The following is a 135,149-nucleotide window of genomic DNA, read 5'->3' as shown; positions in this document are numbered from 1 at the left end:
GGTGCGGAGCCGTGGGCGGAAGCGATGACTGGCAGTGACACCCGAGGCAGATGTTGTCATAACAAACACTTCTGCCGTAATGACTGGAGGATGCATATGTGCCAGTCACGACTGGGCGTAAGGACCCTTTAGACTCCGAAGGACGGCTGAAGTTCTTGGAGGCAATGCGACACGAAGTTCTGGAAGCGAACTGCTGTTCCGACGGAATTATGTTTGTACAGTATCCGGTTATATCGGAGGGCCGATGGCCGAGCGGTCTAAGACGTTGGAGATAGTGCAGGTTCTGTGACCGTATTTAGTAAGACTATTCAAATAAGAAACTTAGTATCCATAGCTGAAGGCGACATAGCATTTGTTGTACCTGATTGTGTACCTGATGAGGCAATGAGACTACCACTTCACCTATTACTGGACCTCGGTCTTCAATCACATATAATACACAATTTGAATGTTGAATTAAGTTCCAGTTCACTTTCCTTTTATTGCAGTCTAGTATCTGACGCTGTCTGAGACTTTACCCCTGGGAATCTTGAGTCATGTTCGTCTTAAGAGGTTCAAAGAAAGTCAAAGAAGCTCAGAACTTCTCACCTAAAGAGACAATGAGATTGCCACCTCACCTATTTATACGTGTCTCTGTTGTCGAAACGGTGTAAATGTTTCGTTTTGAGCTTTTTCGTCGTCGACTTTCTTTGGATCTCTTCAGACGAACATGACTACAGATTCCAGGAGTCAAGTGTGAGACAGTGTCAGATACCAGACGTTGCAATAAAAGGAAGATGAACTGGAGCTAAACTAAAAATCCAGGTATCAGTTATTATAGTAAAAGTTCTTATTTTTAGGTTGGGTTTTGGACTTTAATATGTACATGTTACATTACACTTTAAATTATGTCCATCTTGAGCATAGGTTAGGTTACATTTTTTACCGAACTCCTCGTAGGCCATCCTCCATTGGATGTGAAGAGTCACTAACTTAAAAACTATTTTTGGGTCCAGTATTCATCTACTAACTTTAACTTTTATAACTTGAGCCAAGACAAGAATATTAAACCATCTAGAAGAAGACCTACATTGTAAATAATTCAAACTTTAAACCAGCGTAATCTTGTAAAGAGTGAACCCTTTGAAGTCGGATTTACGGCATTGTACTCTACTAATAAAGGCTTTTAATTTGCTGTACTACTCGACCTTTGCTCTTATTTAAGATTTTCTTATGTCTCCTAGCGGACCATCCCTCTGACATGACAAAACATTTTAGTTACTTTAAAAAAGTAGATTTATAGGTGCAGTAATGATGTACCAAGTTTTATTGCTTTACCTGTAATCGTTTGGGTACTATCAAGCCCATGCGGGACTTGTTAACACGCTGTATAATGGATATACACTGGACATCTCATGTACCCTCATGTTGGCTGTGTCGCAACGAAAGCGACTATGAGGAGATCAAGGCCAGCGTCTTCTGGTGGGATTAGGACTAGTTTTTGTCTCCGAGAATATCGTCTGGTGCAGTTGAAATGCCAAGACGTGTTTTTGTTCCGGCAAGATTTAGCTAAAGATTTGATACAAAATGTGGCTTTTCATTTAATTAATTATGCACAGAGTCGGTGCAACCAGGTCACTTGGAAACTCTGAAAAACTGGTCATGAGTCTCGGCAACTACTGTAGGAGTCGGATTACGCACTGGAATCTTATACGTGAACACGTTAGAATGTAACAAAAATCTGGTTCGTCTATGTAGAACGTTTAGACGGTACAATCTGTTCCTTTGTCTCAGCTGAATCGCAACACTGTACACATCGCGATATGCACATGTGCAGCGCACCTGTAGCACAGAACGGAAGACAAAATGCACCAATTAAAATAAATTGCAATTGTAAAGATGCACCGATTTAGTGTTGTAAAGAATTCCTGTAATAGTGCTGTAATAGAAAGGAATTCATTTTCCTTATAGAAAGGCGCGTCAGAATCACCCACGCATCAATCGACGGTATTGCATAGGCATTGTTCGTTAATCTGCGACACTTGATCATTCTAAAATTAATGACGCTTATCCATTAAAGAAAGCGCAAAACCTTTTCCAGTACCGGTATCGACAGAAATTATCAAGATAATGCCATTCGTAGATATACAGCCTCTCTTCTGACATCATACATTTATAACTCCATGATTAAGATTAGAATTTTCCGGTCCGGCTTTTTAAAATAACAGCTCTTATAACAGCTGCCCTCCTAGATAATTCGGAAGCGATTTTAGTATTTTCGCCTAAAACTTCATGCTTTCTAAAGGTTTTTGAAGATGTGTGAATATTTTAATCTCGTTTACAGTTTTTTTCTGCTACATAGATTACACAAAATCTCTACGTAAGTCTGACATAACATCGTACAGCCAACATTATTTCCACAATTTGTAATATTAGCATTATTAATCCCAACAATTTTCAAGTTACCAAGTACTTTTTTTAAATACAGTGTTTACAACTAGAATTTTGTTTATCCCTTTGCTAATTCTATGAATGATTTTTAGCTATCGACATTGTAGGATTACGCACAACGAAGGTTATGGTTACATGCATGATATTGAATTTTTAGCTAATTCCATTCTGTTAGTCAAGATACGTGTGTGTCACTTCGTTCTCAACAAATCGTCCGGACAGATAGACTGACAGAGATGATAAACAATCAGCCAGCCAATAAAATTGATGTTTCTCTTGTTTGATTTTTGTGGTAAGCTTGATTTTACATTGTATTGCAGATATCAACCGTTGCCTTCCTATCATATAAAGGGTGGAAGAAGCTATAAATAATATCAATTTGAATAATATAATATCCACCAAACCCAATAAACCTGGAAAAGAAGCTATAACTGATGACCATGAGTGCAATAGCGTCATGGAATGAGTGGTCTGTTTTAAAATGCACGCTCATTCCACGCGTCGAGCAACATATGTATGATCCTGCAGGTCATATTTCTTTAATGAAGCAGCTTATCCTGGTATTAAAACTTTGACTCAGCATAATCTTCTTGAGAATTGAATATGAACACTTACATTCTAATTTATCCATGAACTGATGTGGAAATCAACTGTTCAACTTATAACTGTTAGCCTAGTTTTATATACGAGTTGGGAAGTGTTTGATCATCCGCCTTGTAGCCCAGATCTGGCACCAAGCGACTATCACCTCTTTCCAGCGATGAAGACCTGGCTCGCAACGCAGCGCTTTGATGGCATTAATCAGTGGTTAAGATCTCAGGCGGCAGATTTCAACAAATCTGGAGTCGAAACAAAACACTTGTGTCAAGAATGTTAAATGTCTCAATTTCTACGGGGATTACGTTGAACAATAGCCTAGAGTATAGCTTTTAAATGTGTATAATAAAATGTTCCTATTTCAGTTGGTGAATTTCTTATTTCAAAACGTCTGTTACTTTCTGGATAACCCTCATACTTGTGCTCAATCGCATGCAGTTTTTTCGAATAAGGTCCAGTCTGTGAGCCTAACACACAAAACGTGCAGGATTTATCCTTTATTTCATATGTAGATGGAGGAAAATTGTACCAGACGACTTCTTAGTACCGTGTTTGTAATTCAGGCTCGCAGTTGTCAGATTTACAGTAAGCACGGATATAAAACACTCAAATATAAAAATTGCATAAATTAAAATGTATAGAAACTTCCATGTTGATTCCCACATTTCCCAATTCCCATTGTTTGATAACCACAATCCACTTCGGTTGATTTTGCCCCAGCTTATGAATGAAAATTAAGCATCGGGTAAGGTTGAGAGTACACTCGGTGGTATAAACTAGTAAAACAGTGTAGGAAATTACTAGAACTACGCTTTAGTTCAAAAGTAGCCTAACGAGGTCAACAAGAGAAGGAAGTGTACTGATATTAATACAATAGAGGGTCAAAGGATTTAACCAAGGACGTAGCCAGAGAGGTGGTCCAAGGAGTCCGGACTCCCCAAATTTTCAATTTTTCAATTGCCTTTTTAGTAAACGATTATTATTATTTAAATAATTCAGTATTGACATGTTCTGCTGAAAAATCGTTCTCAACAAAGAAACGGGTCAAGAACTTTTTAAGAAACAAAATAGAGCCTTACTCTCTGTCCACTACGGGAAAATATCAGTTCCTCCAAAAATTTGTTTTTCATAGCTGCGTTTTTAGATTTAACGTACTAAACTATTAGGAGGAAAACGTTTTTGTTGAATTTCAAAATATATGAAAATCTTGGCCAAAGTGAAAAACTTAAAACATCCCACAAAAAGTAAAAGAGGAAAAATGGGCTACTTAAAAAGGGATTAAAATAATGTTTTATAAGTAAAATGCAGTCGTATTGACTCTTCCAATTTTGGAGGAAACGAATCTTATTCCAAAGCAAATTTAAAACTATGAAGTAAATAATTTACTATAAATATAATTTATAAATAAATTATTAAGAGTATATGGTACAGGTAGGTATAGGTAAGAATGAATTGGACGATAAGATAAATAATGTCGAGTTGTTGAGACATATTTATATAATTACCTCATGAATACGCGAGATACACACAAGATCAAAGTCAAAGTCAAATCGTTTATTCAGAAAACATGTTGACATGTATAGGAAACGTCTAGGAATTAAAATTTAAATAATTTTGTCATTTACACCACAATATCCATTCAGACAGTTTTTTATGTCAACTCTTGGTCCCATTCATACGCCAATTCTATCCACTTCCAACGTCGGGGTCAGTCTTGAAAATGATCGGTCTCCCAGTTGTGTGCCATTAATACGCCTTTAACGCTAAAACCTTTGGGGCGAGTTTTTAACACTTTGGGCGTTGGGACACTTTTGATGGAATCTGGCAACCTGTTGATTAAATGAACACCAAACAGTTACAATATTGTTTGAAAGCTTGTTTGCAGGATTCTCAGAAATTCATTTTTGCGATAGTTTGAATCGCTTTCTTTTGCAATTTTAACGCTCTTAAAGATTGATTGTTTGCGCACGTCCCCTACAAAACCATTCCGTAGGAAAGGTGTGGATAAATCAGGCCGTAATACGCCGTCATGAAGGAAAACTCTCTTTTCATATTATGAAGTAGATGATCTTAGTCGTGTATATGAAAAGACTTCTAAAATTACATATACTCGTATGGGTCGGTTTGATATGGTACAACTCCATTGGCAATGTGTCAGAGTATAATCACAACTTGTAGCAAGCGTCCTACTGTTTCGGCTTGACGTTTCTTTCTCCAAGCTTGTGACACCAAGGAAGTCTGCTTGTTTTAGGGCTAGCAAATTCTGGAACAATCAAAGGCGGTATTTATTTAGAGTGGTTGTGTTCAGTTAGTAATGTTCATATTTTTTAAATATAGGTATGGAATTATTAGTATAAAAAAATTCAGTTGGATTTTATTTGAAAAACATGTTAAACTTACATATAGTCCTTTATCGACTGTATAAATTGTGTTTTATCTTACTGCACAAATAGCAGCTGTTATTGATACTTAAGTTGTATGTAATTGCTGTTAATTACATTATATCAGAGATCTGAAAATCAGCTGGTGCACAATCCAAGTTCTTCAGTGCACTAATCTCAAACATTGTTATTATTTTAGTAAATTTAAATACACAAATTCAACTGTTTTTGATACGTACGTTTTTCAGTGCACTAACCTCAAACTTTGTTATTGTTTAAATACAAGAAAAAGCACAACATACAGCTGTTTTTGATACGTATGTATTTCAGTGCACTAACCTCAAACTTTGCTATTGTTTAGTAGAAGTATGCACGCACAACATACAGCGGTTTCTGATACGTATGTTTTTCAGTGCGCTAACCTCAAACTTTGTTTATTTTCAGTCTAGCATGTACAAAATACATCTTTTTTGATACGTACGTTTTTCAGTTCAATTATCTCAAACTTTGTTATTGTTTAAATACAAAAAAAACACACAAAATACAGCTGTTTTTGAAACGTAAGTTTTTCAATGCACTAACCTCAAACTTTGTTTTTTTTTTAGTACTGTATAAGGAAACGCACAAAATACAGCGGTTTTTGATACGTATGTATTTCAGTGCACTAACTTTGCTATTGTTGTAGTAGAAGTAAACGCAAAAATTACAGCTGTTTTTGATAACTAAACTTGACAGTTTACTTGTTATGTAATGCAAATAAAACATAGAGTAAGTATAATTTTGTGTTTGGCAAGATAAAAACCGTTGTTCACCACATGACTAAGTGTGTCATTATGTATTTAATCGTATTCCGAAACGAAAACAACCGCATTGCTTCTACTACTGAAAACTACTATTGTGATTACATAAGCGTAGTTTGTAGATTAAAGTTTGTTAAGACTTTATAAGTAAATTGTATAGGCTACTCTATTAATTGTTGCCCCTAACCTGAATGAAGAAAGTAACTCTCAAATGTTGAAGAACCTGTCGTATTTTCGGCCAGGACAAGGTCGACACAAGGACAGGTTTTTTGCGTGAATCAGCACAACTTCTCTCTGGGTCGACCTTCTACTGGTTCTCTTTGTGGTGCCGTTTAATCATGGTGCCCGCCTTATCCTTAATAACAAACGGTGACCACATCCTGACGAGCTACTTAATTATACGCCACATTGAAATTGTAAGTATATCACCCAGATACACGCGTTGGTTGATAGGTGAAATGTGCAAGTGAAATTATATATTAGTATTACGTAGGGCCTGCGTTAGTTACTATCATTTTAGTATTTAACAATTTTTTTTCTTACTTTTGTTTCTACAAAAGTAATTCTAAATCAAACAGACGAATATTAGTATAAGAACATTGTTGCTAGATCTTCATTTCAAATATCAAAATAAAACTTAGTACTTTGGTTTAATCCGGAGGCCACTAATTTTGGCAGTTTTTCTTCCCTGGTATCTGAAAAACTACATTATAATAAAGAACAGACTTTATATGTTATTTGACTTCCTGTGAAAATTGCTTGTCATTATGATAGGTTATTGTGTTCTGCTTCCCAGAAGGGCACGATGTCTACAAAGAGGCCACTCTGTTCCTCTCTATTATTTGTTATTAGGCTTTATAAGTACGAGTGCTCACGTGATCTGAGCTTGAAATTTAGGTACTATTTCGAGATTCTATCCTCTATAGCCCATGAGAGGCACCTCCAATACCCGCACTGATGGCCAAAGGCATTTCTGATCGGTACTTTCCTGACCTCAAATCACGTCCTAGGACGTCAAAACTTTCCGACGTCAGTTCACGTTGGATGGTCTGAATCGTACGAGGCGCCTTCTCGCACTTCTGGTGAAAAAAGTAAAACATTTCGATAAATAGTACACAATGAGTTTCAAATTCAAGCTCAGATCACGTAGGTGCTTGTAAATGTCGACTTTAACTTTTTATATTTATAATGCGCACGTATGTACAAACTATCAATATCTTTTCTCACAGTCTTAATTATGTCATAAACATACAAAGTGACAACTGTCAGAATTCCCGTTTCCACAAACAAGGGCTTACGATGTTCATGTAACAAGGATTAGGTCAAGGTTCTGACGAACTGACAGCAAAATTAAAACATTGCCAATTCCTATACCATAAACCCCACACAGTCAAGCCATACCTCAGAGTACTTTAAAAAAAGCATGATAGGCCATTTCTTAAGTAAACCTTAGGATCAATTTTCTTTATATTGCACAGTACAAAATATTATAACTATATACAACTTTTTTCTTACCCACAAACTCAATATGGCATTTCCATGTTAGTTTAAAATCAACGTAGATAACCAACAAATTGAAATTCTCAGAATATTTATTAGCTAGATATGCATTATTTAATGATGCAATCGTGTTTTAGGTCTTTCAAAATTTAAAAACAGACCATTGACAGTAAACCAAAGTTAACAGCTTTGTCAAAACTCCCCTGAAAGGTATGTTTAAGAGAATGAATGTTATTGTGAGAAGAAACCATAGAAATATCATCTGCAGTGGAAAAACAATCAACATTACAAGAGACATAATTAATTAAAATTAAGAAGAGCACTGGCCCCAAAATTGAGCCTTGTGGGATACCTTGGTTAACATACAGTTAATATTATACAAACATTAGTTAATATTTTATGCAGATAAGAATATGCATTTTTGTGCGTATGTTTAATTTTTAAATAAAGCTAAATTTCAATACCTATTATTAATTTTTTTCCTAAGTAATTCACATGAATCTTTTCAGAATTAAATGTTCTACAAATCTGTTTAAGAAAAAAATGACCTTTATTTAACATTTATGGAAGTAATCTTACGTTAAACACAAAAATGTGTTATTTCTTTGCACCAATTCTTGTGTTTTACGTAAGATATCTCTGAAAGTATTGCATTTACAGCTCTGGGACGAATTTTAATAAATTTTTCAGATATAAAAACATAAAAAACAATCGTATTTGTATCTTTGTAACTACCTTTACCATTTTTATACGGCCTGACTTCACCAAGGGTTCTGAAATCCGGGCGAAATCTTTCGCTAGGCGTAACTCGCTAACGAAGCGTTTCCGGACATATGGTTATATGAACTTTTTTACTTGTTTTTAGCTATAGAATAAACTCTCGAGAGATTGCCGTTTAGTTTTGAATCACTCTGTATAATATCAGAGATCTCTTACCATCTACCTCAACCAACTGTGTTCTATTACTAAGATTGACACAAAATATTTAAGGCCACAAACTTTGAGACCATAATAAAGCAATTTCTTAATAAGAATTAAGAACATTTGTGCTACACAGTCATATGCCTTTTGAGATGTGATTTAATTTTCTGTTGGATGGATCGAACGTTTCGTTAAGTTATGTAAAGGACGAAATTGTTACGGGTCACCTTGAGTTTTGTGTTCTTAGACGATGTTAAAACCCAATTCATTTTACTTAGCCGTCTGGCCAGGATGAAACCTAGCTTTTGAGAAATGCATACAAATAGAATTACCTTACATACTCAAACGAAATCAACTATAGACAAAGTCAGAATTGTTGTAACCACCAACAATGGTGTGGCGGACTGACAGAAAGGCATGACAGCTTGTCACTCTCTCCTTCTGTCAACAGTGGTCACGTGACTCGACCAGTGACGTCAGTCACGAGTCCTTGTCACGGTCGGATGCCGAGGAGTTTCTACCAGTTAGTGGTTACAATGTTTGAAATTAAATAAATGAGTGGCAACGAGATTCTCTCATTTACAAGACAGTATATTGGGGCGAAGTTTAACTTATGCAACTTGTGAACATTGGGGATAACAGGATTTCGGACATTTACCATCGTTATGTTTACAAAACGTATCACACGTATCACACTTTCATCCGTGCCGGTGTAATGTGTGATCGTGTTTCTCGTACTCGTGACGTGCTCGGGACTTGCATTCTCTGCAGTTACAACGCTTGGACTGGACTCCAAGCAGCTTTTGGGTTTGTTTGAACTCTTTTCTTTTCTTCTTTCCGTTCTCTATTTTTCTAGGTACTAATACCTCCCCCACCTGACGAAGAGGATAGATTCCAATCCTCGAAAACTTGTATTATACCTTCTGTAACCATAACGATGGAAAATGTCCAAAATCCTGTTTCCTGTCAAATCTTCCATTGTCAATAATACACTTTCAACAAAGAATTGGGGAATACTTCGATATTTAATAAGAAACTTCAGTCTACGTAATAAGTTTTTCCTTCAGATTTTAAGTGCGTGCTTGATAAAACATTAAATATTTTAAAAAATAAAAGATTTAACAAATTTTTAGAATGACTAAAATCGTATACCTCGTTACTAACTAACATCAAAGCCTTCCCGGTTCATAGCAGCTCGAAACATTGCTTACACGTATAAGTTCTTGAGATATTTCGGCGTCACTGTGGAAATCCATCTTCAGTCAACAGAAGACAGAAACTGCCAATAGTCACCAGTCGTCTGTACAGTCGAGTTCAATGTGCCGTGATTGGCTGAAATTTCACCAATCACCGACTAGTTATGATCGGCTTCTGTATCACTGGTTGCCAATTTTACACTACTCCTTTATTAAAGTTAGTTTCATTCTTTGTTATTTTTAAAGTTTCTCTTGTTGTCCTTGGACTGTAGTGGGGAATTTTCGCCAGTATTTCTGTTTTGTCCAATTCTCATTCTTTGGTGTTGAAACTGGGTTCTGCTATGGCTAAGTGTTCCGTTATTGGCTGAAGCTTAACTAACTGCAAACTAAATAAAAGTTGTGAATGAATTTACAACAATAATGGTATCGAAGGAACCAAAGACCAATAAAAAGACCTGACAGTATAAGACAGCTCAATCCAATGTGCATGCTTCGCTTTCTCCGCTCGGCGGTCTTTGATAGAGGATGACGAACGTGATTCGCGCACAAAGACGTATGAAGACTCAATGCGTATGACATCATCTTTGTCTTTAATAACCTGACTCTGATACTAAATGTGATACAATCTCTAGCGTAACATTATCTTTAGGCGCATATACTCGTACATAGCCACAAATCTGAAACCCAAAATTATCCATCGTATATAAGTAACTATCTCTATGTTCACTTAAATTTACAGTAGTTATTTTCGCTTTTATTTCCTTTTATAACTTTAGAATTTTTACTAAAAAGTAATTAGAATTGAATTTTAAGAAGATCACCCCTTACTAAAATAGTCCCAATGGTTACTAATGTGTCTAAATCTCTCCACTATACTCAATTCTCTTCAATATTACAATATAAATATAAATACAATTTTATTTTATTCATCTGCCTTAAAACCAACATGAAAATCAAGCAGACAGGATGTGATGTAACCTAACCTAAAATAAACTAACCTACCTTAGCCTTAGCCCAGTATACCTTAGCCTAGCCTAATCTAACCAAACTTGACCTAACAGGTTAGGCAACAACGGCGCCTAATATGTCATTAATATTTTCCGTGCGAACTACCATAACCTAAGTTGTTTACATAGCGAGTACACTAGAACGAGGGAGAAACAGGAATGGAAAAGAATCTCTTAAGACGTTAATAGAAGTCACAATTTCTGTTATTTACGCTATCTACGCCAAGGTAGGACACTTGGGAAGGTTATAGGCTCCTCAGCTTACTTCTCGGGCACTTTTCGTGGCGATCAATTATCTTGACGTGTCCCACAATTAATTAATTAATTAATTTCTTTGAACAATGACAATGCCTTTTTAGTATAGTATGTATACAAATTATATAATAATAATCCCAATTAACAACTTTGATAAATATACGTGTTACAAGAATATAGTTAATAATGAAAAAGTAGTACTCGAGGATAAATTTAAATAGTATAATAATATTAATAATATAATAATAATAATAATGTTAATATAATTAATTGGGGACTACTGTGACACGTTTTACTGTCACTCGAATCTCTGTCTTTTTCTAAAATATTACACTGCATTAAAAAATGTATTATGTATTTCCTGTCTATTCTGTTTTAAAAAATCGGTTTAACATCACAGCCGTAAAAAAGAGAGTTAAAACATCAAAATATATAAAAAGTATAAATTGAAAACTTAAAAAAATATTTCATTCGTGTTATACTACGTTAGTAAAAATTGTATAAATACATGGACTGTAATTAAACGTTAACACAAATATCATCTCGATTGAATGAAAGAAAGTTATTTATTTATATTTACTTTTGAGGATAAGTTTGTTATGACAGTAAAATGAACATGCCCTTGCAACCAAATATTGATAAACTATTTATCAATATTATCAATATTTACTGTGTATTTATTTAAGTTTTCTGTATAATATTAATAAGTATTATTGTTAACTTTCCCATATTTATATAATTATTTTGATATTTTGCAGGCTGCACCCTGTACCTGTGCCTATGTTCTGAGAGTAAAACCATAAAGTTCCCGCCAAATTAACGTAAGTCTTATTAATATATTTGCATTATGTGTAAATGTGTGTTTTTTTATTTTCCGTAATAGCTATAGTGATAAGATATTTATGACATCGGAAAGCTTGGTAACTTTTCTAATCAACATAACCTGACATCCTAATGATGGTTACTGTGCCCCAACTAAAATGCGAATATTTGAATTCGGCTTGGTCTACTGGTATGTCAAGGATATGTCGCGGGATTTTGCGTCACTACAAAATTATACCCCAAGAAAATTACATTAATCGCTTTTTCTGTGTGAAACTCTTTCAAAGTGTTTACTGTTTTCGTACGTAAAAGATGAGTTTGCTTTGAGGATGTTAGTACAAAATCTAATGAAAACATATATATTTCCTTCGATGAGGGAAATATATAATTAAAGCCTTATAATTAAAGGGAGTCTTAAAATATTAATAAAGAAGGAAATTTTACTTCGTTTTATTTACGTGTCCAGTATTTTTCATTGTTATTAAACAAAAGACGCTAAAATACGGGTTTCCTTGGACTATTTCAGTACTTAACCTACGCTTTACCTTTAATATTCAAGCAAATTTAATAAACACGTAATATTGAAGGAAAAACCAAGGTTATGCGTTGGGGAACAAACTGAGCGCCAAGGTCACTAGGGTCATCCATGTGAACCATTGTGAATCAGGATTCCAACCATCCAAGAAGCGGCGCGGCGACCCTGATGGGATTCTTATATAAATAAAAATACTCTCCATTGTCTTAAGACAATTTATTGTTGTGCGGCAGGAACAATATTTCCAGTTATTACAATTATTTTGGCTTACAAATTTAATATTAAATTTACGCAATAAAGATTGTAGTGGATACACATTTAAATCACATTGGATGGTAATATTTCAAATATACGATAAAGCTACTCGTAAAATTTAAGATAAACACAACGCCTATATAAAGTAAAGTAAAGCAGTCTTATATTACCAGGCGAAGTTAACGGTTAACCTGGGGACCAACGGCTTAGAGGTGACTTCCGAACCACCACCAGGCGTGCTGCTTACAAGGACAGTATCGCTCAGCGGTCACCCATCCAAGCAGCAGCCACGTTCTACTGAACTGTTTAATTAACGTGATAAGCATTATGTTTTCATAGTTTTACATTAAGGTACACAATGTTTTATGTGAGAACTAGTTTAATAAAACATGTTGATATCAATTAATAAATAATTTGATAATTGTGTGCGTGATAAAGTTGTAATATTTTTCTAAGGCGATGGTTATTTTTTATTTTATCATCTCTCACATTCAATGAAGTAATTATAAACAGAGGTTATACAGACCTATTCTTTACATTAAACTAACACCTTTAAACTCACGTTCTTAAAATTTGGTCGACTATAGGTTTAATTCCTTCAATTAGTGTTTTCATGTATAGAAGTAAAGTAAAGATGTCTTATTTTACCAGGCGAAGTTAGGGCTAAGAGGGCCTCTCTAACACTTAACCTGGGGACCAACGGCTAAAAGGTGACTTACGAACCACCACCACCAATGGCCGGGCAGGCGGGCTGCTTGTAAGGACAGGATCGCTCAGCGGTCACCCATCCAAGCAGCAGCCACGTTCGACGATAATCTTGCATATCTTGCGATAACCGTTGTACACTGCGCATTGCCACAAGAATAAATTTACTTAAGCCTAGATACCACCACTGAATATAAGCATTCCGTTGCTGCTGCAACATGTTTTGGTCTTCTTTTAATCTTATGTTTTAGATAACTGGTATGGTCTCAGAGACTGTCAAAAACAACTAGTAACATCATTGGTCATTTGATTGAGTAATATGAATATATTGCTCACACAGTGAGTCTACTGCTTAAAGAGACTTCGCAAACGTTGTTTTATAACGTATAATTAGGGATATCAGCAAATTTAAATCCAAAATTAAAACACAGTTTCAATCGACTCTCTTTTTTTTGGCTCAGAATTTAAGTAGCGATATCCTCCATAGCAAACGTTACCATTCATAAATAAATTTAGATCTAACGACAACAAAATACAAACGAGTTTAATAGATGTTTGCTCTGATCATAGTCTATTTCGAGACTCAATTTACTACAGAATTAAAAAATATCAGATGAACCAAGACGTAACATTCAATATTTACAGATACAAAATTAAGTAACAAGTTTTTATTCTCTTTTAAGCCTTGATTTTTTAAGCTTTGTAAATTTCAAAAACGACCTGCTTTTATTTTATTAACGTTACTTTTGTGTGTAAAACTGCTTCAGTCTGAAGTATGTCAACAGAAATCCAAGAACGAAGCCAAAAAATTCTTTTGGGGGGATCAAGACGACTGATATTTTCTTGTAGTGGACAGAAAGTAAGGCAGTCAACCGCTCATTCCCCATTTTGTTTTTTAAAAAGTTCTTGACCCGTTTCAATGTCGAGAACGATCTGTCAGCAGTACATGTCAGTCATACTGAATTATGTAAATAATAATAATAGTTGGCTAAAAAGTAATTGAAAATAATTAAAATTTGGGGGGGAGGGTGGCCGGATCTTTGGACCCCCTCGCTGGCTACGTCCTTGCAGCAATCTATTATGCCGTCTTAAAACGCTTCATATCATTGTCTTGATAATGTCACTTCACCCGATTATTGCAACGTATTTAAAAAATATTACAAAAGTGAATGTTTGTAATTGAAAAATGATGTTCGTTAAAATGAGCTGTTATAGATGTATTGTTAGGATAATGTTGGCACTGACATCTCTGAGTCACCTGTGGGAGTGGTTTCGCCGAAATTCGGGTAACGAACAACAAAAGTATTATAGGGAGATCGTGCCGATATTACAGAAGCGGGTACAGCACACTGCCCGACAATCTAGTCACTCTGCGACGATGACGTGTGTCTTGATACGGTGATTAGCCCAAGGTGGTAGTTACTGCCTCGGTTTTATGTGTCGACTGTGCAATCGCTTAATGGATTAAACATTAAAAACTGGTTTTGTGTACTGCTCGGCATTAGAGCCCTGCAATTGTACACAATTGGTACACAAGAGAGCGCTCTGGTCCGAAATCCTGTTTGTTGCGTACAAGAGCCCATGGTCCGGCGAGAGGCTAATAGTCCGTGTAACACACAACACCCGACACAGGCTTCCGTGGTCGTTCTGGGTCGTGGTCATTTGTGTAGTCAGGAGAAGAATGTCTAAAATGACTACAAAAATACATTATACAATGAAAATATTACATCGTGAGTGTATACACACAACACCCGACACAGGCTTCCGTGGTCGTTCTGGGTCGTGGTCATTTGTGTAGTCAGGAGAAGAATGTCTAAAATGACTACAAAAATACATTATACAATGAAAATATTACATCGTGAGTGTATACACACAACACCCGACACAGGCTTCCATGGTCGTTCTGGGTCGTGGTCATTTGTGTAGTCAGGAGAAGAATGTCTAAAACGACTACAAAAATACATTATACAATGAAAATATTACATCGTGAGTGTATACACACAACACCCGACACAGGCTTCCATGGTCGTTCTGGGTCGTGGTCATTTGTGTAGTCAGGAGAAGAATGTCTAAAACGACTACAAAAATACATTATACAATGAAAATATTACATCGTGAGTGTATACACACAACACCCGACACAGGCTTCCATGGTCGTTCTGGGTCGTGGTCATTTGTGTAGTCAGGAGAAGAATGTCTAAAACGACTACAAAAATACATTATACAATGAAAATATTACATCGTGAGTGTATACACACAACACCCGACACAGGCTTCCATGGTCGTTCTGGGTCGTGGTCATTTGTGTAGTCAGGAGAAGAATGTCTAAAACGACTACAAAAATACATTATACAATGAAAATATTACATCGTGAGTGTATACACACAACACCCGACACAGGCTTCCATGGTCGTTCTGGGTCGTGGTCATTTGTGTAGTCAGGAGAAGAATGTCTAAAATGACTACAAAAATACATTATACAATGAAAATATTACATCGTGAGTGTATACACACAACACCCGACACAGGCTTCCATGGTCGTTCTGGGTCGTGGTCATTTGTGTAGTCAGGAGAAGAATGTCTAAAACGACTACAAAAATACATTATACAATGAAAATATTACATCGTGAGTGTATACACACAACACCCGACACAGGCTTCCATGGTCGTTCTGGGTCGTGGTCATTTGTGTAGTCAGGAGAAGAATGTCTAAAACGACTACAAAAATACATTATACAATGAAAATATTACATCGTGAGTGTATACACACAACACCCGACACAGGCTTCCATGGTCGTTCTGGGTCGTGGTCATTTGTGTAGTCAGGAGAAGAATGTCTAAAACGACTACAAAAATACATTATACAATGAAAATATTACATCGTGAGTGTATACACACAACACCCGACACAGGCTTCCATGGTCGTTCTGGGTCGTGGTCATTTGTGTAGTCAGAAGTAGAATGCCTAATACCGTTTACAAAAATACATTATACAATGAAAATACAACATCCTGAGTATATACACACAACACTCGACACAGGCTTCCATGGTCGTTCTGGATCATGGTCATTTGTGTAGTCAGGAGAGGAATGTCTGATGCCGACACACATGGCTTTAAAAAATACATTACACAATGAAAATACAACATAGATACAGAAAGAATTAATTCAGTCTGAATGTTAAATTTAGCTCCAGTTCACCTTCTTAATATTGCAGCGTCTGGTATCTGACACTTTCTCTGACTGGACTCTCGGACTCTGGAGTTATGTTCGTCTGAAGAGATCCAAAGAAAGTCGCTCAAAACGAACCTTTACATCGTTTCGACATCAGGGACACATATAAATAGCTTAGGTGGTAGTTTCATTGTCTCATCAGGTGCACAATTGAGTCGTTTTGAGTTTCTTTGACTTTCTTTGAACCTCTTAAGACGAACATAACTTCAGATTCCAAGGGTAAAGTCTGAGACAGCGTCAGATACCTGACTGCAATAAAAGAAAGATGAACAGAAGCTTAATTCAACATTCAAATTGTGTACTGTATGTGATTGAAGGCCGAAGTGCATTCCGGAGCGTAAGATTTGGCTATTGATAGATGTTTAAGTTTTTCATCGAGTTTTAAAGAAGATTCGTGGAAACCAATTTTTAATACCATAATATTTTGTAAATATACAATCATTGGAATAACTTGAGAATAGTTTGTAATGCAAGCCTAAACGTTTGACGTTGAAAAGTTTGTCTGTTGTCGTAAATAAAATAAACGTAAATTTTAAATAGACAATTTCGTTGTATTTTCTCGAATACTATGTAATATTAACCCTAGAACTGGTGGTCATTTCATCCTGTAGTGTCGGGCTGTTTTGGAGCTTCGCGCAAGGGTTTTTTAAAAAAATTATTAAAAATATAAAATAAAAGCAATATAAATAGAGTATATATTTTTGTGTTCAGAATTAAACGTAGAATTGCACTATAATTGTAAAATTAACCATAAAAAAAATTTTCTAATAAACACTTTTTTTAATCAAATATAAAATTTACGAAAAATATTTCTTAAATTTGGGGGGACCATACCTACTAGCAAATGAAGTTATAGTGAGAAATATTTATAAGTGAGATAGCCATTCTGTGTCAAATTTTATCTAGTTTCAGAAAAACATAAACATTATACACATTTATGAAAGCATCATTAAGCTATAGAACAAAAAGCAGCGATGCGTATAAATTCTGAAAATCGGGTGTACACGTAAGACTTTGGTAAAACAAGTTTTGCTAATAAATTTATCTATGAATACATGTTATTTTGCACATTTTATTACTTAGAATAAAATAGAATATACAGTAGTAATGAAATAATTACCATAAATTATTTTTTTGAAAAGTAAAAAAAGTTTTAAATTTTGCCATTATTCAAAAATTTTGCGAAAAAATTTTTTATTCAGCAAAATATAAAATAGTTTCTAAAGCTTGTACTATATCAAAATTTATAAATTTATGGTTTATAAGTAATAGGAAATATTATGTAGTTAGAAAACTATAAATATAACTAAAGATATTGAAAAAATATAGAATAAGCCAAACAGTTATTATATATAACCAAAGAAATTACAGGAAATATATATATTTTATTGTGAAAACTATCTATTTACCAAAAATAAATAGTTACTTCAGAGCTAAAAGAGTGCTATAAATAAGTGAAAGTAAGTGAAAACAATAACAAACTATGTGAAATGAATTTTAGCCAAGTCATTTTGCCATAGCCTACACAAAGCCGGTAATTTCTCAAACATATTTCAGTAAATAGAAATTGATTTATTCTAAAATATACATGTTTACACTACTACGACATCAAACAACACAACTACACATTAAATACGACACTAAAACACGTGTAAAACTATTAAAAACTTACAAATATCCACAGCTCGGCACGAAAGTGAAAGTGATACAGAACGGCAGCGGCAATATGGCGGTCAAAACAAACGGCGCTCTTTTACGTTCAAAATAACAAGCTTGCTACGTCATAACCATAATACAAAGAGGAATAAAAACTCATCTGTTCCTTAGCATTTTTCTTCCCGAATCCAATGGTGCATGAATTATATCGATACGTTACCGGAGTATATTATAAAAAGTAATTATACGAGGGAATGTTTTGATCGACAAAATTTTGACGGTTAACACCACAAAAGCGGCATTAAACCGACATAATTATGTCGATTAACAGTTCTAGGGTTAATAATATGTAAAAATTCTAATTTGAGGAGCTTGAGTTTGTTATTGATTTAAAACCCGAGTTATAATCTTTTTGTAAAACATGGAGTGTATCCTTCCTCCAGTCATCCGATTCACAGGTTTTTTGTGAAGGACTACTTCTTTTGGCGGGCTATGGACGTATGTTTTGCACGGGAAAAAACTTTCATTTCGCGTCACGCATGTTTGTTTTCCACATGCTTTCATATTAAAATGACAGCTTTACCGAAACGTAAACAAACCGTTATATAAACATCTGATCTGAACTAATAAAAGTTGACGGTCTTGAAAAATCTGTTAGGAGAGATTGAAAAGGGAATATAAACCACAATAATATAAAAAATTATTTATGATATGGAAAATAAAGAATCACTTCTGTAATCTGGTAGTGTTTTACTATGTTTTGTTTTCAAACTGTTGGATTAGTTTTACTAATATTACTATTGGAGTAAATGTTGTCCGAAATATCGCGTCGTCTATCCCTGATTCTACGGACTTTCTTTGGTAATGGCATTTTTTAGGTTAGGTTAAGCTTCAATTTAACATTAACAAAATCAATTCACACTCTTTTATAAATGGCTATGTTGACTTTAACACACTAAAAACTTCCAACGCCAAACAATCATTGCAAAGAGACTAAAACATACGGTAAAATACTGGTTGAATAAGTCTACGAACTACTAATTTATTTGTTTATGAATTAAACGTAAAATGTATTAACTTACTGCATAATTTAATAACAGTATTTAAAAACTCATCGAATTCTAAATTGAATTTAAACACAGTTAATATTATTTCCTATTCCATATTACTACAAGTTTCGTTCTGAGGAGATTTAAAGAAAGTATTAAGAAAGTGATTAAGATCTAATCAATTTATTATAAATTGATTACGAGATCGTAGATCTTTTCTAGCTAACAAATCCTTAGTGCAATTTAATCCTGGAAGAAAATTAGTCGTTCTGATGATTATAATTATAAACATTACTCAATTACAGTGGCCCTTACCTCACATTCACTTAAAAAATAAATCATGTAAATACAGCTTTTAATACAAATTTGATGAAGAAACGTGAAAACCTTGAATTGACTTCTTAAAAGATAAATTACATTAAGCAATGTTAAACGATAAAGTCGTAAGTACAGCGAGATATGGAACGACAGTAAATGCAGCGTTTACAAGATATTCAGCAAAATGTTATACAAAAATTTTTATTTCTTTATTTCAGTTATAGTTAATAAAAGCCTAATTTCATTTTTAGAATTTCATGACATTTAAAATGAAGAAATTATTTCGGAAATTCAAGATGATAATGAAAATGTATAAATATTCATTACTTTGTATTTGAACGTGAGTGATCATTGCATTTTATAAATTGTGAAAAATATTACAAAAATATGTATAAAATTCATGGAAAAAAATAAAACTTTTTTATGTTAAAGAATTGAGTGTCTCATACTATTTCAAAATAATATATAGTAAATAACCATTTAATAATTAGCAAACTTTCAAGATATTTGATCGAGTTATTCGGAAGGTATGTGGAAACCAAATTCGAACAACATAGTCCTTAGTAAATATACAATCATTGGAATAGCTTAAGAATAGTTTATCATGCAGGCCTATAGTTTTGATGTTAAAAAGCTTGTCAAGTCGTTCATAATTAAATTTAATAAATGTAGACTTTAGATAAAATCTTCGTTGTATTTTCTCTAATTCTATGTAATATGAATGTTGAGAGAATGTAAAATGTTTTGAGATCCAATTTTGAGATGGACTCGCACTTTATCGAAAACCATGTTGTAATCTTTTTGTAAAACACGTGTCTTTCCCTCCAGTCATCCATTCACAAGTTTTGTTGTTGCAAAGTTGCAAAGTTGTAAGTACACTTGTAGCGGCAGTATGTGTTGAAAACTAGTATTCATGTGTGATTCAATATCGTAGGCGACAGACAATCTTACATACAGTTTTGCGACCTCGTGGGCGTCGCGACCGGAAGGTGGACCTTATAGAGGAATAATTCCGTGGATCCGCCAACTAGATTCCGTCTATTCCAAAACCCTAACCAGCTTTGATGACTAAATAAATACTAATAATTTTGGGTATGGTATAAGTTCCGAAAGGTTCCCTAACAAATACTACTAAAATCTAGACCACCCACGGCTAACTTCTCCGGGTCCACCCTGCTCGAAAGCTGCACAAACTGACTCTTGTGTCCACAACCTCCGGTCTCACAGCCTGAAAACTAGCAACCTAGCAGGAACCATTCCTACCAGAACCTTCGTCCGGAGAATTCCGGATGGTAGGGAGGCTCCTATTGTTTGAGCTAAAGGCTAGAGGTCGGCGCAGCTGGCTATAGGCAGTTCGCGGCAACAGGACGGATAAACGCGACGCCAAATTCAAAAACTGTAGCGGCACTCGCCGCATCCTCCCCCTCCTTCTCCGAGGAGTTCGAAGGCTTAGCCATTAAGAGTGGGTTAGTAATGGTGTGAGAGGAGGAAGTTATTCTGGAAGTGAACCAGTTAAAGTTAAATTGGAGCCAAAACAATCTGTAAACTAGAACGCAGAGTTTACTAAAATATTCCAAATAACACTAACCCCATGCAGAAAGGCGGTGCAGAAACCGCGCCCATTCTCGCTGACAGCTCCAGTCCTCAAACCACAGACAACTTCAACCCATAAGTGGAAAGCAACTAAGGATCTATCTATCACCAATATGTCCACATTACCTGCTAAATACTTCTAACTCTTCCAAGGTTAAGGTTGGGCTTCTTTAAAAAGTTTAATTAAATTATAGGAAGATAGTCTAGTGTAAAAGGAATCAGTATTTCTGGGAGGAAACCGTGTTTGGAATCTGAGAATCACGACCCTTCATTCAGGCCCCATCATCAGACTCAGATTTCTCTCCAAAAATAGGCCAAGTAGGAAAGGAGAAGTTAAGGAAAATTTTATTCTGTGTGTAACTCATAGAACTATTTCTTCCATCGTTCGGTGGCCATAATCCTAGTCCTGTTCCCCTTACTTCCCACTTCCCCCCTCCCGCAACGGGAGGACAAGCCTGCTGCCAACAAGTCCAATCTACCGGGACGCAGAACGAGAGGGAGTGAAAGGTCCCCCAATGACCTCTCTGGAAAGGACATATACAATTTCATTGTTTTGTTCATATTCTTTCCATTATCTTGAAATACAGGAAAGGTGGTGAAAAAGATGAAATGGCCATTGGAGAAATAAATCCAAATCTAAATGATGAGGTCTTCCCAGTGACTACAGTTCATAAGAGGCAAGGAAAGAGGAGAATTGGTCTGCTAACAAGTTCTTTAAACTTTATCTACCCTATTAGTTTTTCAAGATTGTTTGGAGTGACATATGGCGAGTAGTATTCCCTAAATGGAGTTGTTCAGATCGAGAAGGAATGGGCCAACAAAACAATAACTCAAGAGAAAAAAAAATCTCCTGTTGGCTCAGAGTTAGTAGGCCAGGAAATGACTGGTAATAACCATTAATATGTGTATGGATAACCACACTCTGTATAACTAACACATACAAAGAAATATACATATAACTGACACATTATAAGGTCGTTAACACGGCATGCTCGGAAAATTACAAAGTAATATCTATCACGAAAAACCATACACGAAACACTAAATTACACAGAGATACATACATTTATAGCAATAAATAAACGATTTGGCTCTAACTGGCCGTGAGTGCTTCGCTATAGCTTTAGCCTAGTTGAATATAGGAGTAAAACTTTGTTGAAAAGTCGACTATTAAGGGAAATGCTAAATAATGTCGGTTCTAAAGCATTTATCGATACAAATTATTCTCTATCCCTAAATGCCTTAAGTTTATAACTTACAATAAAAATTTAATTAATAGGATAGAGATAGTTAAAAGATGTGTTTAATGAAGTTGTGGTTTGGGGTTTTGCGCATTAGGAGGCAATGAGACTGTCGCTGCTCCAATTATTGATTCACAGAAAAAATATAATAAATAAATACTAAATCAAGGAAAGCTGTAAATTACTTCAAACAAAAAAAATTTAAATGGCAAGATCTCATAACCACCCTATCCCCGTGTTAAGTGGGTATAGTAGGACAGTTTGGATCAAACATCAGAATTGCCAAACCCAACACCAGGTAGCAAGAGGAGAAGCACACGCAGGTGAAACTCCTTAGCCAAATCCACCTCAGTGCCAAGGCAGAAGCCACCAATGCAGGGTCCAAATAAGAAGAGAAGAAAAAAGAAAAGGAAATGTTATTTGTAAGGTGTAAAATGAGAAGCAAGAATGAAAATAAACTCATAATTAAACCTAATATCACAATGGCTTTTTCGGAATTGAGGTAACTTATCTAAGTGGGCAGATCATTGTCGTGGAGTTGGGATGAAGACTGCCAACTTTTTAATATGGGATACATGTGCTGACCTAACAAATTCCTTGGTTTTTGGGTCACGCAAGGGCAACTGTTACCAGGGGAGAGTAAAGGTGTCAATTTCCAAAAGGTTTAGAACCACATAGGCTGCAACTTGGCTGGAGATGTGTTTGGGTGCATTACTCAGGTTAAATAGTCGATACATAACTGTATAACCCACTCTAAAAGGGAACTTGTGCTCGACCATTTATTATACTGTTGGATACTTTTTCCTTTAGCACGGATTCTAGATTGTCTGAGTGCTTTTTACTCCATCTCTGTTCCATGTTTCTTGGTTCAGAATTAGGTTCTAGAAGTTGGTCAAGATTCCATTTATTTTCCAAAAGGTAAGTGCGGATAGTGTATCCCAAAAATATTTCAGGAGGGTGTGAAGTGCCAGATGCTCTCGTGTTTAGATGAATTTATTAAAGGCGGTTTGAAAATAATGTAGGTTTTCATATCCCACTGAGTATTGTCTTTGTGGTGGAAAAATTCGCAAGGCAACTCCCGGATATTTTTGTTCACACATTCTGAGTTTGCGAACTTTTCGGGTATAATAAGGAGAAGTCTCTAATGTGTTTAATCCCTGAGGCTCAATCGCACATGTTTTTTGAACTGATGAGATTTGGAAACAACTGCGCAGAAATCAGAGGACAAATAGGACTGGGGAAACCCAAAGTAGTGAAAATAGGGGAGCCTCGTTTAAAAGGGCATTTTACCTTGTAGTTTAGAGGGAGCTGTTGAATTTCTTAGTTGGGATCAATGACTGAAAAAAGTTTGCTCAAATCGACGTCTAGCCCTCTCTTATTGTAATATTAAACGAATGGTTAGTAGCCACTGGTGACTCACGTTTTGTTCTAGGGAGAGGAGCCAAATCATAGTCCAAATCATGAATCTTTTTCAAATAGGTTCTTTGTGCGTCTAGATCAGGACGATAGATAACCCATAATTTTGTGTTTGGGGCTTGGCGCTTACAGCGCCTGGCACTGCAAGCATGAATTTAAACCATGTTAGTTTATTGTTGTAGTAAGATCGGAAACTGTAAAATGGTCTTCTTTTTAACCGGATTTAGTGTTTTGGAGATTCCCCAAATGTGCTCCAACCTGGGGGACGTGTGATTACATGGCACATAGGCATGTTGGTGTAGGTTTTTTTGGGATACAACACAACACGCGGTCTGCTCTCATGGGAATGGGGTTTATAAAAACTAAGAACATATAATCAATTATTTCATTAGATTTGGGAGGGTGTTGGTCCAGGACTTAATTGATCTCTTAATTTATATTTTTTAATTCTGGGGTCTAGGGCTTTGATGTTCTCCTTATGTCTTGGAAGGGCTTCTGGTTGTAGAGAGAAAAGAAACTAAACCATTTTGAGGTTAGGATTTTTTGGGTTTAGTTTGTTTGAAAGTGTTGAAACTTGTGTCCATGGTTGTTGGGGGGAGTTGTGGGTGTCTTTCCTCGTACAAACCGAGAGAGGGCAGTCTGCCCCCCCCACCCCTGACAAAAACGTTTTCTCTTTCGCCCTTAATGGTGACTGACTTTGAAATTTAAAAATGTGTTTTATTAAGGCAAATCCATCCGTGCTATTTTTCCAATTTTGTCCTGGGGGTGGGTTCAGCAACCAGCGAGAAGAGCACTATTCATCCACTAAGAAAGAGAATAATTCCTCTATGCTCCCTAAGTAAGTTTCTGAACTTTTTCCAAAGCAAACACAACAGCGGAGGAGCCGTCCAGTTCAAAGGTTTTGAGATAGTTCAGTTTTCGATGGAGGTTCAAGGGCCACTCGACTGGGCGTAAGCAAACAGGTGCTAGGCTGCCATCCAAAGTTTCCTGGGATCAAGACCGCAACCCCAACAGCTGCGTGCCAGAGCGGCATCGGTCCTGCCAACAGTGAAGGGTTTTTTTTTTTTTTCGAAAGTCGGGGTAAGCCTCCAAAACTAGGTGAAAGATACCTAAAATTGCTTGCTAAGTGTGTTTTGAAATGCCTACCTCCTGAAGAAGGTCCCCCATAAGTTAGTGGAACGGCCCTTCAATTTTTAAAAGAATTTTAGAGGTTTCCGAGAATCTGACGAAAAGCTTTTTTTTTTTTAAAAAAAAAAAAAAAAAAAAAACATAAAAAAAAAAAAAAAAAAAAAAAAAAAAAATTTTAAAAAGAAAAAAATAAAAAAAAAAAAAATAAAAAAAAAAAAAAAAAAAAAAAAAAAAAAAAAAAAAAAATAAAAAAAAAAAAAAAAAAAAAAAAAAATGATTCATCTCGAGTAATATGTGCCACTATTCCCAGTAAACCTAGACAGTTGTTTTAAAAATTCTTAGGTGTTGGGTAGGAAGTTTCGATAGGTTTACCTTCTGTCAGGATTTAGCACTGATTTTAGCCCTATTTTGAAAATTATGTTGACCAGATGAAATTCGCATTCTAGGCGATTGCCAACAAACTCCATTTTTTCAGGGACTAACCGTCAGACCAGGCATCTCTATGCCCCAGTTCCTAAAAACTATTTTATAGATGCATGTACTTGCTCGTTGGAAACTGTACTGGATAGACAAACATAGGTTCATCAAAATAAAAAACAGAAAGAAAGGAATTATGAAATTTTATATCTCCAAAGATCTTTGTCAAGTAGATTTGCAAAAAACCATGCCACCGGAAAGCTAAAGCCGAAGGGCAAGATAGTGTATACTCAGTAAACAAACCTGTGCTTTGTGGACAAAAGCACGTATCCGTATATTTTATTGGGAATTCTCATCAAGAGGAATTTGATTATTAAGCACTTACAAAGGTCGCAGGTGCGGAAAAATGTGGGTAGCCTTTCCCATAAAATACTGGAATTGCATGACTCCACCGTTTGGCACTGGGAGTGTTCTCCAGCTCACACCATCTTATTTATGAGACGGTTAGTCTATACCACCATTGCGACTTTTTACCTATTCTTTTTCTTTCCGGGACTAAAAAACGCCGGGACTTGAAATATGGAGAGGGGTCACTAGGACGGAATTAATACCCAACTTGACTCAACAGGGTCTTTAATATGGCTGTTTAAAGCTCTTTCAGTTTGGTAGGAGCATAATTGAAAAAGGTTTTGAGCGGACAAATCTTATTAGTTGGTTTATATTGGATGGGTATAAGATATTAAGTTTGGTTTTTGCACAAGGGTCATGAGGTGTTGAATGGTATTACCGGGGAGGGGGGGTGTGGGGTGGGGCGGGGGGTGGGGGGGTGGGGTTTGGGGGTGGGTACGGGAAGGGGGGGGGGGTACGGGGGGTTTACATGCTGCAAAATTAGGTTTTTTTTTAAAATGTGTTTTTTGTTTTGTGTGTCAAGGATTTTTCTCTAACCTAATGTTGGTGCCTGTATGAGTTGATTCCTAATTAACAACAGGATCTCTAATTAATTACTGCCAGTTTCCAAAAATTTAAGAAGAATCTAATTCGGATAAAAATATGCGAAGAGTAAGAATAATTTTAAACAATTGCGAGCTTAGATACTATAAGTTATAATTACAAGGAAAAATAGGACAAGATTTAAATATTGTAAAAATCTGTTCTTAAAAATCCGAAACGAGAATATTCTTGTTTGAAACACAGACAGACAGACGTGAAAATTACGAACTCGCGTGATAAATAAATTTTAAAAAGACTTTAATCCTTAATGAAGGGGAAACTTGAAAAAGGGAATTGTGGCCTCTGTAATAAATAAATGGGACAGGTTATGTCTATAAACGTTTAACAAAGAAAAAATACTGCATAAACACCTATAATTATGTGAAAAAAATGGTGTTACAGTCTAATACAAAGTTGTACTTTCAGGGTACTAGTATAAAAGAAAACTATAGAACTTGGAGTTAAACAAGTCGTAAACTCTGCTTTAGTTAAAAGCTTAAATGTAGTACTTTGACTGTTATTAGTTTTTTAAAAAAATACGATTTATGAAATTTTATTTATTATTTAAGAAATACTTTATATCAAACGGGCAAAAAAAAGTAATTTAAATTATTAAGAGTTGAACTATTGAAAATCTTCGAGAACAATTAAATAAATGTTTTTTAAAAGAATTAAATTCAAGTAATATCGGTTTAACACTTTTAAGCTTATTTTAAACTTACTAGAACTAATTCTAGTTAATTCATGAATTCTGTTGGGTGATAGGTCGCTGGCTTCCCTCGTTGGCGTTCGGTCGCTGCCAGGGGGTGGTGATTTACCCGCCATAGTTTGGAGAAATTAGCCACTTGTTAATACGGAAAACTAAAAAAATGGACGGAGAAAGCGTGAAATTTAAAATTTAATTTCTGGTTAGGAAATAGGCTGTTGGGAATGCCGAGGCGGACGGCTCGCGGGGACTACCAAATCATTTGGCGACCTCAATCGTGGCCGCGTTCCGCGACCGGAATTGGTGGGGACACTTATAGAGGAAATAAGTCCGTTGGAATTTACCGACCACTAGAATCTTCCGTGCTAGGTTCCCAAAAACACTAACCACCTAGCTTTGATGATCTAAATTACAATTACTAAATAATTGTTGGGTATGAGTTCCGAAAGGTTACCATAACAAAATACTACTTAAAATGCTAGCACCACCCACCCGCTAACTTCCTCCCGCGTCCACCCCCTATGCTCGAAAAGCTGCACAACAGACCTCTTGTGTCCACAACCTACCTCCGGTTCACAAGCCTGAAAAACCTAGCAGGAAACCATCCTATCCAGAAACCTGTCCGGAAAGAATTCCGGATGGTAGGAAGGCTCCTAAGTTGTTTGAGCTAAAGTGAGCTAGAGGTCGGCGCCAAGCTGGCATATAGCGTTTCGCGGGGGGGGGGCAACAGAACGGATAAACGCGCGCCAAATTCAAAACTTGTAGCGGCAACTCATGCCGCAAGTTTCAATCAGCCGAACAGTTTTTTACTGATCTGTGTTAAATATAACTTGATTTAGTTATTGTGTGTGTTCATATGGTTTACATTAATATACACCTAATTTGTGAGAATTAGTTTAATTAAAACAGGTCGATATCGATTAATAAATAATTTGATAATTGTTGGTGTGTTGAAAACAGTTGTAGTAAAGTTTTTTTTTATAAGCGATTGTCAATTTGTTATTTTAAATACATTCATCCTCCAAAACTCGATGAAGAGAGGTTATACATAAACAGAAGGTTATACATTACGTATTATAATTACATCTAAAATAACACATATTTAAGGTCATTTTATTAAAATGTGTGTGCGAAGCCATAGGTTTTATTCTCCAGTTAGTGCTTTTCTATTTACATTAAAGTCAAGAGTAAAGTTAAAGATACCTTAGTTTTAGCCAGGAGCGGAAGTTTAGTGACATAAGAAGCTCTCTCAATTAACAGACTTTAACCTTGGGCGAGACCAACGGCTATAAAGGTGACTTCGCGAAACCACCAATCGGCGGGTAAGGTAAGGGCCTGTTCGCAAGGACAGGATCGCTCAGGGCCGGTCACACCATGGTCAAACAGCAGTCCACGCCTCGACGTTGCTTAGATCCGGATTATATTGCGATCCCACCACCCACAAGTAACATTCATACATCGTGATATGTTATTATGTTTTGGGGTTTTTTAAAAATAGATGAAGAGGCGGGGGGGGGGTGGGGGGGGGGCCCCGGGTTATTTTTTTTCCCCCAAATGGTTTGGTCCTGATCACTGTGTTGAAGGAAGGTGTCTCCTCACTCAAATGTTTTTACGTAAACTACTCTTAGTACCCCAGGACGATCCATTTTCTGCAAGAAATACCGATCCAAACACAACATATTAGAGGCACTATATGTCCATATATGAGCTTTGGACAAATTAAAACAAATATGGACATCATAAACTTCGTTGTGGGTGGGGGTGGGGGGGGGGGGGGGTGGGGGGGGGGGGGGGTGGGGGGGGGGGGGGGTGGGGGGGGGGGGGGGTGGGGGGGGGGGGGGGTGGGGGGGGGGGGGGCATTAAATACATTTATCTACTATATTAACTCTCCAATTTCCTCCCTTCATTAGATAATAATAAACTGTAGAAACTGATTCCAGTAACAAAACAAACCAAAACCTCAAACTTGTTCTATTATCCTAAGCTATATGAGAGAAGCATATACCTGATGTGATGCTTTTATGTTGTAGTTCCTTTGCCGGAGGAGATGACTCTGCCACAATATAACATCTGTTCTTTATTTTTTCATTCAGTGTTTTCCAATCTGTAATACATCATTATGAAAATATATTCCAGAATAGAGAAATGTTTTGTTATTTATACAGTTAATAAATGGGATAATTGTAATTTAAACGCATCTTTTAACTCATTGACTTCCAAGCAGTATAGTTGTTAAAAAAAGTAATAAACATTGCATTTTGTGATATATATCACTGAAATGTGGTTAAAATTCTATATTTGTATTAATAGTTTAAGAAAATTGGGGGTTTTTATTTTGAATGTTGAATTTTATTTGTGTTTATATTTTATTTAAGGGGATTTCACCACTGAAAAATAATGAACAAAATATGAAATTTTTCAAAAAAGTTTTTTTGTCATATTTTGTCATTTGGAACCTACTGAACAAAAACATAGTATCCTAAGACCTATATTTTTAAACCCTAAGTATGAAAAAATCAACGTTTTTTTGCAAGCACGTCAATGTCCCAAAATTTCATATTTTTACTAGATACCTTATTTTTTTACTAATAACAACATCATAATTTCTTTTATATACTTCATTATAAATGGGTGTAAACCAGATATTTTAAATCTAGTTGTTTAATACGCATATCAATAATTTGTACTTGTTTTATTTTCATTACTCTATGCTGAATGAAGAAGAAGAAGTAGTAATAGAATAAAAACAAAACAATTTGTGTTCTGTCATCTGGCATTCTTACTGTTGATTTTCAGGCTGTTTGTTTTGAGTGAAGTTTAGTTTTTTATGCCATAAAATATACTGGGAAGAGTCAAGAATACAAAAAAAAATGTTGCTAGAATAAATAAGGACAATATTGCAAAGGCGGTATGAGGGTGCAACCTGCCAAACCTACGTCACCGACCGATCTCTGTTTTATTTTACAATGTATATATATATGTATATTTTATTGAACACTGAACATAATTAATATGACCTAATATTGATGTATAATACAACCTTTTGAAACTAATATATTGTGTAAATTTTATTTCAGAACTCCAATAAACTAAAAAAATTATACGTGATATATTCAGTGGCGTAACAACATACCCCCGGCAACCCCCGCAATGCGGGGCGGGGGCGCGGCGTGTCAAGGGGCCGCCACACGAAGGAATGAAAAAAATAAATAAAAATTATAACCGATTTTACCAAATTTCTTAAGGTTGAATATCACTATTTTCATTGTAATTCCTTATAATTTTTTTTGTATAAATGAGCTAGCGAGGAATATCGTAGGCCTATTATCATTTCTTGTTTTAGTTATTAAACGCCTTCAAAAACCTTAAAGCAGGGCCAAACTATTTGCTGAACCGCCACGGAAGTGTATTTTAAGGCGCTTTTAGGACCGTGTTGTGAGCGTGGGGGTGTGCGTGCGTGTACTGCCTTGTTTTCATGTTGCGACTTGAATACTCACCCTCCCTCCCTCCAGCACTACCAAGTACCAAATTATTGTTAGGTAGTTTCCTTCACATGATATACTGTGGTTCCTTGTCACTCAGTCATATATTCATTACTCGTTACGTTTACTGCATTTTCGAAAGTTGTGATTTATTCAGTAGCCTACAACTGTGGTGGCGGTGGAAAAGTGTTTGCAAACTACACCTCTTACAGGAAACTTATTATTATGGGACGATGTGTAACTAGAAAACTAAATCAATAATTAAAACAAAAATGTCTAAAATAAACCTAGTGGTGGCAGCAGAATACCGAAAGCGGAAGAAGGAGGAGGAAGAAAAAGCAAAAAAACACCAAAAAATTGATCTATTTTTTAAATCTGACATATCTCTTAGTAAAAACCAACAATGACAGTGTAAGGAAACAAATAACTTCCGGTTTAATTTGTGTGAGTGTAGTGAAATAAGTTCTGACCTACCTACCATCGAGACAGAAAATGGAACATTACTACTCAGACCCCACCTGAAATTCACAAATAACGAACCAGACGTGAGTCTAGACGTTAAGATATAATAATGATAGCTGTAGCTGTACCGTAGACATTGATAAAAAACTGTGTTTTGCATATTTGATACTAATGAAATCAGTCAACAACGTGGTGTTTTTTAAAACTGACATTGGGCTCTACACTAATGACGGAGTATCCCTCTTAAAAGAAGAAGATAAAAACCTTTCATTTTGAATTCTGAACCATGTAGGCCCACAGTGGCCTTTTCCTAAAGACTTCGACAAACAATAGATCTTTAGCAGTGATTTTTATTACAAAATTGCCAAAACGGGCCAAAAACTAGAACGGTTTTGGCTTTGTTATTCACCTTTATTCAAATGGCGTATACTGTGAACCTTGTTGGTTGTTCGCTGACAGAAACTGACCCTAAATTTAAAGATGCTTTGGTGTAAAGGTCTAAATAAATGATTGGGCCAAGGTTTAAGCAAAAAAATTAAAGAACATGAAACATCTCGTATACACTTAAAATTCATGTTTAGCATATAGTACCGTAAAAAATAGCCAAGATGCAAAATCACTTATTCAAAAGTATGGAACCTTGAGTATTGTTGAGATTCTCCAAAAGACTTTTAGATGTCAGTAATAACTCATGGCTACTTGTAACTTAGCGTTCAGAGGGCATCGGAATGAAAATATTGAAACAGTGGACACTACTTCTGGAAACTTTTTGAATATTATAGATTTGTTGTCACGATACGATCCTCTTCTAAAAAGTCACTTAGAAAACGATCAAAGCAAAGTTAAGTATTTGTTCTCCCAAAATCCAAAATGAAATGATCATGTTTGCGTCACAGCATGTTCTGGATGAAGTTGTAAGTGAAATCCAAGCAGCTCCTTTCTTCTCTCTGGTATTAGACACCACTCAAGACGTCTCAAAAACTGATCAACTATCGATAGTAATACGACATGTGGCAGTCCAAAACTACGAAAAAACTTGAAATTCAAAAGAATCATTCTTATGGGTTCATAGCTCCTTTACAGGCCAAAATCTCGGAAAAAATTACTAACGAGGTTTTGTAATTTTTTGGAAGAAAGAAAAAAACATTAAAATTGAAAAGTGTAGAGGCCAGGGTTATGACGGAGGCAGCCGTAATGAGTGGAAACTATTCTGGAATCCAATCTAGAATAAAGCAAAAAGTCGCCAAATTGCAGAGTACGTGCATTGTGCCTCGCATAATTTAAATTTGGTACTCAATGACTCAGTTACTGACATAACAGAAATTGATTTTATTTTTACGATTTGGTCAATCAAATTTATACGTGTTTTTTCGGCGAAAAGCCTGCCAAGATGGCAAGCTCTTTTGAGAGAGAAATCTATGGAGCAAAGGGGGTCTATACTTAGCAAGACACTCAAAAAGATAGTGTCCGACCCGTTGGTCATCTAGGTACGATTGTTTACTGGCCATAAAGTGTAAACTTTGTTTCTGTACTTAAGCTGTATTGACGAATATTATATTCTGACTTCTAAAAAGAATAAAGAGGTTTTAGAGGCAACTGGACTCAAAAAACAAATGACGTGTTTTCAATTTGTATTGATGCTTACTTTCCAAAGTAAGGTTTTAGAGAGAATTAATATTACATCTAAAACACTACAAAAAAGAGAGGATGTATCAATTGACGAAGCTACAGCCCTTCTTGGAAAGAGTATGACTGAACTAAAGAGAGCAAGAAATGAGTTTGAAGGTGTTGTTAAAGAAGCTGAAACGCTAGCCAGGGGATGGGAATTATTGAGTCTTCTCTGCCGACTCTAAAACGATGTAAAAAAAGTAAAAAACTTTTTTGACGAACTGACCAACGATGTTGAATATTTTTCTAATCCATTGCAAGAATTCAAAGTAAAAGTATTTTACAGGAGCTTGGATATAGTTATTGCTCAAATCTCCAGACGTTTTGAGAGCATGGTCAGGATTAACGATCAGTTCATCTTTTTAACTTCCAAAGTACCTCACAGAGAAAAGTGATGATGAACTAATTTTTTCAGCCAGGAAGTTTTGTGAGAAGTATGAGGGAAGATGTTTCCACGGGTTTGGAGGACACAAATAGTGTGTTTCAGAAACATTGTTTCGGATGAAATAAAAACAAGAGGATTGAAAAAAGTTAAGGATTTAGCCTCATTATTTAATGATAGAAAACGTGACTTTGTCAAGCAGGCCTTCTGATGTCTGCACAAGCGATGATGATGTTCTTGACTCTGCCCAGTTACGTCAGCGTCAGCGGAAAGGTTCGTAATCACCCCAAAAATATCATAAAAAACCGTACTAACTAAAATTAATTTTTGTGTTAAGAAGAGGTTATTATACCTTTAATTATTATACTTGTATTATAACCTGAAAATGGCATATATATGTTAACAACATAGTTTTTTTAATCTTATATAAATTTTCAGGTCATTTTCTAAACTCAAGCTCATAAAGAATTATTTGGAAAAACACTATGACCAATACCAAGGCTGAGCGCTTTGGAAGTCTTGAGCATAGAACATGAACGGGGTCTCGTAGGATCAACTTGAAGATGTTAGCTGAAAAATATTTCAGTTTTAAGAAGAGGAGAGGGTTTATAATAAATGGAAAATAATTAACATGTCTACAATTTTTTCTATTTTTATTTTAATGATGTTTGAGATAGTTTCATTAATAAATAATTATGATGAATAATTCATTTTAAAGTTTTCTTTTCCTTTTTGATCTTTTTACAAAATGTATAAAAATAAACATTGCACAGCACGGGGACTATCAAACTATTTACACAAATTTAAAAGGCCACTCTTAAAAAGTAAAAGGTTGTTTTCTATTACAATTTACCGTAAAGTAGAGTGAACATCATGAGAATAAAGGTAGACCAGGGGAAGTAGGCTATAATTTACATAACGATGCGTGTGTAGGTCAGTAGGAGGAAGGGGGGGGTGGGGGGGGGTGTTAGGGAGCCGACAGGAGGGGCGCATTTTCAGTACGCTGCGGGGCGGGGGGGCGCGACTCCTGTCTAGTTACGCCACTGGATATATTAGTGTTGAACCTACGTTTACTTTCCATTGCAGTTTTCCGAAAGTTTGAATTTCGATCAATTTTCAGACAAAAATCGATATATCTTGGGAACTAATTGAGATAGAAAGTTTCATATTTTTACCACATATTAAGTAGATCGTTTTTCTAAAATTATTTAGGTAGTAGAATTAGATTTTTAGGTGTATATGATAATAGAAACATAATTTTATATGCATGTTTGTTTTTTTTTTAAAGGTCTAAAGTTTACTAAATTATTTTATTAAAACGACTAATGCTACCATAATAAATCTACCTAAATATTTAGAATAGATCTCCATATCTTCAAAATTAGACCATGAGTAGTGCAATATGTTGGATAGTTTCTTAGATATATCAATTTTAAATATGGTCTGAAAAACGCGAAAACCCCCCGTTTTTATTCGCTGTAGGCTGTATGTGACAACTATTTGGTCGTTTTATATTTTTGTATTTTTTGTCAGCCTACTACACCACTAGAAAAAAACATATGGTTAAGCTATTTTTTATTGTGTATTTATTAAAAAAAAGTATGTTTTCAGTGGGTGAATCTCCCTTAAAATGAATAAAACATGAATTTACTGTACAATATTGACAGATTATCAAGGACCTATTTCATTTATCAATAATTAATATTATCAAATTTAGTGTTGTTGAAAGAACTATTAAAACATAATAAGATTTGCTATAGGTAACATTTCATAAATGCACGTAAACTATGATTTTTAACAAGTAGTAAGGGTTAATATATTAACTATTCAGGTACGAAATGTGCGGTATTCTTGTACAGTAATTAATAAATGTCATTGATATACAGTAAGTACTGAAACTGAAAGACAGGCATAAATATTATTTTTCTCTCACAACTCTACAAATCTAGAAACACACTTGTTCAAGTACTGCAGTGTGTGTAGGATCCCTTGTCAATTCCTCATAAAAAGAAACCTGTGAATCGGACAGTAGGGCCCCAGGCGGGACCGCGGGACCGGTCGGTGCGGCTTCAATAGCACCTAATCTTTTAGCACCTAATCTCATACCACCTACAGAAAAAAAGTCGTCATTTAGGTGCTGTGATATTAGGCGCTATAAGTTTAGGTACTGTGCAACGATCCACGGTTCGTTTAGGTGCCGTGAGGACTGTTTCAAGGTTTCAGTGTCACAGCACCTCTCGCTTTTGTTCCAAAGGGGCCTTGGTGGGGACAGAGGGGATGGAGGAGAATCCAACCTTGCCCCTCACCCCGCTCCCGACGACCGCCCATTACTGTCCTCTACAGCAGGGCGAGCAGTCGACAGCACAAGGCGAGGCGGACACACGAGATAGGACAATTGTCTCCTCGCACCAAGAGAGAAGGGGTCGCATGGCATCATGTGCGTGCGGCGGTTGTTGATTACAATAATAATGGCAAAAAAAAATTATTTACCTTGAATTTGAATGAATGTTTAGGCCAAACCGACCAAATCTTGCAACATAATCCAATATTGTAAATTATTTGTTCATCTAATTTCATTGTGTTTTACATTTTTATATAAGTTTTTTAATCGTCATTGGAATTAAATGTGTTCAAATCGTATATTCCGTGCACTGAAAACCGGTAATAATATGCATTCAAATCTATATAAAAATAGGCAAAGCCTTAAATTTATTCATCACTTATTCTCGGCTCAATTTACCCTACGTCAGACAAAGTAAATATTTTATACACGTAAGTATCATGACTTACCATAAAAAGCCAAATTTATTTGGATTAAAATGTAACATCCATAGGGAATTTCAACCCATTAGAAGAACTATAGTTTAGCTTTTTAACCTCTCCCAATGTTCTATAAAACAGTGAAATTTGACTCACGAGTTTTATACTTTCAGCCGAAAAAATCTAGCTATTTCATGCCAAACTGCTAGATAAGTGTTATATAATGAATACAAGTACTATACATATATGATGTTTTTGTGAAACCCAAAATACGAGATTACTTAAAATAACCCGAACGATGTTAGAAGCATTGAAAGACTCGACAGAAGTGTTGTAAACATAAGTGGTAGCGCACAGACGATTCTTCTTTATCTTAAAATCAATAGAGTTCTTTATTTAGACCAATAAGAGCATATGTACCCAAGTTTGAAGTCACCTAGGGCCTTTATAATAAGAGTTATCGTACAGACGGACGCACAACAAAACCATTTCAATATAAAGCCTTTCGATTCTTCATAAAGCGTTAAATAAATAGGGCGGTTCTTTACATTGCATTAAAAAAAATATAATTTATTTTACAATTACTATATAAACTTATAAGTCAAACTGCAATTTGTATAATACATTCCATAAAATAACGAAACTAACCTGAGCTTTTTATAGTAAAAAAGTCAAACTGTACAAAATGGATATTATTAGTAGTTTTAATATTTACAACTCAATGGTGTTCTCCGTGTTATCAAGATGTTTGTTCTCAATGTTAAAACAAATCTACACTTTCGTTTGTGCTGATATTTTAGAAAGCACATGGAATCGCATGGGACAAGCACGTCGTGAATCATGGAAGTGTAAGAACTGCTGCTCAGGTAAGAAGTAAATAGCAAAAATAAACAATTACTAAGGACATTTTGGCCAAATTGCAAGAAGAAGTTTTGTCAAAATGGAGGATACCGTTAAGGCTCAATTTGAAAAATATGATATTACTTTTAAGAAAACAAATGGGTGAATTTAAGGAGCCCATACAATTTTTTTCTATTTATTTTTGCTTATAAAATTTGTAATGCTTATAATTACATTTTTTGTAATATTGTTAATGCTGTTTTATTCTAAGTAATATTATAATAATCTCGTGGTATACCATTTATTAGATTTACACTGCTTTTGGCTAGTTTATGAATTTTAGTTTTAAGTGAAGAACAATGTTATGGAAAATATGAATTGGACAATGAACACTAAGATAACTTTATTGTAATTATGATTCAACTGAACTCCCGCCACGCGCGGCTTGAGGTGCACTGGGAGGTAAATTGTATTTTTAGATAATAAAGAAGATTGAACTTTAACCTTGAACTTGAAAAAATTGATTTAAGAATATTATTTTAATATTTTATTAAAAAAGTGCATATTGTTGTCTATCAATGGCATGAGTATACATTTTTAAAAGGTGAAGATGTCTAAATTCTTTCAATCTGGCTTATGGGCTTATATGAAATAATATCCATAGTATGATTACAAATAAGACCTACATATTACACATAACAATGAATCACAACATATTCTTATGTTCGACAAATTTTTAGTAATCCGTTGAAATGTTAAGAAATGTTATGATAAGAGGTGGATCAAAATAGTTGCCTGGAATATTTACAATTTGAAAACTATTCTAACATTGTTTCATAATCGAATTTTAACTGAGTATTTAAAAGTTGTTGACACTCAGTTCATGTTCGTAAAACAGGCAGAAACATTTTTAAAATAATAAATTAAATTTCAGAACGGGGCTTGATCAGTAGATACGTAGACAGCAAATTTTTTTTTATATATATACTTAAATATATTTATATATATATATATTATATATATATATATATATATACTTATATATATACATACTTATATATATATATATGTACTTATTGAATATATATATACTATCAATATCAATATACTATCAATACTATCAATATATATATATATACTAGCAGTTACCCGCGGCTTCGCACGCAATTTCTGTTGAAAAACTGTACAATAGATCTATGTATTCTTTTTCTATAACATAATAAACAGTCTAGAGATAATCGATAGTCACTCAAAAGTATTCCAATCTCCTGATCCAATTTAGATTTAAGTTTTAAAGAACAGAGATTTGGGATCCTGAAGTCATAAAAGTGAAAACAGTTTTTATAAGATTAGTATTTCCCTCCCACATTCCATGTTAATTTATTGACGTTCTTCGATGGCTTCAGTAAACAATAAGAGTTAGCCTTTTTATCCCAATGACGAAAGTGTATCGTACAAGTCAAAAATTGCTGCGGTCAAATATGGGTCTGTTCTGGGTCGTTTAAATTCACCCCCGGTTCTAATCTATTTTATAGTTCCACAATTGATTTATGCTGTTGCGCTAACCAAAACAATGGTCTCATATGTTGGTTTCGGAATCTAACTTAGATTAAATTTTGATGATTAAGTGATTTTGATATTTTTACCGATCGCTAAATATGTATTAGGGGTATATGCTTCAAGTATTAGGGCAATATTTATCTCCATTTGCTTTTCAATAACAATAGTAAAAAGGCCATACACAATGTTAAAAGGAACTAACCAGATTAGATTACGTTATGTGCAAACATTCACAGCTTTATACAATAAGGCAGTTGTTATAACAGCGTATAAATAGCATTTCTATTGTATTAGATGGATTATTGATCATTGGCGCAATCTAAATTTAAAATTAAATTAAAATTCGTATTTGCAATCTACATTACACTACTGATTAAGCACTTTACAATAATTCAATATTTACTCAAATCTAAATGTAAACACATGTTTCTGCCTCTTTGATAAACTTCAGCTGAAAGTGTTAACAGCTACTCTAAGTGTTAATTCAGACCAAAAGCTATACTGGTTCCCAAATTTCAGCACAATCCGTATAGGTTTTCAGCGTGATTCGAGGACAAACATCTTAAACGTCTCTAACATACAAACATCCAAACATCCAAATATCCAAACATTCAAACTTTCGCATTTATAATATTAGTGGGATATATATCTATATTACAGATTGCGCCAGTAACGCACTTATAAGAGCGTGTCTTGTTTTGGCTGTTCAAAGAAAAATAACAACTTGTTATGAGTCTTTATAAAAATTATTAATCAGCCTGCTATCTCTGAATTTTGGTGTATTGGCGCGAATATCTCTCTTAGTAATGATTGCATAACAAATTTAAATTAATGTTTAAATTACATTGTCAAAGCTGAACATTCATAGATTAAAAAGACCATGTTAAAACAAGTCGTGAATCTTAAAAAGAGGATGAGGACTATTAGAACATTACTTGAAAAAACTGAGAACAAGTATACAGTAAGGTCTTCAGAAGACTCATATAACATTGACATACAGTGGCAAGACGGACAACATCAAAACGTATATTAACACTTTTGTTGCTGGTATATACTGAGTGAGGATCGACTACTCTCAGTCCTCCCACTACGTCGTAAGAAGTTTGGCCGAAGTCTACTTGTAGACTGATTGTTGTTAAAATTAATCTTCCTGATTTTTGAGGATCAAAGTGTTATTAATTGTTTAGGGGACGCAATCTCAATACCTCTTAAAATGTTCCATATGATACTATTAATAACATATTCCAATTCATTGTAATCTATTTATACAGGATGTATTACATAGGAAAGAAATAAAATTTTATAATATAGAACAAAAATAGGCTTTCAATCTCGGTTTTTTATTGTATAATAAAAAATTATAATTATCAGAAATAAAACTCTAATTATTATCTGGCTCACTTGCCTACATAACGGGCATTGGAGATTAAACCCTGGCAACCATGCAGTGTGTCTCAGCACTCAGTGCACTGGCACAAGGAAATACCACATGTGTAGACCTTTGAATCAGGCACACTGCACAGTTACGAGGCACGCAGCAGGAGTGCCTCGTGAAAAATTACACCAATTATTGCAATTTGTCTTCTGAGTAATTATAAAATGCCTATTTTGTTTTTTGTTCAATCTGCAATGCTCAATAACAATATTATTATTCATTTCTGCTATTATAATTATGCAAGTTGCTATTTCAAAATTAATGATGACATGTTTTTTGTAATATACAATACTGAGTCAAAAATATATAAATTTATAAAAGTTTCCACCAAAGCTTAATAAAAAGTGATTCACAGTGTTCTAGTGGTTGTGATTTTGTTATTATTCTGATTAGCTTTGTTTTTTCAGGATAATGATTTCATTTAATTTTAGCGCTATTACCCAATAATATTAGGCCATACCTTGTTATTGATTAAAAAATATGCATAGTATGCAGATTTAAAATATTTTTCAGTAACACAATTTTATAATACGTCTAAGTAAAAAAATTACTCTACCAAAATATACCTAGAAATTTAGCACAAGAAAAGAAATAATTTGTTGTGTCAATTGTAGGGGTTTGTCGTAAAGTAAACAAAATGTTTTAAGTTTTGACTTCATTTAGTAAAGATCCATTTGATTTAAACCACACTGAGGCTTTCTCAACTGATTCACTGACAAGAACTTGTAGTTTTGTCAAAGTTTGTATGGATATTCTAAAGAGTTGTGTCCGTTAGCAAAAGAGATTTTAACCTAATAACGGTAGGAAATTAATTTATATATAATAAAAACATAATAGGGCCCAGGGACTGACCCTTAGGTTACAACAATCCCGATCACCAAATTGTTGGATCGATTTTCCATTAATAGAAAACAAACTTTTCGCCCTGCGGTTAGATAAATAGTCTTTAAAGAACTCTTTAAAGCCGGATTCCCATTAATACCGTAATAGTTAAGTTTTTAAGGCCCTGCTCCAAGTCAAAATATGTTACCTGAGCAAAGGCTTTAATCTCAAAAAAGTGTTTAGGACCTCCTTTAATTAGTGAATAAATTGCATCAATGGTGTATTTACCTCTTCTATTGTAATAAAATTTAGATTGATATTTATTTTCCAGATACGCAAAAGGTTCATCATGTAAAACAGTTTCCTCTATTATTACAGGACAGGTAAAATTTATACTGGGCAATAGCTCTCAGGGAGGAAACTCCTAGACCCTTTCTTAAGAATCGGGGCTGATATACATATAGTTAATGGGTTCAAAAACGTATGGTAAATTCTTTAAAATATAATATTGTTAGATTTGTTATAAATGTCTTTGCTTTCTGAGTTTTTAACTCTTTTGGCAGCTTTAATGACCTCATCAATTGAGACTTCTACAAAGATAAATGTTTTTCTTTCAAAATATGGTAATTTCTTATTAAGTTCATTCTATTAACAATGAGGCTTTTTGTGATACTACCCTTTATTTGGTGTTAACCGAATTGATAAAACAACATGGTTTAAGTTACCTAGAGTGATATTTATTGATAATGTCGATTGAGATGCTAAATGTTTGTATTTTCGTTTATCTGCACCGAAAACGCCTTATATTGGCGTTAAAAACCTCTCCCCAGGCCTTATATTGGTTACTGCTATTTTATATTTTTGGCGACATTTGTGAGTTCGCATCTTCTACGGACTTTTTATAACATTTCTAGAGATTTAAATAGTTAACACGACGAAGCCTGTCACTAGTAGAAAGTTTTGTCGATTTCTCCAAAAACAAAAAATTTCTTTCATTTGGTTCCAGTTCCCCACTATACCAATTAATTTTGATTTCGATCTTTAGTCTCACTAACTGTGGAACGTTGTTTTTTTACTGTAGAGTAAAATGTTTTATTTATGAACTGAAATGGAGAAATATGCATGAACGAGTGTTTTTGGGTAGAGATAGAGAATTTCTTCCATTACTAAGTACGACATTTCCAATCATGTGAAAACAAATGGCTTGTCAGATCATCATCAATAGAGGATTCTGGAAAAATTAAAATAAAATGTTTCACTTGTACTTTTTGGATTTAGCAAGGTTTTAGATGTTTCAGACAAAGTATTCTTTTGAATATTTTAAAATAAGCCCATTACGATCCGAGAAAGAAAAATAAAGATGTTGCATGAAATAACCTGATCTAGGCACAGACTAAAAAACATTATCAAGACAATGGGCTCCCCCAAGTTTACAAAGGAAGTTTACAAGGAAGTAAAGGAAGGGAAGTTTACAAAGCTAAAACGTAGTTTTTTATAGCGGGTACTACTTCCATGAAAACGAGTAATCTAGGTTTATCTTTCTTCATTAACATACGTTGTTATAACCAATTTATATGACGAGAAGTGTGTGTGTGTGTGTGTGTTGTGTGTGCTGTGTGTGTGTGTGTGTGCGCTGTGCGTTCGTTGCGTGCGTGGCGTGAAATTTAAACTTTTTTCGGATAGCGGGAAGATGAAAAATAATAATATACTTTTTCTAGGGTTTGCAATTTTATATTTCATTCGCTATGGTAGTTAATCTTCATATAGACGCTATTGATTTTCTGTGAAAGTTATGAGGATGTGTGTGCCACATTTTATGTACATAGGACATAAGGAAGGTCTTCTAAGAATTCCAAGTCCCATTTCTACCCCTATGGGTGGATATATATTAATGAAAGATGTAGTTATTGCTATGTATAATACACTGTATAATTCAAAATAAAATATTTAAAGCACCTATGAGCAAAAGATATAAGGCAGAAATTACAGGATGGTTTACTAGAAAGGAGTCACTTTAGTTCAGACATGAAAAAATTGAACTTCTAGTGACAGTCAAGCTCCACGCGATTGAACTAATATGGGCTTAAATTAATTTACATATCGCAAAAATAATAAGTCGCTCACTATTAATTATATCACAAAATTTTGTAAAGAAGGCTTTGGAAAAGACTACGCCTGATTGTTGGATGAAAGTTGTAGAGAATAAAAAAAATAGTTATTGATAACGCTTGAACCAATGAACTTGATTGCTGGGGGAGGCTGTAGAGAGACTAACTAATATTTTTTGACTGAGGGACAGAAAATTCGTCGGAAAGACTGTGTCAGTGAACATGAGGTAAAACAGTGAAAATATAACACCGATAACAAAGACGATGGTGATAGGATTATGGGAAGGTATTCGGCCGCTTCGCTTTTGAGGAATATTAATTTCCCTCAAATTAATCTGTTAGTGAATTTAAGTTTAATTAAATATTTGTTTTGGGTAAATGGATAATTTTAATCGCCTTTCCTTAGATTAATATATTTACCAGAATCATACAAGCCTAATTTAAACATTTTCCTGTTGTGGTTTGTGTGAAAATAAAACTGTCGATATTTTATCTTGTGAATTTTGGCATACGGGGCAAGTTGGTATGTGTGTGTTTCATTAAGCCATAATGTAGTAAGGTTCCGGCACAGTTACTGTGTACCTCGCTTGTTCTGCACCCTCACTCATAAGTAAAGACTATTAGTAATAAGCATTGCGTGTTTTATAAATAAATACAAGTCTAATGAGGTTTCCCAAAAAAACTTGTTACGCCTTTAATTATTAACTTTAGAAACTCTGAATTATCAGTATGTCGTTCTTTAAGAGACATACAACAAATTATATATTATATTTTTAACTGTAATTATTTTTGAATTAGGAGGAGTTTAAATTGGAGAAAAGCTTAAATTTAAAAGAAAACTGTGTTTTTTCTTCATATTTTTGATTATCACAATCACATAAACATATCTAAAATATCTCAATTTCGCTATATATAGATTAATACTACCTAAGCCGTCAAAACGTTTTCAGATGTAATAAAGGGGTATATTTTAATGTGGTAGACGTTTTAAGTGAGATGTTTAGCTGTGTGTGAGAGAGGGTCGCCGGGATCCGGTAAAAAATAACATTAATATGTCATAATATAAATTTCCCCTAAACGAAACGTCCACCGGCTTCAATTCTTCCGGCGAGCGCGTTTATGCAACCCGCACAGCACGTGTCAATAACCAAACTCAGAGCTCTCCCCTAACCACGCGACTCAACGGACGGTCGCCCACTGGCCACGGATAGTGGTGGCGGCCTACCCTCCGGCGATCCCCACCACTCCCTTTTAGGTGGTGTGATATTAGGTGCTAATAAAACTCCAGCACGATCTTTAGGTGCCGTGCGACTCTCGGGCATTTCCTTAGGTGCTGTGAGATTAGGTACTATAATATTAGGTGCTATGAGAATCGGTGCTATTAGACGGTTAAATTTTAGGTGTCTGTGAGATTAAGGTGCTATTAGATTAGGTGCTGTGAACCCCCACGCCTCAAGAAGTAGGTAAGAAATGGCCCTGACAGTTTCACAACGTGGAACTACAGTCCGTTTATTGAAGCTTGTGTGGCAGAAAGTTTGTTCTGTTCGTTGACCGTGTAGATAGCGCTACTATATTTTTGACGTGACAACGTCTTAAATTAGGTTGCGGCTCGGAGTCACTCATGAAAAAAGTGTAACGCCCGGTAACGTTACGATGCCCGTCCAGTGAGTCCGCCGCACGGGATAAAGCAGATAACTGTGGGTCCGCCGCACGGGATAAAGCAGATAAACTATGTTTATTCGTGAAAATTGTGGAGTGCTTTAGATTCGTCATTTACAACATACTACAACAATAAAGGTAAATATATGTGTACACTGATATTTCATTATCGTAAACTATGATTGATTGATTAATTGTTAGATTGACACAAAAGTTGAGAAACTGAGTTTATAGGTTATGTCATACTATTGACAAATGTTTGATAGTGTTAAGTAAATTATTAGTTTTAAATCACTCTGCAATCAATCGTAATTCAGTCGATTGAGAAGAAACAGCGCGTATTGCTAGTCAAACATTTTAAAATAACAAATTATAACCTCTAACCTGTCATAACAGTGTGACCAAACAAAACGAACTAAACCGACCAATCACCACGCGCGGAGTTAGAATTTAACTGTGTTTAGCAAGAATTTCAAATTCCAAGTTTAGTAAATGTTTTATTCAACTTTACCATTTACAATAACAAATTTTAATTAATTTCAAATTATGTACAATGTTTTAGTAAACAAAATATATTTCTATAGTTAAAATTTGTTGCAATTCTTATTTTCATTCAATTCCTTGTTCCTATTGTGCAATTTAATAATATTCATATCAATAAATATTCTACCGAGAAAAAGACGTTGTCACGTAAAATCTTCGCCCGTAAAACCGACTTTACAGGCAACCATAATTTTTTATACATTTTTTATTTTAAATAAAAGTTATATAAAGTATTAAATTCTTTGTTAACATTCCCTTTATCATGACAGCTGAGATTTTTGTTTTTACGTACATACCGGTAAGTATAACTTCTTGCGTCCGTTACTAAGTAACAGTTGCCCGTGCAGTGCTGCCAGAAAGCGGAAAACGATTCAAACTAACTGGAGAGTTAAATCGACTAGATACTCGTATAACAGAGCAGATTTTATGCCGCTCAGTGTAGTTTTGCTGATACGCAAAGCTGTTAAAAGTTGTAAATTAAAAATTGTTGTCTACTACAAGTAAATTAAAATAAATGGTGTTACTGACCGAAACTCTTTTTTGGTGGTGTCACTCTGGATTTTCGTAGTAACGGTAGTCCCGGTGCGGCGACACTCGTATAGACCTCCCGTAACTGTCATCGCTTAAGAACGGTTTCAAGTTTCTCCTCCACACTCAACCTCCATTGAGGAATGCGAACGTTCTGTTTCTTGGAAAAAGCTCATCAGCACATGTAAATGCTTAGTTCTCTTTCTAATACTCTTTCAGAATCTGGAAACACACGAATTATAGTAAATAACTACAACGAAATTGTTTAATGTAAATAATTGCAATGCGAACACAAAATTCATGTCGCTATAAAAATATTTTACAGCAAAAAAACGGGAGGAAAGCACTGGCAATTAAACATTTGAAAATATAGAGAACTAAAGCAAGCAACGGCTAATTATACTCACAAGAATTTAATTATAAAAGGTACAGATCTTAATAACAAATTAGAAGAAACTATCTTATTTTTTAATCTAAAGTAGTGTTTTCATTAGATAACTAAACAAACATTTTCTGTATTTTTTAAGATTCTTTTTTTAACTTGAATATTGAATGCAATGTCCCAAAACATAGAATATGTAAAATTTATTTACAACGCGTGTATGTCCAGTAAAAAAACGCGAATTTATTTAAGAATCGATAGGTTTGATTAAATCACCCTCAAACAAACACTTGCTAATTATAAAAACTAACGATGCTAGCAGGTATCGGCGTTTATGGTACGTAAAGTTCCAGTCATTAGTACGGATAGGTACTATATCTAGGAACGTATTTCTTTTTCGCCAGAACTGTAGGGCCACCGAAGCCTACAATGATGGCCAGAGGCATTTCCGATCGATACTTCCCGACCTCCAGCCAGATGTCCAACTTCACCGACGTCAGAGCACTTCTGCCGAAAAAGAAAAACCACCCCCGAGACACTATCCAAATTCAAGCTCAGATACCAAGGAGAAAAATATAAATAGTTACGCTAATATAAATAGATTTTTTGAACACTAACTTATTTGTATCAACAATTTATCCGTATAATTAATTAACGTATGTCTTTTATAGACAACAACAGTTTAAACCTCGTGGAGGACCGTGAAACGAAGTTTACAAAGTGGCATATCAGCCGACCTGCGTGCAGATCATCTATGTGAGTTATTTGTACTGACGAAGAAGTAGGCCTACGGTTTCCTAGAGAGGGTGTTTTCAATAATTCTTGAAAAGCGATTAATCATTGCTACCCCCAAAGAGAACAATAAATAGTTACGCATATCTCGTATTTTCTATTAAAAAATGTTTCTTATGTTGTTATCATTTCGTTATTATTTATGAGTTTTTTATTTTTCCTCCTAATTTCAGTTCAATATGAAAAGGAAAATTGATGTAATCAACTGGAACTAAAAGAATATTTAATACAATAGTGATTAAACTTACTTCTGGACTTGTCCTACTCCCGGACAAACTCAAGTCTTGCACGCAATCACGACAGATTTCGGCACTAATCCTGGAACTGACGCTGGTGACAGATTCTGTCGTGCTCATCACCGAGCGTTTCACTATGTTTCTGAGAATCCATTTGATCAATTTGCGGTAAAACTGACCATGTTGACTACAATATATGGACTCTTATTACAAAAACTCAGTCAGTCAAAAGCATAGAATTGGTTTGCATCAAAAATTTTAGAAGATTGTGTATTTACTAGTGAAGAGTTATTGTACACTCAGTATCGGTAGTAAAAACAAGTCCATGTGTGATTTCAAGCATCACCTGATTTATATATTTACGTTTTACTTTGTAAACAGTTCAAGGCCAATTAATTGGATTTTATGTTGTAGATTATCATGGATGTTAAAATATTTTGTTAATAATTAATTTCTTATGGAAGTTAAAGAAACCATCATTTTTCTTCATTACAAGTGGAATAGCGTACTATACCAACATTAAAATTTGATTGAGTGCATTTTAATTTGCCTATTAATGCACTCAATCAAATTTGTTTCCAAGAATTTTTTATTCAAAGGATTTTGGAATTTTTAAAGAAGAGAACAACATTTAAATAAAAGGAATCACCTTCCCTAATGCAATTTCACTACTAATAGAGCTACTCCAATTCCATCGAAAGCAAGAGTAAGAGGAAATGTCAGACAATCCAAAGAATAACAGGCTGAATAAGAACTCAGTGGAGCTGAATATGTCTGTAAACGAGAAGAAAATGATGGGTTCTGGCATCTAAGCCTTACAGAAGATTCTTGAGATCACACAAACTTTAATACTACTCTAGAAGATTTCACCTCTGCCTCAGGTGGATTTCAGAGAAACAGACGTAAAGAACTCTAGAAGGAGCTAACAATTTTTACAACCCATATGATGCTGTTGTAATAGATAGGAGAAAATAGAACAAAACTACCCATCTTCGCAATCTTCTCGAAACTTTTTAGGATGCGGGAATGACTCTCAACGGAAAGATAATTCTACAAACAAAACTTGATTATCTTGGCTGTGAGGTATAAATTGGAGGCATTACTTTAGATTCAAAGGAAATAAAAGTCATCAAATAAATCAGATAATCGTACAAGATTCGACCTTATAACATAGAGGTTGGACCAGGGTACGCCATGGTTTACTTATGGAAAATGTACTGTTTAAGCCACACTCCTATGCTCTCTCTGGGATGTTTAGACCCTCCCTCTGCACACTATTCAGGGTACTTATGACATATGACTATTGACATAGCGCACGCGCTCAGGCACGTAGATAGCGAGGGGACCCAAGGGGTCCGGGACCCCCACCAATTTTCAATTACTTTTTTAGTAAAAGATTATTACTATTATTTAAATAATTCGGTATTACTGACATGTACTGCTGAAAGATCGTTCTCAACAAATAAAACGGGTCAAGAACCGTTTTAGGAACAAAATGGTGCCTTACTTGTTCGCTACGGGAAAATATCAGTTGTCTGGACCCCCCCGCCAAATGTTTTCCTGGCTACGTCCTTGAGAGACTGTAAAAGACCGTTTGAATTTATGTCCAGTTTAAAAATAACAAAACATAGAAACTTCCTGTCCAGTGATTTTTATATTGTGAGATTAAAAATTATTCTATCAGGTTGCTGAATTTTTGTTTTGAAAATTCAAATAGTTGGCTTCATGCCGTAATGATCCCACGACTGTTGCACCCATTTTGTGTATATATGTTTTTTTAAGTGGACAGGCCATGAACAATTTATAAAACAACGTTCTCTTATGAAAATAACAAAACACGGATAGTATGGCATTGTAACTATGCATGATGTCTTTTTTAATGAGCTACACCATTGCGATCTTGGAAGCTGTGAATGTGATAGCAAATTTTTAAATGGGGGGGAAACCTTACATTGTTAATAAATATATATTTCAAACTTTTTAAAACCATTTTTTTAATATTTCAGTCTTTTTTTCTACGGAACACTCTGTATTGTATTACTAATTTCTTTAGAAAAATTAATTTTAAGTTTTTTCTTCCTGGCACATTTGGTATTTTTCTTCATAACGTAGATACAGGATTGTACACTGTATAAATGTATTTAAAGATCTTGTACTACTAACTTGTTTTCATTGTATATTCTCCAATGTTTGATTTTTTACGGAAAAACGGAGACAGGGCACAACAAAGAGGTGACATCCATACATATGAAACTTGATTTAAGCATTTTCTTGACATGCCTCACTTATTATGTCTGGTAAATGCGTTAATAAAGTTCCTCTAGAGATAAGGCAGCTTAACAACGCTAGTGTTAAAACATTGAGGAACTTTGGTTTAAAAAAAGCTTTTGACTTTTGTCAGGAGTTCATGAATTTTGGACAATCTTAGACTTTTAAGGTTATCTAAGAATTTAACGTTGTGTTGAAACTTAAGACTTGCCTATGTATTTTTGAATGAAATATTTAAATGGGTAATAAAAGATTATGATTTTAATAGCCTAAGTGATGAAACCAGAAAACAAATTAATCAGGCATCTATTTTAGTGTTCCTAACCTAACATCTTAAATTTGAGAATTTTCCATTAGTTGAAGGCTCCGTATATAGGAGGCTGTAGATCAAGTCAAAATCAGTACCTGAATAAAAATAATTTCAATTTCGGTGAATCGCCACCTTTCTATATTATACACTCAATGTTTCCAATATAACCGATTTTGAATCCCTTAAACCTTAACATTCTGAGATCCTCTAGTCCGTTTCAATGTCAGGATAGAGAATGATCGCGTCACATTTATCAAGAACTCGGAATGTAAGAGAACTCGCTGGTTAAGTGGCAACAAGATATTGATTGAGTGGAGGAGAGATGGGCGAGTGCCAGGGCAGCGGCAGCCACGAGTTCTGATCGCGTTGCACCAGACCATCACAACTCAGTTATGGCAACGCACCCATCATCGTGACCTATTTCTTCTACTGCTCTCATGTTTACCTGCGTCAGCTTGGACACGGTATGGTACGGGCTCTCTACGAGATTCCAACAGCCTTACCATTCCTTGTGGGACTTACAATTCCCAGTTAAACTGGGTACGACATTGGATTTTGGATCGCGAGAAGTCCACCATGAATTATTTGGTGGATGGCGACGAAAGTGCAGGAATCAGACTCCATGTTCCCGATGGGTCAAGTGGTATTACAGTGTGTTCCAAATTATATGCACACTAAAGGAATCTTGGAAACTATAAGAGATACAGCAAGGATTAAATAGTTGTGCGTAATAACAAGACCAACAAATTAATGAGGTCAAGTTGGTTATTGGTTGCGTCCTTCACTCGCTGCGCTCAAAAAACTGTTTTTTGGTCAAATTTTTTGTCACATTTCTCTTATTAGTAGCTAGGAAACATGATTTTCCCGGATATTTGCCACGGTTCAGTGATACAAAAAAAATCAGTAACACTATGTCTCGAGATCTGCAATCTGATCTCTTCTTCAGATGTACGGAAATGTCCGGAAAATCCTATTTCGTTAACAATCCATCCACCGTCAAAAACAAACTTCAAAGAATTGAGTAGCTATATTGAAGGTTTTTTACATGAAATCTTCATGAAATTTCTTCTAGTTTTAAATATTACAATGAAAAAATTGTTCAAGACAAGCAAACATGAGGTGTACGGTTCGAGTAATTTTTTTAAGCGACGTCCCATTTTTTCAAGTAATTTCTTGGAAAGTCACAAGACCTGGCACGAATGGATATTTTTTCATGTGGGAATAAATCATTCATAATTAGTTAGTTTAATTATTTTGTTTATATTATTTCTATTTTTCATATAATTTTGGTACAAAATTTGAAACACGCTATAATGGCTAATCAAAAATAACAAAAATGTCAGTAAGAGTAATTTTTAGACAAACCTTGTCTGAACAGTTTCTGTTTTAATAAACAATTAATTCCAACACGGTGTGCAGTGAAAATATCCGTCAGGTTTACAAACTATCTGAATAGTAGAATAAAATTTCCTTTACACAACCATACAAAAATAGGATTTTTTGAGTTATTTTATGAAAATTGCGAGGAAAGTATAACATAATATATACTATTTTTGAAATCAGTAAAAATTGTACATTTATTTTCAGTAAGTTAAAAAATATGTTGTCACTTTAAAAAATTTACTCGAAACCCTACATCTCCTGCTTGCTTGTCTTGAACACTTTTCCATTATAATATTTATAATACTAAAACAAATTTCATGCAAATTTCATGTTAAAATACGTTTCAATATAACTACTAGTAAAAGAGCTGTGACAGTTTAATTATTTTGACAAACAGTTTTTTAGCGCAGCGAGGTGTGAACGACGCAACCAATAATTAACTTGACCACATTACTTTGTTGGTCTTGTTATTACGCATACCTTTCTTCATTTAAACTTTGCTGTATCTCTTATAATTTCCAAGATTACTTCAGTGTGCATAACATTTGGAACACACTGTATACCGTGGGGGATTGAAGTAACAGTTACATTTATGTAACAGGAGGGAATGTGTGGCACTTTTCTTATCAAAATTGAAAAATTGTGGATTTTAAGTGTTCACGAATTTGAAAACAAATGTTCTAATTGTTTTATGTACAGTTACAGCGAAATAAAATATAATCAAAATCTAGACTAAAGTCCTCCGCGTATAAGAACTTAGGAAGGTCTATAATGCAACACAACAGAGTATCCTGGGTATAATACTGATTTGTTTATTTAACTTTGTTTTGATGTTTAAAAAGACAAATCAAATCAATTATCAATTTGGATTAACTCATATAATATGATGACCGTGGTAAGAAGTGGCCCTTCTACTTTGGGGTATTTGGTTACCACACTAATTCGCTTATGACTACCTGAAAGTATGTAACTTCAAAACACCAGCTGTTGTATATTAATTACTAGGATTTTGTATAAATTTATTTCTAATTAAACGGAACTAAAATAATTATGGTAATCAGATTTTACCTCTAAAAACACAGAAAAGCTTACTGAGTTCACCCTGATTGTGTCACCCTAGAACTAGAAACGGATTTGCTTGAATGCGTATAACTTCGACTGACTAAAAATTGTTAATCTTAAAAAATTGTAAATAATTGTGTCCTACAATATTCAGTATATACTGTAACCATCTTACAGTCCTGCTCCGTAGACTAATGGTTATTAGTCTCGGCTCTCTAACCGAGAGATCACGGGTTCAAATCCCGGGGAGGTCCATTCATGTACTTTGTACTTTAATAAAAGACCAGTGCACTTCGAAGCCGGCATAGCTAACGCTGAGGCTTAAATGAGATTAAAAAAATTATTTGACCAGAAAGAGTTAAGTTAGAAGTAATAACTTATGAAACCGGGTTTAATTGTAACATCTCCGCACACAACTTTGTAACAAACGATTAAAACAACTAATTCATAACAACAACAAACAACAAGAATTTTACTCTGCAATTTTAAATTTGTTTTATATCTTATCATTCCAAACGAGGCGAGCGAATAACTATACGGAGTTGCATTATCGTATTTGTATAAGTAAACTATCATTTAATATTGTGTTCTGGTATACAATTATGTTCAGTTTTGTTTGTGTGTGTGAAGGGTACGTTAGATGAGCTCGTGATAACCAAGAATTCGATTTAGGGTTTCAGTATAGTTTTCTTGTCGAGTCAGAATTTAAGTTACTTTCTACTTTGTTTCAAGTTTGTTTTTGACGATGGAAGGACTTTGAAGAAAACAGGATTTTCCGAACATTTGCTATCGTTCAGTAATACAAAAAAAAACAAAAGGTTCTGTAACATAAAATAAAAGGTTCCTGTAAAAAATTATGTTTTTTAAATAAGAAGGACCATTTGTACTGACGAGGCAACTAAAACAGCTTACTATGCTGTTTCTATTTGAGTCGTGAGTGAGATATGGGATAGCTCTGTGGGGAGGCTCATCATAATGACAACCCCCAACAGATTATGATCAAAAAAGCTGTTAGAATTATGGCCAATTTTGAAGCAACGCGGACAGCTGTCGAGAGGCTTTCAAGAATTTTAACAGCATGGCAGTAGAGGCTTCTTTATACATCCTAGAAGAGATTCCTCATGTCTTAAAATTATTTTAAGAAATTTTGAGACGTCTGAAATTTCTTCCAAAATAAGGACACCCACGGATGAAACACACTGACAAAATAATGGCTTCTACCTACCAACTCATAGAACAAATCTGTTTGAGAATAACGCCTGGATTATGCTGGTGCAAGACTCTTCAATGCACTTCATAGAGAGCTAAAAAATACAAAACTCCAAGAAGCTGAAACATCTCTACAACACTGGCTCATAGACAAATCCATCTACAGCCTCAAGCGAGTTCCTTTACTTATGCAAGTGGTCAAGCACGCTACTAAATATTGTATGTACTTTGACTAAAATGTCTTAAAGTATTACAAATACTGGACACTTTTACATTATTTTGAATTGTTCTATTCTTGAAGAATATTTTCAATAAATAATCTGAATCTGAAAATAGAGTGGGCCTCGAAACTAAACATTTAGGTACACCTGGCCTGATTTTACAATTTCAGAAGAAATTAAGTTTATTTGTACAAACATGTCAATACGATTTTCTGTATTTTGTTATTGATCTCAAACCACCATACTTCTCACCCAAATTTTAATACTTTAGAATCTGCTAATATTACAATAATTGAGCGGATAGCCATTTTGCTTGTATTATATCCATATACAAATCGCCCAAACATCAATTTATTACTCAATCAAGATTTGAGCCCTTTACCTAAATGACTGACTGCTCAACTCAATTGTCACGATATTGGCACCAAACATTGATTGTATGGACGTCATTGTCAGATTCAGCTGCTAAGCGCTATCAGCTTATTGTGATGTTCATTGCCAATTACCCTAGCTTCAGAAAAAAAACCAACAAATGTTATATACACATAGTAATGGTAGGGAGGGTTGATTCAACTTCTATATCTATTACAATCGAACTATCAAAACCTTTATTTTAGTTGATATTTAAAAAGTTTCCCCACCAATTCTGAATAATGGAATCCGAGTTTGACCCAGACTACTCAGTTGTATGTACTCGTACTTACACTTTTAGCCTATATACACTTTCCGTGCTATTCACTTATTCCAAAGTTAATGGGTAAATAAATATATCACAAATTTTCGTGAAAAATTGTGTTTGGATGTTTATATGTTTGGGTGTTCTATTACATTACACTATCAAAGAAATTGGGTAGATTTAGACGAAATTTGGAAATGTATATTACTTAGATATCAGAATAATACATAGACATATTTCTATTTCGAAATATTAATCAGAAAAAAAACCATCGGTCTGTTTTCTAAAAAAATAGTTATGACAGTAGTATTGTGTGAGTTTTATTATAGATAGCAGTGTAGTAGCAGAAGGAGTAAAAAAACGAAGGGACCGGGCAATTAATAAAACTCAACGAATTATTCGCTCTGAGGCTAAAAATTTCAGGAAATAAACTAGCCTGTAACCATTACAAATAAAATCACAAAGCACCAGACACAAATGTTTATGGTGAAAAACTATCAAGGAAGCAGTGGGTCCGTTTTGCGCTGAATAGATATACCACACTGATTAGGTATATAAACATTTATATAAACTACTATTGAACCAAAAAAATGTGATTAAATAGCGAACAGAGGCTTGAAAAGTAAAGGGTATACTCTATTAGGTTTACCAGATATTCATTCAAGGACGTAGTCAGCGATGGGGTCTAATGGGTCCGGGCCCCTCCCAAATTTTTCGCGATTATTATTATTTAAATAAATTCAGTATTACTGGACATGCACTGCTGAAAGATCGAACTCAATAAAGAAACTGGCCAAGAACTATTTAAGGAACAAAATGGGGCCTTACTCTCTGTCCACTAATATCAGTTGTCTCGACCCCCTCCCCTCCAAATGTTTTTCTGGCTACGTTTTTAATATTAATACCTTTGAAGAACTAATTACCGAGGGTGCAAGCAAAGTCAGCGAGTTGGGAGTTCTGTAAAGTACACACGTGCAGAAACGTACTTTGTTTTTTACGCGAATTAAAATAATCATAAATATTTAGTAGCACATCCGTGACTGTTCAAAAAAGAATTTTTATCGCACTGAACTATATTCACTGATTTAACTGAACTATGTTTTCTTGATCGTACCAAGACGAAAAACTCAACTTTAATTCTCTCAACAGTATACAATGGAACAATATCTACTTGATGCATGCATATTTCCATTTTTAATTTATTCATACGGTTCCCATCATTATTACATTTATAAATGCTTTCACTGAAGGGCTATGGACTTTAGACTGCATTATTCCTCTCTCGTTACTAAAATCACTAGCGCTATTCTATCAAATATCATGGAACGCTGTAGAGAAAATGTATTTACTTCATTTGTACTTATAAATCAATTTCACTCTCCGATTTCAGGGCCTCAAGTACTGTTTCTTTAAGTGTATTACAATTGGTTCTAAAATGGACCAGGAGATTAAAATATTTTCCAGTGACCATAACTTATCAAAAGAATGATTAGTACGTAATTTAAAAGGACATTCGTATACGGCGTATCCCAGTTGTTTCAGTCTGAATTTCGAGTACTGTCTGAAATATGTAGTATTCTTATAAATTAAATGCTTAAAGACTGCTACAAAACATTCTCTCAATTACATTACAATTTTTTTTACTTTTACTTGGTGTATAAAAGTCGAGTAGGCAGTCAATAGTTTTTTAAATATAAAAGACATTTTTTATTCTTCCACGATTTATATTAAAACCAAAAACAAACAAGAGAAACCCAAGAATGTAATATATAAAATTGGACTGTGGGTGTGCAAAAAGACTTAAATCGGCCAAACATCAAGACCAGCGAAAACAGGCTAAAAGAACATATTTACAATTATAAAAAAGAAAAACATTGAAAAATCCTAAAATTAGTTAAACGTGCTATAAAGGAAAATCACCATATAAAATTTTGAATCATCAAGTGTAGTTTTATTAAGAATCTTCCTGGACTAAAAGAAATAAAATTTGGAAAGTGCATGTGTGACGGTTTTGAAAGATTAATTGTATTTCCAACCTTCCGTAAATTTCAGTGACATTTTTCTATCATTAGTAAAAGAAGGGTACCCATTCCAAAATTATGAATAGCTCAAAACCACATTTCTCTACATAATTCTTTTACTTAATTTATTCGTTTTTGGTCTTTACAATTAATTAGTTTTCAATTTTATTCTATTTTTATACATATGTTTTTCTGTAAACAATAACTGACGATGCCTTATACCGGCGAAATCGCTTTTTGAAATAAATTTAAATTGGTGGAAGGATAAAAAATGTCTTTTATATTAAAACCTGGTGACTTCCATCAAGAATACAAAGCAGTAGACATTAATAGACCATTATGAAACCTAACACCAAATTCTCTACATCTTTCATTACCCTCCAGTGAAAAATTTTATCTCCTTAAGTTTTAGTTAGTTATGTTTAGTAAATACTGTTTGATGAAGGTTCTTTTTACGCAGTGATTGTATAGAAACTTGGTATAAGTAATACTGTATGTGTTGGGATCATTCCCACTTCACGAAATATTTAGTTTCCTCCTCTCACCCTCGATTCACCGCAGTGGCCTTGAAAGGTCGATGGGGATAAGTAAGGCAAGCATTAACACTCTCGAGGATTCCTAGTCGCGGAGTTGTAAAATAATTCGAAAACGAGGCGAGGGCGAAAATTACAAACTTTCCTGGAAAAGAAACAGCTTGTAACTTTTCTGAGAAGTGAAATGGAGTGAGGGTAATTTGACGTGGTTGTTTTTTTTCTATTTTCACAGCGCTGTAGGCGAAAATATCCGGTAAAGTCGGTGTCAGGAGGTGTCAGGTGGACGGGGGCGGTATATAACGGCGCGGGGGCGGCGGCCAGCAGTCTCGCGCGATGCTCAGTTGGAGGCGGCACACCAAATCCCGCCCCCGCGCCTACACCCCTCTGCTGCTCTCAGACATGCTGCGTCACAAGAAACCCAAACTTCAGGTAATTTACACGTAAAGCACCCGGCCCTAATGTTACGACTGTCCTGTGCAGTTGGACTATCGCTGTATCACACCAACCCTCACCAAAGAGGAGTTCAAACTAATTTATTCTCTTTCTAAAAGTTATACAACTAGTATTACTGCTGATCTGTTTTCAACGAGAATAAACTGCAATTCGAGAAAATAACTTTATTGCCGTAAACATAAGTACTTAAAAATGAAAAAATGTTTTATTGAACACAAAGAAAAACGTATTATTCAATTGGTGAGGTTAGGACTACTAAGTCCTTTCATACCTAACCATAAAATTTTATAAGCGATACTTTCAGTGTAAAACAGAGCCACAGTATAGTCTACATTACTGTTTTACATTCTAAATTGGTAATCTATATTTTATATAAAATAATAAACATATAAAAAGAAGGTTCTTCGTGAAATTTGAAATAAATCAAATAAAAATTGGATGGAAATTAACAGACATTCACCCATTATCATTTTATACAAAGCCATCGTCCCATACCCTATGCCACAATATCGTCAACCCGACGAGGCCCGAAAACAGATGGTCCTTAAGCATCCCCCGAAACCGCTCCCGACTACGAATACCTCTGATATGATCCGGTAGGTTATTCCATCACAAGAACAAGGTAGAAGCATGTTTATTTACATGTCTGTCAAGGGTCAAACTAATACAGTAAGGCCTAAAGCAGAAACCTATGAGACAACACCCAACATGATAATAATTGGACTTAATGTTGAACTTACCCTTAGAGATTGGTCTTCTAAAAAAGTCATTTACAGTATAATTATTTTGATTTTGAATTGTTCCCAATATTTACTATTCCTTGCACATACTGTGGCAGCTTATTGAACAAATGTAATGCATGAAAATAAGCATTGACGATCAAAAAATAAGATTTGTATGCTGCAGGGACCTGCAGGGTTAAAAGGATTTCTTTGTGGCGTAGTAAGAGGTTTTATTGGGGAGATAATGTGATGGTTTTTTGAAACATAAACAGACAGCTAAATATGTACAAGGAAGGAAATGTCAATATCTATATTCCTTTGGAAAGTACCTCTGTTTGACTGCCTTGCCTTCCTTCACAATCCAAAAACAGTACTCGAATTGCCCTTTCTGAAGTTTAGAGCGAGTACTGGTTCCTCCACACTCATGTCCATAAATGGGGAGGCCCATAACAAATTATGGATATAAACATCCAAAAACAAACTACAAGAACTACTAAACATGCATTTTATGGATATAAGAATATTTTTATCTCCAAATACATGGTCCGGACCAACTCATTCTAAATCAACAAAATTCGAGAATCACGAATCTCCAAGCTACTTACGGAACTTTATATTTAAGTTTATTGGACCTTATGTTTTAGTTTATGGTGAAATATTAATGGGTTTTAATTAATAAATAATATAATTGAACTAAAATTGTAAACTTTTGATATTTTGTTTCATGCATATTAGTACAATAATTTTAATCTTATAAGTAATGCTATCTCGGTGTCAGTATAAAGCTTTGTGTCTATTATTTTTAACATCAGTCTACGATGTACGATATTTCTGAACCTTGAACAATACCGCTAGAGAGAAATTCATTTCACATTTTTTGGGGGATGTTATCCGGATATCCTGCTGAATGGAATACAAATAAAAATGTGAACCTAGAAAGATCGCGTAAGGACGTTAAAAATCTTGATTGGACGAGAAGATTCTTCACAAAACTTGGATATACTGGCAAATCTATACAGATTAGAAATCCGCTTATTTCGTATAAAAGTAGGGTATACAAATCGAAATTGACTTTTTAAGGAACTCAGGCAAACTTTTGTAGAGGCCGCCAAAATGTTGGAAAATGTTCCAAAAAGTAGACATGTAATTCCTGCAGATGAATATTTTAATTTCTTAGATTTATGTATATCAGTCTGGTTTTGTATTTTGTACATTCTAGTGTTTTAAGATAATCCGAGGACCCTCTAAGACAACATTAAGTTCCGTCTGTGTTGACACATTTTTAAACATACGCAATACTTGTTATTTGATTTGATTTTGCTATTGAAAAAGCTAATTTTTTTTCTTGACGTCAAAATTTAATGGCTTGTAAAAGTTTAACATTAATTTGCACAAGAAAATCCTAACTGAATCAAAATTGTTACAGAAATACTATAAAAGTTAGAACGTTTCTAAATTTAATATGCTTAAAAACTAAATCGATACTTTTATATTAAATTTACAATAACACTAAAAACTGCTACTGTTTTCTTGAGCCAGTTAAATGTGTATTTGAATACATTATTGAGTGATTATTTTTCGAAAAAATCGGCTGCAAATCTTTCATACAAATTGTTTAAAATATAGACTACTGAAAATAGTATATATTTAAAATACTAAAATAAAAAGTATTTTATTTTAGGACACAGCAATTACTAAAATAAAGTATTGCTGTGCTGAAAATAATATAAGCTACGTTTTAATTCTTCTATTTCGAAAACATATCACTTACGTTTTCTTTTTACATATTTATTGTATCCGAATCGAAAACAATAAAAAACACCTCGAAAACAAACTAGAAAATTGTGACAATAAATTAATGTCCACAAAAAAGTTTTATAATAAATTTCAACAATTTAGCTGATAATTATTTTATTTCTTGATATTAACAAATAGAGGCTGTGCCACAAAAACCTGACTTTTCTTGTAGCAACCAAGAATTTCTTTTTATATATAGACCTACAAAATCATTGTTCGTTTCTTCAAAAAAATATTATTGAAGAAAAAGTTGTATTTAATTTAATGGTGTGTAGTTTGTGTTTTTTAATAATACAAAATCATCTGGTTTTGTAAAATAATATATCTTTTGTTTTTATTTAAATTATTGTCTGTTGTACCACTGAGAGAGAAAAACTTGGGAACCCCTCCCCCAAAGCTATTTCCAGCTTTCTTTTTGCTCGGATATTTTTAAGTATCTGTATATGACTCAAGCTCTACAGTCTTTTGCCGCTGGTCGCCTGGTCCAGTACAACGGTGATATGGTGACGTTAAGGGCAAAAAGGGCCAGCCTCTGAGGCCTACAGCTGCAGAGCCTAAGCAGTAAAATTATGCAGAAGAGTTAGTAATGTTTTAAGATATATGTGGAGATTGTATCACTGTTGTTCTTATTACCGTACAATCTTGGGTAATCATGATACATTATTGACGTGCGGCATGCTCACTGCTGCAAAAAACTCCAAGATGGTGGATCGTGAAAGAGTTTGATTCCGAGCCTTGGGCCATGGCGTAAAGATGCAAAACTAGTAAACGTATCCACTTGAACCCTTATGACAACTGCTGCTGATTAAATTCAAGATGGACAAGTCAGGACACCCGAGGACAAAGTTTTGACGCAAGAGAACAATGAAAGCTATACGCAAGTAGGAAGGCTACGTTGAAAATTGTGTATCGGTTCTACTTCAAGAGCGCGTTGGAGGTTAGACACAAATGTGGTATAAAGCGTTTCGAACGAAAAATTGTGATGTTAAATTGTACAAATAATATACATAAAGAGAGCGTACTTTGAACGTATGGCTTTAAGGACTTCATTGGGTTAACAAACACATATGATAAGACGAAATTACTGATCAATCACATACATCACCGAGACGATACTATTGACGAACTCTACCGTAATCGGACTACCGGATGTTGGGCAACATCATGCGGCTGAGAGGTTTTGTATCAAACTTATCAAAACATTGTATCAACAGCGTACCAGTATTGTATTCACAACCTTATTCTTACCAACGTTTTGATGAGATCTGAATAGAAAATCGTAGGCAAATTCAGAGCACAAGTACCTACATTACAAAAATTGAGTTGGAACTGTTAGTTGATTCACGATGTTATAATATTTCTAGTGTACTAATCACAGATGAAATTACCCTGACCAATAAAAAATAAATATTAGTTTTGGAGTGGGAATCTAAATTGAATAAAATTAAATTCTAAGGCTTTAACGAGGATAGAAATAAAAATAACAAAATGACGTTTCATATACAGCTGATACTTTGAGTGAACATAAGAAATGCAAAACTGAAAGAGGAACAAGTCCGAAGTCTTTCGCTATTGTTGCGCTTCAGATTTTTATTCTATCTTAGGACAAGAAGCTTAGGAAATTGCGCCTACTATCATATACGGAAACTTTGCCCTGCTTCTGGAGTGACAGTTTATCTTTTGGAGGATGGATAAGGTGTTGGAGAGTAAGGGCACGCCTACTGAGTCGATTATTCGTGAGGAGGAAATGGGGCACTAATCTCAAGCCATGTTCCCTGAGGACAAAGAAAGCTGCTCTGACACACAGCACTCTCCAGTTTAAAGCAGGACAGGGTGTCCAGTTAAAAGGCACACCCGTATTGTCTAGGCTGGCAACAACCTTTGATTTCTACAGGGAAACAAGAACCCACCAAATTCCAACAGTCATCTCCTTGCAGTAGAAGACTAGACCTATTGAATTACCCCTTGCGCCCCCTGAATCCAGAATTCTACAATTTGCGATTAGTGAATGTGCCGCTCCTGGAACATCCATAAGTTTGCCTGATTTATGTGACACATCGGTTTTTGCAGGCAGTGCCCTATGGGTTCTACTGGAAGGTATATAACCACGACAAAAATTGAACCTCCCCTCCCCCCTGGAAAAGAATTGGCAGTTGCTTGTCTTCCACAATGTTATTCATTTAAGAAAATGATGGGAGGAGGATATATACTATCAAGACTTTGCTGCTGGGTAGTCAAATTAAGTATAGGTTACATGTTTAACACAGCTTTAATTACACAGTTACAAAAACGCGCTTCCTAATCTTACTTTTTAACACACAAACTAAACCATTAGAACTACAAATAAAACAGGTGTGTTACATTACAATCTTGCTTTGTTTATTTCTGTGTTTATACATTTTGAAGCAAATTATTTACCAAAAAAAATAACTTTCAGTTTGTATACAGTTACTGTACTACTATACACTTTTCATGGTACATGTTGTTGGCTACACCTTTTAAATCTTGACAACTCTGGAAAATTCATAACTCGGAAACATAGGATTGGGATTGTGGACTCAAAAACTTTTTTCATGAATAGCTTTACAAAGTGTAGTGTTGTTTAGAGCAGAATTACAATTTTAGAACTATACTGATAATATTTGTTAAGTAAATGTCACCTCTTTTATTTTTTGGTGGGGATTCGAATAAGTTTGCATGGGGTTCACGTCATGGAGTTGTTAAACGTCATCCATCCTGGGGCCACTAATTTTGTTAAGTAAAATCGCTAATACAATTGGCTTAGAGGGCCCTCTGTTCAAAGGGCTGCCAAAAGTTTTAATTGTTAAATTTCATGTCATTTCTTTCTGCAGAGTAATCTTTTTTGTTTCTGCATACAGCTAGATTACTAAAAAAGCATACTTGGCTTCATCAGGTTTATTACTATTCGATGGCAGTCCTTTGTCTTCTCTGTGCTATTGGGTTAGATTAGCCGAAATACTAGATGAATCTTTACCAATACTTTGCAATTAGGATTTAAAACCATTTTTGTTATGATTGAATTCAAAAGTCAAAAACCGTTGCACTGTATATAAAAAGTAATTGCGGAATCCATATGTGATAAATAGATTTCAAATAATTAAATTAATTTCTTTACAGAGACTGGAAGACAATTTTTTAAAACCTTTTTAACTGCCCCGCCATTTTGGCCTAGGGATTGTGAACCTTCTGAACGTTCAGGATTTTCGTGTTCGTGTGATATTACCGCAAAGTCCTTTTAACCAACTTGATGTACTAATTTGATACCCTATCGCTTAAGAAGTTTCTCATGTACTTCCTCACCTAAGAGATGTCCACTGAATCTGAGGAAAACCAGAAGTCATATTAAAATGTGGAATTTTTAATACCATACAGTTATTGATAAAAATGAAAGTTGGTATACTATTCATTATTTCTTGTTAATTTTGCTTGGACAGCCTGGGAGACTAAGTCTCGTTCAGCCCAACTTAGTTGCACCATCCGCAAACTGCATATTTATAAGTGTTTGTTTATAGCAGTTAACAACATCTTAAAAGTTAAAACCAATTTAAAGAATTTCAGTCACGACAGCTTAAATATCAAACCACTTTAGCCATTTCAAAGTGCTCTTATTATTAAAATTGCTTAGACTCAACCAACACTAAGCCTTCATGATCTGAATTCATATGGTTGTTCCATAGTCCCTGAGTCTGTTGTGACTGGATTGAAAGTGTACCCATTGGAACTTGCAGATGATTGACTGTTTATCCTTTTTTCGCTTATCAAGCTATGGACCTGTTGAGGGGGGGGGGTTGCAGACTCATCTGGTTGTTGGGCAATCATTTTTGTGTAATTAAAAAGTATGTAGACAGCCAGTTAGTTTTAACTTTGTTTCCTGCACAATTATTGAAATTACTGGAACAGATCTTATAGCGGTCTGGGCTGTGTTTAGCAGTTGACAAGGCTGTAGAGATGACCCACATCTAGCGCGTTAATTCTCCGAAATGGTCTGAATACCTGCTCCAATGGTGATTGCTATGCTGGTCATTCATTTTGGATTTTTACTATTTCCGATGGGTTAGTAATTCTGTGTTGGAGAAAGAAAGTACAATACACTTTAGTTACATAATCATATGGTCGTTTGGTCACGTAACCACCTGTTGCTGTTTACCTAGGACTTTTCCAAACATTCAATTTGGGATTTGAGACGTATACCTATATTATAAACTCAGTTTTCCAAAACTTGACGCCTCCATGTTTAAAAGCAGAGTCTTAGCCGGCCATCTTGACTTGCATGTTTGTCTCGTATATATATCTTGTTTTTTTTTAATATGAAAAACTCAAAAAACGTACCTTAACATAGATTAAGATGCATTTATTATACTTGCTTATCCTATTTCTTTCCTTAATTCTGGTATCGTGTAATTTATTTGTGCCTTCAAAATTTCTCATGAAAATCTAACCCATTATTGCCTCAATTTTTATGATGTTTTGACTGTAACGTGAGGACTGGCGTAGGTTAACTCTCAAGATCAATCAGTAAAGAAGCCGACACGAGTGAAGGAAATTAACGTGAGTGGGCTTTTACTAAAAAGTTTCTAGGTACTTAAGACGTTCATAAAACCTTATCATGGGATCACATATCTAAAATTCAAAGTTGTAAACATTTGGAGACATAAAAAATAGGTATCGTAAGTAGAAAAGCATCCAAAACAAATTAATATAAACAAAGAAATTATATTAAATAAAACAATAAGTTATTTACAAATATCGTATACATGTGAAAGTCATGACATGGTCACTGTCAAGGAATCTTCAAGTTGTCTATTGTACCTCTTGGCCCATCGGCCTCACCGTCAGGAATCTAGGTCAAGATCAGTAACTATCATCCTTGTCATCAGCTGTCCTGCTCACAAATCCTCTCCTGCCCTCTGGAATCAATCGTAACAGGTTCCGAAAAATACAGGAAAGCAAAATTGGCCATAGAACTTAGAGCTAATAATGATATGCTCTCAGAGGATAATTAATTATGGTGCTTTGTAGACATAAAAAAAGTGTAGGTAGTACTCGCGGGTGTAATGGGAAGAAGGCAATGCTGCGTATAATTTATAATTTTTTTATCAATATTTTACCTGTTTGAGAACTGTAGTAGACTTACATTGTCAATGTCCTAATAGCCCAGTAAACATAATTTCATGGGTCTATATGCATAATAATGAATAATACTTTATTTTGCACAGTAAATTATACATAATCTACAAACAAATAATGAGGTAAAATGTAAATACAACAATTCTTAAATCTGCCTATTGAAATCTTGCACTACTTTTTAGTAATTTTCCAAGTATTTTTTAAATAAATTTCATATTAAATTTGTTAACCACTAATTTATAATCTGCTCCTTTTGAAATCTTGCTATTCTTTTGTTGTAATTTCACGCGTTTTTTGTAGATACTTTCAGTACAACCACATTTTTATAAATTGTTTTATATTTTATATCTTATTTATTGTTGTATATTGCCATGATTTTGCTTTCTTGCACTTGATGTCTAACAAAAATGTTTGTCTACTGTTTGTTTAGTATGAAATTCAAGAATGCTTTAGTGTCTGAAATTTGAGATCACATGGGTTACAGAGTTTGACACTTCTGGAATCTTTAAAAATTGTCCTGAAAGATATAAAATATTTGTCTGGCAATGTAAAAACTGTTCAGAATATTAACTATTGCGTATCTTTTTTGGCATCAGGGAACACCTAGACTACACGGAAAGAGGGTCTGTCTGAATAATAACAAAGACCGTTCATTATTGAATAATCTATGTCAATCAATACTGCCTTTTTTTAAATCTCTTTTCCATCGGATGTATAGACTTCCTGATTCGAAGAAGTTCAAGGTCTGTTGACACAATTTCAGATGCCTGCACTACGCAGAAGGTGAGAAATTGCCAGTCTAACCACAACATTCACATTTAAGATCAACTTCTCACCATAGCTTCCATTACAATAACTAGTTATGTAAACACAAATGTTTCCTTCCCATATTAACAGTTAATTGTAATATTCTGGGAAAAACTGAACTACGAGCATGCAACTAACTATTTACAGTACTTTTGAGTAAAAGCACTAACATGCCACAAAGCAATTTTAAGAATGAGAAATCTTTGTTTAACTAAGCCAAAATAAGTAATTGGCCAGACAGGAAAGAAAATAAGATAATTATAAGTTCTAGGGGTTAAATAAACCAGTCTTATAAAACCCCCCAAAAGGAAATCCGCACGTTAATGTTTCAAAACTATGGCAAGATGAAATTTAATTCACGAACATAAAAAATAAGCTTACATAGTACAAATGATTGTAGATACTGTTTCATATCATCTTTGGTTAGTACATACTAAAGTTTAAATATGTCTCTTCTTCGGACCTGGGTATTGCGGATGCATTTCCTTCCCCCCGGCCGAGAATCCCACCCAGCCCCCACGAAACTTACCGGGACCAGGACCCCCCACTAAAGCTAAGGGGCTTAACAATGGCACTCATACACGTTAAAAAAAAAAGATGAATTAAAACTCAAGAATACATTTGATTCTTACCTGCTGTGCTCGAAGTAATTAATGCTCTGCATAGTGGTCAAGCATTAGAATTTTTAGCTTGTTCCTCACTCAGTTCCAAGATAGAAGAATGGCTCCTGTTTGGGAAATTAAGAAATAAAAAATATAACAATGGTAATGTTGATTTAATAAAATCCCTTTTATGCTACCAGATACACAGTACAATTTCAACAATCTAACTCTTTGATGTTTTATTATCTATAGAAGTTTCTTTTACACAGAAAGGCAGGACAATACATTTATACACTTTATTTATAGGGAACAACGCATCAATTTGCAAGTATTTTCAAAACATGGAGGTCTTCTGGAAATCTTGGTTTAGAAAGCTCCATCAACCCTTATGTACAGGACTGTGGATTAAAGTTACCTTATTTTATTAGGAATGGAACTCAAAAGGAGAAATTACACCTAGATATGTATAACAACAATCCACAACAATTACCTGATTTTTATCTGTTTAGCTATTGTTTTGTGTACGTATTAAAATTGTATAAATGAATTAAAATAAATACTAATATTTTATAACAAAGCGACACCAAAAAATGCAAATAGTAGAATGTAATTAAAACATATAAAATAAATATACTATTATAAAGGCTAACTATAGAATGTATGTAAATAATAATTGGAATTTCAGTACCCGACAAAAAATGAAGAATACAATCTAATAAAACTATAATAAATACTTTGATGAATACATGTTACATTCATTGTCAAATTCAAAATGAAATAATGAAATGAAACTAAAAATGAAAATGAAACTAAAATAAAATAAACTAAAAATGACATGAAATGAAATAATGAGTTTATTATTTTCCTCCACAAAAATAACGGTTTTTTACTAACAATTCTACGTTCTAGGATTAATACACTGGCCACTTCATCCAGTAGTGTGGCAGCGCAATAATAGAAAAATAAATGTTTATTAGCTTGGGATCCAAACTCTTCTTTATATATGACTGCTCACGTCTGTGCTGCCTGCTAATCACTTTACATTAATCTCATCAATATACCCCATATTGCCCTTATTTGACTAATGTATTTGTTTTAGATATTAAATCATTTCTCTTGTTATTACAGGAAAAACAAACATATTAACGGCCCAACATAAACAACGAAAATAAAAATAAATATAATCACACATCATACAAATAAATAAATATAACCAATGAGGTAAATACAATTTATAAATACACACACTTATCCACAGTTTAACAATATAAATATAACGGAGCGAGAAACCCAATAAATAATTATAAGCTGGAAAACTCAGTTCAATAATTATACAAGTGTATTGTTTAAGAAACTGATATAAACCTATTTTCAAAATAACCATTTTTTTCAACTTAATACTAACACAATTTTACTGGTGCTATCATACAATCCTTTAAACTTCAGAAGGCAGCTGATTAAAGTCTTATAAGTAAAATGTTTTAATTTACCGGGGTTAACTGTAAATTTTTATCAGTCTTAAATTTTTCATTCACATGTTTCAGAATTTTCTTGATAAGTATAAGTCGTGGAATTCTTTCTCCTTGTTGGGTAGTCGGACTTGGGTTTTAATGAGTTCTCTGAGACTAAGTAACACTATTTTTGGACACAGATTCCCAATCCGGTTAGACATAAAAAAAAAAAAATTACGTGTAATCGAAAAATTCCATTACAAAATTTAATACTGAATGCTGAAACGTGGACACCTTGAAGATGACGGTATTGGAGCTGCTATTCTCAATCTTATGAAAAATCGTTCATTCTATTACCATCTCTTCAAGAACTCTCGTACAGGAGAGTGGCATGCCTTAATTAAAAAATTTGTGTAAACGTAAAGCCAATCCAGCGCTTTAACAAAAAATTGAAAGTTAAAGTAACAAAAATAACTAAGCTGTATGAAGTATAAGAATATCAATGAGAGTAAGCCTTTTAAAATCTAAATTCAAATTCTACCACTATCAAATTAATACTAATTGTCGTAAATTGAGTAAAAAGCGTCAAAAAACGTTGGTGAGTGTTGGAGACCCCTTCTTTGTTGCGCTGTGAGACAAGTTTTAGATCCCTTCCTTTCTGGTCTCTCATGTAATAGTGTTTTACTTAAAGGAGTTTGCCCTCAAGAGTCGGTGTCTACACCCTAGACCTTGTGATCTTATCTTTTAGTTCATTACAAGACCTTCCTTTTCAAGTAAATGTATCAAGATGAGGGAGGGGTAAAATGATTTGCAGACGATACCTAGCTCTAATCACTAACACTTTGATAAGTTGTGCTTCTGAACTTTAAAGTACTGGGTCAATATTACAATCAATATATTTAACTTTACAAATGGTTTATTTCTCAAAATCCTCCTTGTTGTGAACAAATAAAACAAACCAAAACTTCATTTTTATTTCATATAAATATATATAGATCTTTCTCTCTTTCCAATCCTGTCTTGGTTTTCACTGGTGCGATTGTCAGCTTAATCTAGATTCTAGTCTCAGTTTTCACAAATTTTGTTTTGGTGAATTTCACAATGGCTAGAAAAATGTAAGATTTGATCGATCATATTGAACCATTCGCAGCTATCGCAAAATAGCTAAGAATTTCCAGGAGTGTTTTGTTTTGGAAACCACTTATCTTCAACTCTGGGACTAGTCCACAAGTATTCTTACCTTGTGTATTTAGGACTAATTTAACACTTTTAGCTAGTGCGTAAAAATTTGGGAATACAAAAAATATAAACAGATTAATGGTAATTTAAAATTAAAAAAATTGGATGCTTTGCCATTTGCAAATAATAAAAAATTTAACTCAAAGTTGCAATATACAGAGGTGTTCACAATCATAAGGGGTGTCCACTAACTTCTGTGGATGATAGTATACATTCTTTTCAAGCAAAAAAAAATGTCATAAATATAGGTTCGACGGAAAATATATCATTTAGGACTCTAGCCGCCATTTTCCATTTTTTTATCAAATAAACTTGTTGGGGGGGGGGTTTCGGGGTTATCTACCAAACTAGTAGAAGCTAATGCGAACCAAATTTGACACACGTTTAAGTAAGGTAAGATATGAAAGAAATTGGTGCGGTTTTTCTTTAATATTAACCAAAATGGTGGTATCTTTTCAACAACTAACGTTGTTAATTGTCACAATAACACCAAAACATCCAGTATAGTTTAAAAAATGTTACTAGGAACAGCCACTATTTGAAAAATTTTATGTAAAAATTTTTAATGGTACTTGTTTTAACAAAAATCATCAATGTGTAATGTGCGTATGACGACTACCTTTAAATGTATGCTTGCACAAACCGGGAGCATCAACAACATTTTTATCCCTTTGATAGGTATCAGACTGTTTTACATAGGTTTATACGCAAATCTATACTAAACATTAACTTTATATGCCGAATTTTTCATAACGTGAAATTCAACGGTCCTCCTATCCCCGCCTTTCCCTTTTCAACGGAAAAAAAAAAAATCCTTCTAAGTTAGACCAAGCAACAGCACGCACTTTAAAGATATGCTTGCCACAAGCCAGGAATGCCCCCACCCCCCCCATCGTTGATAACCTGTTCAACTGTAAGCATGTTTGTGGAGCTTCCACTGTTAATATGTTAAACCTTTCACATCTCTAGAGTATTTCAGCTACATTATCTGACAAACCCTCACATATAAAGAATTTTTCAACAAGCCTTCTAGGATAAGTTTTTTGAGTTTCTGCAAATGACAATGGGACTCATGAAAGACCCCAAGGAAAGTACATGTTAAACTCAGAAATGGTGTGGAGTTGTCCCATAGTACTTGTAATAAAAGGATACAGGATTAGCAACTATGCATATGGACTTCTGAGCTTGAGAAAAGTCCCAGTAATGGTCCACTTGACAGAATAATATTCTGAAACAAGAAAATGTGAGCATTATGTAAAACCAGTAGGATCTCTAAACTATCATAAATCTGCATTTAATTGTTAGTAGATTAAAACCATATATTACATGTCATAGAACTTCCTGTACTCAAAAAAATGTGTGTAAAAAAATATAAAAAAAAGTCTAAAAAAAACTATTCATTAGTATTTTGTGTAGAACATGTTTGACTGACAGTAGCATGCCCTTATGAAGGATAATCAAGATTGAGCGTAGTTAAGATCACTACATGTATAGATATTAAACTACATTGTATTGTAGCTAGACAGTTTATTGTACAAGGCTATTTCAGAAAGGTATAAGGAACATTTCACAAAACTGACGCCACCTCGGGCGTGCCCAGCGGCAATTCGCATATTATATATATTGGTACTGCTCATTATACTCGGCACTCTCAGGTCAAGCAGCCCAGCCCATGACAACGGATGACATCTTTCACCACTGCCTTTTTTTTTACATTCAAGATTGAACATGTGTGCTGCAATACGAAAATCCTCCCAGTTATGAAGTGCAGTCCCTGGTGATTGGTTTTTTTGTTAGCAAAAAACTTAAAAACCAAATTTTGCTTTTGCATGACAAGCCTGACTTCACAGGGCAAACTATATGCAAGAACTCTTGAACTCGTTCAACAGAAAAGATTTTCCTCATCCCCCTACAGTTTCTGGGATACTTGCTCCAAGTAAACTTTCACTTGTTTCCGAAAATGCAGACATGGCCAGCAACACCATCGTTTGTACACCCGATGAGGAGCTCCAGGTACGCATCACCTAAGTGGCTGAGATCACAGGCTCAGGCAGAATTTTAGGACGCAAGAATTCCAAAGTCTTGTCCACCGCTATAAGTTACCTGAATTTGTGATGGTGATTATGTCTGATTGTAATTGGTTTTTTTTAATTCCCAAAAAAAAACGTTCCCTAATTTCTGAATAGCCGCTCTAACTCAGCATTGTTTACAGCATATATGTAATATGTAGTTAACAGCATTCTGAAGATATGGAGAATGATGTCGGTGATATGCAGAAATTTAAGAGTACGCTAAGCAATTACTTTATTCGTAAAATATTCTTATTTCTTTGGACAGGAGTTTTTTAACAGCAAGCAACTTAGTAAGTTTCAAGAAAATTGTTATAAAATTAGTATATAACCTTAGTGGTAACTTATTCATAGATTTATGAAATTTTATATTTTGATGTGTCACATGTTTATTTACAATATTTTACTGTGGTAATTAGCCACTTACGTAATGAATAAAACCCGGATTCTGTTTTGCGTTTTTTTTTTTTTTTTTATGTTGATTGTATGGAGTAAACCAAAAACATGAGTATTGTTTAGTGAGGTATCCTATGAATGATCAATTCCAGTTGTTATCAAAACACACCAAATCCACAAGTTAAATATACAATCACAACAATTAATTCCCTTTCATACCTTTTGCTCTATACTTCCATAGTTACCTTAGACTTTCCGTAGGTATGGTAGGCATGTGCTACTTGTATCGTAGTTCTCCGCTTTCCCGAATCCGCTATTGCAGGTGCATAGGGTACTTCAAAGTATATACTATTTGCTACTGCCAGATTATATGTCTTGCGATTCATGAATATTGGGTGCTCACTTGCATCAAAGCTGATGAGATCAATGTCTTTGCACGCACAAGCCAGCTGAAAATAAGTTAATGTTATACATGGTAAATAGTCTTGATCACATCTGTTATCTTCAATTTTGTAAATTATTGTAGTAATGAATTTAAATATTAGTTTCAAAAATTGAAAAGACAAATTAAACAGGTTTAATTAATTTAAAACCTACGAGAGCTTTCCTTCAAAGTGATATTTATGACTTTTACCAGTCTCCTATTATATGAGTTTGTTCAGAAATGTTGCAGAGGCGTCTGATCGCCAAAAAGGTGAGGTAAGCACTGCGTACGTGTAACATTCAGCTTGCGTCTGGCAGTGGCATTGTGAAGATCGCTACGCCATATCTAAGTTATCTAAACAGGGTGTTCAAAATTACCACCACAATCAACTCTCTCATCAACTGTGATGTACCTAGTGTATACTTTTAGGTTTCTTTTGGTGAGGAAAATGCAACCAGTGGAAATTTATTAGGAATTGTGTTATGGAAAAGAGTTTATGAACTACACTGTTTTTAAAAAAATTGTGCCAATTGTTTTGTTAAGATTGAACTAATGTTCACAATGAAAAGCAAAGTGGCCGATCTCCTTTTATTACTGATTACCTAGTCGAACCAATCAATCATAAGGTTTAGGGAAAATTGAAGGTTCACAATCCCAGATCTTTCAAAGTATTTTCTAAATGAAACCTATGTATGACAGAAAACTTAAATATCTTCAATTTTGTGCCCAATAAATCTTGATTGACGAGCTCAAAATAAGGAGAATGGGATCAGCTATTGTGGTCTTATCCAGTACAAAGAAGAAGGTGGATGAAACATTGATTCCTTATGTCAATGTCGAACCAAAAATACACATCCAACTGTCAGTATCACTGTAGCTGATATAGTGTATCCTATCAATTTATTTAAAATACTAGTGCATTTAGTGGGGATGAAACCTCAAAAGATGAAAACTAGTTTATATTCTGTTGATACTACACAGACTGATTGTATTTATATTTTGCAAATAAAAATACTTTTAAAACAGATCAACACTATAAATTAAATTACATATTACTTGGTTTGTTTAAAAAGCAAATAATAAATAACCAATTGATAAATTTTCAACCTTGAAGCTAATACACTTTATAAAATTATTTTAGAATTATCATTTAAATCACAGTTATTTCAAGAACCAAATAACAAAATACTGCCATTTAAATCCGATTTACATGGTTACACAAGCACCAAGTGGTGGACGCAGAACTCAGGCGGCCATTATGCGTGGCCTGGTGAGATGAAAAGGCAACCACCTGAGACTCCCATCTGAGGTGAGTGAGAGACAAGCTTTGGTCACATTAGTGGCCTCCCGATCTCAGATTTATGAAATAAAGGTGTGGATATATATCTAGAGAAAGATTTCATCTGTTTATGTTAAATTTGGTATGAAACTTTTAGAAAGCATTGATAGTCGAGGAATTGCACTTAATTATGAATCCTCTCAAAACCCTTTGATTGTGTGATCACAATAGTAAAATTGGAGTCATTTCTAAATAGATAATAATGAGTTCTATGATAGTACATGTCATTGGAGCCTATCACTTAGTATGCTTTTGTCTGCCAGAGGATTTAAAACATTTCTTCTATGTATGATTGGTCAGCATGTATATCTGTAAATGGGACATCTTGAGAATAAAATGATCTATTGACTTAAATATTTTGCATGCTAACATCTGCGAAGCCTGTTATGCGACACGTGGTGCGGCATACACTTATCTTGTTTATTAAAAGCAACTTACTGTCTGAACAACCTGAACATATGACTATAGTTTACAATGCACCTGATTTAGTAAACATTCTGCAACTATTCTAGCCATTATAGATGAAACTTTCGTTCCTAGTGGAAACAACAGTTTTTTTTTCTAACTTCTACTTACAACTAAGTCTAAAAAATTCTAAAATTTGACAAAATTTTCTAAACCTAAGGATCTCAGTAGTGTTTTTCAGACAATACTGATACCTCCATAAATAATTGTGGTTAAATTTAATGAGTAATTTGGATTTCATTAATTTATAAACTTGGAAATCTGAAACAAACTGTAATAAAATACAAGGCTTGTTTAAATAAAAATGTATTTGTTTAAATTAGAGGCCAAAGTCTCCAAATCTTCCTGGAAAAAGGAAAAACCTATCAGTGAATTAAAATAAAGTTGATGATATTTTTGCACAATTTAAAATTGCTTTGTTGGCTTGTAGTAGGTAGCCTATGAGATAATAAAGAAACTGTAAAATGTGCACAAGGTGTGAGGTGGTTGAAAGGAAATCCCTACCAGTTGTTCTTAAACACAAACTTGCACTTTGTGAAAATGTTTTTCTTTCCCTAGACATATTTGGTTTTATATATATCCAATTGCAAAATTGTGAAATTAATATCTGTAACTGCTAGTCTATATTATGACCTGAAGCCAACAGAATGATACTGTTAATCAGCTAATCATGCGCATCAGATTTCTGAGCATCTCTGTATCATTCTTCAATCAAACTCATGGGTTGTATCTCGCAGTAAAATATAATTGACATTGAATTTGTGTTTTACATAGAAACAGAACAAAATATTTTAAATGATTTTATCCAATGTTACAGATGACATTCTTTTTGCCTAATACACATAGTTTTTGTTTAAAACTATAACTCAATAAACTTGACAAAGCAAATAATATCTTGAACAGTAAACAGTTTTCAACAGCACGTACCTGGAATGCAGTGAATGACTTGGGTACTACAGACACTATATCATACTTTTTTGTGTTCTCTGACTTAGTCTGAAAATGAAAAAACGGATTGTTAGTTTTTGTTGTATAGAATACATGTTTAATTAATTCTTAACAAATACTAAAATATTTTAACCCTTAAACTGGCAGTGATTCCGATGCTGGGCACACATGGTTTTACCTTTTTTAAAGACTTTTATTAAATTGTTATCTAATGTACTTTCTTTAGAAATCCAACTAAAGTATAAGCAAAATTTATGAAAGTATACAATTTATTTATTTTAAAATTTTGGATTGAGTGTAATCTATGATTCCTACATTTTACAAATATTAAATCAGATTTAGGAAAATTTACCAAAGTTAAGTTTTTATTGTAAATATATTTATAAAATTGAACCATATATAATTAGACATATAATTTATCTTCAAAAATCTACAAAAAGACCCTTATACAAAGGAATAAAATTTGTCAATCACTTTCCAGACAATATGTGAAAATAAATAACTGATACCCATTTTTTGTTTTAAGAAAAATGCAGACAATGCTAATAGTTAAAACCACAGTGCAAAATTGTATTCAGTTTTGTTATCTTATAATATGAAAACACTAAAAGCCTATTCATCTGGAAATACTAATTGCAATACACTGAACATTTTTTATAAAAACAGTTGTAAATAATATGAAAAATTTGAACGCACTATTCCATATTGTTCTGCATCACTGCAATGCCTGAGATAATACTAACATCCCCCAAAACTGAACCATCGCCATTTTGATGAAACTTTAAGAGATATTAAAAAATAATTTGGGTAACAAAGTTGTTTGAAATTGCTCAAAGTTAAACACTCAATTGGCATATCTTATGGAATACTTGAGACAAAATTGTATAAATGTGACCATCTACCACCATTTTGAACTTGATGTGGGTTGACCACTGGTTTAACATGTCAACGCTGAAAAATAAATATCTCCAATCGCTAAAAATATTTTATGTCAACGTTGTTTAGTTTGTCTAAAGCTGATATTTGTTGGTGGCATCTACAGTGGTAGGCCTAGTTTTTCGACAAACTGGTGACGTAAACCAGCAACTTTATTCATGTGAAATCATAGTTTTACGACTATGGGACATTTTAAAACATTTTCCGCGAAATTCACAGAATTGTACATAAAATTGTGGTGGGAAAAAACATTGTGGGTCACAATAACATGGATAGCATTGTTTTAGATATATTTAGAATTTAAGTAGTTTTTCTCTATTATATTTCCAGTCAATAATGGAGTATGTTGTGGTAGGGTTATTTTTTTATTTAATTAGGCAACATTCCAGCATTGTAACTTGCAGTATTTAGTATAGCAATAGTGTAAAGACAAATATTCCTTTTTATGTATTTTGAACTGACAATATTTTTTAAAATGATTTTGTTTGAAGTACCGTGTCATAAAAAAGTATATATACTGACATGATTATGTTTATTTTCAGAGAATGAAATACAGTAAATCGTACGAAACTATGAAATATTTTAAATTAGATGTTATAATCGATAATGTAAAGTACCAAATTAATATTCACAGCTTAACTTCACCAGGTAAAATTTTAAGAGTTTATTAATTCATTAGGCCACATTGCTTTGCTTATCTGCAGGGCTGTGTTAAACAGCTTACTATGTGTTGAACTAGGTATTAGATCAACCATGACTCGAGTGTACCTCTCTCTCTCTCTCTCTTTCTCTTAACACTGTAATTCAAAATGGCAACATTGGGGTGCTCTTGTAGTTCTGAGCATTTATAACTCTCCTCACAGCACCACTGTGCGTCAAATCATTTGTCCCTATACTTCAAAACCCACTAGGTATAATACCTTAAAATATGGTTGTACTTCCTGCTCCACTGTGTACACACAGTGCTATCGTAATCATTGTTTAACATGATCGCTACTTCTTTCATGGTTGAGACCATCTAGGTTACTCTGTAAAGTAAAACTTGACTATAAATGGCATATAAGTGTACTTTATAACCTGATCCCTGCCTGTCTAGCAATATTGTATATTCTTTACAGTTTAATTAAATAAAACATATTAACTTAATTACTTACAAGTTTTTGTAATTGATTTGCATCTGAAAAGTGCAAAGTAAATGCGCTGCAATATCTGGAGCTTTCCTTGCACTTCCTGAAAAATGATAAAATTTTAATTGATAGAAGACCACTCTTATTTCAGTTATGTTAAATCTGATGATGTTTTCTTTGAAAATGAGAGGCCTCACAGAAATAAAATTCAATAATTATTGTAGTGTTTTGTTTTTTAAATTAAGTAAATCATTCCATTAAGAAGAAGCTGGTACAATGTAGCCAGTTATATGTCAAAAATCAGCCTCAATTACCTCAGGATCCAAAGTTGCTTGTGGAGGAGGAATCACCTCTTTGTTTTGACTTTTCTTCTTCTTAGAGGTTTTCATTTTTTTCTTCATAAACTGTAGTGTTCAAAGCAACAGTTTTGTAGCCCACTGAAAATCGTATTTAATTAAATAATTATGAGAGAAAACAGTTGTTTTTAAACTTAATGTAATAGTTTCCTTAGATTGGAGGTATTTTATAAAGCTTACAACATTAATGAAGTAGACTTACTAAAATAGAGAACTACTAATTATATTGAGTGAGTTACTTAAGGGACTCGAGTTGTCCCTTGTATTGAGATCCTTGAAACAATCAAGTAAACCTTAATCTACAGTATTGAAAAATTACATTTAGGATTACATTAGCTGAAATAAACAAACAATAAATACAAATATAGGCTAAATTTTAATTTAAAAATCTATCATGATAGTGTAAAAGCTATTTTTAATTCATTAATAGAATATAATTAAGGATATGTATCACTTTTTTGAATACTAAATCAACATATAATACAGTAATATCATATAATATATTTATACCATAAAAACAAGGTCTCAAGATAAAAACTTGAAAGCTTAAATTCATATTCATCAAAGTTAATACATATTTTTCATATAGGACAAGAACAGAGAAAACCTCCCATTGAATTCAGTAATAAAAGGACCTTTGGATATTCAGAATTTCATCCACTCCAATAGTCATCCTCCACAGTGGACTAGACCTATCAATCCACCCTTCCACCCCAACATTTTGCTTTAACATTTGCGATTAGTGACGTGGCCACTGTTGGACATCCATAGAGCCCAAATATAATTGTCACATCAGAGTTTTATCCATCCAGTGTAGGTTCAACTGGAAGCAGCTAGAAGTAAACTTTTCATCTGCGATTGAGTTATATTTTTTTATAACATGATTCCTCTGTGAAATTTTACTACACATACGAATACCTACATTTCCTTTACTACTTAATCAATTTACTTTAGGACAAAGAAAACACTGAAGCCATGAGAATCCAATTTTCTTACAGTCAATGGAGCTAGTTCATTTATTAGTAACTGATCTTAACTTATTAATGAGATGATAATTTCTGAGTTTTATGAAAAGTACGATTTTCAGAAAAATTGATACATAAGACATTATAATACAGAGATAATCCAGTGCTCAGGTTCAAATATTATTGGTTTCACATGTAGACCAACAGAAACGTCTTAAACATTCCTATTATTATGGTTTAGTGTGTAATAACGTATTATACAAGTGTAGTGCAGTGAAATAGAGTAATAATACGAGGTGGTCAGTCAAATATAAACAAGACTTTTAACTTATACGTTTATTAAAGCTAAACAATTACAATGATTACATGTTACTGCTTTTCTACATAGTCTCCCTCAACTCTCACACACTTTTCCCAGCGTGAGGATAGCTTATGGATCCCTTCTTCATAAAAGATTTGAGGTTGTGTCTTGAACCAATTGCACACAAATTCCTGTACTTCCTCATCACTTTCAAAAACGGTTTCCACCAAGTGCTTCTTTGAGAGGACCAAAGAGGTGAAAGTCACATGGAGACAAATCTGGGCTGTAGGGAGGATGTTCCAATGTTTCCCAATGAATTTGGCGTAATTTCTCTTGGGTTAAGGCAGCTGTGTGAGGCCTAGCATTGTCATGAAGCAAAATGACATCTCTGATTGGCTGATTACGAATTTTGTTCCGAAAGGCTGCTTTTGCTTACTCAAGAAGTTGACAGTAATAAGCAGCGTTCACAGTAACGACGTTCGTGTAAAAAGTCAATAAGCAAAACGCCTTTGCAGTCAAAAAAGATGGTGGCAAGAACTTTCCCAGCAGACAACCGTGTTTTGGCTTTCACAGGGCGAGTTTCGTCTTTCCTTCGCCAACTCCATTGACGCCATTTTGGATTAAGGAGTGTAGTGATGGACCCACGTTTCATCACAGGTTATTATGCGATTTAAAAAACCATTCCCCTCTCTCTCTAGCCGATTCAAAAGCCTTTGGCAAATGTCTCTCCGGGTTTGTTTTTGATCGAGAGTCAGAAGCCGAGGGACCCATCTTGCACAAATTTTCCGAAAACCCAGATGCTCTGTGACGATGGAATGCACACTACCATGACTAATTTCCACTTCACTGGCAATTTCATCTATCGTTAAGCGTCGATCATTTTCAAGAAGTTCACGAACAGCACAAAATGTTCTCATTAGTCAAACTGGTCCTTGGACGCCTATTGTGACTTTCATTTTCAACTGTTTTCACGTCCGCCTTTGAACTTTTTAAACCCAATCGTACACTTGAGACCGTGATAAAGTCTTATCCCCAAACTGAGTTGTCAGTCTAACAAAAATTTCACTTGGTTTAACACCTTCGTTTGTCAAGAAACTTAATAATAATTCGTTGCGCAACTGCAGGTACAAACCTCTTGTTCAGACATGGCTACAATGACAAAACAAAACAGCACTGAGAACGCATTGTTTGCAGCTTTCCCCCTCCCCCAGGCTGCCCCCTACCACTACTGCAACATGGCTACCTGCTACAACCTGGACGTTGGGTATAGTAATAAAAGTCCTGTTTATATTTGACTGACCCTCGTATATTGTTGTTGTCTAAAACATTTTAGAATTTACATTAATACAAGCTTCCCTATTGACTGTTATTGTTGTATAGTAGATCTTACTATAAGTAGATTTCAGCAGCTATCACAGAGAGCTGTATCATGACTTTGCGAATTATATTTGAAAAACAAAATGATTTTGGTTTAAATTACTGCTTAATATTTTTGAGTGGAAAGACAGTCCAAAGTTTTTGTTTTGCTCTCTTACGACAAGAAGCTTAGAAATTGTACCTATTCCTATAAGGACCTTTACGCTGCTTCCGGAGTGACAGGATATTCTGGATGGGTAAGGTTGGGGTTAGGGGCCGCCTCCTGTTGAGATCCATGATGAAGAATATAGGGCACTAATCTCAAGTCATGTCCCCTCGGAAGAAGTGGAAGCCAGCTCTGAAACCAGTCTCTCCAGTCAAAGCTGACAAGGGGTGGCACACCCTTATGTCTAGGCTAGCAAGAAACCTTTGACACATAGGGAAACGAAACCCCACCAACTCCAACAGTCATCTCCTGCAGTAGACTAGACCTATCAAAATTGCCCTTGCACCCCAGAATCTAAAAATTTGCGGTTAGTGATGTGTCAGTTTTTTGCTTTGCCTACTGTGGGTTTAACTGGTATATAACCATCTAGAAGTGACCCCTAACTGAGTCAGTCCAAAGTTACAAAAGTGCACTTTTGTGAAAAGCGATTCAATGTCAAAACTGACAACTACAAGATTCCACTGTGTATGCTGGGAAACTACGAAATCGCATGTAGTTGTGGTTCAGTCCTGTACTGGAAAGAACAAAACGTTTAATATCCATAGAGTGAGTGAATACATTAGACATATAGAATGTTCAAGATGAAATTCAAAAAAATAAAAGTATTTACAAAAATTCCCTACAACTATCCAAGGGTAATGACAGAAACCTTAGAAATAAATAAGAATGAAAATAACTTGAATAAAAAAAGATACTGTGAAATTTTCTAAAACATGACAACCGATGATAAAGAAGCCTTATTGACCTTAACTGATCAGTGGTTGGTTAAGCTCCGCCACCAACTCGTCCATACAGACTGTTTATGGTTCAGGTAGGTAGTTTCAGTTGACCATCTGATAACTGAAGATGATGATATTTATTTGTACAACGTGTAAAATTAGTACTAAGTTACTTTGACCTCGCTTTTGAGGCAATAAAAAATGACTTTGTCAATGACATACATATTTAGACTATTTATACAGTAATAAAGATTTTGAACTACTGTATGTTTATAGTAAAATTACTGAATTGCAAACAATATTTTCAAAGGTACTTACGTGATACAAGTTTCTTCCAAACATTTTTCCTTAAACTGATGTGAAGGAATGGAGATATTCAAGTCATCAAAATCCAAACTTTTTTCATTGTAGATGAAAATAAGGTATTTTTTAAGTACCTGAAACAAATTGTTTCAATAATAAATAGATAAATATATTACTCACAGTTGAAAGACTGTACACTAAACTATCTAGTAATAGAACAGTAAAAACTGAGCATTTTTACCTAGCATTTTTTATCAACTGGAATATTACTAACCATTCGTATTTTCATTTGATGGACAAACTCAGAACTGACAAATAATGTAATATAATGAAGATTCTTTTTTATCATTGGAAATAATTCTTATTTAATACCACTAGTGAACTACAATGCATTTGCACAAAATTAATTTAATTTTACGTGGCCTTTCAGAATTGAGGATTCCATCGTCAGGCAACTTAATTTGTGAAATGTGTTGTAACTCCACTATTGGTATTAAATGTCTTTTTTTTGTTCCTCTTAGGACAAGAAGCTTATAAATTGCACTTAGTCCTGTAAGAACCTTTGCGCTGCTTCCGGAGTGACAGGATATTCAGGATGGGTAAGGTTAGGGAGTAGGAGCCGCCTCCTATCGAGGATCCATCAGGAATAATCAGGGCACTACATCTCAAAGTCATCCCGGAAGAAGGGGAGGCCAGCTCTGAACCAGCCTCTCCAGTCAAAGTAGGCAGGGGGTGGCACACCCTTGTTGAGGTTAACAACAACCTCTGAGGTAAGGGACAAACCCCACCAACTCCAACAGTCATCTTCCCACAGTAGACTAAACCTATCGAATTGCCCATGAACCCCAGAATCCTCAACATTTGCGGTTAGTGATGTGCCGCTACTGGACATCCATAAGGTTTGCCCAGATTGAAGTGGCACATCGGTTTTTGCTGTGCCCAGTGGTGGGTTCAACTGGTAGGTATAAACCAGCCAGAAGTGATCCCTGCTGGGTTATTAAATGTCATACAATGTTTTAGATCTTTGAGAAAACTAAAATTTAAAAAAAATATCAATCGAGGCCACTTAAGGCTTTTAGAAAATGACATTATTTGCAGCCAGTTAATAATATTGGCCAATATATATATACAGGGTGAGGCACACCACCCATACAGTACGTATAGCGGCCAAACCAAACGAGGTAGATTATTCGTAACAACTCAAACCCCCCTATTTCCACCACAAAGAATTTGGAGAAATTATTTTGAAATCTCTAAAAACTCCCAAAAGTAGGGGTGGTTTTTTGACAAATTTTAAAATGTAAAGGTATGTTGAGTTATACCTCATTTTAAAGGTATTTCTTCACTGACTATTTTGATGCAAAAAGTTTGAACCTATCTTGCCGCTTATGTACAGGGTACACCAAAAACGTTAAAAAATGAGAGGTTTGTGGGTAAATTTATTGCAACTACCTGCACAAATGTAGAGAGACGATATTTTTATTCAAAACTAATGATGAGACGGCTTATCGAAAAATATCATCAAATGCCACCCTACCCCAAAATTTACACATTTAAAAAATACATACAATTTTGAAATACTTAACAGCCCCGATCTAAAACAAATCAAATAGCAACCTAGGGTGTGTTGTACATAATATTTAGAAAGGTCTTTAAAAAATAAATATTTTCTACATTTAAAGTTTGTCTCTATCTCCAATGGTTTCAAAACTGTAGTTACGTATACTGTTTGGAATAAATACAGATTAATTTTACTTAATTACCTGCTGTTACAGTAAAATATTCAAAAATGAAGCGATGTGAATAACTCACTGACAGTACTAAAAACTAAACCTTAGATCTAATAGGAATAATATTGAAAATATCACAGTGTTTCCACTAATCAAAGGCCCTAGAGAACCCCTTGTTGTAATGGTGTTTAGCAGATCCGTCATTTTTTTTTTTAATTCCGTTAACAGTATGAAATTTTCATCCTTTCAGAGTTTTCTTGAGCTTTGGGAAAAGAAAAGTCAGCCAGAGCCAGTCAGGTGAGTAGCGGGGCTAAGGGATGACAGTTATTGTGTTTTTACTCAAAATTCACAGGTGACTAATGCAGAGTGAACAGGAGCGTTTGTCATATTGATGTACCCAATTACCACTTTGCCACACCTCAGATATCTTTATTCTCACAGCATTACACAATTGTTCTTTGGTTTTTTTTAAGGTAAAAAAAACTGATCATATGATTTTATGAAAGGAATTCATAGCATATAACACCTTTACAGTCAACGCTTGGGTCTGGGAGAGCCTTTTGATGTCCATTGTGATGATTGGGCTTTTGTTTCCAAGTCACAACCAAAAAACCCATGTCTCATCTCCCATAATGACATGTTTCAAGAAGCTCTCTTCATCACTGGCCATTTCAAGAAGTTCCTCAGAAACCTGAATTCGGTGTTGTTTGTGGTCTTGGTTCAACAGTTTTAGAACAAATTTTGCCACAACGCGATGCATTTGAAGTTTTTTAATTAAAATTTCTTGACATGATCAAAATGAAATGTTGTATTCTTTTGTCATCTCACAGATTTTTAGTCAACGGTCTGATTGTACGAGAGCGTTCGTTTAACAACTGTCAAAACACGTTTATATACAATAGAAGCACGGTTTCACCCTTACCCAAAATATATATAGTTTTAGTATTTAAACTTAAAACATGTTTACTTTTTTAGCAATTTTTTTAACTTTAGAGCAAAATTCACTAGCACTGTATTTTTAGCATTTTTGTACAATTGCTTTACAACACTGAAATTCAACCTATATAATATGACTTATTATATATCATTGTTTTCAGGAAAACTAAAGGAATAATAATACTCGCTTATTATTGTAGCTATAGTTTTTTTTATTCAGAATAAATTGAACCTTGAACAAGCCTGATAAGGGTGAAGGTTTCAATTCAAATAGTTCTCTCAAATCACTCTTCTTCTTCTATGGGGCAGCCTACTGCCATGCACTTAAGCCTCAAGGGCCTTTTGCACACCATGAGGTCCTACCAGTTTTATGATTTCAGCAGTTTCAACAAACCGCCGAAAACAAACCTATCAAGTTCTCCTGGAGAAATTCACCACCCTTGTTCAAACTACCAAAGATGGCATACCACTCCCTTGCTATTGAAGGGCAATCAAAGAGCAAGTGTTTGGCAGTTTCATCCTGCTCATCACACATTCTACAGAGTGGATCCTCCTAAAGGATGCCGACTCTGTGAAGATATTTCCTCAGGTGACCATGCCCTGTGATCAGACCTATAACCCGAGAAGACATTGATCTATTTCGTGAGAGGTCAGACGCCACTCTGGAGGAAGGCGACTGTAGTACTATTTTGCTTATTATTCTCAAGCCCGTATGCAACCTCCACCTTCTCTCATGTTCAGCGTGAACCCATTTCGAGACAGCCCCAAAGAATTCACACACTTGGAAATACCGCAGAAGGGTTGAGGGCCTGTCATAATTGACGCTGAGCCCTGGTTGGCCAGGGCATCAGCTCTTTCATTCCCAGGGATCCCCTTATGACCAAGAACCCAACAAACACTCAAATCACTCAATTTGTTCCTAAAATTAAGTGTGACTTCATCAGCTATATTATTAATAATCAAAACAAAACATAAAATAAAAAATAAATCAATTAGACAGACACCAAAACACAACAGCAGACGTAACTAATAAAACAGTTGGCCCGGCCATCTGGTCATTGTCAAAAACAGTTGCTTGCACAAGACGTTTTTTCTAACTATATAAAGATGAATAAAGATTGATTTTATTGAGTAAAAATATACTTCAACCGATAGCTCGATTTACTCTGTCATCGATTGATATTCGCGGTTTTATACTGAAACAACAAAAATAATGACTGATTTCCGAAATGTCTACTTACAACCTGTATATAAGGCAGTGGCCAGTACGTGAGTGGCCTAACTGCCGTAATACGGCAATTTGCCAGTTAGAGGGTTCATAAATACATGTAGGCTACATAGTTTATTTCTTGTTAAGTTGTTAGCTGCAGTATAATAAGCGGCCACCACCACAATCAAATCACTGATATTTATGATTAACTAAGCTACCTAAAAACAAAATTTTGAAATGAATTACATTACAGGTATTTCAGATTACAGTAGCCTATAGACATTGTATGTGCCTTTTTTTATATCTAAAAAAACAAATAAGTTAAAGATGAATAAAAAGGTACTTATTGGTAACCTAGTTTTTAAAAGTAGTTCTAGGTTACAAAACACTACATAGACTAGGTATATTTATTAAATGTAACGACCAAAGCAAGGTGTAACTTTTTAATTACTTAAATGCGTCTGACAGCTTGTAAATCAAATAATGCATGTAATGCACTTGCGGCCATTGTAACCCAAATATAATATAAATGAGTTTACTCTGCTTGAATTAATTTTAAATAATAATGTTATTTAATACATTAAAAAGAGTTGACAATAATTAATTTTAAATAACGATAATTGGAATGTTTTTGTACTTAATAGTTCTGGTATTTATGTGATAATTTGGTTCCTTGATTTGATCATAGTGGTGAACGCTTACTATACTGCAGCGAAGTTGTTACTTTTTTTAGGTATAATAACAGTTGAACAGACAATAGTTTACGGGTAGGGTACGAGAAGCGGACCCGGTTTTTTATATCGAAATTGGCAAACGATATTACTTAATCATAACCATTGATGCAATCAATCGATACTGATTAATTATTTTGAACAATTAACTTAAATAATCTATATCATCAGCTGTAAACTGTATAAAATAATACAAGTAGGCTAAGGTAATATTTCAATTTTATATAAGTAAAATTTGATTATTAAAAATGACAGTCAATTTTAAAAAACTACACGACATTGCTTTGGAAGATGATAAGACGTTTTTCATTACTTCAAACATGTTGGACTCGTGCGGAAAAACCCATTATGTGAAATTTGTGGGAAAGAAACAACTGTAACTGTGAGAGGAGCAAATACGGCCGTCTTCAGTTTTCCTAATTTTGGTTATAATAATTTGTTTGATCACTGTAAATATTGGATCCGATATATTTTAATTTAACATATATGATTGTTATTGAGAACTATAGATACTTTATATCAATTGATAGTCTAGGATTTGAGATGCGAGTATTAGGTATCGATGATTACATTCTTTGATATAAAAACTGGATCCGCTTATTGTACCCCACCCCAGTTTACTGTAATCTGGAATACCTCAACCGAATGGACTTTGCATTATGGTAGTTTAGATTTGGGTAGGGTACGATAAGCGGACCCGGTTTTTTACATTGAAATTGGCAAACGATAGTACTTAATCATAACCATCGATATAATCAATCGAAACTGATCATTTTGAACAATTTTAACTTGAATAATCTGTATCAACAGCTGTAAACACTTTCAAATAATAGGGCCTACACGTAAGGTTAAAATTTCAATTTTACATATGTAACATATGATTATTAAAATGGCACATGACATTGCTATTGCCAGTTTCACGTCGCGTCGGAGCTTTGAGAGATAATAGAACATGTTTTTTGTGGCTTCAACATGTTGGACTCGTACCGAAAAACCTATAATGTGCAATTTGTGGCAGAAAATCAACTATGTGAGAGGAGCAAATGTTGGTCGTCTTCAGTTTTCCTAATTTTGGTTATAATAATAATTTGTTTGACCACTGTAAATATTAAATTCATATTTTAATTTAAAACATATGATTGTTATTGAGGACTACAGATACTTTTATATCGATTTGATAGTCTAGAATATATGAGATGCGGAATATTAGGTATCGATGGTTACATTCTTCGATATAAAACACCGGGTCCATTTATCGTACCCTACCATTAGATTTAAGCATAAGTTTAAATATCAGTAATTCGACTGTAATTTATTATAAGTCATTATATACGATTTTTTAAATATCGAAGTTGGAATGTATACCAATCGAGAAAAACAATCGAATAAGGAGTGTACGCCGTTTATTAGTCTTCCCAAGTACTGTTACATTCAAAATTAAATAATTCTAAATGTCAATAAAAACAATACTTTTCCAAATTGTTTATTTTTTTGGATGAGGCCTTTCGAAACCACAGGTTTCATCATCAGGCGACTCCACAAAGGAGCTTTGGTTTGGAAAGACCTTATCCAAAAAATAAACAATTTGGAAAAGTATTGTTTTTATTAGCATTTTAGTAATATTTAAAAAAAAAAAATTCTAATTGCTCAGTCTTCAACATTCTAAATATATTGTTATCTTTAAAACTTACCTTTAAGTTTTCTATAGTTTATCTTTCATTTAATATTTATTTGTTATTTTACATCACATAAAGAGTTATAAAGTAGGATTGTAAAACGCCTAATCTAAAACAATTAAATAAAACTAACACAAGGAATTGAAGATAAACAAACTTTAACTAACCGCGAAATGGCTTGATACAACTATAACACAACACACGTGTAAAACAGCTGTTGTTGTATTTTGTCAAAGGTTATTATTTGCACTTTGTCTACCAACATATGGACATGGATAACACTAATAGGCTACGACTAACAAGTTTTTCTGACCTCTCCATCCCGTAATCACAACTAAAATAAATGAAGGGCACAGGGGAAAAAAAGGAGTTAACTCAATTTTTTCACATTTTTTTTTATTTCACCGTTGCTTAGCAGGCAAGAAATGGATTCACGTGGTTATATCATTTGCGGGAAAAACCGGGTTATATCACTAATAAATTAATAGTTGAAAATAATTGGCTACAGGGGATAAGGAGTTACGTGCAGCGCTACTGGGAAAGAAGGAGTCAAATGCATGACTGAAAGTGTGTTTCCTTTACAATCATCACACTGAAAGAAGTGAAGTTTCAAGCCAATTAATTATATTATCTGTTTTTTACAATTATAATAGTTACTACTAGAGCTATCTGTTTCCAAATTAACTGGAATCAGGTAATGACTCAGCTGATGTAAATAGTACTCTATTTTGATCCTAGTAGCTATTGTTTTCATTTCAGTCAGATTGTTTTGTGTGGTGAATGAGGTTAGTTGTGACTACTAAAATTGGGATTTTACTTTGTAGATTGTTTTAATTGATACAATCAAACAATGAGTGAAAGTGAAAATGTGGAGTGTCCTGAGAGTGATAAAAAAACTAGAAAACGTAAAGTACATGGAAGAATGTGTGATGTAACCAAGAAAATGAGGGTGCAGGGACATGAGGCTGGTGCATCTTGTAAGTGTAGATATAAGTGTTTTTGAGAAAAGTAGGCCTACACATTGGAAATAAGAGATAAGATTTTACAACAATTCAACCTATTGGAGACCACTAACGAACAAAATTCTTATCTGTGTGGTCTGATTTCTATTGTACCGGTTCAAAAAACGGCGGCCTAAAATACCCTCTGACTCTTCAAAGGTAAGAGATGTATCTTGCAAATATAAAGTAAGATCAGCCCAAAACGGAGTCGTTTTTGAATGGGAAGTTTGACCGTAAGGCATTTATCTCAATCCATGGGATTACCCAAAAGAAAGTTGAGTACTTAATTAACAGTTTAAAGATGACTGGGTGCTCACCTAAAGATCAACGTGGTAAGCACTCCAACAGACCACACAAAAATTAATAATGAGTCTTTAAATTTGATTAAGCAACATATAACTTCTTTCAATGGCAGAGGTGCCCATTACTGTTTGCATGATACGTCTAAGAAGTACCTTCCTGACGATTTAAACATTTCAATCATGCACAAAATGTATCAGGACTAAATACCCTGACGAAAAATGCTCATATGAGACCTATAGATCCATTTATGCAACAAAACTTCAACATATCGTTTGGCTATCCGCGAACGGATACGTGTAGTTTTTTGCGATGCAACTAACGTAAAACTGAGTAGTCTACAGGTAAAATTAAAAGAAGCTAAATATGAAGATGACAAATTAACAGTGACTAATGAAATAAAAAACCTTGAGACTCAGCTAAAAACTTCATAAATTAAAAGCTGAAAAGTTCTATGATATCAAAAGAAAGGCACGTTTGGCATCACAGAAAACACCTTCATTTGAGGGAATTTGTATAGACTATGGTCGAAATTTGTCTGTGCCTAATGTGACAACAAACGACGCCTATTACAAAAGGCAATTGTCAGTATATTCATTTAATGTACACATCCTAGGTAGTGGTTAAAAGTATTTTCTATATGTATTCTGAGTGCGAAGGGAGTAAAGGAAGCGACAACATATGCCAAATGTTGTTTCATTTTGTCGAAAAACACTTGCCTGAAGATGTAGAAAACCTCCACATATTCGGAGACTCCTGTGGGGGACAAAATAAAAATTTGACTGTGTACCGTTTCCTTCATTATTTGGTACATGTTAAGAACAGATTTAAAAATGTTCAATTTACTTACCCGATAAGGGGACATTCATATACTGAATGCGACCGGAACATGGGTCGAATAAAATCTAACTTTTGGGCTGACACCCCATCAGAATGGGCAAATTACGTTCGCGAGGCTCGCCAAAACCCATCACCGTTTGTGGTTGAAGAAATTGACTACACTTTTTGGATGGAATGGAAAGAATTTTCTAGAACTTACTTACAAAAAGAAAATCCCAGTGTTGATAAGACCTATGAGAGAAATAAAAGTGACTTGCTCATCTGAACGTCTGATATACTTCAGGAATAATTATAAGTGGCCACTGGGACAGTGTTGCCATAACCTTACCTAAAAGAAAGAGATTTGTTGTTGACAAGACTACTCTTCCAGACGTTTCTTTGAAAGGTAATTTATAAAGTTTATGGGCTAGCACTAAAATGATTGTTTAATATAAACCTTGAGAAAGGCACTTTTCAAAATTAAATCACTTACATGTTGTAAATTTACAAAGCTGCATAAATTTACTTTTATAAAATAGACCTAGGCCTATATTTTCTGTTCTTTAGTTTTTACTGATAGTGTATTTGTGTATGATTACAGATAGATTATCAATATCTAATGAAACAATATCAAGATGTGATGGAATTGACTAAGTTTTGTAAAAACCTGACTGCCAGGGAATACTTTGAAAATCTGCCTCACTGCACAAAGGAAAAGAAGAAAGCAAAATAATGTATTAGAACTCGTAACAATAAAATAAATGCTGTTTTTAATTTTCATGCATTCCTTTTTTAATTTTTGATCCAAACCATTATAGAGAGAAATGTGCTATCTCAAATTTTCTACTAAGAAAGACACTTCAGGGAAAAAAGGAGTTATTAGCGTGTCTATAACCCCTTTTTTTCGCCCAGAGTTAGGTAGTTCTTAAAGAAAATATTTTTTTTTTAATATTATTTTTAGAGTTATCAAAAATAAAACTTTAGAATGGCTTTACATATTAAATATCTAACCTTAATACAAATTATTCAAAATTATTTAATATAAACTTTGTTTTATATCACAAATTTAATGTTATTTTTCACTGTTCTGAAAAGTTTGCTAAATGGTCCTTAACTCCTTCTTCCCCTGTGCCCTTCAAATACTATTAGGTACGTACTAAGTTGAACAGTGAACATACGCAGTTTGGTTTGATTTTAATAATATTAATATATGATTGAATAGTTTAAATGTGTTTAGTTTCTTCTGTTGCTCAAAATTTAAATAACTAACAACTAATGTTTATGTCAAAATAAATCAAATTTGAGTTTTTTATTTGCATTATAATATGTTCAAATACAGTACTAATTTATAATGTGCGTTTTTTTTTAATAATCTATAAATAAATGTTTAATCGCAACGATTATGAGAATATTTTTATACTGTTCCCTTACTTCACTCCCAAAAGTTCTCCTTGTAGGAATTTTGTGTCTGGTTACCCTGTATGTGGAATGAGTTGGAACCTTACCTGTGTCAATTGTGCTGCCTCAACTAATGAGGTGCGTTGTAATTATGGAAGAGAAGATTTATTGGGCCTTGGACTGGGGGTGGGGGGGGGGGGGGGTGGGGGGGGGGGGGGGTGGGGGGGGGGGGGGGTGGGGGGGGGGGGGGGTGGGGGGGGGGGGGGGTGGGGGGGGGGGGGGTTTTGAACGAAGGGATAAATTTATAAACACATAGTATGTTTTTTATTATTAGTTTACCAAATTTATATACATGTTTGTTGTTGACGTAATATTCTAGTTCATTTGCTGAATTCTACCGTGGAATAGTTTCTGACATATAATAAACTATTAAAGTTAAACAGTTTAAAGTCAACATATTTGTATTATGTTAAATAAAAGTTAAATGTGATTATGTAGTAGCTAGTAATTCAGTGATATTTAATGATTCATTAATTTGACTCTTTAAACATTATTAAACGTAAGTCTTATTTTTAATTTTATTCTCTTTCTTTCATAGCATAAAATAGTTTACACCATAACGTTCTATTTTAATGGTATGGCGTATTGTTTCTCGCTGCAGACATTTTTCAATATTTTAGTCAAATCATTTATCCATCTCAATTTGAATTTGTTATTTAATGCTGTAATGTATTGAATTACAATAATAATTATAATAATAATTTATTATACATATTATAAATTGTTACTGGCAAGTTTAAAGCCACAGCCAAAGACCAACTGTATGATCTATGATGCTGTGACGTCATATGGGGTGATTAGTTTGAATAAATGCCATTGGCTGTTCTCATCACGCCACCAGATCACACCACCTACCACTTTCCAGTGTCCTGCCCTTGTCTCTCTCTCTGTTACCCTCCAACCTTAACCGAGCACAGTCGATGATGTAAACTAATTCAGTCTTTTATTCCGATTCCCCGTAACCCGTACACAACAATTGGCGACGAGGTATTAATGCGATCCCGCCGAGTGCAATGCAACCTGTTCGATTGTGCGTAAATAATTTCTCCCGAAAATTATAGTGGGAGGAAAGTGTGTCTGTAGTTTGGCGTCACGTGGACTCAAAATCGGTACATTTTGATGTTGGAAGACAAGGTCGTAAATTAGAACATTTTCGTCTTTATTTAGTGGAAACAGTAAAAATGGCGGGAATTATTGGCGGAATTGGTGACTTCGACAACAGTGCAGAAACTTGGGAATTCGTATGTTGAACGATTTGAATTATTCGTTGACTGTAACAGTATTAGTGACGACAAAAAGGTTAGTACGTTACTAACAGTCGTGGGTGTGAAAACGTACAGTTTGTTACGAGATTTATGTTACGCCGGAAAAACCTTCAGTGAAAAAGTTTGATGAATTAGTGAAGTTAATTTCAGGGACCATTTGTACCCGAAGCCATCATTCATAGCTGAAAGGTACAAATTCAGCAAAAAGGAATCAACAGGAAGGAGAATCAGTCGCAGAGTACATCGCCAGCCTCAAGAAAATTGTCTGCATACTGCGAGTTTGGCGCATCCCTCAACGACTATCAAAGAGACAGACTGGTGAGCGGCATCAGGAGTGAGTCGACCAAGCAGAGGCTGCTTGGGAGAGACCACCCTAACCTTCGACCAGGCTGTGAAAAATCGTCTGCTCAGTGGAAAGCGGCGGAGAAGAATGCGGCGGCATTGACAGTGAACGGCGGCAGCCGGGTCCAAGCGGATGGCAGCGCATCACCACCCACATGTGAGAGTCGGCGGCAGCGGTGGCAGCGCGAGCTACAACGCAAGGCACGAAGTCAAGGTGCAGTGTACCTGCTGTGGGCAGTGTGGTCACTATAGGAAGCAGTGCAAATTGTTTGGTGTTGTGTGTGTCACAAATGTGGTAAAAGAAATCACATATCTAAGGTATGTCGATCTACTGAAATTAGTAAGTTACCAGACAATCAGCTTTCGAAAGTTAAGAAAGGTATATCTTATCAGTCTAATTTTCAAAACAAGAAAAAACAAAGATTATAAGAAACATAATTTTGTAAATGATAGTTCAGAACTGTCAGATTCAAATAATTCTAAGAATTATGTTCAGAGTGATGAAAATCTTGAGAGTTATGTCGAGGACATACAGAATTTATTTAAAGTAAATGAAACTCACCGTAAAAGAATTAGAGTTGACCCAATTAAGATTAAAGTCCTAGTGCAAGGTCGAGAAACCATATTTGAAGTTGATACTGGAGCTAGTGTCACAGTGTGTAGTGAGGATTTTTATGAAAATAATTTTAGTTTCTTGTAAATTGTTAGAAAACGACCTAACTTTGAGTTCGTACACTAATGAACCTATTATACCTGTGGGCAAAGTTAATGTTGATGTTTGCTATGAGAAAATACATAAATGCTTAGATTTGTATGTGATTAGAGGAGGTTCACATCCTTTAATGGGTCGTGATTGGCTTAAAGTACTGGGAGTTGACATTTCGTTTAAAAATAACTTGTGTGTTATAAACAGACCTATAGATAACAAGGCTAATTTCGAGACAATGACGTCCGAGCTAACTAATCAATTTCCAGAAGTGTTCACTGAGAAACTAGGTCAGTATACAGGCGAACCAGTAAAACTAAATCTAAAAGAAAATGCTAGACCTAGGTATTTTAAGCCAAGACCGATACCATTCTCATTGAAAAGTAAGGTAGAAAAAGAACTACAACGCTTAGTTTGACGAACAAGTGTTAAATTCCAGTAAGCAGCTCGGAATGGGGAACGCCCATTGTACCAGTATTAAAAAAGAACGGTGAAATTAGGCTATGTGGAGACTTTAAAGTTACTCTAAATCAGTATCTAGAAGTAGACAAGTACCCTATACCTAGAATAGAAGATTTATTTGCAAATTTACAGCATGGAGAACGTTTCTCTAAAATAGATCTTAGTCAAGCCTATATGCAATTAAAGTTAGATAGTGAGTTCACAAAAATTATGTACAATTAGCACGCATAAGGGTCTTTTCTCATATTGTAGAATGCCTTATGGAATCTCATCAGCCCCAGGCATATTTCAAAGAGTTATTGAACAATCTTTGCATAATTTAGAAGGCATATCAGTGTTCATGGATGATATTCTTATCACCGCACCTAATAACGAAACTCATGTAAGTAGGTTGCAAGAGGTTTGTAAACGCCTGAGTGAAAAAGGATTTACCGTAAAGAAAGATAAATGTACATTCTTTGTAGACAAAATCGAGTATCTTGGTTTTAGTATCGATAAAGATGGACTGCATACCTCTGAATCTAAAATTAAAGCTATAAATCAAGCACCTGTACCTAAATCTGTCACTCAAGTCAAAGCTTTTATTGGCTTGGTAAATTATTATGGAAAGTTTATCAAAAATTTGTCAACAATCTTGAGTCCGTTGTACAACTTGTTAAAAAAGGACGTGCCATTTGATTTTGATGAAAAATGTCTCAAATCATTTAGCCATGTCAAGGATGTTTTTGACTAAAGCACCAGTTTTGGCGCATTATGATTCAAAGTTGCCTGTAAAACTAGCAGTAGACGCAAGCTCGACAGGGCTGGGCTGCGTACTTAGTATCATAACCCCTGAAGGCGTTGAGAAACCTATTGCATACCACTCTCGTACTTTATCACCAGCAGAATGTCAATATTCACAAATAGATAAGGAAGCTTTAGCAGTAGTATATGGAGTAAGGACATTTCATCAATATTTGTATGGCCGAAAATTCACATTGTGTACTGATCACAAACCTTTAATTAGCATATTTGGACCGAAAAAGGGTTTACCTGTTTTCGCAGCAAGCCGATTACAAAGATACGCATTATTTTTAAGTGGATACAATTTTGATGTACAGTATGTAAGGTCAGAAAAGCATGGTAACGCAGACGCATTATCACGCTTACCATTAAGCACTAAACACGTTGTAAATAATAACAATGAACCAAGGTGGAAAGGTACCTATTTACACTGTATCGCTGAAAGTTCAGTACCTTTAACTTTTGAAGATGTAAAAGCTGAAACCCAAAATGATCCTATTATAAAACAAATACATAACTATGTGATGTACGGATGGCCAAATTTTTTGTCAGGAGAGAATAGGGAATTGTTACCTTATTTCCAAAGGAAGGACGAGCTAACAGTTGAGCATGGCATTGTTATGTGGGGATATAGAATTGTTGTTCCTTACAAGTTGCGTAGCTACATATTAAATGAGTTACACGCGAGTCACTTGGGAATTGTAAAAATGAAGTCAGTAGCAAGATCCTATATTTGGTGGCCAAATATAGATGAAAACATTGAAAGCCTAGCGAACAATTGCTCTTCCTGTCTTATGGAACGTTTCTAGTCCTAGTAAGAGTAATCTACAAGTTTGGCACTATCCATCTATGCCATGGGAAAGATTGCATATTGATTACTTGGGTCCTTTCAAAGATAAGACCTACTTGGTAGTAATTGATGCTTACACTAAGTGGTTGGAAGTATTTGAAGTAGGCTCTACTTCAGCTAAGCTAGCTATAGAAAAGTTAAGAGAACTATTTTCTAGATTTGGATTACCTGTCACTATCTATAGTGATAATGGGACCACCATTTACCTCAGTTGAATTTTAAAAATTTCATGCAACTTAATGGTATAAGACATACATTTTCACCAGCTTATCATCCTCAGTCTAATGGTCAGGCTGAGAACTCAGTTAAGTATGCTAAACGTAAAATAAGATTGGCTTTTCAAGAAAATATTGATACTAAAGTAGCCTTGAATAGGATGTTATTTGATTACAGAAACTCCGTTCATAGCACTACTAACGAGACACCTGCCAAATTAATGTTTAATAGACCACTAAGATGCAGGCTAGATTTACTCAGACCTAATATAGCCAGAACTGTGCAATTAAAACAGGACAAACAAAAAGAATATTTTGGCGGTAGAAAAACGAGAATTCTATTTCCTAATCAATCTGTATTAGTGAGAGATTATCGCTCTAAAGACAAATGGATAGAGGGCATTGTAATAAAACAGTTAAATAATGTAATGTATTCTGTTATGACAAAAACTGGTCTAATTTGGAGTAGACATATTGATCAGCTGATAGGACTACACAGTAGTATTGTTGACAGTGACAGTCAAATTCCACCATCTCAGGACCGTACAGTTGCGGAGCGTGAGACAGGCGCTCAGTGTCCGCCAACTCCAAGCCCAGTCAGAATTAGTAACACTGACCTCACTAGATCAGCTGGTCTCTCCCCCTCCTCACCGCATCATACCTCTCCATGTCACATCACTAACCCCTCATTCTAGACCACGTCTTTCTCTACCCTCAGCTGTTCCTTCTCCTGTCACTAGAACAGCTGATCATACAAACAGATACCCAACTCGTATTAGGAAACCTGTAGAGAAATTAAACTTGTAAATAACTTACAGTACTTAAGGATGACATTTAATAATGATATGTGTTTATTTATATTTATATGTGTTTATTATATATTTATTATTACACTTGTATTGTTTAATTTATCTATGACTTGTGTGAATTCAATTTATTTTGAAATTTGGAAGGGAGGAAAATGTAATGTATTGAATTACAATAATAATTATAATAATAATTATTATACATATTATAAATTGTTACTGGCAAGTTAAAGCCACAGCCAAAGACCAACTGTATGATCTATGATGCTGTGACGTCATATGGGGTGATTAGTTTGAATAAATGCCATTGGCTGTTCTCATCACGCCACCAGATCACACCACCTACCACTTCCAGTGTCCTGCCCTTGTCTCTCTCTCTGTTACCCTCCAACCTTAACCGAGCACAGTCGATGATGTAAACTAATTCAGTCTTTTTATTCCGATTCCCCGTAACCCGTACACAACAAATGCCTCATCACTTCTCTAACATTCCATTTAAGGTGTGCTATATATTTTGGGGTGGAAACTATGTTTTAATATATTATATTATAAACATATTTTATGTTAAATTGATAGATTTACTGAAAACAGAAATTCTAAAAAAAGGTGATCATTCCGATAGTTACAGGAATTTAAAGTAGACGATGCAGGCCTACTTTTTTTGAAATAAATTAATAACAACTAGTATTACTTTAGTATTTAGTTAGTGAAAACCTTGTAATATTATGACATTAGAGGTTTGCATTGTACCTGCAAGTGGTTTCAGTTATTTCAAACCAAGTCTCAGTACAATACAATATAGAGTCCTTTCACTAAGTATGGATCCCTCCCATCTTTTGGCTAGTTTTGTTCCTAGCGTGCGTAAATAATGTAATAGTTTTAATTATATCAGTTGAAAATAATACAATAAAATGTAATAATCAGGTAATACTTTACTGCAATTCTCACAATTTGGATATATAATATTTAAATTCGTATTCTACAATGTACTAATGAATACTTAAATAGTAATGTTTTTTTAAACATAATCGTTTTTAATGAGGATTCAAATTTTTATAAAGAACATTTATTTCAATTCGGAAACGACATGACTATTTTCTTATATATCAAAATCATAAGCTCAAGTTAATGCTTTAGAAGAAATTATTGTACTCCAAACTTTAAAAACATAATCGGTTTACGTGATCATTCAAAGACAAAATGAAATGACTTTTGTGTTTGTATTAGGAATAACCTAATGAGGAGTATACTGTTTTTTTTCTTATAGTACACAAGAACAAACGACAAACTTGTCGATCTGTACTTTTTTTTATTTTAACGAACGTTTGTTCTCGCACAGCCGTTTTTGGCGCTCACATTAGTTTTTGTGAAATTTGATATAGATGTTTGAGACAGCCACCATTTATAAGATATTAATTCATTTATTGTTATCATTTTTATTTTGATTGATTTTATATTTTTTTAAGTTAAGAATATATTAAGATAAATATTATTCCTCAATTTTTATACCAACACTATAACTTACATTGTTTTGAAGATGTGAATTTTCAAGAAAACCACAAATGTACAAGCAGATGGGAAACATTTTAGACTGTGTATTTACAGAAATATTTTTTATATCTTGTTCGTAGGAACAATATCCTATATTTTTACATCTTACCTTAGTAACACCCATCCATTAGAATTGTCCAAAAATAAATTTAAATCGAATTTTGGATGGATAATCCAAATGATGGTATCACAAATGGGCGTGACGAATATTTTTGAACGATTGGGGTAGAGTGGTATTTGGGTAATTAAACATAGTTTTTAAGACATTCTAATGACCAATAGTGTGCATTGCACCAGCTTTTGTGGGAGAGTATAAGGCAGAGTTGTGTGCTAAAACTCAAATTTATTAACTCTCAGCTTATTCAGCGCCTACAAGCTGTCACTGCCCTTAATCTGGAGTCCACGTATATCTGAGGAGATTCGATAAGATAGAAACAGTTGAGTACTGTTAGCAATACGGCTTAGTACTTACGATGCTATTTCATTATTATTGAACACACTATCATCACCAGGATACTGATATTTGGAGAGAACGATGGTTGAACAACCAATTCAACCAGTCGGCAACGAAGACGTTATAAATTAACACCACCAACATTACCAGTAGTACTTCGCTCTTGAACATCTAACAATGTCAATGCCATTGAATAAATGGTTCTGCTATGGTAGTAGCTACATCTCTGAGGATAACTAGCAATGAATTGTCTTGAACGAGCGGTTCAGAAGAAAAAAAGAGTTACAAATATCTTCTTCTATTATGGCTCACACATGAAGTTTAGTGTACCATGGGTACCTGCACAATATGCAACCGCTGAAGTAATGCTCGTTGTGTTGCGGGAGTACATTTAGAACGTCTTTGTCACCGACTGGCTGAATTGGTTATCCAACTATCGTTGGCCTCAAATTTCAGTTCCCTGGTGATAGAAGTGCATTCAATGATATGAAATACCATAGCAAGTAGCAAGTATTATTGCTAACAGTACTCCAATGTTACGATCTTATTGGATCTCTCCAGATAGACATAGACTTCAGATTACAGGAGTCAAGTCTATGACAGTTTCAAATTCCAGACGTTGAACAAGCGGAGAGTGCACTGGAGTATTAGTATATAAAACACATTATAATTAATTATACTGATCGTTTATTATTTTTAGTTAACTTCTGTATGCATTTGATATATGATTTTATGTCATGTTTTTATTTGATAGTCAAAATCGTTAATCTGTCTTTTCCCACAATTGTTTTAAATGTTTGTTTCAGTTTAGTCTTGTTATTGCCCCAACAGCTCCTTTAAAATTTTGTAAAGCTTGGTCATGGAAATTCAATTTAAAGTCTCGCATTAAGATTTTTTTATTACTAACTACTTATGACTTTTAAGGACGTAAAAATGTTCGGAGAGAGTATTGTGCTGTTACAATATACTAATAGAGTTAATAAGTTAGAATAATCAATAAATTCGGAATCATTTGATGTACTGGAACCCATAAGAACCTGCGTTCCCAGATCAACAGGAAACCCATACGTGATTACTATGGTTTTACATATTATGTAATACTTGATAGTACTAAATAATACTATAGTTACTGAACTTGACTGCTTTTGTTTGATAACTTTGCCAGTGCTTTATAGTATACTAATAATAAAGGATATAAAATAATAGTCGTTAAACCATTATAACAAAAACAAAAGAAATATGTCACAAAATTTAAAGTATTGATGAGACAAATCTACAAATTTTAGTAACTTTTATAACTTACTGCTTTTACACCTACTGTCAACTTCTTTGTATTCTATCAACTTCTTCCTGTAATCTTGTAACACCTTTTCTCTGACAGAATTTACAATTATTTCTGTCATTGTTATTTTTAGACTATAACATGTCTAAATTGACAAGTAACTTATGTCAACAACGACAAGGAATAATTTTCAAAACTCTAATAATATAGCTAATAGTATTATTATTTTCACTTCAGTCAGCTGAAAAACACGAATTAAATTATAATATCGATAATTAATCTGAAGTCTGCATTACATCCTATTCGACTATTGTATCTTTGGCCGTGGAGTATTTCACACAATCAATATAATGACATGTGGGGCTTAGAGTAGGCTAAAATACCGTACTGAAAATAAAAAGGTCTCTTTCTATTTGCAATATTGAAATTATTGATGAGTGAACCTAGTGAACGAATCAATCCATCGGGTAGCAACACATTTTATGTCTGATACTCAAAGAATAAACATATAAAACTATAACAATATACTCAATTTCTTAATATGAACATTAGGTCCTCTTATTACGAAATACTCTGAATCATACTACAATACAGTGTGTTTGTGGGGTCGCCTGACGATGAAACCTGTGGTTTGGAAAGCCTCATTGAAAAAATGAAACAGTATTGGAACAGTATTTTTTTGACTAATTATTAAGTTTTACATTATTTTCAATTACTCCAGAGGCTTTAAAAAAGTATATTGTGCTGGTGTGTATGAAATGAATTAATGTTATACATATTACTTGAATATAGTAAATTAATATATAAGAAAAATATTTAACGGTTTTCAGATGTAAATTAATTACTTTTATTATTGTGAAAAGTTATAAGCACTAAACAAATTTATATTTGACGAAATTATAAGCACTAAATCAAATCTTTAGTTATGATTGACACAGAAACAACAATATTTTGAAGCTTAAAACTATGCAATGTTCTATTCTATTGTTTTTATTAATGTTCTTATTCATGGATCTTTTTATGTTGTTTTCTTAAGACCTCTGATAGGAGGCCAAATATATTACATCCTACAGCAGTGAGATATGAAAGAGCACAGAGTTGGGGGTTTCTTCCAATTTTAGTCATTTACCCCTAGGATTCTAAAATGGTTGGAACTATAAAGCTTGTTACCGGACGACGACTGATAATAATAATAATAAATCTTTATTGCGTTCACAATTTAAGCAAATTGTATACAATCGTCAATATACATGTATTAAAATGAATTAAACTTTATAAATCAATTTAAATGCAAGTCATTTCAGTCATTAAAATTTCAAATTTGTATTTAGAACAGCTACCTTACAGTCTCAGCCCGTATGTTATATGAGGATATACAAGGCCAACATAGGCCGTTTCTTAGTAAGTCCAAGGAGCAAAACTTGGAGAAGTTTCGTAAAGCATAAATGCCCGAAGAAACCTTTGAACAGATGCTTTCTTTGTGATCGTCTCATGTCAGGCCTCGATCAAGGCACATCCCTAGGAACTTGGTAGACTCATTTTCTTCTAGGAGGACATCAGCCACCATCACAGCAACGCAATCTTCGGGCTCATATTGCCGAAGGCAAAAATTTAACATATTTAATTTGGAACTGTTTGCTCTCAGGTTCAATGTTGAGAAATACTGAATACATGAATTCAGTTCCAAAAAAGTATTGATTTCTAATTGGTTCTTTGTTTTAGTTTTGAAACAGAGCGCTGTATCGTCAGCGTATTGAACCATTTTACCTGTTAGGAGCGACGAATTCAATCCGTTGACGTACACAAGAAATAGTACTGGTCCAAGGATAGATCCCTGCGAGACACCATAGGTCATTTTTACTTTTTTCTTACATGGAATTCGCAATCTGCACACACTGGCTTCTATCTCTGAGATAAGACGAAAGCCATTTGTGCGGCAGACCTCGAACACCACATGTTTTCAACTGGCACATCGAAGTCTCACGATGTACACAGTCGAATGCTTTGGACAGATAAGGAATATGCCTAGCACATGTTCCCGTCTCTCCAGTCCATCGACAACGGTTTCGATTAAATTTGTGACGGCATCGATAGTGGATTTGTTTTTTCTAATGCCGAATTGATGAGAACAAAGAACATCAAAACGTTCAAAGAATCCTTCTAATCTTGACAGAAAAAGCTATTACAAAATTTTGCTTATGACTGGAAGGATTGAAATAGGACGATAGTTGCTTGCAAGGCAAGAATCGTCTTTTTTGAAATTAGCGTGACTTTCGCTATTTTGAAGGTGGAAGGGAAAATGCCTTGAGTGAAAGACATGTAGATCAAATTTTTCAGTGGAGTCAAAATATGCTTAAAGCAGCGTTTGAGCAGCCACATAGACATGCCTTTAATGTCACATGAGTGTTTTGGTTTGCATCTCTGTATCAGACGAGACAACTCCTCCTCACTCACTGGAGACAGTGCCATGGAAGAGACCGGTCCAATCAATGACACTTGGTTGGAGCATTTGAAAGATGGATCGGATAACGCAACCGACGAAACAAAGCGTTGAATTCACCTGCTACTTTAAATGGATCTGTAATTAATTCATTCTGTATTTTGAGTTTTGGAATTTTAGACGGTTTCGATTCATTGGGCTGTGTCGTTAAATTTTTTATGATGCTCCAAGCAGTTTTGGAAAAATTTTTCAGAATTTGATAGCTTCTTTTCGATTTCACGTGCTTTTGCTGTTTTTATTGCTTTTCGATAATTGGCCTTGAAATTTCTATAAAAAGCTTTGAATTGTTCGTTCTCTGTTTGCACGCAGATGGAGTTGTAAAATTTCAAGCGTTCACGTAATTTCAAGATATCTTGAGCTATCCACGAATTCGATTTTGTCTTTTTTCGCTCTCTAGAGTTTTTAAATGGGCAAGCTATGTTCAAAAGAAAAAACTAAACGTTCGTGGAACGCGGTAAAAGCTTTATCAATTTTCAATGTTATCTACAAACGCCCATGACTCATTTTTTTAATGAATTCATAAGGGCGATGTTTTCCAAACTCAAGTCCCTTTTCATTTTGGATGATTGAGTTATAATTTTGGGTCTGAAATTATTAATTATGGTCTCCTGAGCATAGTGGCCAGGTATGGCTACATCCAGTACAGAGATTGTGGCGTTTGGATTTGTCACTTAGGTTAATAATGCTGGATAACAATTAATGGATTTATTTTTGGTTCCAGAATATCACCCATTTTGAGGCAAATTATTAACTTTCTTGAAGCAGCTATGTGAATAATGGAGTGAAAAGATAGAAATGTTTATATAATTTCAAAAATTATCTTTCATAATTTGATGTGTATATTAAGGCTCCAAATGTCCTCCATTTTATAGGTCATATAACTAATATCCTGAAGCAACGAGAAAGACTAAAGTGCAGAAAGTTGTTTCTTCCAATACTCGTCACCTATATCAAGTGTTCTGAAAATAATTAAGACTATAATGATTTGTTAATGGGTAATATCCGTTTTGAGAACAAGTGTATCTCAACTGAAGCAACAAAATAAGATGCTACAGAGACGGAAAATTCTTCAAATATTCGTCACCAACCAGCAGCGATAACATTTTGTTTTATCATTTTTTTTATTTTAGTTTTTTTTAGCAATCACGTTTCTCTATCAAATTATGCATTACATGAATTTGATGTAACTCATAATAGTATTACATAAATTTGCTTTATCGGTGGCTTTGGTATTACAAGAAATCGATATATAATACTACTAGATCCGTACCGCATTCATATATTTTTATTTGACATTCCAGCAGACTTGCAAAAATCGTCCAAAGTATAGTTAGTCAATGTGGGAGCATTACCGGGCTTATAACTGATACAGTCAAAATCTAGATAGTGCTATTTTCGTGTTTAATAATTATTGCAATGGCGAAAGCTATTCCCAGACAAAATTATAATTTGTTACTCTATGGTTTTTATTATGACATTAAAAAGACATATTTATTCAAGTAAGTTGCCATGGCTACAAGAAAATAAATGTGAAGTGTGCACATCTGAATTGTGAAGAATGTGTTTTTGTTTATAAACAACCTTATTTATTATTTATCACTAATGTTCTAATATTTTGATATTGTTCTAATATTGTGATTATAAAAAAGGACAAAACATACACCTTTTGGATCTTGAAACTATTGAAATGGTTCGCTTGACAATTGACTATATAAGGAAAACTGTTCATAAACCTCATGAGTCTTCCAAAAATGCTGATGATTTCTTGAAAAAGATAACACATTTAAGTCTTCCTGAGAAATCAATTGATTCAATCGTTAAGTACAAATAAAAATAAGTTACTAATTTGTAAATTGTCTTTCTCACCTAGTTAAAGTAGCCTAATATAATTATAGTAAATTCATATACTAGTAAATATAATAACACTTTTGTAAACAAGAATAAACCTTTGAATACTTTGGAAGTGTTCAAAGTTCAAACACTACCAAACGTTTGAATTTGCGTTTATATGGGGGTACTTATATACACTTTTCGAGGCTGCATTTCTAATAACACTTGTGCTTGTATTAGGTAGAATTTTCAATGTCTATTTTAAAAATATGTAAAAAACGTTCTTTGGTTTGAAATTAGTCAATAGTTCAGTTTTGGTTTAACATGATAGCAAGGCTACAATTAATGATTTTAATTCTGTTACCAAATGTTTGTTTAATAGTATGACTGAAAAATTTTAGTCATACCACCAGCCATTTACGCTTAAGAATTAAACGTTCGTACTGTATTAGTTTAAGATTACAATATTAGTACAAAGAGGCTAAATTTTTTATAATGAGTACAGTTTTGTTTCAAGATTCACTGAAAGACGAATGATTTATTTTCACATGTTAAAAGTGCAAATTATAACAAAATTTAGAGTATAACACACACTACAAAAAATTTTATAATCATTAGGGTACCTTACATAAACTACTCTGTGTAACAGCGAAAATTACACAGTTATTTTAATTACAAAAAGTCTTATAAAATAATGAATTTACCAACAAAACACTATCTATAAAATAATAAACATATCCTATGATAATGAAGAAATACTTATCTTTACGTTTAAACAAAATAACACCAATTATTAAAGACAAAAAAGTAACTATTTCATTCTCAACTGATAATCTTTACCAGCGACTCCTAATTCTAGTGAAGATCAATCCTGATAGTTTTTAAATTGGCTTATGCACTATAATAATTCATTTTTAAAACAAGTACAAGCCCCAAATGAAATAAGTAACTACCACTTTGAGAAACGTTCAGGTCAACTGAAACAGCTGATTGCTATATAAGGACGACTAACAATCTACTGAACCTTCATCAGTCACAGAGAATCGGGATCACTTTTGATGCATAATATTAGGATACTCTCATGTACCATCGCCACTATCCCCTGTATACCATCATTCCTTTCACTTCTTCCTCTCCACAATAGACGAGTTCCACTCAATTAACATGTGACATAAAGCACCCTTGTTTAATGAGCTAGTCTGTTACACCAGGTTATTCTCATAATGTCCAAGTTACTTTTGATTTAAACAAGAATATACCTTGTAATGAGGATTGCAGAAACATTGTGCAGATAAATCTAGTTTAGTGTAGCAACTTATAGATAGCCTAGTATTACCATGCTAAATTTTTTGTTTAGAATTGTTGCTATTTGGGTCCTCTATCAATAACCTCATTTTTATAGATTTAGATGCAGTTCACATGTTATTACTGTCACAGTTTACCCAGTACAACATGTTTAATATTTTTTATGTTATTCTTAAATTACTGATTCTTTATATACCGGTAGAAATTATGGAACCTTATTGTTGCTAGTGGCAACAAATTTTAGAATTACAACATAACGTTTGATCTAGTTTTGAGTTTCTTTTACAGTTTATTTTTTGGCTTTTAGTTTTTTTTTACTTATATTGAAGATATTATATATATAGATAAAGATAAATTCAAGCTAATTTGACAGCTAAGATTAACTAAAATGTGATTAACAACATTTTTTAGGCAGACTTATCCAGTGTGAAGAACTTAACTGTCTTGTACCTTCATCACAATAATCTCCAAGTTATAGAAAATCTGTGTAGAAATGAGTGTCTTACACATCTGTATCTTCAACACAATCAAATTAGTAAAATGGAAAACTTGAACGGCATCAAACAACTGAGGAAATTGTAGGTAACTATAGGTTAGAGCAAATAAAACAATTATATAATGAAGTCAGTAGTTTTTTTAAATCTACCCTCATAAAGTGAAATGTATTAAAGCAGACAATTTAGTTGTAATCAGGCTCAAATAAAAATGGATAAAATAAAATGTGAAATGTTCACAGTATGTCATGAGCCTCAAACATTTTTTATTTGTAAAAACCTTCTTTAAGATACTACATTAAAAAAAATGTAATTTCATTAAGTTACATATAGTAAAAAATATACGTTCCAATTTTTGTTATACAAATAAATAAAAATGTGCCACTACCTGAAAATAAAATGTTTGCACATGTCATGCTGCAAAAATCACATTTTTATCGCCAAAAATGTTTATTTGCTTACTTTAAATTTTTGTATTTGCTTACTTTACAGTTTAGTATTTGCCTTTAATTTCTCATGAAGTGATAATAAAATTTGTTTACTTTTTTTGTATTCTGAAAGGTTGTCTTAATGGGCTATTAAAAAAAATCTAAGTCCAAAATTGATTGTATCACTTTAATATGAATATGAAACCAGAAGATCACAGCATCAATATTGTAAAACTAGAATAATTAGGTATTCTTTGTTTAAAGTTCGTTATTGAACAGGTAGGTGATAACATGATTACACACATTGTCATTGTTATGTGTTACAATATTTAGCAGAAAAACATGTTTCAGGAACTAGTATCTGTTAGGTATAAAATCCTATAATATTAAATTAAGTATGTTAAATATTACACAATTCAAACGTGTAATGAGCACATCAAAGTCTGAGTTGACAATGAATGTTGTTATGAAAAAGAGTGTATAGCGAAAAACGGGTTATGTATAAGGTCTAGAACCTGTGAGAAAATGCTGATTTTTATTATTAACCAGTGACGTAACTACTTTGGGAGGTGTAACACATTGCAATCCGAATCTAATTTAAGAGTATAACTCAAATTTGGGCTTGGAATAAATTTAAATTTAAGTAAACTAGATAGGCCTTTCTGTTGTATTTCAAGTTATACTGCAGCTATAGTTGTACTTATAAAATATTTATGGCCTTTGGGTGAGGGAGGTTCTACCCCCTTCATTCTTAGTTATGCCATTGTTAATAACTGCTATACAGTCACATAATATGGTTAGTTATCTGGGACTTCAAACTATATTTTATAGCAAACCATTTCTAATCTATCTCCACATATAAATTTACATGTTGCTATATGGGCGTGTATAAGAAATCACAGCAAACCTTACATAGGCAGTTCAATTAATGGTCTAAAGAAGTTGTGGTATTTTTATAAAGGACGAATTTGGGACCCTGTACTTAGTTGTTAAAGGACTTTTGCACATCCTTATCTTATCACTCAAATCTGAGGCTACTGCAAAACCCAATTAAATTTGTGGACTCTTGTTACATAATGTCTACTCTACGGCTCAGGAGATGATCCCTGGTAATTTTTTGCTGCTTTTACAAAAGGCAGATTAGTTCAATCATGAAGCTCAACTGATTCATCTGCCTCTCCATAGAGTCTGCGTTTATCAAAATGTTAGTTACTGATTTGATCACAGGTACTTGGGTTACAACTGCATCAGTGTTATTGAAGGACTGGATGCTGTAAGTGCTCTGGAAGAGCTGCATGTTGAGAACCAGCAATTGCTTCCTGGAGAAACCATTTACTTTGATCCTCGGACTGTCAAGAATCTTTCGGTAATTTATGTTTGTTTTAAATTGTATTAATGATATTACAAAGGCCAAGATAACTTATGCTAGATGTATACTGATATTTTTGGTTTAGATGTAATGTGTCTAGGGGTAATCCCAGGATCTTGAGATTGAAAAAGTCTGTTTTCATGTACTAATTTAAATTTTGCAACAAAATATTTGAAAAAATTATTTACACTTTAAATTATTTTATTCATGATGTAAAACTGTACGACATCTAGCTTTAACAGAAAAATTGGTACTTTTTTGCCAAATCAAATATAATTATAGTACAATTACAAAATTGTTAAATAGAATATAGATTACTATCAAAATCATATTTATTTATATTTCAGTTTTGTTTTAAATATATAGCAAGTGAGTAAATTGAATAATACAAATTATGTTCAAATACCTTAAAAAATCAGTAGAGGCACTGGATTTTGTAACTAAAATCAAGTCGGCTGTGTCAAAGTTATCTGAGGAACAGGGTGACCAGTTTTCGTTGTGAGGCCAGTCTTTTGCTCAGGAAAATTCCTCCCACAAAACCCAATTTGACAATAGAGGAGAAAAAGGCCATGTCAATCCTTAGGAAAGACGAGACGGTCAAAATCCTACCTGCCGATAAAGTCAATGCTACTGTTGTACTTGACTCAGTAGCATATAAAGAAAAGATTGCAGAAACTTTAAATACTGGCAAATATACAGTTTTAAATAAAGACCCGACTGATTCATTTGAACACAAAGTAGCAAACACCTTAAGAAAACACAAAGAATTTTTTTTTTCAGATAAATTTAGATCTAAATTAACTCCTCACCATTCCAAAATCCCCCATATGTATAGCCTTCCCAAAATCCACAAACCTACCATCCCTCTCCGGCCCATCATTAGTTCTCGGATTCACCTTGCAGGGAATTGTCTAAAGTCCTTTTGGACATCTTAACGCCATTGGTAGGAAAAACTGACCCTTTTATCAAAAATTCCAGGGATTTTGTATGATTAGTGTTGTGTATAGTTTTTTACTAAGTGCATGTTTTAGAGTTAGTGAAGTTCACACACAACACGGTGATTGTGATTCCTGACTTAGGCACCCCACAACGCTTTGGTATGATTTGTTTATTTTAACCTAGTATGTAATTACTGTATGTATTAGGTTCGTTATTTACCTGAAGAAGAGATCAGATTGCAGATTTCGAAACGAAACGTAGTGTTACTAATTTTGTTTTGTTTCACTGAACGATGGCAAATGTACAGAAAAAATCCTGTTTCCCACAATCCTTCCATTATCAAAAATAAACTTCAAACAAAGAGTTCAATATTTACTGTTCAATGTTATTTAGTTGTAGTTTTCTGATTTTATTCTTTGTACAATTGTACTTTTGTAAGAATAAAGAATGAGTGAATCTTTTGTTTCAGAAGTGCTTGCGGATTTTGGATATATCCAGCAATAATGTAGCTTCTATAAGTGATTTGAAAGATCTCAAAGTGATTGAAAAGCTGAATGCAAATAATAACGCTCTCTGTGACTTGACAGCTGTCTGCGAAACCATCTGTCATTGGCCGAGAGTTGAACAGTTGGATTTTCAGTCAAATGAGATCACACGAGAACCTAAATACAAAGATAAAATAATCGCTAGTACAAAGTATTTGAGTAAGTATAATAATTTTCAAGTTATATTTCAATTTATTTGGTATAAGTTTTGGTGATGGAATATCCTATCTAGTCGACTTCGAAGTCCTATATTAGGGACACCTTTGCGGGGATAAATACTTACCTCACATAATGTAACATTAACTCTTTTCTGAATGTTGTATACGTTTCAGGATCTTTGGACACCAAGGACATAAATGATATAACCAGATCCTTTATCCACAGATTTGAATTAGTAAAAGAGGAAAGAAGAGAGAAAATGCTTAAGGCTAGTGATGTACAAACACCTTTCAGTGATGAAATTGCTAGTAAGTTTTTTATACACCGTCGTTCATTATATTAAGGCTATCCAGAAAGTAGATTACGTTTGGATAGCAACAAAAAACAAAGTACAAGAAAAAATGTTATTATATACATTTGAAAGTGACACTATAATACAATTTTTCATCATAGTCACCATACAAATTTAGGCACTCATCATAGCGGTGAACTAGTTGTTTTGAAATTCCAGCATTATAAAATTCTGCCTGAGATTTCAACCACATAGTTACACCCTACCGCAGTTCCACGTCGTTCCCAAAAACCAATAGACTGTAATTTGATTTCGCAATTCACATGTATTACCCAAGTCTCGTCTCCTATCAGGATTCGATCGTGCAACAAGTCACCATCTTTTTCGTGTCTAAAAAGTCAATGAAGCAGCCATATGCTGATTTGTATGGGTTGCTGTTAAGATTGTCGGTACTTATCTTCACACAAAATTTATGGTAACCTCTCACTAGCACGGCTAGATAGCCACTGAACAGTCCTGCTGTATTTCCCACTAGGCTGTAGATTCTGAAGGGGTAAAATCTAGGTAAACCATTTATATAAATTACAAAGTGTCTAGACTAATTTAAGAGCATTAACAATATATTGTTGAACAAAAAAAAACAGTATTATTCGGCAAAAGCAGTTGTCTAAAAACCGTATTCGTGTAGTTACTGAAGTTTGCTCAAGAGGCCCCTGCACTTTTTAAATTTCCGGTGTTAGTGACATGGCGTGTGGGCTAGTTACATCACGGGTAGTCAGTTAGGATGTTGTAAAGTATCTCTTCTTTTTCCTTTAATAAATTAGCAATTAATAAATTCTGTATATTTCAATTGTATGATACGGTTATCATCAATGATTCTTTTAGTTGAATGTTCTGATTTTATGTTACATATTGTACACAGTACTTATCAATTGTAGGCATAGCAGAGCATTTGCCCCCTGGTCTGAGGCAAGCGGTGTCAGCCAGTGTCAAGAAAGAGGCAATACCAAGAGCGAAAAGCTTGACGTTGTCACTGATGCAAGTCCCTGTACATTCCCCAGGTTAGTACTTTGATGTTATTAACGTTAGTTTCCATTATCGCTATTTTCAAGCGTCTTGAGCTTATGTGCTTGAGAGACACACAATGTAACATGTGACGCTGAGTTTATGGCTTGCTTCACATATGAGGTCCTCCAAGTCCTGTATATGTATATTTTGCCATTCTCTAGTGTTCTCATTCAATATTTTATTTATAAAGTACAGAACAGAGCTATCTTAAAATCATGTTGTTGTCCATCCATTTGTGTGATAACACTTGATAGAAAGGACGAAGAGACTAAAAATTGTAACATTAGTTCCTCTTTGTCTAAGGGAGAACTGTATTGATTTTAGAGTCATAAAGTTGAAGAGCAGTCCTTACTTCTGCGCGATAACTCTTTTTGTTTCGTTGTGTCGGTTTCTTCAATATTCTATATTGTTTCAGTTTTCTAATTTTTAATCGATAACATGGAATATGGAAAAAAGTCGACTTTTGTAATAATTACCAGAGAAGATGGTGGTCATGGTGTAAAAAACACTTTAATTATAAAATCTTACAAAATGCCACAATGCAATTTAAGAAATTGTGTTGTTGTATGTGTTGGATTACCAATGCGTACTCAACAAGGTCATACATCAATAGTGAAGCAACACCAGTAATACGTGCATGTCACACATGGCATTGTACCAACAGCAAAGTGGTGGAACAGAGGCAAGTCGCTTGTTGCAAGAATCATAATCCATGCAAAATTTAAAATAAATTATTAATTTCAACCCCTTTCGCTTCTGCTGCGTTTTTAACTGCATGTATTAGAGGCTGTAATAAGCAAATATTTTGACAGTATAATAATAAGGAAAGTAGATTATATAAAGACAAACACGTTGTCAATTAAACTTAGATGTCAATCACAGACTGTGTTTACACAAACTTGTCCAAAGGAGTGAAAAGAGGTGGCCTCATAATATTACTTATAATTTCACTTTGATGTCACTCACTAATCTTCCATTTAGTGTCATACACAACTTTACTACTGAGACACATTTCTATATATCTCAGTAAATGTTGTATCTATTTAAAATTTAAATTTATATTGTAACTTCTCACTAACACTGAGAACTACCAGGTGGAATTCAAACCGAGAACTGGAATTCAAAAGTGACCCATTCCAAACTCTAAAGGATCTCTATATCTGATGTGATTTGATTACAATCTTATTCAATCGGTTAGTTAAGACCTTGCTGGAAAATCATTTTTACTATTACAACGTTGAAACAAACTAAAATCTCACCAATAAATTAATCGAAAGAGCAGTAAGATGTTATGTTTCAGGGTTCTTGTCTGACGACAGTGCCATGGCCAACCATGGTTTACAAGCACGTCCATCAAGAAGAGTTTCCAATGCCGAGAATCTCACGAGGAGCAGACAGAAAGCAGAGAAAGACTGCCAGACCAGCCTGCTGCAGCTGGAGGATGTTATCACAACCACTTCATCTACTCCCAAGCTTCAGAAATAGGAAGAGTGGACTACAATATAGAATAGTATCTATAATAAAAACCATTGCATTCACGAATATCACAACTAGAATGATGATTAGATATGAAGGTACAAATAGCAGCTGCATACTAATTTACTGTGTGTTCAAATCAAAATATCACAGAACAATTTTTAAATTATGAGGAAAGTAATGTAGATAACTATCTTGTTGAACATTACAAATCTTGATAATTAAAAATTTTGAATTCTTGAAATTTTTTCTACCTTGATACAATATGATTTCTTTATTTTTATGTAATACACTGCTGCATTAAAATCTACATTTCTAATTACAATATCAATGAATCTATAACAGATCTCTTGGAAATTGTTAAGAGGTATTAGATTAAATCTTCCAATATAAGGCTTAATAGTAAATAAAATTACACTAATTAATCTTCAGGGGATTTAAGAGTTGGATTTTAACACGTTCACTGCGGCACGAGTCACTGGTGACTCGCAATACAAAAGTTGAAAACCCTGCCGGATTTCACCAAACGTATATTTGTGGAACATATTATATTTTTGACAGTTTTTAAAAATATCTGATTGGTTATTGGAGTGGAGAGAAGTATATTTTATAACTATTACAATAAAGTGTTATTGCCGCACTTTAACTAAATTGCTTACACAGTTATTTCTTTTGCGCAGTATGAACCACCCGTGACACAGACTTGCACAGTTGTTTTCCTTGGTCACATCGATACGTTATTATATCAGCATCTAAATTACAGGAGAGATCTTTACATTTGCAATGTTTTGGAAGTTTATTCAATATTGGTCTAATTGAATAAAACCAGTTTGGTTGGGAGTCATGGTGGTTGAAAAGTAAACACCGTACATAGTGGTGCTCCCTAATAGAACACATGGTAGTTCAGCCAGTTTCACATAGACCGCTCTAGTGCTGATACATAAGGGCATGAGACACCAAAGTATACAATGCACCTTTATGAGTCACCAGTGATTCGCGTTGCAATACGAGAAAGATAACCAAATTTAACAATGCAGCAAATGTGATAAACACAACACTGAGTTACAACATACACAGCAGAAACAACATTACAATTTGTACCATAAAGCAGAAATTGTCACTGTTATTTTTGGAATCAATAAAGTAAACTATTTAAACCTAAATTTAGGTCATTTGAATGTTTTTATTTTCAAATAGGAATATATAAACATTACTGATGTAGTCCCTGCATGATGTACAGTTTGGCCAGAGACTGAGAACAGAACTGGGAAATGTGTTGACTGTAGGCATCCACCTGACCAGCCAGTATCATGGGGGAGAGGCGTGGCGGCACCGCGATGGGGCGGAACAGTTTGTTGATGTCTTCCTCCGGTAACGCTGGCAACCCCTTCTCTTGACGAGCAGCCACCTCTTGTGCCTACATATATGCAAATTATTAATTTATCTTTGTAGCATTCCATCAATCCTCCAACTATAGATGAGCCACTTTGAAAGCGACCTGTTAAGTGAAGTGCGGATTGAGGGAGGAGAGAGATGTGGAGAGGGAGAAGAAGCGCGGACTCTCTTCCCCCTCCTCATTCCTTACCAACCACTCCTCAGTTGCCACTTTTCCTCACTCGTAGGGTATGTGTTACATAACAGCTGTTTTACAAACCCAGTAATAATAACAACATCTTTTAAAAATAAACGTTTGTTAAAATACTTCTTAATTATACTAACATATTAAATAGATGCAATGGACTATTCTTAACATAAATAATAGTATTTAATAATAATATTTGTTATTCCATAACGAGAACAACAAAACAGCGTGATGCTCCAAGACACACCGCAGAGAAGCAAAGCACTCGGTTCCCACTTGTGTCTTGTATAGGAAATAGATCGAGCAGTGAAAGAGGGCGTGGTGGTAGGCGTGGTTGAGATCCTGATCCTCCCTCCCCCTATGCGCAAGAAATCTTCGGGCAGGTCGCTTTCAAAGCAGCACATGTATAGTCAGTGGCACCTGACCGGTAGAACTCTTTAAGACAAGGTTACAAAAAAAAGACAAAAACAATTAACTAAAGTATCAATAGAAGTAACCTTTTTCAATAATTTTGGAATTTTTCTAGACCACACCATAAAAGGGACAAAATTATAAATATATCCTAACTTGCTGAGCTTGATCAATTTTAAAACAAATACACCATTTTATACCACACAACTATGGATCAAGATAGCGTTGAGCCATAAATTGGAATTTTTTGAGTGAGCACTACTCAGTGGGCTGGTCAGTTCTTCTGTCTGCGTGTCTTCCGCAGGGTATCTCAAAAGTAAAACATACTATAATTTTCAAATTTTGCATATAGAGCACAGGTAAGATAGTATTTGATGATGGTACATATCCGTTCATGGAATTTGGCTGAGCATTAGTGAAGTCAATCACGGTAGGTGACATATGGGAACAAAATATGCTATGAACTTGAAGTTTGGATGATTCTTCATTTCTACATAGGCAAGATCGAGTCTGATGAAGGTGTCACTTCAGTGGATGTGTTATAACTTGCCAGGAAGCAATAAAGGAAATGCCCATGGAATTCAAAAAACAGGGGTCCGGGAAGATGGCAATATTTTTTAGGGAAACTTTCTGGAGTACTCTTACCTTGTATTTATATGGAGCCATGGGTAAATTTATTTAACCAGTTCATGAACATATTTTCATAAATATAACCAGGAATAAAAGTGGCTAACTGGTACAAATTACAAATTTCTTGTCCATACAATGGTTACAAACATAGGAAGCTCAATTCTGAAATCTTTATACGGCCAGTAAATTACAATTTAGGGCCAACTACTCTAAAGGTAATAGTACCAGGCTACATGCCAAAAAAATTAGCAGTCAACAACATGATGAATCTAACTCACACTTATTTCTAAATATAAAAAACTAAAATGTATATTATGATTTACCACTATTTTATATATTTAGTTCTGTTTAAATAAGGTAGTATAAGACTATTATAACTGATACACATAATATCAATAATTTCTTTATCCAGAGTTGATAATTTTTTTTTACATATCCGGTATTCAAAATTCTTATTTATAAAACAGCTATAACCTACAAATTTAATATGCACAAACTAAAATACCATTTGAACACAATAAGACAGTTGAATCCTTCAATATGGGAATTTCTAAGAGCTCAACTCTAGCCTGCTGCAGGAGTTTTTCCTGCTAATAAGCATAAAATGATATGTTTTAATTATAATTGAATTGAGAATAAATAGTACAGAAATAATGCAACACTTATCCAAAATTGTTTACATTATGCAAAAAAAATACAAACTAACTTTCATAATATGTATGCCTACAACACTCAAAATACACACAAAATATATCACTTTTGTACGATTATTATTTTTCACTTACTGTTCAGTGAAATATTATTTAGATCTAAACTAATAATCTATACATTTGCTACAGCCTAGAAACTTACTAAAAACAATTATTGTTTTACGAGAACTAGCTATAAACAACATAGTAAACGCAATGTTGCAACACAGCTGATTTGAGCCATCTGTTTGGTTTCTATGAATAGCTGAATAAAAAAAACAATTCTCTGTGAAGATGAAAATGAAGAAATTTTTAAGCTTTGCAACAAAAAAAAATATCCCTGGAACCGGTTCACTATTCAGATTCCGCTAGATCCCACATGCTTTGGGTCTGCACTAAACCATGATGTTCACGTGAAAACACTGCAGTCGGCCATGACTGTCTGTTGAAACCCATTGAAGAATTAATAACAATTATCAGAAATATTACTGTACAGTATACAGTGTAATAAAACTTACCCTCTTTTGCAAATAACGGTGCTTGTCTTGGGTCTGACGGACAACTTGCTGCTGATAACGGTTAAATTTGATAGCCTCTTGGTTAAGATCGTCAACGTGCTCCATGAGACTGCGCAATTGACCCTCTAGCACATTTGCTGTTCCCAAGTCCAGGAAGTTGGAGCCCTGTTGAGGAGGTACCAGTTCGCTTAGCTCGGACAGCAGAATATTGGTCAGGGGGGAGTTCCGGATGCAGACAGGAACCTCCATCAACAGAGTTTCATAACCGACTTTGAGCGATCGCAGAGCATCTGGTGTAGATTCTCCTTCTTTGTACATGTTTATAGCTTGAGGTGTGAGTCTGTAGGCTTTCAAAGTTAAAAACCCTCTCCCAGTCTTTTGGGTGTCTGAAATCAGTATGGTAACATATTATAATTCAAAGTATAGAATGTAATAAATAAATATATAATTTCATTGTGAAAAGATTACTAAATTAAAATCAATTAAAAAATTATTTAAAATTAAACTCAGATGTCTGTCACTTATTTCAGATTTCAAGTTGGGAAATTTTAACTGACTAAATCCTAAGCTGTCTTGTAGAGAAGTTAAAAACCTAAACATATTCAAGCAGACATTTTCTGCTAATATTCTATAACAGAGAATATTCGAACTTGCACCTATATGTATGGTTGAAATATAAACACTAAATTAAAAATTTACATTAGAAATATTTAGTTTAAATCAGTCAAGAAACTTATAAAGAACAACAACTACATTAGCTCATAAAAAAAGTTTATACAATTAAAATAAATAGTTAACAAGTATGATAGATACATTTTCAAAATAACATGTAGAATCTATAACATATTATATAAGCTTTAAAACTTACTAATATTTTAAAGTGCAAGATCGAAACAAAGGTAATTTTAATGCACCTCATTTTCATAACCATACATTTTTATTGTTGCTATTGTGAAATGTTTTAGACTCAAACGTTAAAAATGTTTTAAAACACACTTTGAAAAAATTGTTGCATTACTGTAAATTTTTACAAACCCAATCGACAAGTCTTTTTGATACCAAACAATAGGTAGTTTAAATACCTACCATATATCAAGACAACAGATTCTTCAATTGACGTTTGGTAGTGATATTGGGATTCAAGAAGAGGAGAGCTGAGAAAACTGCCAACATCAGAGCTCTGGTACCACCCAACATGGTAATGGTCTACATTCACTCGACGAAGCCTGCGCATCATGTCCAACTGGTATTCCTCTGAAAATAAGCAGCAGTTGTTATAACCCTACCGGACATAACATTACATTTTAAACTGTCATATCCATTCCTTGTAATATCCTTTCAAACCCAAAATATTGGTTTCATTCATATAAGTAGATATGAATATGGGGTTTCTAGCTCACTTTAGGAGGCAAACCGTAATTCAATATAAAATCTTGTTCAATGTACCATAAATGAATCTGAGAAAAATCAAACAGTAAATCATGAGTGAAAAACAACCGAAGCTATAGCTGTTTACTATTGTGTTTCATGTTCAATTTAACATGATTTTACATGTAAATTCACGTTCTTTGTACAAGGAATGAAAATAATGAATGGAAAATAACCGAATCTATAACTGTTTTCCTGTTAATTGTTGGCTTCTAATTTCTTAAGCTGTTTTAATTGAAAATCTTTATTCTACAAAGTTAATTGTAACACATTTTTATCTTTAATAGTCTTCTTTCCAGTAATAATCAAGTATAATTTATTATTTATATTTTTTTTCTTAAATTTTGTCATCTAAAAGGCTTACAAATCTCTTAGGTAAATTAACTTTAAAATCTTCCAATTCTGCTATGATTGTAAGCCCGAATTTATCTTTAATTTTCTCCAAATTCATGATTTTATACTTCTTTATGTCTTCTAAATCAATTAATTTCTTATATTCTTTGAATTTTAAATCGCCAACCTTATGCAACTCTTGTAACAGTGCCATTTAATATGAAAAAATGAATAATAACTGAATACTTGTACAAAAAATTGGATAAATTATACACTTTTAGGGTGAAAAATCAACATTATACTTACAAAATACACCAAAAACCATGTTTTGGAGCTAAACACACAGTTTGGTTGGTAATGGTTTTATTATTTATAATTGAAGAAATACAATAAGAACTATGTTTTATTTACCAGTATAGAGTTAGCGTATTTAAACTTACCTTCATCAACTGATTCATCATAGTTTTTAGGAAAAGCAAAACAATTTGTTATTTCCAATCGGTTCTCAACTACCAGACCCAATAAGGCGCCTTGGGCTACTTCCAGATTCCCAGCACATTCTTCATGACAGTGTTTCACAATTTTCATAACAGCCTGTGAAAATAAAAATCTTAGATACATATATCTATAATATACGTAACATTTTTAGAAGGAAATTTTTCAAAAAATCTCACTGCCAATATAACACAGTTACAATATTATAATGTTAAAAAGTTTTGAGTCAACGTAATTTATTTATTCTTTAGCAGTAAATCAGTACAGAAGCGATATTAGAGCCACATTACCCTTTCTTACATTTAACCTCACTTAAAATTATACACTAAAATAGATTAATTAAACTTGTAACAGAATGATATTAAAATAAATATATTTTTATTGTATATAACTTGTTTTTAAATGTTTTCTATACTATTGATAACTTACAATAAAAATAAAATAAATGTATTTTTTTAATCAATCATTCTAACTCAATCCCTATATACAGTGTAGTAAGATCCTCTCTTATAGTCAAGTATTGCTGTTTTTTTTTTTAGTTTTTCATTATACCAAAGACTAATTTCCCTGAATCTAAGAAAATGGACAATGATTGGTCTGTGGTTCGGCTTTCCATTGGGTCCATGCTGCTGATGGCACAATTGGTGAGAATGCTCAATGGAGTCAACAGACAAGTCACATTATGTTTGTCATTGAGAACTTTCAACACCAACTCATCAGTGTTCTCCTTGTTGCCCTCAGGAATATAAACACTCTTGTATTGTTACGTCTCTGATACTGTTCAGTATCATCACCACGCAACTCACGCATCCAACTCCAATTCCTTCACTTTGCTCTTTAGACCTGAAATCTCCTCATTTAACTTAAATATTTCACTTTCGCCATCTTTAATAGTTCTTTGACTGCTTTCTCAATAGTATCTTCAAGGCGCTCTGTCACCGTTAACACCAACATATCACAATTTTACCACTGGATAAATTTTTGTTGACACAAGACTCACTTCAGGCAGTTTCAGATAGTGGCATGGCTTTGTAATCGGAGGAAGAGTTAGTGTCCATCGAAGAGGAGCCAACTTTTAATCAATTACAAGCTTACCCTGGGATCTGGTTTTAGGTAGCAATCCATACATAAAACTTAAAAATTCTACCGATCAATACAATTATGTTTTTCTGTTTATCAACACAATAACTCAAAAATGAACTAGCATCCAGACTTGAAAATTTGCATTAAACTTCGTTTCTATAGGCGACATTTGAGTTCAATGATAGTGTATGCCACAAAATGAGATTTAGATGAGCGTTAGGAAATATTTTTACATTGCTCTTATGTGTAACGATGTTAGCACGAGAAAATAGCAGAATAAGTAAATTTGTATACTAATCAAGTAAAACTAGTATATTAGATTTTAATATGTGAAATTTTTATTCATAGAGTAAAAAGAAAAAAAATGAGTAAAGATGTCTTATTTTATTAGGAGAAGTTAGGGCTAAGAAGCTCTCTTTAACACTTAACCTGAGGACCAACGGCTTAAAGGTGACTTCCGAACCACCACCAACGACTGGGCAAGCAGACTGCTTGCAGGACAGGATTGCTCAGCGGTCACCCATCAAAGCAGCAGCCTTGACGTTGCCTGATCCGCCTATCTTACGATAACTGTTGTACTCGCTACACTATGCCATTGGCAAAAATTTTAAAATTTAATAGAATAGAAAGTTATTGTTAAAAGTCTTTGATAGGATTTGATTTCAGTGCACTCTTGCATTGTAGTACCCTCCCTGATGACTACAGTATAAAAAGCGACCACCATGACAATTAACCCTTTTACCGCCAAGAGCCTATATATAGGCTTTGCCATGAGTGGTGGTAAAACCGCCAAGAGCCTATATATAGGCTTTGTCATGGGTGGTGGTAAACCGCCAAGAGCCTATATATAGGCTTTGCCATGGGCGGCGGTAAAACCGCCATGAGCCTATATATAGGCTTCTCTACACTTTCGGTTATTAGATATTGATGTTTCCACTGATTTTGATTTTGTTCATTTTAATGCATTCTGGACAATATGAACTTTCATAATAATATTGATTTGTTATGTTTATATTATTTTTATGTAGAGTATAGGTTACATTAAATCAGCGATATTTTGATGGCAGTGGCTATTGCGTCGTGGCCGTAGCAGCTGGCGCTCTGAGTCAGTTGTGTGCATGGCGTGTTTATGAGCACAGTGGTTATTGTTTGGTATGAAAGGAACAGTAATACTTTGTAAAGGTGTTTGATTTTCCATTTACAGAACTTGAAGTGATCATTAGTGTTAGTTTCCAGTACGTTTCTGCAGTTTGTTCGTTCTGAATCATTCGGTAATAACAGGATGAGTAAGAGACAACGTTCTCCGGTAAGTGAAGGGACACTGTTCCAAAATGTTGTTGAATCGGGAATAAACGTCCTTTTCAGACGAGGATAGTAATACGGACAATAGTTTTTGAACGATTCAAGTAGCTCTGATTTTGTGGATGACTCTGACGCAGATCCGACGTATAATCCAGACCTACCGAGTACTTCTGCAGGTCCTGGTAAGTGTACATTCCAAATCCAATTGTTTACGCCTAGGCCCAATGTAGGCAATTTTTTTCAACATCAGATGATAGTGAAGATTGAGAGTATCTATAGGACTCCAAATCCCTCTCTAACTAATTTGACGAGTACTCCGCTTAGGCGTGGTTCATGTATTGACGAGTTTTCTTCATCTGAGGAGGATATAAATAATGTCAACACACAGAGAGAAATATGTCACAGGCCTATCAGAAGACGTCAACCAAGAAGACGTTTACCTGCAATTGATATCGTGTGAGGCAAGGGCCCGACAAGATGACCCAGAAAGCAGCTGGGACGAAATAATAGAGAACGAGGACTCTGGCTTCCAACACTCGTTCCAATACGCGGAACTGCCAGGCCCAAAACACTGCCCCCCTCAAGATTCAAAACCTATTACATACTTGAACCTGTTTCTAACATCTACATTGATTTCGACATTTGTACTAGAGACTAATAGGTATGCTACGAACTATCTGGCAGCTCATGTAAACCGTTTGTCTCCACATAGTAGGCTAAAAGATTGGACCAATGTTACAGTCGCTGAAATGAAGGCGTTTCTGGCCATTGTTTTGAATATGGGCCTTATTTGTAAACCAACAATTGAGAGTTACTGGAGCCAAAAGTCCTCCCAATCAACCACCTGGTTTAGAAAATTGATGAGTTCGTAACAGTTTGAAATCATTTTGAAATTTTTCCATATTACAGATGTTTCTAATATACCTCAACATGGCCAACCTGATTACAACCCATTGGGCCGGTTTCAACCACTGATTGACCATGCGAATAGATTATTTCGTCAATTCTACACCCCAAACCAGTCAATGTCTATTGATGAATCGTTGGTAGGCACTAAAAAAACGTATTGGTCTAACCCAGTACATGCCAAAAAAGAAACACCACAGATGGGGAATAAAACTGTGGGTGTTGTGTGATGCAATAACACACTATTGTGTTGCATTTTCGTGCTACAAGGGCGCCAGAAACATGGAAGATATTGAGCAGAGAGCAGAATGTGGCTTAGCCCACAAAGTTGTAGTGAATTTAATGGAAATGGGGAATTACCTCAACAAGGGATTTCACTTGTATCTGGACAATTTTTTCACTAGCATACCTCTGGCTAGGTACTTGTACAGCAAACTCACTTGGCTGACTGGAACTCTTCGTTTAAACAGAAAAGGAGTCCCTAAACAACTAAAAGGAAAGTACAGGGTAGGCCAGAAAGTATATGTGCGAAAGGGACCAATACTGCAGATGGCTTGGAGAGAAAAGAAATCGAACAAGTCACAGTTTATTATTCTCTCAACCAACAGTGAGGCAACATCAGTTCGTTACACTATTCGTAGGAATAGGAATATAATTATAAAGACAAAACCGAAGATTGTTCATCAGTACAACAGAGGGATGGTGGTATTGATGGAACCGATCAAATGTTGTATACTATCTGGACGAGAGAAAAAACTTAAAACCCTGGAAGAAAGTAATTTTTAATGTTCTCGGACGAATGGTACTAAACGCTTACGTGTTGTACAAAATAAACACACAAAAGCCAATGTGTCGGTATGACTTCATGGTAGACATTGTCGAGGAACTGGCTGCTGATAAGATAACTGGAAGAGCTGACGCTGGCACTGGCGGCGATGGTCCTGGAGGAAAATTCGGCCTGGAAAAACTGCCTGATACAAAACAGAAAGACTGCTCTGTTTGTTCAGGAAAAAACAATCCTGAAGGTAAAAGAAAAAGATCCAGACTGCAGTGTACAAATTGTAAGGTTGGAGTACACCCAGAGTGTCTGGTCAAACATAATTGTGTGTAAGGATCACGTAGGACATTTTACAAAGTGTAAAGACAGTATATTTTCTTAGGCTAGTATTACTTTTTTTATTACTATTCTATTCTAACTGTTCTATTATCATCTATATGTATATTTTATAATTGTAATCTTAGTTAAATTCTCAATAGACCTATAGTTAATTTAAAGACCATAATATTTTTAAGTTTTTCTCGTTTGTGAAAATTTACATTTTTAGTTCTTGTATCTTTTTATATCTTTTTATACCTTTTTATATAAGTGTTTGTAGTATTATTATATACATTATACTTTTATCATCATTGTATTTTATTTTAAGGTAATATTTGATTAGGTTTATCTGTTGTCATATAATTTATAACTTACAAAAACACATTGTCACGATTTTTTTCCAAATTTTCATTTTGTACTTGTACAATAAAAAGGTTAAAACATATTTCAAATGGTTGAATTATTTTTTGAAACTTCCTGAAGTTCTTCTTAGTTAAATTTAAAATAGTATTGCATAAAGATTTTGTGGTAAAAAGAACAAACTTTGGGACTTATAACACACTTCAAAGTTAATAATTTGTTTGTATTAAAAAAAGAAATAAAAATTAAGTTAAAAAATTAAGTATTTAAAAATGTATTACAGCCAACATCTACACATAGAAAGTTAGCGCATTTAAAAATAAAAGAAAACGATACCAACAACATCGTTTTATCTTTGTAATTAACGAAAATATAAGTGATAATGTAAACATGTGTAAAACTGAGCAAAATGCCGTGGCGGAGTAGCGACACGCTCCCCAGACAGAGGCTTGGCGGTCGACGCAACTACTCATACAGATATCGTTGGCGGTCGACGCGCCAAGTGTGGCTTGCGGCCTGGCGGTAAAAGGGTTAAATCAGTGAAAGAAATTTTTCAAATCAATAAAAACTATTGAATTCAAAAACATTCTGATTACAGTTATTTATAAATAATAATAGACAGTTTCTTAAATGTATTAAATAATAATAGGCTATTATTTAATTAATCCAAGCAAAGTAATATCATCCGTATGGTATTTTAGAAATGCCACAAGTACAATGGTGATAAACATGTGTGAGTCTCAAGCTGCCAGAGACATTGTTTGTCCTTCATAATAGCAAGAGGTAAATTTTACACTGTTTTCTTTGTTACGTTTAATAAACACACATTAAATACTTTTTAATGAAATTATTTCTTTTCTAGATACAAAAACATACTTAAAACAACTATAATTTGATATACCCATACTATAATTCGGTTTTGTACTGTTCAGTAGTTTAACCCTTTCTGGGCCAGGCGGCAATATATTGCCGCCATAGATAGTGTCTGAAAAGTGCCAGGCGGCAATATGTCTCCTTGATATTCGTCGTTTTCTTAAATAAATACGACGTCAAATGATTAAAGTTTTATGTTTTTTTTATTCCCTGGTATATTTATAAATAATTAGTAGCCTATGAATATAATTTTCATTTTGGAGGTCTATGCATTTTTATTTGGTAATTGTCACGTGACATTATCAGCTGACTCGATCTATTGTTGTTAATTCTTTATGCTCTAGTGTAATCGTACTATTGTATGCTGGATTCTTCTTCATTATTTTATTTTGTGGTTGTAAATATTAGTAGTGTTAGTAGTTACGTGCTTAGCTATTGTGTGTAGTAGTTACAATGACTGACAATTTGGGATCTCACGGGAGTGAAATTGTAAGTAGCATATTTGTAAATAGAAAAAGTGTAAATAAATTTCAAATAAAATTGTGTAAATATTTCTTGGTAAATAGTGTTTTTAACTGTATTGAAACTGTTTATGGATCCTACAATCATCTGTTTGGAAACCGGTACATCCATAATGTGAATATTTATTTTAAGTTTCTTGCAGTGTAAGAGTCAGTTGCTTTATCAATTGTTGCGAAGTACAATTATGCGTATTTATACAAAATGTATCATAATTTATTTATGAGAGAAATAACACAAAATGTTTGATGGTTGTTCCTTTCTACATGTACAATATAATAAAATAGCTTCCCACGGTAAAATTATTTTTCCTTTTTTAATTATTTACAAAAAAATAAAAAAGTTTTTATATGATCTATTAAAACATTATTTTTTTTAAAATTTTAAATTACTTAAAACTATATATATATTTTTGTTGATAGTATATATCTATACGAGTAATTTGGTGCAACTTTTAGGTCATTCTCTAATTTTTATGAAAAGTTATAAATTTTAATATAAGAGACTGCAAAATCGCCAATTTTAGCCTGGCACTTTTGACTAGTCACAAGGGGATATGATATGTGAAAAAATTTTGCAACATCTCATATTTGGTCCTGGCCCTGAAAGGGTTAACTACAGCACTCTTGGCTCTCAATCCCTTTTAACTGGGTATGTAGTGTCAGCCTATAACCTCAAAGACCCCCATGTGTTAGGTCTATTCTAGTTTAGGCATTTTCACAAGCTTGCTTATCTAGCTTAGTCTAAAGTAGTGAGTGAATGGTTCCAATTTACAACTTCAGATCATACACAAATTATTCCTTTCCGGGTTTCTGCGATTAATAATCAATATATTAACAACATAACATATTATATATCAACATATAACCTGATTTATTTTTAAATCTATCCATTGGATTTCATCATTTGTTACCATTACCAGTTACTGTATAACGTTAAATAAATAAATTACAACACACGTTCTATATACTTATACAATTTGTTGCATATGGTTAATTACTTAAAGTGTAGCTAAGTTCCAATATGATAGCATATAGGCTATTGCTGATTATAAATACAAAATAAATAGATAAATACCAGGCCATCCATCTGAACATATTCAATAGGTTGTTCATTTTCAGGGATCCTTTTGAATCTTCCACCACCACTCGCCATTGTAGGTAAAGTTATACTTTTTGAAATTAAAGAGACAACCTACAACTTAACCTCACACCGCCTTCTGTGTTGAAGAACCCAAAATGTCTGACTCTTACAGGAAGAAAGAAGCAAAAAAAAAAACAATCTGAAATCTGACTGACACTGACGTAGTGCGATAAAAGTATGAGGAGTTCAGTAGTGCCACACTACCAAAAGACATGCTCAATTACTCAAACGCGAATATTCCCGCCTTCCCCACCCGAAGGATTTCCCCACCAAAGACAATTCACACTATATTGACGATTTTCCATTACACAGACTTGACAAATATTTTGCACTAAATAAACTTAACATACAAAACAGGTTCTAACTTAGTAGCAATAAATTAAATATATTTTAAAAGTAATCCATAACAATCAGAAGATAAGCTAAGTGCATACAGAGTGGCGCAAAAGTCACTGGACAGTTGGTTTAAAGAAGAAAAAAATAACAGCAAGACGTAGTACAATAGTTTTCGTCCGTGATGTTGGTATTACTAAATGTTGGTAATTATGCCTTTTTAAGTTGGCAATACAATGCAATGAAACACAACAATCGAACTAGTGAGTTCATCTGTGACACGTGTTTAAAGCTGTAGTCCCCAAATTATTATTTTTCTAATAGAATCTTTGTTAAACATTAGTCCATCAGGGAAAAAACCATCAGGGAAGCGCGCCCCCATGGTGGCAAACGGGAAGCCGGATCAAAACTAAACTAGGTAAAATAAAGAACACCGTGGTCAGTTATACTCAGGTTCATTTACTATGACATAACATAGGCCTATCCAGTGAGAGAAAAAACAAAATTTTTCAACAAATTTCACACCAAAATGAACCTTTCTGTCAATATAAATATATATAGGCTAATAAAAATAAAAATAAAAAAAATAATAAATAAAAAAAAGGTGCCTGCAAGTAGTATATACCTCAAACAATCCTTGTCAGGTGCAACCTGCATACAAAAAATTAGAAAAGCCATAATTTGAAACAAGAAATGCCAATTCCACCCGGTATCCTTCGGCTAAGGGCGGGCTCCTAATGAAATCCAAGAAATAACTAAATAATATCTAAAACTAACTTAAAATTAAATAACAAAATATAAACTATATAAATGGCAACAATAACAATAACAAAATAAATAAAGAATATGAGCAGGGTATCACAGTGATGTTGACTAGAAGATATTGTCCATCATGGTGGCCGTCCTTCAGCAGAGCGCAAAAAGCGAAGGTTCTCTGGGGACCACGCATGATGGAGAGATGACAGGAGAAAATCAACTCATCTCTTGGACCTCATCAGTGAGGGGCCGTAAACTTAGCCGCACATGTCAGAAGGAAAACAGCTCAGTAAAACTAACAAAACAACTTAAATAAACAAAATTTCAATCTGGAGCTACTCCTAACTTGTACACCACGGTTCGGACTCTTGACGCCACCCTCCCGGAAAGGCCAAACGCCTTCAAATGGTCAGTGGCCTCTGCAGCCAATAAACCACACACACATACACTATATAAAACACACATGAGCCGGGGAGATATAGGTATTGAACCGGCTCAGACTCCCCCCCCCAAAAGGAGGAACTCCCCTCTGTTAATTTCTTCAAAATGAAGAACCAAACGAAATGCCTCTCCCCCAATGGTTGAAGAATTATAAACCGGAAACCCTGAAGTCTGCAGAAGGGAAAACCAAGAAAATCCAGTTGGAGGCAAGAAATCCCTCCAAGAGTTGCGTGGGTACAAAAGAAGGAAAACAGGAACCTTGATCAGGAAGAAGGAGCAGAGGTAGATCAGGCCTCTGGACCTAAAACCCTCCCGCACCGACTAAAGAGAAATCACGGATGACTCCGGACAAGGCTTCAGATGGGATATGTGCGCCTTTCTGAAAATCTTCCCGGACTGAGGATCTCCCAGTCGGGCAGTCACCTGAGTCAGAAACTTCAAGATGCGGTGGGGACCAGTCCACCTGTAGCAAAGTTTAGCAGCTCTTTTATCCACAGCCGAACTGACTGGGTTGAGCCTTGCAGTAAACTAGATCCCCCACCTGGAAGGGATTGGGCAATACGACCTCGGTTGTACTTCCTCCTTTACTAACTCCCTAGCCCGAATGAGATTCCGCCTGGCTGCCTCCCAAGTGGCTTTCACATTGGGAGTACCAGGAGGTGGCAGAAGATCGCTAATTTTCCAAAGGTTTCGCCAAAGGGTTGTTTGGCGGAAAGCCAATAATAACTCGAAAGGTACCGCCTTGTGACTTTCATGCTGGGCCGTATTAAAGGCAAATTGGATCCAAGGTAGTTGTTGATCCCAGGTGGTCTGGATTTTCCGCATGAAAGGCAATGAGAGCAGATCGAAGATTGCGATTAAACCGTTCGGCGTGAGAAGGCTGAGGATAGAAAGGGGAAGTAGTCACATGGCGGATTCCGTGCCCAAAGCACATTCTTTTAAAGATATTGGAGACAAACTGTGTGAACCATTATCGGAAACTAAGGTGGCGGGGATTCCAAAGTGTTGAAAAAAAAAGGTTACGAAGTGCTTGCACCGTGAGCTGCGCGGTAGCACTCCGCAATGGGAACAACCAAACAAACTTGGAGAAGGCATCCACACAAACAAGTAGGAACTTATTTCCGGACTTGCTACGCGGAGAGGCCCAACATTGTCAATGAAAACCTTCTCCAAAGGTTTTTCCGCCACCTCAGATGACAAAAGACCAACAACTTGGTATTTTGAGCGGGTTTGCTTAGCGAGCACAGTTCACAAGAACGTACTCGAGCTGCAATATCCCGGTCCATACCTTTCCAGATGAACTGATCCTTCGCGATGGTCTTATGAATTCCTAGATGTCCGCCCACAGGAGAAGAATGAAAATACTGAAAGACCATCGGTACAAGAAAGCTTGGCAGCACTAACTTAGGTTTTCTCCGCTGCTTTGTCACGGCAGCATAGAGGCACCTCGGTACAGAAAATAAGGAGGGTGGGCACCTCCGTTTTTAAGCTCATTGATGATAGCAGTCAGCTCGGGATCCTTAAGTTGGTGTGGAACAATGTCCGAAAATGCCAGAGGAAAGTCTAGGAGCATGCCACAACATGGCGGCTCTGATAAATTCTGGTGTGGTCGTTGGGTAAGTGATACATGCGTGACAGAGTGTCCGCTATGATATTTTGGGTGCCTCGCACGTGCTGCACTGTGAACTTAAGGGCAGAAATTTGGACTACCAGCGACCAATCTTCCCGAGCTGACGGGGGTGGGCAAGGAGCCAAGAAAGTGCCTGGTTGTCGGTTTCCAACAAAAAATTCTTTATGTTCTAGGTAACGCCTGAACTTGTTAATTCCAAACACGACAGCCAAAAACATTCCAGCTCATAAACAGAACAACTCTTCTTCTCACAAGGGGGTTAACGTGCGTGAAGCATAAGCTATGGGCTGCCGGATACCATCTACTTCTTGCGATAAAACAGCAGCAACGGCTAAGGAGGAAGCATCAGTTTGCAAGACGAAACTTACGACTGAAATCAGGCATAGCCAAGACTGGAGGCTGCATCACTGCTTCTTTCAGCTGCTCAAAAAGCAGTCTGTTGCGCTTCACCCCACTCAAACTTGGCACCCTTTTTCCTAAGAGAGTTTCAGAGGGGCCGCCACCTCAGCAACATTGGGGATGAAAACGACGATAAAAATTTATCATTCCCACAAAACGGGCAATCCCCTTGGCATCCTTAGGAGGAGGAAACTCCCTGATTGCCTGGGTTCTCTCTGGATCAATACCAACACCTCGAGAAGAGACAAGATGACCAGAAACGATATTTCAGGCTGAGCAAAACTCACCTTTTCAGGATTGACGGTAAGGCCAGACTCTCGCAGCCTAGTTAGAAACTTCCTCTAGATTGAGCCAAGTGCTCCTCATAACTCTCACTGTACACAAGCAGGTCATCCAGATAGTTGAACACGAACTTAAATTTGACATCATGAAAGATAGAATCCAGGAGTCTGGTGAGTGTTTGGGCCCCCACAGCCAAGCCCATTGGCACTCGGCGTGGAACTTGGTACAAATTCCAAGGCACACAAAAGGCAGTGAGAGGTCGAGGACTTCGTGTTTTAGAGGAATCTGATGGTATGCCTGGTTAAGATCAAAAATGGAGAAATACTTGGCCTTACCAAACCAGTCGAAAGCAGAATGCAAATCGGGGAGAGGCACGGAGTCAATTTCTATCTGAGCATTGAGCTTTCGATAATTCAGGACCAATCTGAAACTTCCCATTAGGTTTCGGCACTAGAAACGCTGGACTGGAAAAATTTGAGCAAGACGGCTCGATTACCCCACTCTTAAGTAAATCATCAATCATATTTCTCAGAATTTCCATCTTGGGCGGAGCAAGCTTATATGGATGGGAAACGTACAGGGACGGGTGTCTGTAAGACGATCTCGTATTCCAAGAGATTGGTCGTGCCCAGTTTGTCAGTTAGGACTTCAGGAAAAACTGGAACAAATCTGCCTTATGTCCTCAGCCTCTTTCGGCGTAAGATGTCCTAGTTGGTAGGAGGAGCCAAGCTCTTATCTTCCATCTCTAAGGCAGCAGTCCCACGAGACTCGACATCTGAAAAGGAACGAGCACCCGCCTGGCGAAAGCAAAGAAAACATGACTGTAGGCCAAAATCCAAAATCATGCCAGTTTTTCCGATAAAATCTGCTCCCAAGATGAAAGGAAAAGTCAGGTCCTTAGCCACCAAAAAGCTCCAATCCCAAGAGAAATAATTATTTTGATGTGAATCTGGGCACTACAGATAATAGGTAAAGGTGTGCGTGAAGCAGTCCAGCAGATAAGTGAACTAGGCTCAACCTGCCGTATTAGCCCAGAGGATTTTAGATCTTCAAAAAAACGACAAAGAAATCAGGCTGCGTGCTGCCCCAGAATCAACCAGGGCCTTCTGCACCACATTCCCCACAAGCACAATCCAGTTGTGGGCAGGTTGAGCGGGCATCCCTTACTCCCTGCGCAGCCAGAGAGTAGCAACCTCCCCTCTCGGCCCAAACGATGATAACTGTCCCCAAGTCTATTTTCTTTCTGTTTTCTTTCTGTTCTGTATTAAACCAGCTACCTTTTTACCATCAAAATTAGGTACATAATTTCCCCTCAAAAATTACCTTTACGGCACGAGTCGGGCTTACTCGTCCGCAAGCTTACTAGTTTTTTTTTTATTAAGTGGACAAAACGGTCTAATATGTCCCACTTGCTTGCAGCCATAACAGGTAGGAGGCTGCCTACGGGAAAGGAGCAGCCGCTGGCTCAGACTGCACCGGAGCATGGACCGGCCCCGGAGGCAAGTGAGGAAGATGCCTTCAACATGGCCTCCCTTTGATCATCCGCATCCTGAACCCCTCTAGAGATGATGGAGAGGCGGTCCAAATCCGCAAAAGATGCGGGGACGGCTACAAAAAATCAAACGGTGAGCGTTCTTCAGGTTTAATGCCCTCCAAAAATAAGGGCTCACCAACTCCGTTTTCGCTCAAGCTCAAGCGCAACACCCGGGCTACATCCGTATCTCCCGACAAAATGGCTCAACGTCTCGTCTGGGGCCTGAGGACGGTAAACGCGTTCCACCCGCAAACGCTCCCTAACCCGAGCAGGTACAAAGAACTCCAAGATCTCGGCGTGGAACTGGTCAAAAGTGGCACCTCTCTTAAGGCAATCTAGAAGGCGATCAAAAAGCGGCCTTAAGGAAAACTGCGCTAAAATCTGCATAAGCATGGCATCTGTCATACCAGGAAATTCTCTTAGCTTAAAAACTTCCAGAAGGAAATGGATAAGTAAGTTAGTGTCAAGCCCATCAACTCTGGGGAAGTGTTGTAAAACACTCCCCAAAGGATGGGGCAGTTTGCCAAAGCTAGAAAAGGAAGGCACAACTATAGATTGATGCCTCACCAGCCGCTTCAGGAGGGCCACTACCCATCGGAGACATAGTAACTCTGGGGAGGCTCGAAAGAAAGAGCCGGTGGATGGTTAGCAAAAGTAATAGTAGTGGGAACCTCCGTTGGAGTGACAGCGGTAAATAGTACCCCTTCTCTTTCACCGAGCGCACCTCACTCAAACCATCTAAGGCTTGTTTTAATTTGTTACTGGCCGAAAAAGCCCAACTTTTAATATCAGAGTCCAAACTAGGAGCTGACATAAGTAAAAACTATTCTGTCACGCCAATGTAAAAGCTGAGATGCCAATCTAGCCTTTGCTGACCCGGACATGGGAAGTGACTCAAAATTAATATCGTCTTCTAATTCTTCCATTCGGGTTTTACAAAACTCAAATTCTGTATTAATTTTGGAACTCTGCATTCAGCTGCGGTCCAACACTATACAAGCCCGTAATTGAGCTCTTAATGCCCTCACATCTCCCTCGGGCTTCTGTCCTCTCGCCAGGACCTCAAAAACCAACTCGGGCTTGCGTAGATGTTCAGGCACCAGGGGAAAACGCCATACCAAACAATTAAGACAAAATAAATACAACAATAAAACAACAAAGCGTACGCAACAATTACTTAGTAACCTAAGTGGACTTCAACTCACAAAGGGCTTACACTGAACGAGGTCCAAAGTGAAGAACTTAATACTGCTGCCTAATAGAAGGATACCCTGGCAAATATACACTAACCTACACCAACAAACAAAAACAAACAACTGAGAGACAGCTGAGAGAGCAGCTAACCACGCTCTGCTACCATTGAAACCGTACATCGCCGCTCGCACACCCACAGCAAACCATCAGGGAAGCGCGCCCCCATGGTGGCGAACGGGAAGCCGGATCAAAACTAAACTAGGTAAATAAAGAACACCGTGGTCAGTATACTCAGGTTCATTTACTATGACATAACATAGGCCTATCCAGTGAGAGAAAAACAAAATTTTTCAACAAATTTCACACCAAAATGAACCTTTCTGTCAATATAAATATATAGGCTATAAAATAAAAATAAAAAAAATAATAAATAAAAAAAGGTGCCTGCAGTAGTATATACCTCAAACAATCCTTGATTGTTAACGAGAGGCTCAGTAATGTTAACGAAAGAAGAAAGGATTTTCGCGTTAAAAACATTTTATAAAAGTGATGCTATTGCAGTTGTTAATGAATGGGGAATACACTTTAGATCAAAACCACCGTCTAGACAAACAGTGTACGACATACGAGATAGATTTGAACAACATGGACCTGTTATGGATGCACCAAGGTCTGGCCGCCCAACAACAGTCTCAACTGATGACAATTTATTGCGGGTATGTTTAGCTGTAACCAAAAGTCCTCGAAAATCGACCAGACGATTAGCATCTGAGCTAGATTTATCACGAAGGTCAGTGCAAAGAATGTTACACAAACAGAATTATAAATCTTACATTCCACGTTTATTACATGGGTTACTTGAAGATGATCCAGATCGACGACTTCAGTTTTGTGGATTGATGCTTAACCAACACAAACATGATCCTAACCTTTTTAATAAAATTATTTGGTCTGACGAGGCCAATTTTAAGTTAAGCGGACAAGTTAACAGACATAACTGTACTTATTGGTATACTGACAATCAAAGTATTTTGTTACAGCAACAGCTGAATCAACCTGGTATGAGTGTTTGGGGGGCAATATCATCATTTGGCGTACTTGGACCATATATTTTTGAAGGAACAGTGACAGGAGATAAATATTTGGATATGCTTCAGAATTACGCGGTACCAGGACTCATGGCGTTTGCAAAAAACTTTCAAGAACTTTACTTTCAACACGATGGTACTCCACCACATTACGCCACTGCCGTTCGCGATTATTTAAACGAACGTTTCCAAAGAAAAGTTATTGGTCGAAGGGCAGATATTGACATGCACCCAAGTTCACCAGATATCACACGAAGACACCACCCACCCACCAACCATCCCCAATATGTCGAGGACGCTAGGAGGAAACAGTTTCCATTTCCATTGGTGTACATCGAGGGAGACAGCCACGTTCGTCATCTGGCCGGCCTAGTTCAACAACATCTAAACCCGGCGACGAGGGTGAGTGGCACCTGCAGGCCGGGGGCCGGGCTTCTGACGGTGGCTTCTGGTGATCTGCCTCCGCCTGTGAGCTGCTGCATTCTGTTTGCTGGATTAAACGATGTCGCTGCTGACGAGTCCGACAACATCCTCGAACATCTCGAGCGACAATTAACTGCTCGTCTCAGTTCGTCGGCCGTTATCGTTTCCACGGTTCCACACCAGCATGGTCTCCCTAAAGACCACCCCGTGAACCAGCGAATTGACTTGGTCAACTTTTACATCGAGGAGCTGTCTATTCGACATGAGAGGATGGAGCTGCTAAACTTCGATTTGATTGGAAGACGGTGGTTCACTCGCCACGGAATGCACATGCGGCTGCCTGGCAAGCGGCTGTTGGCTGATTTGGTGTTGGAGAGTCTCCATCACTGTGCTCGGTCATCTGCCGCGCGTCTCCCGGCCTCGCCTGCTGCCGCCGCCCCTGCCTGTGCGTCTCATTCCTCTCCGCCGTGCCTTCCTGCTGCTGCCCTGGACAGTACATCGTCTACGCAGCCTCCTCTCACTGCACCGGGGACCCGCCCTGTCGGTGCCTACTCCGAGACCGCCGCTCAGGAGCTTACCACCAGTGGCATAGTTCAAAAAACTATTGTTTAATGACAGAGGTGAAAGTAGGATAGGGGCACCAGAATACGGTTTAAACTCAATCAGTCAAAATTCCAAATCAACAACTTCCAAATTTTCAAAATTCAAAAATGAAACTTTTAAACTGATTCATCTTAATGCTCAAATTGCTACCAACAAGGTTGATGAGCTGACACTTTTTTGGGAAGAACTTGCGCCAGATACATTTATAATCTCGGAGCATGGCTTCACTAAAGAAAACATAAAATTTTTCAAAATCAACAACTTTGAATTGGCCGGTTTTTTACCGAAACACGTCCAAAGGGGGTGGTGTAGCAATCTTTACTAGACGTTCAATTACTTTTCAACCGATCAAAGTCGGTTACAGCTGTGAACTGAACTTTGAGGTTGAAGGAATAAAAATAAAAACAAATCAGTTCGGGAAAATCTTGGTCTTTGGGTTGTACCGGTCACCCAATGGTTGTGTTGATGCTTGTTTTGAAAAAACTTGAAATTCTTTTAAATTTTTTCAACACATCTCAAACAAAATTCTTTATTTTGGGGGACTTTAACATAAACGTGCTAGATCATACCCACCCCCTTACCCAGCGGTTCCGCGATTTATTGACTTCATTTGGCTTGATCTGGTCAGAGAACTCTCCAACTCGTGTATCTGGCACGACGAGTACAGCCATAGACAACGTTTTCACTAACATTTCACAAGTCAGAGTTTCCGTGCTTGATGCCGCCATAACGGACCACCGCGCTCAGGTGGTCGTGGTCATTGGGTGTTCCCCGGATGTCGAGGGCCAGGCTCCAAAAATTCTAAGAGTAACTCGACAGCATAACATTGAACAGCTCAGGAGTTTTCTCGGGGGTGAATCTTGGACATGTCTGGATCATTTCCCTGATGCAAATGGGATGTTCAATGCGTTTAACGAACGTTTCTTATTTTATCTGAACAGTTCATGCTCTTTCAAAAAATCAAAAAGGTTTCAAAATTTCAAAAAAAACTTCATGGATTACTCAAGGTATTCAGATATCCAGAGACAAAATCAAATTCTATCACTCTATCTACATATGCACTGAAAATGAAAATTTTAAAGTTTTTTTTCCGAAATTACAGAAGAGTGTATAGAAGAGTAATTAAAGCCGCAAAGGCCTATGGCATTGAAAAAAACCTTAAAACATGTGACAACTTTTCTAAAACGGCCTGGTCAGTTATTAATAATGCATCAAACCTTTCTGAAAAACCCCAAAAAATCAAAATTATCGACAACGGTACAAAAGTAGAGGATCCCTCGGTGGTTGCTGGATTATTCGGTCGTTATTACGATTCGATAACTGTGATGGGTGGAGGCACCGAGGGACCTCTCCCCCGCGTAAGAGTTTCCCGGCGGCCGATGACGTCCATGGCTTTGGCCCCTGTGAGTGGGGGAGGTGGCTCGCGTCTTGCGGAGTCTCAAGGCGAAAAGGTCCTGTAACATCCATGGGATA

At 34.9% G+C, this 135,149-nt stretch overlaps 3 protein-coding genes across 5 annotated transcripts; 1 reads left to right on the top strand and 2 right to left on the bottom strand.

Moving 5' to 3' along the window:
- Window positions 1–69,869: 69,869 nt before the first annotated feature.
- Window positions 69,870–77,446, bottom strand: LOC124365540 (ribonuclease P protein subunit p30-like). Its single transcript, XM_046821529.1, has 5 exons — window positions 77,409–77,446; window positions 76,445–76,520; window positions 74,334–74,402; window positions 71,424–71,627; window positions 69,870–69,941 (listed from the first exon to the last, which is right to left on the bottom strand). The coding sequence occupies exons 1-5, from the start codon at window positions 77,444–77,446 to the stop codon at window positions 69,870–69,872; spliced, it is 459 nt and encodes a 152-aa protein (XP_046677485.1).
- Window positions 77,447–103,223: 25,777 nt separating this feature from the next.
- On the top strand, window positions 103,224–112,788 carry LOC124364834 (protein phosphatase 1 regulatory subunit 42-like). Of its 3 annotated transcripts, none has more exons than XM_046820611.1 (7): window positions 103,224–103,536; window positions 105,267–105,433; window positions 107,005–107,143; window positions 108,558–108,789; window positions 108,963–109,097; window positions 110,020–110,142; window positions 111,450–112,788. In XM_046820611.1, the coding sequence occupies exons 1-7, from the start codon at window positions 103,408–103,410 to the stop codon at window positions 111,632–111,634; spliced, it is 1,110 nt and encodes a 369-aa protein (XP_046676567.1). In that variant the 5' UTR covers window positions 103,224–103,407; the 3' UTR covers window positions 111,635–112,788. The 3 variants fall into 3 exon arrangements, with proteins under 3 accessions (XP_046676567.1, XP_046676568.1, XP_046676566.1); XM_046820612.1 differs by having other exon boundaries at window positions 103,226–103,536; window positions 105,271–105,433; window positions 108,555–108,789; XM_046820610.1 differs by having other exon boundaries at window positions 103,226–103,536; window positions 108,555–108,789.
- Window positions 112,777–125,108, bottom strand: LOC124364835 (eukaryotic translation initiation factor 3 subunit H-like). The gene is made up of 5 exons (XM_046820613.1): window positions 124,928–125,108; window positions 117,657–117,810; window positions 116,542–116,709; window positions 115,456–115,841; window positions 112,777–113,042 (listed from the first exon to the last, which is right to left on the bottom strand). Exons 1-5 carry the CDS (start codon window positions 125,003–125,005, stop codon window positions 112,836–112,838), a joined length of 993 nt encoding a protein of 330 aa, XP_046676569.1. The 5' UTR covers window positions 125,006–125,108; the 3' UTR covers window positions 112,777–112,835.
- Window positions 125,109–135,149: the final 10,041 nt, after the last annotated feature.

Source organism: Homalodisca vitripennis, chromosome 6, assembly GCF_021130785.1.
Source record: "Homalodisca vitripennis isolate AUS2020 chromosome 6, UT_GWSS_2.1, whole genome shotgun sequence".
NCBI lineage: Eukaryota > Metazoa > Arthropoda > Insecta > Hemiptera > Cicadellidae > Homalodisca > Homalodisca vitripennis.
The sequence above is the reverse complement of the archived record's forward strand: the minus strand, read 5'-3'. Positions and strand labels throughout refer to the sequence as shown.

Excerpts from the sequence above, each read along its gene's own strand:
- LOC124365540 (XM_046821529.1), bottom strand. The coding sequence starts at position 77,446 with ATGACTATTGGAGTGGATGAAATTCTGAATATCCAAAG. Across the intron at positions 74,403-76,444 it reads CAAATCAATTACAAAAACTT|ACTAAGTCAGAGAACACAAA; the intron begins GTAAGTAATTAA and ends TTTCATTTTCAG. Across the intron at positions 69,942-71,423 it reads ATACCTACGGAAAGTCTAAG|AATATTATTCTGTCAAGTGG; the intron begins GTAACTATGGAA and ends TTCTTGTTTCAG.
- LOC124364834 (XM_046820610.1), top strand. The coding sequence starts at position 103,408 with ATGGTTCGCTTGACAATTGACTATATAAGGAAAACTGTTCATAAACCT. Across the intron at positions 103,537-105,266 it reads AGAAATCAATTGATTCAATC|GCAGACTTATCCAGTGTGAA; the intron begins GTTAAGTACAAA and ends AACATTTTTTAG. Across the intron at positions 110,143-111,449 it reads AGTCCCTGTACATTCCCCAG|GGTTCTTGTCTGACGACAGT; the intron begins GTTAGTACTTTG and ends GTTATGTTTCAG.
- LOC124364835 (XM_046820613.1), bottom strand. The coding sequence starts at position 125,005 with ATGGCGAGTGGTGGTGGAAGATTCAAAAGGATCCCTGAAAATGAACAA. Across the intron at positions 116,710-117,656 it reads TGATGAATCAGTTGATGAAG|AGGAATACCAGTTGGACATG; the intron begins GTAAGTTTAAAT and ends GCTTATTTTCAG. Across the intron at positions 115,842-116,541 it reads ATCTGTTGTCTTGATATATG|ACACCCAAAAGACTGGGAGA; the intron begins GTAGGTATTTAA and ends TACTGATTTCAG.